Consider the following 144,179-nt stretch of genomic DNA (forward strand, 5'->3'; position numbering starts at 1 on the left):
CAGGGGGAGTGGGAGAGGAAGAAGCAGGCTCCCAGCGGAAGAGCCTGACGTGGGGCTCGATCCCAGAACTCCAGGATCACGTCCTGAGCCGAAGGCAGTCGCTTAAAGACTGAGCCACCCAGGCGTCTGTGGGGCTCTTCTTAATGACCCTTTTGGGATTAGGGGCAGCCCACTCACACAGCTCTGAAGCAAGATCTCAAGGGGCAGGGGAGGCAGAAACACATTGCACCTGGCTCAAACCTGTGCTGTTTTCTAAACGAGTAAATAGATAATGTCTTCCATACCCTTAGAATGTTTTCTTTGAATCTCACTTTTGTTAGCCTCAACTTTAACAGGAGCTAGAAGATTTCTAATTCAATATTTTCTCTGGTGAGTACCAGGTGCTGCTATTTTACTTTGTGGACCAATGAGAGATTCATATATTTCAGTGGTTTAGGTAAGCAGATTGCAGAATACCTCAATGGTGTCTTATTGAAAACTTTTGAGACCTGTCCCTTACTAGAATTTTTTGCCCCTTTCCTCTTCTCCCACTGCAGTCTGTATATGTGTTTAAGTATTCCTAGAGTTTCAAGTCTCTACTCCAGTCAATTGTTAATTCTCTAAGAGCCCAAACCTGCTAGTCATATTGAAACTCTTAGCTCCTAACAAGTGACTGATACTTGGTAAATCCTCAATACTTTCCTTGACTGAGTAACTAAATGCTGACATTCCTTTACAGCAATAGCAAAGATGGCAAAGCCAGGGATAACTGCAAGGGAATTTTACCTAATTTACATATCCATATAAAATTGAGTGTATCCTTAGTCTGTTTCTGTTCAATAAATATTTATTGAATATGTACACGTACCAGCCAAAGTTTTAGGTAGAGGGAGTACGAAAATAATTATGACAATTATTCCTACTTGAAAGTAGTAGAAACAAATTATTTTATTTTTTAAATTTGTATTTATTTATTTGAGAGAAAAACAGCACAAGTGGGGGAGGGGCAGAGGCAGAGGAAAAGGGACAAGCAGACTCCCTGCTGAGCAGGGACGGAGGTGCAGGCCTCAATCCCACTATCCTGAGATCAGGACCTGAGCTGAAGTCAGATGCTTAATTAACTGAGCCACCCAGGTGCCCCCAAAGCAAATTATTATTTTAAAATCTGTTCTAGAGGAAAGAAATGCCCTGACATCTCTGTAGCTTATTTGTATGTTGGATGGCAATTAATCCACTTGTGATACCGTTTAAACTGGTTTTCTAATTCTAATTTAAGAAACCATAATCAATATTGCCAATAAAACATTTTAAAAAGCCAATATTTGGTTTTAATTGCTCATTTCTATATACTATATAGTTCCATGAAACTATGCACTTTGTGTCATGGGTAATGTAACTAGATTATTGTGGTTCAGTAGTTATCTGTTCATCTGTCCTGTAAGTGAGATTTTCAACACGAAAGCCCGGTTTTTTTTCAAAACTCCTTTGGTTTTTTAACCATTGCTGCCACCCAGTGAGAGAATATGGTATTTCATTAAATAAAAGGAAGACTATTCCCCCAAATAACTAATATTACAATTATAGCCAAATTTTTATAATTGAAAATCACCAAAAATTAAATCCTTTATCATACTGAATTATATAATAAAAACAAATTTAAAAACTAAGTCCTTTTAAACATTAACTATTCCAACAAATCTTTGTTGATACATAAGATTATTATAATTTTTGATGTGTCATGCTTGCGTTGCTGTGCTTATAGTTGTATGGTATATTTCTTTTACATTCTTCCACATGTCTTACAGTCGATGATTACTCTTATCTGGTAATTCTATATGATTAGTTTTATTCTATCTATTTCCAAGTTTTCTTCTGTTTTTCAAGGTTCTCTAAGGAAGAACCACTGAGGTTCATGCAAGTCCTGTGGCTCAGTGGAGATCTCCTCTAATATCTCATTAGTCTTTCCTTCATGATTCTCCAGAATTTGAATCCAAGGTTCAACCATTGTTATAGTTCTTAAAACTCTATTTAGGTAAATAAATGCTTAGGTGCATATGCAATTTATGTAAATCTTTTTTTGTGCTGCTTAAGTTGGAGCTAGCTGATGGGCCATATAAATTTGAGCTTGATTTTAAAAAGATTAGAGAAATAAATGTTCCCAAATGCATATGATTTCTATACACAGTCACCTACTACATGGCACCTGACAGTGTCAAATAAGCACAAATAACGTTGATCTAATCATTGCAGGCTCTAGAGTGTGTTGATCAGCATAATTAGAAACCCGCCTTTGGGTTTTACTGTCTTTGCAATAATCCCTTGTCAGAGGGACAATCTCGATATCCCTTCTATGACTTTTTCAAAGTACTTCTCAGTTTAGATGGTTCCTTCCAGCTGATCACATGTCAAACTCTACTGCATCCTTTGCAGATGATGTGAGAGAGAGCCTCTGCCTTGACTGGACCAGAGGAAGTAGTTTACTGAACAGTCTGTATCGTCATTGCTTTCAGGGTGAGTTTACTTGTCTTGTTTTGAAAGAACAACTTGAAAAAACTGCCTTTTGGGGAACTTTGGAAACTCTGTTAAGGTCTGTCTCTTATAAGCCACTTTCCTTGTGATTTCAGAATTGTTTTTCATAAGGTAATATGGATCATTTTCTTATTCATATTAAAATTGTTAGTGATGAAACTTTTAGTGTTGCCTTAAGGAGACTACAGTCTGAAATTTGAAATGCGGAAATAGACATTTTATCTAGATTATTGAACGTCGGACTCATGTAAATTAACCAGATAAGTTTAAATATTCTGGCATTGTTCTTAGCATGACTTCACTACAATTGCTAATAATTGTGTTATTTTCTATATGCTGGCTCTCTACATAATGTTTTGTGTGATTTTCATATCTTTCTTTAATCACTGCTCGCCAATGTTTCTGTTCTTTGATCTCTAATTTATTACAGTACCAGCAAAAGGCTCTCTTGACATTAATCAGACATTTCGTGATGATAAAAGTTAACTTTTACATTCAATTCTTCAACCTAATAAATCTTTCAAATTTCTTCGTAATGTGTTTTCACTCTAAACTGTAAAAACACCCACCTGCTTATGCTGATGGTTCCACTGAGTCAAATTTAGGGAGGGGCACAGGCTTCCGTTGGTCCCCACACCCACATAATGAAGCTTAGACTGAAGCTAGGACATGTGACAGGTTTACCTTGGAGAATTTGGAAGTTGTATATTACATAGAATGCTAATTCAAGATTAATGGAAGTAGTCAAGGAAATTAAAAAAGAGGAAAGAGATAAGTTTGTCTCATAAACTGTTAGAAAACAGAACAATCTGCTTTATATTTTTCTCCAGGAGAGTCGTGTGGATGAGCCCACACATTGGCAAGTAAACTCTATCCCTCCAAATGAGATCAGAATATCAGTGTAAAAATACAAGTATCTGGGTAACTGGGGCAAACCAGGAGGGGGACGGCAGTGTGCCTTCTTCTCAGCAAACACACAAACAAAACCCACCCAAACCTCCAGGCACAGAAGAAGGAGAACTACTCAAAATAGTATAAATCTTGGCAGGCAAGTCAAATCCATACCAATGTTTGATTGATTACATTTTGTAAGGCATTGACAGTGTAATTCTTATTATTACTTAAGTAAAGAGCAATTACTGCCATCGAAAAGCATTATTGAGCACTTACTATGTGCCAGCAGATGCTGAATCTGTAAAGAGGGCTGAGATTAGTGTCTACTACTGCAAGAAAATAGCTATAAAGATAGTGATGCTGAAGCAGAGAGGCAAAGGCAGAAGAAAAATGACCTTTAGTTGACGCACAAGTTTGCAGGGCTTCTTTCTCCTCCTTTAAATTCTGACTTACAATCAACAAAACCAAATACAATACAAGCCAACTGAAGGAGACACAGTTATAATTTATTCTCTTATACTTTAGCGTAAAGCAGAAAAGACATATTTTTGACTCTTCTTAAGTACAGGAAATAAGAAACACAACACTGATTTTTGTATCTCAGGTGTTAATTTCTCAATATTCTACAGCTGGAATGCCTTTAGAGTAAACATCATCAAAAATGTTTTGGAATTCAAAAGGTATGTGATGTCTAGAAATCTCCAAGTGGGAGAAAAAGAACTTGGTTTTAGTAATTCAAATGTGAGAGACAAATATATTCTTTTTTTTGAGAGAGAAAGAGAGGTAGTGAGCAAGTGAGCATGAGGGGGGATGGGCAGAGGGAGAGGGAGTGGGAGAGAGACTCCCAACTCCCAAGCTGACTCCGAGCTGAGTGTGGAGCCAGACATGGGGCTCGATCTCAGGACCCTGGGATCATGACCTGAGCTGAAACTAAGAGTTGGACGCTCAACCGACAGCCACCCAGGCGCCCTGATAAGCAAGAGAGACAAACATATCCTTAAAACCAACTCATCAAGCAAAATTAATTCACTGTTAGAAAACCCAGCTCAGAGATGTGGTGACACACGCTGTGACCTCAATGGAAAGGTGTAAATGAGGGTGCCCTTGGTGACGACAGGCTCTGAACTGAGCCATAGTCTCTACCAATGTGAATGCGTGACAGGAGGTACTTTTTGCCAGTGCTACTGAAATGCTATTCAGCTTACCTTAGTTGTGTTGACCTCTGTTTATACATTTGAATGAAAGTAGTGAGCCAAGATCGATAGGATCCTTGAGGTAAGTGTCTAATAGTAGCAAAACCAGAATCAAACCATGAATGATTATATTCTCCCAAGGAAAAATTGACCAATGGCACCTGTGAGATAGTCTGTTGATGTGGGTAGTGTTTATCCATGTGTCACTTATAGAAAACATAGATAACATCTGTGTAGTAGCCAGGCTTTTCCAGAGAAACAGAAACAACAGGATGTGTTTGTATATGTATGTATGCTATAAGAAATTGCTTCACAGGATGATTATGGATCTGTGCTCAACAAGCTTGAGACCCAGGAGAGTTACAGTGTAGTTCTAATCTGAAGGCTGGCAAGTTCAAGACCCAGGAAGAGCTGATGTTTAAGTTCAAGTCCACAGGCAAGAATACACTGATGCCCTGGCTTGAAGTCAGTCAGACAGGAACAATCCCCTCTTATTTGGGGGAGTGTCAACCTTTTTGTTCTAGTCACTGATTGAATGAGGCCCACCCACATCAAGAAAGGCAATCTGCTTTACTCGTTCTACCAACTTAAATGTTAATCTCATCCAAAAACATCCTCACAGAAACAGCCAGAATAATGTGTGACCAACTATCTGGATACCCTGTAGCCTAGTCAAACTGATGCAGAAAATTAACCATCATACTCTATCTTGCGGAAAACATACAATGCTGAAAATGTATGTAAAACCTAATATTGCAGAAATAAAAATATGAAATACGTACAGTAATAAAAATATACAAACCAACACATTGATTTAATGTTTACAGGGACTCACTATATGCTGAGTCCTCACTGTTCTTGGCACAGGAAATAAGGCAGTGAACAAAGACAAGTTTCCTGGCCTCTTGGAGTTTACACTTAGTGAAAGAAAGATAGTAAAAAAATAGGATTATATATACAGAATAAGATTTCAGGGAGAGATAAGGGCTGGGAATAAAAGTAAAGCAGGCCCAGTGGCTGGAGAGGAACCATGTGGGTTGGCAATTTTTGTGTATGTATTCACATGTATTCATATGTATGTATTCATATGTATGTATTCTTGTTTATGTATTCAGTACATGGGAAGCATATTGAAAACCATACGCAAAAAAAGGAACAATGGAATGAACAGAGATTTGAAAGGGTCCATTGACACTGTGTTGATACGCAACATGCCTCAATGAGGATACCAGTTTTTAGTTAAATAATAATTATCTTGATGATAAATACTTCTCGGCACAGGCCGATTTTACTTTGTAGCTAAATACTTAAGTACAGAATTTGATATGTTCCATATTACTATAGTTTATTATAGATTATTATAGTTTATTATAGATTGTTTTGCATTATTTCTCACTGAAAATATCTGTCAGCCCTGTGATAGTTTCCAGATGTTAACAAATTTTGGTTGTATGCATAGTCTTCAAAAGAACACATGCAGATAAAATATAACATTTTTGTATATTTCCAAAATATTGAGAGATAAAGAAAGGACTTTCAGAGAAATGTTTAAGCTTGCTGTTCCCCAAAGTGCATCCATCAAGTATGAATGTATCTTCGTCTTGTTCAAGTCAGGAAGACACAAACCATTGAGGTATTTAAAATAGAAGTGATATAATATAGTGAATAATTTATAAAGTACTCAGGAGGCTTGAGGAGCACAAAGACAGAAGGAGGGGATGCTGGAGGGGTTATGAAAGGGGGGAGGTGATAGTAAGAGATCAGAAGGCCGCTAACCCCTGGGGCTGGACCTGTGTTTTGAGCCTGTTGCTGTGCTCTCGGTTATTTGGCAGCTGTCAGTACTAGAAATGCTGATAAGCTGTTCTTTCTGCCAGGGTTGGAATCATAAAGGGTCACCAAGGTAGCGGTTGGAACCCCCCAAGGAGGTGGTGCACTCCCTGGGATGTGGGAGTCACAGCAGCCTGCCTCTTCCTGCCCTATACCCATCACTAGTGACTAGACTGTCAGTACTATCAGAATCAGCACCATGAAGTTTTTATCTTTTGGTCTCCTCCCATGTCTCTCAGGGGCAGAACCAAACAGGAAGCCAGCTGGCAAAGGCATCTGGGAAATGTAGTTTTCAGATTCCCAAACCCAGCAGTACAGAGCAAAGAATAGAAACGTGGGGACTGAGACACATCAGAAAAATAACCAACCCTTTTGGCTACTCAGTATTTAAACACAGCCTTCTATCCACATTTAAGCTTCCATACAACAGTGACAACCACTTTCTTTTGTTGTTAGTGTCAGAGGTAGAATTTAGTGATTCATCATTTGCATATAACACCCAGTGCCCATTACATCATGTGCCCTCCTTAATGCCCCTCACCCGATTCTCCCTTCCTCCCAACCACCACCCCTCCAGCAACCCTCAGTTTGTTTCCTAGAGTTCAGCGTCAGTGACAATCATTTTATACTTCCACCTAATACAATGCAACTATTCTTTAAAGATGAATACTTTTCCTCAATAGTACCTGAACAGTACAAATGAAGATGATCTTACCCTCTCCTAAAAAAAGTTGAGATACAAAAACCCATCAATCATTTTATCTATCTCTGGATGATGTTAATTTCTTTTTTTAGTTCAGTCACCATCTCACTTGATTATTCTGTACCCAAGAGTCTTAATCATAAAGCAAACAACCATAGTACTCATAAAATAAAATTATTTCAGAAAAAAGGAGGAGGATTAGCTAATATTTATAAATGTGAAGTAACAAGTGTATAATTTACCTATTTCTGCATAACAAATTGCCTCAAAATATAAGAGCTTAAAACAACAAACATTTATTACCTCAGTTAAACCAGTTTCTGAGAATCAAGGAACCAGAAGTGTCTTACCTGAGTGGTTCTGGCTCAGGGGTCTCTCATGATCTGTAGATAAGATGTTGGCTAAGGCTATGGTCATCTGAAGGCTTGATTGTAACTGGATGGCTCAACTCTAAGCTTGCACACATGGTTGTTGGCTGGGGCCCTTAGTTCCTTGTCATGTAGTTTTTCCATAGGACTGTTCACAAGGACATGATGGCTGGCTTCTGCCAGAGCAAGTGATCGGAAAAAGACAGAGAGACCAAGACATAAGTTTCAGTGCCTTTTTATCACCTAGTCTTATAATTGGCATACCATAATTTCTGCTATATCCTACTGGACACACAGATCAATCCTGGTTTAATGTGGGAGGGGATTACACAAGGGTAGGAATACCAGGAGGCAGGAATTGTTAGCGGCCATCTTGGAAGCTGGTCACCCTGAAAAGCATGGGCAAAAATTTACATAGCTGCTCTAATCATTTCTGTAACAAGTCATAAGGCATTAGTTCATGTTTACAACTTCCATTTTCCACTGTTCTTTGTGTTCTCTTTGCATCCTGTGAGCATTTCAGCTGATTAGGATATTTTACCTAAGTACCCCAAACTTTCATTCCTAAATGATCTAAGTTCTCAGTGATTGTACCTTAATTGAGTTGTTACTGTCTTCTCTTAATTTTACTAACTGACATGGAAATACCAGCGGGTATCCCATAGAATCTTGAAGGCTGCAGGCATAATCGTCCCTTTCCATGCCTATGTGTAGCAGTAAGTAACCAAATCCCATCTTGCTAATTGGGATCAACAGCATTAGCCAGCACAGTAATCTCCTTCTTTGTCTATTCATTCTACAGAACGATGAGATTCAAATGACCAAGTGGCAGGCCCAGTTCCCAACTGGCAAACAATCGCTGTGTCTCCTGGGAGCACATCATAGTTCAAAGATACAAAGATGGGGGGCGCCTGGGTGGCTTAGTCAGTTAAATGTCCTAGACTTTTGATTTTGGTTCAGGTCATGATCTCAGGGTTGTGAGATCCAGCCCCACACTGCGTGGAGCCTGCTTTCTCCCTCTCCCTCTGCCCCTCCACACTTGCATGCTCTCTCTAAAAAAAACAAACAAACAAAAAAAGAAGATACAAAGATGGAAGTTAAAATTTTGCAAATAAGTATGAGGTGTGTGTGTGTGTGTGTGTGTGTGTGTGTGTATGTAAAAACAGAAACTTTGCAGAGAATTAACTCCATAGTTCGGTTTTCAATAGGTCGATTCTATCAGGTAAATGATAAGAACAATTAATTATTTGGCTGTAGTTTCACTGCCTTTCTTCTCTTTCTACAAAATGAGTTTCTTTGTTATATGGGAAATGGGGAGGCAAATATGGTACCATGTATGAAGGTGCTAGGAGAAGTATAGGGGGTGAAAATGCAAATCTATATCCAGAATAAGCATTTATTCCAGTGAGAACATATAATTGTTCCCTGAGGTAGAAGGGGTCCATTGTAATTAGCTTCCAAGCGACAGGAGGCTTGCCCTTCCCCCGTCCTCCTCTGAGGGGCATTATGGTGTTGCAGCATCCACTTTCAGTGGTCACCGGATGCCCTGCATATCCATCCGTCAATGAAGTACAAGTTGTTTTTCCTTCTTTAATCAATTCTTGGTAGACAGGGAGGGACTATGATATGGCAAGTCAGGTACCCAGGGGCTTGGTGCTGGTCTCTGCTCCTAGCCAGCTGGGAAGTCAACAAGGGTGGCATCCAGATCAGCGTTAGTAAAGGGAATCCATGTTAATGAGTTTCTGCATGTCCTCCATCTCTGCCCTGCAGGTACTTGTAAATGGTACCACTGAGTGCTGTTAGGATGACTGGGGTAAGAGTTTAGCTGACGTCTGAAGAATGAATGAGTTTGCCCACCTGCTTATTGGTAGGCCCCTTTGAAAGCTAGTGCCATTGGTAGCCATTCACAAAGGACCCAAATATCCTCGTACACTGGTCTCAGTTCAAGAGCTTCTTCCACACTGCCTTTCCCAGAACCTCTAATCATCAATTCTCCAATCTTATGTTTTCTGAATTCTGATCATATGGACACTCTAAGTTAGCTCCAGCTGCTATAGCAAAATGCCATAGACCGAGTGGCTTAAATAACACAAATTTATTTCTGACAGTTCTGGACACTGAGAAGTCCCAGATCATGGTGCTGGCAGAATCAGTGTCTGGTAAGCACCCTCCTTCTGGCTGCAGATAGCTGCCTTCTTGCTGTATCTTCACATGGCAAAGAAAGAAAGAACACTTTCTCTGGTCTCTTCCTTTTCTTATAAGAGAACTAATCTCACCCGGGGACTCCATACTCATGACCTCATCTCAACCTGATTACCTCCCAAATGCCCCACCTCCAAACACTATTACTTCAACCTCTGAGTTAGGGCTTCAACATATGAGTTTGAAGGAGTACAAACATTCACTCCATAGCATAAACAAGAGCCCATTAGAACCTGTCTGTGAATCAGTACACACCTTCTCTCCTGGCCATTTCTTCACCCAGGCAAAGTGGACATTCAGATGAACGGCTAGACATGCTTGATGGGAGGCTTGCCCTTCCCCCGTCCTCCTCTGAGGGGCATTATGGTGTTGTAGCATCCACTTTCAGTGGTCACCGGATGCCCTGCATATCCATCCGTCAATGAAGTACAAGTTGTTTTTCCTTCTTTAATCAATTCTTGGTAGACAGGGAGGGACTATGATATGGCAAGTCAGGTACCCAGGGCACGAAATTTAAGGAGGCAGTCATGCGTAGGATAAAAGTTCTAAGTTCTGTGAAAGAAAATAAGAAATAATAAAATGTGTGTATATCTACTTACTTCAGCAAAAAAGAAATAGAGGAAGGATAAAGAATGAATTAATGAACTTGGTTACCTACAGGGACGTAGATGTGGGGTGGAAGTGATGTAGACATAGTGACCTTTGTGACTTTTGAACCATATTAATGTTTTTCATACTAAAAAAATTACAAAATAAAAGCATCAAAGATAAAGGAGGGAAATAAAATGTAATATAAACAGGAGAAAATGTATCTGATTGTATTTTGGATGAATACTATAGCTGTACTGAAGGGAAAAAAAAAACCCAAGTAATTTTGAACAGAATGTTTTGCCTATATATTCACAGATTAAAGACAAAAGGAGCTGTTAATGATTATTAAACAAATTTTAATCTAGTAGGTTTGCTTCCCCTGTGGTGTGGGTTAGCAATTTTGAAACTGCCTTTATGTTTCCTGCAATTGAGCAAATAAGCAAGTGCATGGGTGAAAGTGGAAAGCAGATTTCTCATTGTTGAAGAAGGGAGTTAAAATATAACAAGGTAGATGGCTCGAAATGAACCTTCTGGTGTTAGATTGGAATTGGTGGTATTAGTATAAACTTAAAGTTTTGGATATAGACACAGAAGTATATGTTTATAAGTACACATTTATTTATTTCCTAGCTGTTTCTACTGAAAGGGTTTAGAAGCAATGATACTCCAGCAGCAATGTTCACGTATAAAGCCCAGATTTTGGCTTCTTAAAACTATTCTTCATTAAAAGGACTCCAGGACTAGAGCAGGGAAGGGGTAAGATGAGCCTGAAATTTTCACTGGACCTGAAATTAACAATGATCTCAAAAAATGATGTGGACATGTTAAAAAAATAAATAAAACAGGGGCGCCTGGGTGGCTTAGTCGTTAAGCATCTGCCTTTGGCTCAGGGCATGATCCCGGGGTCCTGGGATCGAGCCCCACATCGGGCTCCTCTGCTGGGAGCCTGCTTCTTCCTCTCCCACTCCCTCTGCTTGTGTTCCCTCTCTCGCTGGCTGTCTCTCTCTCTCTGTCAAATAAATAAATAAAATCTTTAAAAAATAAATAAATAAATAAATAAATAAACAAACAAATAAATAAATAAATAAATAAAGCAATACACAAAAAAACAAAAACAAAAAACAGAGGAGCTAAGTTGAAAGGGTCACACTGGCCAAATCTGGGGAAAGTGAGCTTCAAAATAAATAATGAAAGTAAAGGGCAAAATCCACTTGTGGTCAACCTCTAAGATGGTCCACAATGATCTTCACCTCCTAATATCCAAGCCCTTATGCAGTCCCCTCCCATAGTGATTCAGGACTGGCCTGGGTCACCCACAGAATGCAGTGGAGGGAGCAGTGTGCAACTTTCAAGGTCAAGCCAAAGGCATTGCAGTTTCCCCTTTGGCCTTTTGGATCCCGCACTCTGGGGGAACACAGACTCTATGCTGAGAAGACACTCAGCCAGCCCTGTGGAGAGGTTCCTATCACCAGCCAGCACCACCCTGCCAGCTGTGAGTGAGCCACCCTGGAAGTGGCCTCTCCAGTCCCACTCAACCTTGCCAAGGACAAAAGACTAGCAGACACCCACTGCAACTCCATCATAGACCTCAGCCAGAACTACCCAGCCAATCACCCTGAATCCAGGACCCTCAGAATGCATGGGAGACCACAAATGGTTAATGTTTTAAATCATTAAGTTTTGGCATGATTTGCTAAGCGCTATTGGATAAAAAAAATCCACCATCAAACAAAATGAGAATTCATGAGTTGCTCTCATGTAATAGACATAAATGCATAATGAGAGAAAAGATTCCTCTTAACAATACGTTGCCAAATAATAAATGTAAAAAAATGATTGAGTTAGAAAATCACCATTTTGTAGGCACTAGTAATAATCAATTTGGTACAAAAAATTGTCAATAGTTGCTAAAATAATTGGGTGAAAGCTTAATGAGAAACAAGATATTATATAGTCTCAAAGTATCTCCCCACAAGGCATTTATTAATTTGGAAGGTAAAACTAGTAATCTTATAATAGAAAGACATGGCAGATGCCTCCCTGAGAAACCAAAGTTAACCTCACCTGTAATGGGACAGTCACACATCATGAGCCCCTTGATACAATGCCCTGAACACAACACACCTCTCTTCTTGGCATTCTTGCCAAAAATGCATCACCTGAACCAACTGATGATAAACCAACATAAGATAAGACTCAAACTGAAAGTAATCTACAAAACTATTAAATCAAAGAGAGACTGGAGCCATCCCAGATTAAAGTAGTAAAAGGGACAAGATGACTGTATGCAACACATGGGCTTTTGTACTTCGGCGTGGCTTTACTTGCAGGTATGATAGCTCCAAAGAATGTAGTAACTTCTGTGTTGTTTTCAGATGAACAGAAAATATAATACAGGGTTGGTAACTCAGGGAGTTGTGTGGGTGCAGGCCTCGTGTGTACAAAGTAGATCTGCCTTATGCACAAAGCTTTACATAAACCAAATTACATTTGTTTTAGTCAGATAATCTCCAGACTATTTGCCTGTCCTATTCTTTCTATTCATCTCTAGGTTCTGATACCTGAAAGGATATAAGTTTGTTCTAATTTTATCTTACCTTCCTCTATACATTTATATCCTTCCTACCATGATGTATAAATAGAACTCAATTTTAGGTGCTGAAAAATTTATCATTGAAAATACATATGTGAAATCTTAGCTTCTACCCAGATAGGGTTAAAAATGTAAACTGACCTTTTTGAAACAGATTTTAACAATGTGCTTAGATTGTTAAAGATTCTTGCTAAACATTATGAAGAAATTCACTGCATATGTCAATATATTTCAGTGAAACATAAAAAAATATTTGCATACACAAATCTTTCCTAAAAGGGTGGATAATCTAAGCAGAATGCTAAATGCCTTTGTGGGTGATGGCACATAGGTTTGAAGGAGAACTTGGGACAGAGGAATTGCTTTGCATGATAACTTCCTGAGAATTGAGAAGAGGGAAACAGAGAATGCAAGGTAGGCTGGTGCTCAAGGGATGGGAGGTGAGCTGAGATGCAGAGTGCATTCATTAGCCTAGACAGTGGGGGATTGGAAAGAGAGAGGTCTAAGAGGAATTTTAGGGCAACGTGCTCTGCAGTGTGACTCACAAATCTCATAATGCCTAGTGTGCTTAGAGTTGTGGTAGAAACTGATAGAGATGGAGTTGTGTATGTGGATTGACTTGGGCTGAAATCATCAGCCTTTGGACAGGGGCGCTGCAGACAACTGAATTACATAAGCAAACGTGGGCAACTGGTACCCTGGAAAAGACCACTTGGGAATACGTTTCTTCCTGGGACTTAGTTTGGTAGGTGTAGGTTTCTCTATACTATAAAGACCAGTCAACACCAATTTCCTATACTTTCCTGCACTAAGCCATTTTTACAATGGGACAATTTAATATATTTGGTAAATTTCTTAGGCTAGTTCACAGGCAAACAAACTCACAAGAGGATGGGTAACCGTCTGTTCACTGGTTTTCTCTAAATAGATGCAGTGAGTCATCTCTTCCCCTTAGTTTACCATCTGCTATGATTTAGAAATCAGCCCTAATTTAATCAAGAATTTATTCTGTTTTTTCCCTTCCATGATATTCTTGCCGAAGGACTGTCCTAGGACTCACACATTTATTTTTCCTTGTGCACGACAAGCCATATTTTCTGAAAGCCTCGTTCTCTTGTTGTAAGCCAGATAACCCAGTGAGATGTAACAGCTCTTTCAGATCAAAAGGGTAAAGCCTAGCACCGAATGTTTCTGTAAGCCTGAAGGTTTTGTTTTGGTTAGGCAAAAGGCATTAGGGGCTTTAGGTTATTAAGAGCCATGTTATAGCATGTAAGTTTTCAGATCAAAAGAGTCAGCTGTTTAACTCAGCCCACAGGATCTCCAACATAGATACCTCCTGGGCTGATAGCTGAGCTTGCAGGCAAACTAAGCAGCGAAGCCACCTCCCTAGCATTCTGTTCTGTTGACTGCCCTCAAACCATTTAGTGGGTATGTGAACATTGTAAATAAATATGGTCATACTGAGACAATGAACTTGTTCATTGCCAAGTCAAGGTTCCTTCTGATGAGAAATAGGCCAGGTCTCCACTCATCAAAAAATTTGCTAATGGTGACCAATGAAATGTATTTATATCTTTTCATTGTAATCTCTAACATTCTTCAAAAAAGTCCAGCATCTCTGTGACTTGAACCTAATTTAACTCTTTGGAGAGGGTCCAACGATGGCACATACATTTAAGGAACATCACTCAATGGTTCAAAGAGCTAGTCAGTGAAGTGTTCCCAACTCTTTTCGGATGTTAACAGGGTTGGTCTGTCTTTTTGTCATCTTGGAGGAGAACGTTAGAGTCAAAGAAGATAAATTGTATCTTTCGCCAAACTCAAACACTCAGAGCTCAAAGACAGAAGGAGAGGTATAAATCCCGGTTCTTATGCTGATTTGTTTAAAAAGTATATAACCTAGTAATCCTAGAATGTGCATCTACAGTAGGGAGTATGATGACGATACAGAACTTGAAATGACATGGTCTTTCTTGAGTTGCATCAGGAGCCTTATTTATCTGGTGCACTTTTGCACAAAATTTGGTTCTTTTGATATTCAAAGGGTAGGAATTTCAGCAATTGTCACCGGACAAGGGAATGGAGATAGAAGGGCCAGAATAGAAACTGAATAAAAGTGCTTAACTTTTCTACGTGTCCTTCTTTATGGACTGTGGTTGAAATAACTAACTCCTGAAAACACGGTCTTATGGAACTGTCACCACGATCCCAGGAGGGTGGTATTATCAGACTCCTTTTGATCTTAGGCACCGAAGGCAGTGGCAGAGCCAGTCTTGGAACCTGGGGCTCTGTGACGGCAGAGCTCAGTGTCTGCACCTGCGTGCTGCAGCTGTGAGAAGCAAACGCACGTCACAGCCTTGACAGAGCCCAACCGACTGTCACCAGAGAGCAGCCTCTTGGGGCTTTTGACTTGGTCCCTGCTTGTAAGTGAGAGAGGCTTGTGCCGTGGCACCTGAAAGTCCTCAATTAATGTTTGTTCCTTTTCTCTTCAGCTCGTCTGAAATACTGACTGTTGATTGCTCTTCCTAAAACATTACTTTTATCATGCTATTCCCCTGCTAAAAATCTGACAGTTGGGAACAACATCGAAATCATAGGAAATAGAATGGGTAAATGAACCACGGGCTATTTAACAATGATGTATTAAATAACAAAGGAAGTACTTGAACTGTGGCAACTGCCACGTCATGAGTCAGTACTGCAGTAATGTGGAGCCAAAGAGGCAAGACTTAAAGCATTTTTAGAGTACAGAAGTATCACTTTCTAAAAATTGTAAAACAGGAAAAACAAACGATATTTCCTAAGAATGCAAATTGAGGTGTGAAATATAAATGAAAGCATGTAAATTGTTACCACAAAGAGAGGCTAGCTGTTACATGATGGGGGAGGCTGTGACCCAGAAGAGATACACTGGGGGTTGCTGAGATTCTAGTGACATTTCTGTGTCTTGACCTGGGTGGTAGTTACCTAGAAACTGGCATTCTAACCATTCATTAATTTAGGATGACAAGAGAGCCCAGCTCATGTCTGTTGTCTTAGTGTCACTTTTAACAGAGGTTCAGTTCTTGCTCAGTTTTTGCTCTTAGGGGATAAATTACATGGGCATGCTAATGAAAATGTACATCTAAATTTTAAGCACATTTCTTGGTGTGTATTACATTTCACAGTAAAACATTTTTTAAGATTTTATTTATTTATTCATTTGACAGAGAGGGAGCACGCACACTCATAAGCAGGGGGAGTGGCAGGCAGAGGCAGAGGGAGAGGGAGAAGCAGGCTCCCCGCTGAGCAGGGAGCCCCAAGCAGGACTCAATCCCAGGACCCTGGGACCGCGACCTGAGCTGAAGGCAGACGCTTCACCGACTGAGCCATCCAAGCACCCTACAGTAAAACATTTTTAAAGAAAATAAAATAATTGATGTGAAGAGTATGTCAACTCTTATTTTCTAACACAGCCTTTGAAACAATGAATATCAGTACTAATATAATGATAATTACATAATATTGAAAAATTACTATGTAACTGGATGGTCCAGTGACCATGAAATAGCTTTATATAAAGCTGTACTTGTCTGTGTGTCACGGAATAGAATGCATGTCATTTGACTTCCTGGTGGTCTCTGGGAGAGTGCAGCATTGCTTAAAGAATTATTTCCCCAAACACATTAATAAGTATGTAAAAGCCTCAAATTTTGACTAACAACTCATAACATATCATAGATCACCACTTAGAGTACTTTGAAAACACATGTCCACAGGAGTCTTGTTTGCATCTCAGTTTCTTGGCCTTCTACTTCTTATTTTCTGAACTTTTCCTCTCTACCCCCTGCACAAACCCTCTGATTACATTCTTCTTCACACTAAATAACCACCCCATTTTCTTCCTTCCTTACATTCAATTCCTCCTCATTACACCAGCTAAGCCCCACATCTTATAAGAAACCCCTTGAACAAACCCCACAGTGATCTTCCCCCTTCAAAGGTCCAGTGTCCATCATGACTGGGATGAGGGGTGGGTAGGAAACAGGGATTTGCCCTGTGGATTTGGGGTAACTGCTCACACAAGGAGGGCAGATGGAGGTTGGGTATGCAAGGGTGCACACCAAAGCCAAGGTCCAATTAGCTGCCCTGTGTTCAGGGTGAGCCTGTGGCTACAACTAGAAGAGTAGCCGGGCCACTGGATGGACACAGGTGGTATGCCAGAGACTTGTGCCTGCTGGCTCAGGAAGACAGTGAAGGTCCCAGAAAGCACATAGAGAAGGCACCTGGGTGGCTCAGTCAGTTGAGTGTCTGCCTTCGGCTCAGGGTCCTGGGATCGAGTCCCACATCAGGGTCCTTGCTCAGCGGGGAGCCTGCTTCTCCCTCTGTCCCTCCATGCTGCTCCTGCTCACTTTCTCTCTCTCTCTTGCCAAAAATACCAAAACAACAACAACAACAACAAACACACACACACACACACACACACACACACACACACACATAGAACATCTGGAGATACCTAAGACAGAGTTCAAACACAGTGGAGGGAACCTTGACAGCAAGGATGGCGCAGCCACAGCAAGAAACTGGCGCTTCCCAAGAGCAGGGCATTTAGAGCCAAAGCACCTGCAAAACTCAGGACTTTGCAGGTGAATGTTAACGGGGGCAACCAGTTAAAGTGGAAATAGGAATAGAAAGAACGTCTTTTGGCAGGTTCCTGGTACCAGTTCTCCATGTTCCTTTGGAATATGTCAGGGGATGCCTTGCATTTGATACTCATCTGCATGAATCTAGTACTCCAGCTCAATTATACGGTCTTAAAGGACAAGCATCATGTGTTTTCCCGAGCTTCTGGAACAGTCAAGCCCTGTCTAGACTTCTCCGGTCTCACTCCTGCCACTCTTGCCCTCCCCTCCCGTTCCTCAAATCTGACAAATTCTTCCTACCTGAGAGTACTCACACCAGAGTCACCTGTCCCCTGAACATTCTTCTCCCACCCTTCCTGCCCTCCTTCACTTTTGCCAGCTAATAATTTTTCTTCCTTGAGGTCACTATTTCAACATCTCAGTCTGTGACGTTTCTTGACCATGAAATGCACTCCTTTGCTATGTTGTATTTGTATTCCAGAACACTCAATAATAGGTAAGAAAACTAACAACTCACCAGCCATGTAGCAGTGATGCCAAGCGGCGTTATTAGACTCTTCAAATCCTGACAACAGCCCTGAGGGGGATAGGTATTATTCCTAATATCACCATCTACAAATAGGAGAAAGGGAAGCAGCAGAATTCGAATAATTCTTCAGGATAAATGATCAACATCTGTACCCAGACAATGATTACAGGGCCTAAAACACAGTAAACTCGGGGTAAATAATCTGTTGGTTATGATTAGTGGTATTCCATAAAAGTGGCAAGTGAATAAATATGGACAAAAGGCTGTTCTCACCAGGGGCAATGTCTAAGATCCCAACCATCTGTTCGTTTTACTTTCCATGAAAAGGAAAGAGTGGGGATTAACTGTCTAGCTTAATTGGAAGAGAAATGATGAAGTCTTTCCAGGGATTCAATAATTATCACCCATTTTCTTTTCAGATTTTCAACTGACTTATAATACTATCACTCAGCTCTAACGAACCCACTGCTCGAAAAGATTTTCCCCTTCAAACTAGGTTCGTTTCAGTGGAAAATCACATTTGGTAGATGCTTGAATTGAAGCTGCTGTTGATACCCTTATGTTTTTTTGCCTGAGGCGTTGGTTCTCAAACTGTGGTCCCCAGACCAGCAATAGCAGGTGCACTGGGGACTTCTCTCATTTCCAGATCCCAGCCAGACTTACAGAATCAGAGACTCTGGGCTGGGGCCCAGCCATCTGCGAATTCACAAGCCCTCCAGGGGATTCCGATGTACCTTACTGTTGGAGAACCACTGCCCCAGGGGATGAGTGAGGAACGCACCTCAGACCTGGGTGCCCAATACATTTTGTTCCCTTTGGTTTTGAATTCCATGTGTTTGTCATGTGCTTTCCCTCCAGGCATACTTGCGGGACACCTACATTAATTATATCACCACCTAGAAGTTATTTGGCATTTTTAAACTCTGGAGACTGTAAATGTAGGTAATTGAATTCTAAGATAGTCTCTCCAATGTCCTCCCTGGTCCTGCTTGCAGCTGGGATTCTAGGCAACAGGTTAGCCCTTTCTGCTGGGGTGCCTGGTACTAAGCATCTAAAGGTAGCGTCTGCAGCACGTGCACAAGCGCCTTAGCACTTAGAGCCGCCTTAGCAGACCCAGCCAAGAAGACAGTAAAACCGGGACCAGACTGTTCTTTCCCCAGCATGTAAAAGTCCTAAATAAAGCCAGCCTCTCCTTTTTCTGCAGGGGCATCGTCACCTGGGTGGTGGCCGCTCCGGACCCTGTACCTGTCCTCCCTGCATCTGCGGAGCCTTGTGCTCACGCCGGGGCCCTTCCCAAGTCCTCAGCTCCTCGCTGCAGCCCCAGCTTCTGTAAGTCCGGCAAAATCTGAGCCCCATTTTCTCAAGTTGCCAAAGCACAGCCCTATTTTACACAGTCACTGCTCACTGCTTGCACATGCAGTCATCATAAGCGGAGGCTACCTGTACAACTTAAACTCCACCATCAGCCACCGCACAGTTTTAAAAGCCCGTCTGGCCTGAGGTAAGCCCGCAGAAACTGTGAAAATCAAAACACCTGATTACACCCCCAGGTCCAAAATCCAAAGCCATAAAATCCTTCCTCTGCTAACAACTTTTCTTTCTCAAATTCCACTCTTTCCTCCATATGTTTCAATGTTTCTGATTCATGCACCAAGTAATGGGGTACATGACAGGGCCTAAAATAAAAGCACACTATCTCAGCCGAGATCTGAATAAGGTGGGAAATAAAACATGAAGACAGAAAGCATATGACGACAAATGCAAAGTTAGAGAAGGTAGCTTAGTTTGGTGATCAAAGATACAACTAATGGAAGCTAGGTCAAGGGCAATGCTGAACCTCAGAGGTGCAGAGGGGAAGGCGGGCTTGCAGCACACCTCTGTCTCAGGAGGAAGAAGGGCAGAACTAGGCCATGCATATCCCATTTAACCTTCCAGAAAGGTATGGTCCTCAAAGTTGATACTTATCAGCCAGATGGGTCTTCTGCCTTCCACAGGAGAGACTGAGGGAAGGGGCCAGGAGTTACAGTAATTGCTCTCCTCCAAGTGAAAGGAACAGCAGCATTGGTCTTCCCTTACGGTGAATAACAAAAAGTTTCAAAAGCCAGCTTCTATGACTTATGCAGGCTATTTTTGAAAGGTGTGGAACGCTCGTGTGTGGAAGCTACCTGAGATCTAGCTAATTATGCATTCAAAAGCCGCATGCAGAATTTAAAGGAAAAGCACTTTAAGAAATATAAAGTTTTTGAGTCAAATTATAGCACAGTTTGGTTTACAAAACTGCACAGGGGCACCTGGCTGGTTCAGACGGTAAAGCGTGCATCTCTTGATCTCGGGGTTGTGAGTTCGAGCCTCACACTGGGTGTAGGGATTACTTAAATAAATAAATCTTAAAAAAAAAAAAAAACTGCTCAGAAAATTTCAGATTAAAAAAAAAAAGTTTCCAAAGGGTCCAATTTCAATGAGTGGGAGAACTAGGTCAAATGGAAAGATTTCTATTTTCCTAACTGGAAAAGGAATACGAATGAAGGGACTGATTCTGCTTTCTGCCTTTCTCTTTTATAGCTTTGCTTTCCAGCTGTAGCAAGGGTGCATGGAACCTAAGCTAGTTTTTCTCTCCTAAAAAAGAGCAACTTCAGTTAATACTTATGCTAAGTAACTTGTTCTTCTTAGTTATCAAGTTTCAAAATGAGAAATGAAGTGTTGCAAATTCACCAACTGTAACCAATTTGCCTTAAATATATACTACATTGAAAAGGAATGATTTCATGAGAGCTCTGCTTTGTGGCACTCCAAATTCGTAGAACTATGATAAAAGCTCCTTAGTGTAATAAGAAAACTAACACATTTCAAATGCAATTTTTAAGCAGCCTACTTGTTTTTTAAATATCAAAGAAAATACTTCGAAAATGCATGGATCGTAAAATTTTCGACAAGTTAACTGAATCAAAGCAACCTATAACTATTTGTTGCATATGCATCTGTGTGTCTCTTACTCTGCAATGACATTTCAAAATGTCAGTGATTTCCCCAAACTTCTCTCAAACCGATGGGTGTAAAGATAGCCACATAGGGACATCATTAAGCAAAGTACTAGCTCACAGTTATAGTGTGAGTCTAAAATCTGAAGCTTTTGAATTTGCTTTAAGGAATTGACATAAGCATTTGAAATCGAAATACACCTAAGAGTTTGTAAATGTGAAAGCACCATGCCTGAAGAAAAATGGAATTCCATTAAATCAATGGAAAATCACATCTCTCTTTTAGTTTTCCTCCATGAGGAAGGAAGGGATCACCTAAATGTAATGGCTTAGGGTTAACAAAGTTAGCGTAAAGAGGTTGAGCAATTCAGATACAGGAAAAGCTTATCCAGAACAGCTGCATAACTTTCTTTGCTTAAACTCATCCTCCATTTCTCTACACAAGTACTACAATGAGAGACCCAGTTCTCACAATTAGTTCATAAGTTTCATTTGAAACTTTAATAAAAATTTTGAGCACCTACTAGGTGCAATCATTGAATAAAATAAAATCCTTATAGTCAAGAGGCTGAGTGAGCAAACCATTACACCTGCAGTAATAAAGATATGCAAACAGACTGAGTAGGGTGATTTGGTCTAGCCTGGAACTGAATGAAGGCTTCCCCGAGGAAATGCTACTTGATTGTGCCTGAATAAGGAGAAATCAGCCAAGAAATGGAGGTAGCGGTGGGGTTGGTGGGAAGACAATGTTTCCGGTGGACGGAGCAGAGTGAATAAAACCGCAGAGGTATGAAATAAGAGACGAGAATCCCAGAGGTGTGTCTAAAAAGTTGCAAGCAGCTGAGAGCAGGACAGGGCAGAGCATGAGCACAGAGGGGTAGGAGTCATGCCTCAATAGTTGCATGGATCAGACCGTGGAGAACACTGCAAGACATACAAAGAAGTTTGGACTTGAACTTGAGATAATGTGGGAGCCACTGGAGGATGTGGAGAAGATGTCCTTAGAAGGACATGGCTGTGCGGAAGAAGGCTTTGGGGCAGACAAAACAAAATAAAGAAACCATTCAGAAAGCATTTGCAGTAGGAGAGAGATGACAAAAGACTGAATAAGGCAGTAACCACAGGGCTGGAGAGAAGGGAGATAGATTTGAGACTTCTCAGGAGCTTAAACGAATAGAATGTGGTCGTTCATTACACGGGAGAGGGTGAAGGAGGGGCAGCCGAGGTGGTGGAGCTTGGTAACTCGTTGGTTGTCTACACAAGGAGCAGAATCAGAGGAACCCAAGTGTAGTTTTGGATATTTTATGTTAGCGCTCCCTAGTGGAGATATCCACGAGGCAGCTGGATATGTGCTGAAGGGCACAGCCAAGGTCAGAGTTGCCACTACGCATTAGGAAGTCAGCAGTGGAGAGATAGGAGCTAAAACGATGAAGTCAATGGGATGATTCAGGGAGAAAGTGCAGAATGCAGAGGTCAATGGTCAGAAGCAGCAAATGAAGGAGGGGCGCAGAAAAGGCCAAGAAAAGAAAAGAAAAAAGAAAAAAAGAATCCATCGGTAAAAAGGAGAAGTAGAAAGGCATGGGTTGGGGGTAGTAACAGGGGGGTGAGCATGAGAAAGAACTGGAGGGACTAGCGAGAATCTGATACAGAGTTTGATCAGGAACCAGACTATAAACTCCCATTAAAAGTTTAATTCTGAGACAGCCTTCTCTGATTAAGTGCACTTAAAATAGTTGAGCAAGCTTTAACCTACAAAGTAACATTAGTCCGTTTGATATTGGGAGAAACATTTTAATCTGTTGGCCACGTCATCTGTACCATCTAGCACTATATTCTCTAGTATGGTAACTACTACTACATACAGCTTATGTGCATTAAATTCAAAATAAATAAAGTTAAAAATTGAGTTCCTCATTAGCACCAGTACCTCTACGAGTAGTACTACATACCACTAGTACTGGTAGCACCAGCGTATTTCACATGCTGAATAGCCACATGTGGCTGGTAGCTACTGTTTGGGACATCATAGATACAATGTTGCCACCCTGGCAGACAATTCTATTGGGCACTACTGATCTAGAAAATAACTAATTTGGGTTATTGCCCAAGGAGGGAGCCTTGTGCTAAGCAAAATGCAGTTCATCAGTAGGAAGATTATAGATGTGGTCACAGTAATTATGAAGTCCTATGTTTGCAATATAATACATCATAGTATTATTAGTATTTGAGGATTGAAATTGTATAGTGCTAACACGGCAAGGTGGTATTTAGCAGCAGTGAATAAGCAGAAGCCAATTCTTTCCCTCATGGGTTCAGATTCAATAAAATTTGGAGATGCTGCCACCACCTGGATGATTAGGAAAATTGAACTAAATCTAAACATGGAAAGTTTGTATTTATTTTCCCCAAATCTGCCAAGTGACATAAAGCAGTAGATGCCTTTTTTGGATCAAGGATATTTTGCTTTTAGAAAACAATCTTTCCCCATCTCTAATCCAAACTGATGATCTAAGCTGTTTAAACTGTTCAGTGTTATAAAGTGAGAGATCAGAAGGCCCCCAAATTCTGTTTCACTGAAGAAAAAAGGAGATGAAAAGTAAAAATGTCTCCTCAAATTTGTGTTTCCATATAAATTATTCTTCATATTAGAGAGTAGTAATGTTAGCCTCTACTGAAGAACAAACATTAATAGTAACAATAAACCATTAAAATGATATTAGTATCTCTCACTAAGCCATTAAAATGAAATTAGTATCTATCACAGTAATGATTTAAAGGATGAAGGGAGGAATTCACTAAATCGCCCATTTTCTATGGTATTGATACTGCTTTTAATAATCATACCATGGTTACCTAGGAGAGGCTGGCCAAGTGGAGGATGCTGGCCAGTCTGGCTGACCCCAGCATGAGGCCACATGGTGTCCTGCCCACAGATGTGGCTGCCTGCTTAATAGGCAAGTATAAATGGCTAAGTGTGTTTTTCTGAGTGTGTGTGTGACCGCAAATAGTAGGTCTTGTTGCTCAAGAAACAGACATAAGGAGGAGAGGGCTGAAAAACACTATTCTAATGTTATCCAGCAGGTGGCAGCAGTGCTGCAGTTAATGAACTTTCTCCCTAATAAATCCAAGCGAAACAGACTAATTTATGATCAACCTTAAGTGACCATGTCTTTTTATGACATCTGGACAGAAGCACAATCTAAATATCCATATATTAAGAAGAAATGTATTTTAATCTTGAAAATGACCGAGTTAAAACAAATTTACAGAAAGTAAATAGTGCATAACTTCAAAGGCATGAGTATGGTGTGGGGTGGGGATAAGATAAGAACAGCCCAAACGTGAGATAAGTGGATAGACTTTCACTTTAGGACAGGCCATCTGGGTAGAATGACTCCCTGTTTTCTGTGGCTTCATAAAATCCTTATAGGCAACCCTAATGCATGGGAAGCAGACATTTGGAAGCGATATCTCAGACAATCGGAACAATGCGAGTGAATCCTTTGCTGCAGGTGCAGTCACTAATGTACACACGGGCAGCTTGCCTTAGGCCTGCTTCCAGGCAAGAAGGGACAGCTCCTGACAATTTTGCTTGAGGATTACAGAGATGAAAAATAGATGGGGAGAAGGGTCTAAAATGGTGGTGTAAGAAGATCCTGAACCTACCTCCTGCCCTGTATAATATTTATATATGCCAACAGAAGAACACCTAAATATATAAAGCAAATATCAACAGACTGAAAGGGAGAAATAGACAGCAATACAATAATAGTAGGGGACTTTAACACCCCACTTACATCAATGGATAGATCAACCAAACAGAAAAGCAATAAGAAAACATTGGGATTAACTGACACATTAGACCAGAAGAACTTATTAGATATATACAGAATATTCCATCCCAAAACAACAGAATACACATTTTTCTTAAATGTACACAGAATCTTCTCCAGTACAGGTCATATGTTATGCCACAAAACAAGTCTCAATAAATCCAAGAATATTGAAATCATATCAAGCATCTTTCTTGACCAGAGTGGTATGAAACTTGAAATCAATTACAAAAAAGGAAAACTACAAATATGTGGTGATAAAGAAACATGTTACTAAACATCCACTGGGTCATAGAAGAAATCAAAGGAGAAATAAAAAAAAAAACCTTAAGACAAATGAAAGCAGAAATACAACATAACAAAATCTATGGGAGGCAGAAAAAGCAGTTCTAAGAATTGGAAGTTAATAGCAATACAGGACAACCTTAAGAAACAAGAAAACTCTCAAATAAATAATCCATCCCTAAAGGAACTAAAGAAGAATAAAGAAGAATAAATGAAGTCCAAAGTGAGTATTAAGGAAATAATAAAGATCAGAGCAAAAATAAATGAAATAGAGATTAAGAAGAAAATAGAAAAGATCAATGAAAATAAGAGTTGTTTCTCTGAAAAGATAAACAAAATTGACATATCTTTAACTAAACTCACCAAGGGAAAAAAAAGAAGACAGGGCTCAAATAAAATCAGAAATGAGAGAGAAGTTATCACTGGTACCACAGAAATATAAAAAATAGTAAGAGATTACTATGATTAATTATGTCAATAAATTTAGGAATCTAGAAGAAATGGGTAAATTCCTAGAAATGTATAGTTTTCCAATCATTTAGAAATAAAAATCTGAAAGACCAATTACTAGTACGGAGATTGAATCAGTAATCAAAAACCTCCCAACAAACAAAAATCTAGGACCAAATGGCTTCAGTGGTGAATTCTACCAAACATTCAAATATGAGGGGAGCGTGGGTGGCTCAGCCATTAAGCGTCTGCCTTTGGCACAGGTCATGATCCCAGGGTTCTGGGATCAAGTCCTGCACTCCCTGCACTGGGCTCCCTGCTTGGCGGGAAGCCTGTTTTTCCCTCTCCCACTCCCCTTGCTTGTGTTCCCTCTCTCGCTGTCTCTCTCTGTCAAATAAACAAAATTAAAAAATATATATTCAAATATGATTTAGTACCTATTTTTCTCAAAACCTTCCAAAAAATTGAAGACAAAGGAGAGCTTTCAAACAAACTTATTTTAGAGGCTAGCATTATCCTGATACAAAACCAGACAAGGATACCACACAACACACACACACACACACAGAAAAGTATAGGCCAATATCCCTGATTAACACAGATGCAAAAGTCCTCAACAAGATGTTATCAAACCAAATTCAGCACTGGCTTAAAAGGCTCATATACCACAATCAAATGGGATTTATTCCAGGGATGCAAGGATGGTTCAACATACACAAATCAATCAATATGACACACTACAATAACAAAATGAAAGACAAAATCATATGATTATATTAATAGATGTAGAAAATATATTTGACAAAATGCAACATTCATTCATGATAAAAATTCTCAATAAAGTGGGTATAGAGGAAAGGTACCTCAAAATAATAAAGGCCATATATAATAAACCTACAGCTAATTCATACTCAACAGTGAAGAGCTGAAAGTTTTTCTTTTGCTAACAGGAACAAGACAAGGATGCTCACTCTCCCCACTTTTATTCAACGTAGTATTGAAATTCCTGGCTACAGCCATTAGACAAGAAAAAGAAATAAAAGACATCCAAATTGGAAAAGAAGAAGTAAAATTGTAACTATTTACTGGTGACATGATACTATGTATAGAAAACCCTAAAGACTCCACCAAAAAACTTGGAATAAATGAATTCAGTAAAATTGCAGGACAGAAAATTAATATACAAAATCTGTTACACTTCTATATACTAATAACTATCAGAAAGAGAAATCAAGAAAACAATCCCATTTATAGTCATATCAAAAAGAATAAAATACCTAGGAATGTATTTAACCAAGGAGGTAAAAGACCCATATGCTGAAAACTATAAAACATTGATGAAAGACATTGAAAAAGACACAAATAAATGGAAAGATGTTTTGTGCTCACGAATTAGAAGAATTAATATTGTTAAAATGTCCATACTACCCAAAGTGATCTATAGATTCAATGCATTCCTTATCAAACCTCCAATGACATTTTTCAAAAAACTAGAAAAAATAATTCCAAAATTTGGGGCACCTGGGTGGCTCAGTCAGTTAAGTGTCTGCTTTCAGCTCAAGTCACCATCCCAGGGGCCTGAGATCAAGCCCTGCGTTGGGCTTCCCTGCTGAGCAGGGAGTCTGCTTCTCTCTCTCTCTCTGCCACTCCCCCTGCTTGTGCTCTCTCTCTCTCTCTCTAATAAATAAATAAATAAATAAATAAATAAATAAATAAAACCTTTAAAAAAAATTTCAAAATTTGTATGGAATCACAAAAGACCCCAAATAGCCAAAACAATCTTGAGAAAGAGAACGAAGCTAGAGGTATCATGCTCCCTGGTTTCAAACTATACTAAAAAGCTATAGTAATAAAACAATATGGTAGTGGCATAAAAACAGACACATAGACCACTGGAACAAAATAGAAATAAACCCATGCATACATGGCCAATTAATTTACAACAAAGGAGGCAAAAATATACAATGGGTAAAAGGACGGTCTCTTCAGTAAATGGTGATGGGAAAACTGGACAGCTATATGCAAAAGAATGAAAGTGGACCACTATCTTACAATATATACAAAAATAAATTCAAAATGGATTAAGGAGTTGAATGTAAGACCTGAAACCATAAAACTCCTAGAAGAAAACATAGATAGTAAGCTCCTTGGCATTGGTTTCAGCAATGGTTTTTTGTTTGTTTATTTATTTGTTTGTTTTTTGATCTGACTCCAAAGGCAAGGGAAATAAGAGCAAAAATAAACAAATGGGACTAAATCAAACTAAAGAGCTTCTGCACAGAAAAAGAAACCAAAAACAAAACAAAAAGGCAACATACTGAATGGGAGAGGGTATTTGTAAATAATATATAAGATAAGGGGTTAATATCCAAAATACATAAAGAACTCCTACAACTCGATGATGAAAAACATCCCATTAAAAAAATGGGCCAAGGATTTGAAAAGACATTTTTCCAAAGAAAACATACAGATGGCCAATAAGCACATGAAAAGATGCTCAATGCCACTAATCAATAGGGAAATGCGAATGTAAACCACACCTGGTAGAATGGCTATTATCAAAAAGACAAGAAATAACAAGGGTTGGCAAGGATGAGGAGAAAAAGGAATCCTCGTAGAGCAAGTGAGGATGTAAATTGGTGCAGCACTATGAGAAACAGTATGGAGGTTCTTCAAAAAATTAAAAGTAGAGTGACCAGGATCCAGCAATTCCACTACTGAGTATCTACCCAAAGAAGACAATAGCACTAATTCAAAAACATAGATGCACCTCCACGTTCACTGCAACATTATTTACAATAGCCAAGATATAAAAGCAACCTGAATGTCCAACGATTGATGAATGGATAAAGAAGATGGTGTATATATACACCATGGAATACTACTCAGCCATAAAAAAGAATGAGATCTTGCCATTTGCAACAACATGGAAGAAACTTGGGAGTATTACACTAAGTGAAATAAGATAGAGAACAACAAATATTGCATGATTTTGCTTATATGTGAAATCCAAAAAAACAAAACAAAAAACCAAAACAAACAAAACCTAGGCTCACTGATGGTTGCCAGAGGAGAGGAGGACTGGGCAGTTGTGTGGGTAGGGGGTTGAAAATGTTGCAGGATTTCTTTTCCTTCGGTGCCCATGGTCCTTGGTCACATCACTGCAAAGAGTGAAGACTTAGACCAGATGAAGAGTTGTGGGCAGCAAGGTAGTTTATTGAGCCATCATAAAGTCTATTGAGCAACAGTACAAAGCTCCCAAAGAGGGAGGGGACCCAAGAGGGTTGACACCGGAGTTTCTAAGTCTAGGGGTTTTTATGGGCTTATTGGTGGAATGTTTTAATCCGATTAACTCTCCATGCACCTGCCACCCAACCAGGTTTTTGTCCATGTGTTCACCTACCCATCAGGTAGTTGTTCACGCGGGAGAGGGCAGAGGGCTCCTTTTAGGGTGATGTAAAATCCTTTTAAGGGTGGTTTCCTCTTAGGGTGGGGGCTCTGGTCCCCTGCCTTTCTTCTGACTATCCTTCATTAAAATGGGTGAAGGGATTAAGAAGTACAAACTTCCAGTTATACAATAAGTCAGTCATGGGGATGTATTGTAATGTACTGTGTGCGGAATGTAGTCAATAATATTGTATTAACTCTGTATGATGACAGATGGTAACTAGAGTTATTGTGGTGACCATTTTGCAATGTATACAAGTGTTGAATCACTATGTTGTACACATGAAACCAATATAATATTGTATGTCAATTAAACCTCAATAAAAAAAAAAAAAAGAAAAGCAGATGGAATGCAAGGATGCAGAGGCCAAGGGAGGCTTATTAGAACTAGAGCCGACAGTGCTCTGTCAATGTGAGAACAGCAGTTCTCAACTATGTCTGCGTGATAGGATCACTTGTGTTGTTTTAGAAGAGTCACACCCCAGCTAAATCAAATAAAAATATCCAGGTGGAGGACCAAGGCATCAGTGTTCTTAAATCATCAGGTGATGATACCAAAGAGTAGACAAGGTCAAAAAACTGTTGTAATCCAAGAAAAGGTAGGAGAGAGGGGCCTGGGGCCAGGTCAGAAGAGGAATGCAAATAGGAACATTCAGGCTGGTCTGGTAGTGTTTGGGTGAGGTACAATTTTCTAAAAATAAATTAGACCATTCATTCAACTACTGGTTGATTCAATTATATTATGTCCAGCATCATATTAAGTATTGAGTCCTTGCAAGTAAATACAACTTGAACATGACCCTTGAGGGGTGCACAATCCAGGCCTTGCAAATTTGTTAGCACCACGCTGCTCAGAGCCAGGGAACCATTGCTACATGGTGGGGAGGGTGAATGGCTATTAAGGTAAGTGCCGAGCATCACAGAAATGCTAATGTTGACTTTACTTTGGAGTTAAAATGATACAGATGTCACTAAGATGGGCGAGGGGTTGTTTAGGATCTCATGAGTAGCCTTGCCCAGGGCATTCTCAGCTGGTCATGAGGGACTCGGCTTCCAAGGCTACCCTCTGGAGAAGGACAGACTCATTACCAGCATTAATAAAAACCTGGTTAACAGGAGAGACTGTGCAAAACGGGTGGAGTGAAAGTGTACCAGACTGGCCACCATGGAGTGGAGCTCCAGGGGAAAGAAAGCTTGGGATGCTTTCACTGAAGAAGTGAGGGATGTTGAACAAAATTAATGCATACAAATACCCTTGGCCAATATGGCCCACACAATTCATTAAGCAAATTGAGGCTACTGGGATGCCCACCTGCAATTTGCATTCATTCCCACCTGCAACACCTACCTTCATCTCAGTCTCTTAATCATTCATCAAAAGATGTAGTATTTACCATGGGCTAGGATTTATTGTCAGCCTTCAGAGAGCTTACAGTTTATCAATGGAGATTCTTACACTTCTCCGTGCTCAGCAAAGGAAGGGCCTCTAATCTTGTCCAAGACCAATCCTTCCACCTATGCCCTTGACTCCATACTTTGGCTTCCTCCAGGACCTTGTGCAAATTCATTCCTTTTCTTTTCCTTCTCTTCAAACACCGCTTTTCTATTGGGTCCTCTTCCTCAGCATGTAAGGAGAGAAATACATTTCCATCCTAAAACACGAAACTCTCCAAACCTCCCTTGACCTTCGCTCTGAACGCCACTACCAAATTTTACTCTTCTTCTTATAATCCAAAAATGTCTTGAAACCACTAGCAATACTTCTTTATCTCTATTTTCTCATCTCTCATTCACTCTTCAACCCAGACTGATCTGTGTCCCATTCTTTTGTCTCTCATATCCTCCACATAGCCAAAGGGGAATTTGCCCAATCTCAACAGAGCATCTCTTTTAAGGCTAAACCTCTGTCACTTAGGGTAGAGTTCCATTCCTGAGCTGGGCATAGGAAGCCATGCCTCATCCTTGACCTCAGCTCCCACTAGCAAATGTCTCACGTGATACTCCAGCAATCCTGAACTGTAGTGGTTCCCAGTACACACCATGACTTTACTCATTTCTATGTTTTTGCTCCTACTCTTTTCTGCAACTGGAATACCCTAACCCTTCTCCTTTCCCAGCTTTGCCTGAATTTTCCTGCACATTCTTTAATACTCAGGTCAAAGATCACCTCCTCCAAGAGGCCTTCCCAGATTCCCGCAGTCCTAGCTGGATATCTGAACTCAGATCTGTGTTTCTGCAATAACCTGAGTGTATCTCTAGAATGTACTTATTAGCTAATATCCTAATTATCTGTTTGTGTGTCTATGTTATTGTTATTTGCTTGTATGTCTGTCTTCCCTTCTGGACTGAGAATTGTTTTAGAGTAAAGAAGAGGTTTGAGAATTTAATAATACATTGAAGACTTCAAATAGGAACAATTATTACAGTACCATACTCTGTCTTACACACATTATTGAATTTTTTCTTTAAACGTCCACTACCTCTAGATACAGGCATTTATAGTTATTTCAAAAGGACCTACTGTAATGGAAACATGACGGAATTCAGCTATGAGCTGAATACTTGGAATGGAATATCGTTCTTTGAGAGAAAGTGTACACAAGCCTTGGAGAATCTAAATAAAGTTGAAAAAAATGAAAAATAAAGACAATGTAACAAATACTTAAAGAAGGCCACTACCATTACAAAATACCATGTCCAATGGTATGTTAACAAATTTGGAAATCACAATAAAATAAATGTTTTTTGGAAAACTACCAAACTGATTCAGTATAAAGTATATAATATGAATAGACTAATCACCAAAGATCAAATATAAGCACTTATCAAATACTCTACATAAAATAATTTGCCTATCTACAAGTGAATTATTTAAATATATCAAAGAAAATTAATTTCTGTCCTCTTATTGTTTCAGAACATAAAGTAGTATGATTCATAGTTTAGCCTAAAAAATTAAAAACCAAAAATGTATCCTTAGCCCCAAAACAAAAATAAAACAACAGGCACATTTCAATTAAGAATATACATATGGAAATCCAACATCGAATATTGGCTAACAAAATGCAACTATGTAATTTAAATATTATGCCTTGATCATAAATGATTTATTTAAGAAAAACGGGGAAGATTCCATACCTGAGAAGTCATTAATATGTGGTATCTCAAACTTGGAGGAAAAATTATATAAATTTTTCAATTTTATCACAATGACAATTAAATTAAATGACCATTTCTAAGAAATTCCTTTTTAGTAGAATAATACTCCTTAAACATAATAAAGAGCTTCAAGTATGGCCTTTAATAAATTTATATTTTCTCCATTTTATAGAAAGAGCCAAGGTTTCAATTTCGTGTCCTGGAAAGAGAAATGTGACAAGTTGTTTTGAAATCCAAGTTGCCTACAGTTATGTGGTGAAGAGCCCATAATATGTCTTGCTGGATGTTCGTGAAAACATTATTCTGTCAGTTTGCAGCTCTTCGACAGTAGGTCTAGTTGGTTTAAAACTTTGTAATGCTTTGTAATGCTTTTCCTGCAAGCTATGTCTGTATATATAATCCAGAATAGCATCCCTTATAATCAGGCAACTATCACTTTACAGAGCAGAAAACAAATTGTATCAAATAACGATGGAACAGAGTTTACTTAAAAATGATTTAAGGAATTACAAACATGAATTTTCTCTTTGTCAATTATCTCCCAAGAGTAATCCAAGAGCAGTCATGTCACCTTTGCTGTGTAATACCAATAATAAAAGTTGAACTACTGAAAGTCCTTAGAAAAATCTGATGAGCAACCCCTCATCTTCTTAGTGACCATTGTCTTGGGGTTTGAAATTGATAAGTAATCATTCCCCTATGTACACCATCCCCTCTGCCCCAAATCAAAGTCAATTTAAAAAAATAGAATAGTGGAGATGAAAAACATCAGTTTACATATTGATAAAGCTAGATGGAGATGTGAGGCCATACCGGCTGCCAAATAACTCCTCACTGAGGTTTACTTTCTCCCTATAAGATTCTCCTGTTGTTGGTAGAGCCAAGCATGGCCAACTTTTCACCGAGAAGAGCTGGGAGCAGTCTAACCTGAAAAAGAGACTCAATGTCCTTTCCCTAAACTCAGCATTATGATCAGTTGTTTCTCTTCCCATGGGAACGGGTGAGTGAAGTACACCTCTCAGTAGTAGAGAAAAGGAATAAAGTCCTAATTTGAACAGAGAGTACAGTTGCTGCCATGAAACTTGACATTTTCGGTAAGTTCTTAGAGAGGATACCTAGAGTAAATCATCATTGACCATTAAGTGATTGCGTGGTTTAAGATTGCACTTAATTCATGTGAATAAAAAACAGAAATAATGGCAAAAGCAAGAAGGAAGCTAATTTCTTTCATGAAAAAGAAATTCAGATGTTCATAGTATAGGCTGGCTTACCACCTGCGTGATCATCCAAGATCTAGCCTCCTTTCTGTGATTGGCTCTACCAATCCTCTTCCACGTGGCACAAGATAGATGGCTTTAGTCATTGTATAAAATCCATACTCAGTGCAGAAGGAAAAAAGAAAGAAGGAAGTGAAGAAGACTTAGCCCTTTATTATTAAAGAGATTTCCTCAAATCACACACAACACTTGTATAGTTAATTCCTTTGCCAAAATTTAGTAACGTGGCTGTCCTTAGCTACCAGGGGGCAGGAAATGTGTCTTTTTTTTTTTTTTTTTAAGATTTTATTTATTTATTTAATTATTTGAAAGAGAGAGCATGAGCAGAGGGAAGGGGTAGAGGGAAAGGAAGAAGCAGACTCCCCACTGAGCAGGTAGCCTGATGTGGGACTCAATCCCAGGACCCTGGGATCATGACCTGAGCTGAAGGCAGATGCTTAACCAACAGAGCCATCCAGGTGCCCAGGAAATGTGTCTTTTATCTGTGCCCAGTTAATACTGGGGCCTTATTATTATAAAGCAAGAAGGGGAGGATGGATTTGGGAGGCAACTAGCCAAGTCTGTCATGCCAATCAAGCAACCTGTGAAGGAATAATGGCAGGTACCAACTCGGCTAATCTGAACTGCAAAGTTTTTAAACTATCAAATTCTTCTATATTAAATTCTTACTCTTACCTATTTTCAATAGCATATGGCTCTGTAATGGTTTCGAGTTGTAAGTCAAATTCTTCGTAGGACAAATGGTATTCATTTTATTCACATGATATTTGTATCAATTTCTCCATTGATATTTCAATGTCCATCGTGAAGAGAAAGTGAAAGAACAGATTATATTTCAGTAATGAAAAACAATCAGATCTGCATAAGTATGGCAATTTTCTTCTTTATATTTAGAAATAGGTCTCTTTCTTTTTCTTTTTTTTGGGGACCACTATGCAGTTCAACCGTGTATGTCAGGTTAAGATTGAACCCTTGAACCTGAGCCAGTCCAGGTTTCCACAGGGTTAAATTTAGATTCTATCCAATCCTAGGAAAATCGGTTCTAACTAACCACCCAATAAATTTCAATTGAATTGAAAGAGAAGGATCCTGGAGGTTGATATGAATGAAATCTACAAGTTCTTTCCACTCCCAGGAGACCTTAGAGCTTCATAGCCTAGTTTGGATCAGATCAACTCTGAGCTCAGCAGACATCCTGGGACTAAGCTACATGCACTCAAAATCTAGGCAACTCCAGGAACCTCTGAACCTCTAAAGTGGCAAAAAAGGAACATTAAATTTTTTTTTCCAGGTCCTATCATATTATGTTAAGCCAAAGTACACACTGCAGCCCTCAGTTTGGGTGACGGAACAGTGTGCCTGACAAGAGGGCACTATTTGTTTCATTCATCTGCAAACACCATATTCATGCTTCCACAGGAAACACAGCTGAGCCACCAAATTTCAGTGTCCAGCTTCATACTTAATATAGCCACATTTCCTACAGAACCCTACGAACCACCTTTGGTTACCTGACATTTCAGGAGACTAATTAAATATCAGCTTCAGTTTGGAGCAAACAAACTGAGTTCCCAGCAAATGTCAATCCCCATGAAATTCTAAAAATGGACAAAGAACACAGGAAGGTGACATTTCTCTATGTGGCATCTGGCCCGTGTGTAGTTCGAAGGCCCTATGATCACCAAGCACTCTAAATGGTAACCATTCTTGCTTTTTCATGACTCAATTCTCTCACCCAGTGGGCACGGCAATACATTTGACTGGGATTAAAGAAATGTGAATGACAATCCCAGTTCTTCTCCCAAGTAGAGATATACGATAGACAATTTCCTTAATTGTCGTGTGTTTTATATTCTAAAAAAATCGGAAGTTTGGGTTAGATAGCTTTTCTATGATTCAAAATTCTATGATTTGGAGTACTTTCTGAGAACTCTTTCTTGGATGATACCTAAGAGTAACATATTTCAGCATTTCCACATCTAAAAGAGCCAATCTTGGCTTTAAAGGAAATGGATGTAGCACTGTATGCAACAAGGGTTTTGTTAATCCCCTTTATAAATCTCCATTAAGTAATAGGTCCTAATTGTTGTTCTGAAGCAATAAAGAATTTGTCAACACACGTTGAAATGTGTCCTCCAGGAAACATTTGCAGAGGATTTCTCAAGCACACAGCTGAAGAAATGTGATAGTGTATCCAATGGCTCCCTTAATTTTATAAATCTTAACACACTTCCTGCTACTACACTGGGAAGTTGTTGAAGGCAGAAAGAGAAATACCTCCATTGAGAAAGAACAAGCATGGCTTTCGCAAGAGTAAATAAAATCTGATGAACTTGGCATTAAGTTGAGAAAACGCTGGGTTGCATACCAGCACCATCCCACCAACACTCTCTTGATTGAGTGGGTCTGTGTAACCACATGCTATGGGGCAAGGAGAGTGCTACATAGTGGTTTCTTTCACAGGCAGGAGGGGTAAAAATATTAGATTGAACTTTATGAAAGGTTTTATAGGTCAAAACTGATTGAATATTGGCAATGTGATATGCCCGGGCCGAATATTTCTGCTTTTTCCATGGGGGTATTGAGGGCTGATTCTACCAGAATGTGGTACAAGAGCCCCCAGGATGCAGAAGTATTGTTATCCTTAGTAATGACACTGTGAGGACGGTTAGGCTGGACCCCCATGGGAGGTCTTACCACAGCAGAACCTCCAAAGGAACTAGCGGCCCTGCAAGTGAGGATGGAGGGTAAGGAGTAGAGATGAAGCCACAAGGAATACACAGGAAGGTTGAGGGCACTGCTTAATTTGTATCTATTGCACTAAAATTAACTGGAACCCCACCTAAACATGTTGAGGAGGAGACAAAAGTATAATTGCAACTCTGTTACATTTGGAGAATAACACATTTGATACTCCACCCAGGACAAGGGAGTACCCAATGCACAGGTTATTATTTGAAAGGCAGTTCATAGTATCATCCTTCCCCACCATGTGGCTCCTTCCCTCACACTTCCCAGCCATTACCAAGGTGCTTTTCTTAGAATATAGTCAGTCTCAGGCCCTCTGCTTTCATACCTCCTCACCCACTTCCAAGAGCTCTTTCCATTTAGATTCCCTACCCACTAGAAAGGCTTCTCATCTCGCCTTCTCGTCAGTCTCAAGGTACAGGTGTTCCTTTCCTGGTTGATTTCACCCATGTACTACTCCATTTAATATCCCATAAATGTTTATGAAGATCTTTAAATGTCTACTCCTTTGTAAATGTTCTGTCTTTTTCATTTGGGTGCCTTGTGTAGTTTGACAGGATGGTGAACTCTGAAAGTGAAGACTTAATATTCTCAGGAAAGCCTGATATAAAACTGGATTCAGAGTAGAAGTGTGCTTGTTATGACTGATTTGTAGAACTGTGCCTCACCTATCCAGGAATCAGGTGTCTGGCAATCTCAAATTTCTGGGGACACAACTAACGGACACAAAAGAAGATGAGAAAAAGTACTGAGAGAATTTAAGAAACCCAAATAAGTGTTGTAGCACCCAAACACTAATGCTCATGCACCTTTCACACGTGATGCCAAATCTGAACCCATTTCTGCTTACTTCGCCTAGAAATCTAATAAGTTTGAGTGCCTAGTTTCTATAGTAGATTAGAAAATTTGACCAAAAGGATTAATGTAAGTATGTATGAAACAAGAGGGCTAATATGGCTATTATATAAAGACCAGACATCTAAAGAAAGGGTAGAAAAAAATCAGAATGCAATATGAGATTTCAAAAGAGCAATTTTGGGTTATTTAGTGTAGTGACAAATAGTAGGATTTTTCAACTGATTCTGTTGCAGTGGTGATACTTAAATTCAGAATAATATTTTATTTCATACCGATGAACATATTTTTTTAAAGAGTTTATTTATTTACTTATTTGACAGAGAGACAGACAGCCAGCAACAGAGGGAACACAGCAGAGGGGGTGGGAGAGGAAGAAACCGGCTCCCAGCAGAGGAGCCCGATATGGGGCTCGATCCCCAGACTCTGGGATCACGCCCTGAGCCAAAGGCAGACGCTTAACGACTGAGCTACCCAGGCACCCCATATTTTCAACAAGACTTAAAGGTAAATAGCTTCTAAGATAAGTAACAAAACTAGATTTTAGTTTGGAAAAAATCAGTCATATCCCAAGGTTATTTATTTACTGGCTTATTAAGGTTTATGGCTGAAAGTTGTAATGTTCAGTCATCCAGAAATTCTGCTCTTTATATCAACTTGTCACCCAAGGATTCTAGATAACTGAATTTCTGTTTAATTATTAACTTAGTGTGAGCTTAATAAATGCCATTTATTATTACCTGAAAGACTAATGTAAAATAAACTTCCATTATATCTAGCTAGCCTAAACTTTGGGGAAGAATGTGAAATATGAGAAATTTTATTTTTAATTGTGACAGAGTCACAGATTGCATAGAGAAAGGGGAACCCAGGGACATACTTTCACCCAGTTTTGTAAAATTTCTCAATTTCTCTTTCTCCGTGTAGTCCTAATGACAAGCTGCAAGTATTATCCCTCTGAAGAGTGAATGAGAAGCTTCAATCCGGTAGTTTACCAAATAACATCTACTCAGACCATATGGTTGTGGGTGTGAAGTTGTTAAATAATAAAGCCCACAGAGGTAGATCCATGATCACGTGCAAGATGCCTGTCAGACTGTGTTTCTGGGCAGTAAAGGAGCCCTTCCAGCTCAGTCTAGCAGCTACTCCCCTTTCAGGGCCACTACCCACCATGACATTGGGCAGCAGAGTTGAGGCAAACAGCAAGCAGGGTTCTAGTGTGGCACAACCGCCCAGAGAAGCCATTGCCACCAATACCTAAGTGGTGGTGGGCCCTCCGACATCATGGCAGAGGGGCACCCTCCTTTTCTCAAAGGCAGGGAAGATTGCTCTTAAAATCTGGCCTTAGAATTACCATTTGCAAGAGCCTCGGATACAAAGCAGCAACAGCCCCAGACACTTCCACACAAGACAAGAAGAGTATATGACAAACAGAGAGGGGTCAATAGGATCCGGAAGCATAGCAAAGGTGAATAGACATATTTGAGTATCCCTTGGTTATGGGTTGAACTGTGTCCCTACCATCCTCCCCCAAAAGTCATACGTTGACTTTCTGACCTCCAGTACCTCAGAATGTGGCCTGATTTGGAAATAGGGTCATTGCAGATAAGATTGGTTAAAGTGAGGTCATACTGGAGTAGAGTGGGCCCCTAATTCAGTGACTGGTGTCCTTATAAAAAGGGGAAATTTGGAGCCAGAGGGAGTACACAGGGAGAATGCCATATGATGGGGAAGGCAGAGATGGGGGCGAGGCATCTATAAGCCAGGGAATGACAAAGACTGCCACCAAACCATCAGGACCCAGGAGAGAGGCATGGGACAGATTCTCCCTCACAGCCTTCGAGGGAACCAGCCCGGGTGACAACTTGATCTTGGACTTCTAGCCTCCACAACCATGAGGCGATAAATGTCTGTCTGTGGCACTTTGTTATGGCAGCCTGGCAAACAAATACACTCATTTAACCAGTTCCTTAGTAAGTGTTAAAAACTAATTAACAGAATACCTCTGTATAGAATTTGTAATAATTGTTTTCACATAACAGATGGATAAATAGAGGGAAGAAGGAAAAAGAAATAGGTGAGTAGGTTTTAATTCATTCTAAGTGTTTTGTTTCTACACCTATATGTCTTTCCACCTACCTAATCTCCCTCCGTAACTTAGTAAACTACATGGGAAACCATTCGCCAATCTTGTCCCACGTAGAGGCGCGTGTCACTCTCAACTTCCTCTCCCTGTTACTGTATACCATCCGAGCTTGTTAGAGGTAATTCAGATTCTGTTGACCAGGGGGCCAGACCAATTAAATGGTGCCTTTCACCGAGTGGTGCTTCAGCCACACTCCTGCTGGGGGTCCCACAGGTCACATCCAGGAAATTAAACAACTATCTTTTGTGCAACTACTCTGTACAGGGCTCAGGGTGAGGCACTTGGGGACAACACATACATTAATAATTAACTATTAAGCTGAACATTAACAAGAGTGCAGATGTCATTTTTGCAGCTTTTTATTAATAATACCCCGGACAGAAAAAAGTCTGTGGATTGTAGAGCCAAATCACAGGACTTCTTTGAATTTATGATAGGTTTTTTGCTTCCAAGATCTGGAGAAGCCTAATTACAGAATTAATGAGGGCATGTGTTATGATGAGCACTGGGTGTTATATGCAACTAATGCATCACTGAACACTACATCGAAAACTAATGATGTACTATACAGTGGCTAACTGAACATAAAAAAAAATTTCCCTCTTCCTTATAAAGGGTACATTCTCTAAGCATCCCTACTTCCTGGATATTCATCGAGTGAAGCCCTGTTGTCACCTAGAAACATAATGATCAATAAAGTCATAGATAATTTATTATTGTATGATTATAATAAGTCATTTTACGTATACCTCTTCCATTTTAAAGGGCAATTTTCTCCTAACCTTTAAAATGTGTACTACTTATCTTGATGTATATTGTGAAAAAATATGTAGTTAGGGATAATTTTATTCTGAAATATTTAGTAGTTTGTTTTTTTTTTTTACTTACTTCTTTTTTTCAGTGACTTTACGGAAGATGTTTTTTGAAATGCTTTCAATGCCACATCCCCTATCCTGTGTTCAGGAAGCACATAGGTAATAAAAGCTTCCCACATAGGCGAATTGGACCTTACTGGATAAAAGGGACTTAATCTCTGCTCCAGAATGGCCCTCTGAAGATGAGCTTTTTAGAACAGCAGCATTTAACCACAATCAGAAGTAGTTTCCTGACTTATACACCAGTGAAACTACTTCGGGAAATAATTTGCTTTATTGATGGGATGGAAAGAAATGCCAAATAGCAATCATAGAACCAGTGAGCAAATATTATTAAGATTCTGATGGAAAGAACATCATTAAATCTGAATCCTTTCATTAGAATCCAGCATTTTGTTATAAATGTGTTACCATAGAATGTTTTCAAACTAACGAGAGCCTCTTATTTGGATGTATCTAGAATTAGCTTTATGTAAATTGAAATCATAACACGTGGCTCCTGTAGTTACAGCTCTGCATTTCTTCAACAGGATCAATCTAGCTTAGTATACATTTATAAAACATATTTGAAATGGACATGGAGTGGCTCATATGAACATAGTGATCACTTTGGCTTTAGAAAAAGGTAGAGAGTCATTTGGAGACATTTAAAATAATGAAAATGAATAACTCCAACTTGGCACATAATAACTAGAATTTTAAAAATTTGCCCCAATCCACTCTCTTCCTGTGAAAGGCATATATACAAATGAACAACAAAAAACCCCCAAACAATCTAATTAAAAAATGGGCAGAGGATGTGAATAGACATTTTTCCAAAGACAACATCTAGATGGCCAACAGACATATGAAAACATGCTCAACATCACCAATCATCAGAGAAATGCAAAACCAAAACCATGATGAGGTATCATCTCACCAAGTCAGAATGGCTAGCATAAAAAACACAAGACGTAAAAAATATTGAAGAGGATGTGGAGAAAAGGGAAACCTCATGCAGTATTGGTGGGAATGTAAATTGGTGCAACCACTGTGGAAAATAGTATGGAAGTTCCTCCAAAAATTAAGAACAGAAATACCATATAGTCCAGTAATTTCACTAGTGGGTATTTACCCAAAGAAAACAAAAACACTAATTTCAAAAGATATACACACCTCTATGTTTACCGCAGCATTACTAAAATAGCCAAGATATGGAAGCAACCTAAATGTCCATTGATAGATGAATGAATGAAGGTGTGGTATATATATATACAATGGAGTGTTACTCGGCTATAAAATGAACGAACTCTTGCCACTTGTGACAACATCGATGGATCTAGAGGGTATAATGCTAAGTGAAATAAGTCAGGCAGAAAAAGACAAATACCATATGATTTCATTTATATGTGGAATCTAAAACACAAAACAAATGAACAAACCAAAAAAGAAAACCCAAACAGACTCTTAAGCACAGAAAACAAAGTGGTGGTTGCCAGAAGGGAGCTGGGAGGATGGGTGAAATAGGTGAAGGGAATTAAGAAGTACAAACTTCCAGTTACAAAATAAATAAGTTACAGGGATGAAAAGTATAGCATAGAGAATATAGTCAATAATGCTGTAACAATGTTCTATGGTGACAGATGGTGACTACATTTACCATGATGAGCACTGAGCAATGCATAGAATTGTCAAATCAATAAGTTATACACCCAAAACTATTATTTTAAAAGGCAGATATTCTCTCTTCTTTTGAAAAGCCTTCTCTTGCTGTTCTTTAATCTATATATGTCTTTATTCTTTCTAGAAATGTTGATTTCTCAATTAGCATGGATTCAAAGTCAAATGCTCATAGTAGCCAGGAAATCATATACCCGGGAAAGGTGGTGAGCCAGTTAAAGCAATGTGGCAAATGACAGTAAGTGTTGGGAGCAATAGGGAGAAGAGATGACTGTAGTGAATGGAGACCCTCTAAAGCTGCTTTTAGCTCTGGGTCATTCCATGCATTCAGGAATGCGGGCCCAGGTGAGTATCCTGATTTTAATGTCAAATTTTTACAAACACTATGCAAGTTGAACAAAACACCTTTTTGTTTTCCACAGAAAGATTATTTCTTGCCCTCAAGGATGTTACAATCAATGAGTAAAGTGATAATAGAGGTAGACATGATTCTGTGGAGAAAGGAATCTTTATTCTGAATGGGCTCCCAGGGGAGTGGGGGATGGATGGAGGTAGCCGGTAAAAGAATGCTTCTGGAGGATGAGCAACCTTATCTTGAATGATGATTGGGCGTGGCCAGACATGGAAAGGGGCATAGAGATACCCTAGGTAGAGGGCAGAACAGAAGCCACACAGGTGTGTGGACCAGAGCAGGGAAGAAGCAGCTCTGGTTCTTTGTGTCTGGGGTACAGGTGAGGCGGTGAGAGATGGAAGCTGCAGGTGAAATTTATGGAAACTGAGCTAAGCTGAAAGATTTAAAATACATTCTCAGTTATTTATTTTTTATTCAAGGTCAAAACAATGATTCTTTGGTTTTAGAATTTCATGGACCAGTAAGTCGGTTGGGACATGTTTATTAAAGAAAATTGATATTGAAGATAAACTGTTGATTTATCATAATTATGGTGTAACATGTCTCTTTATAGTTTTATCAAGTTTTAATTGACAAACCACTTTTGATTAAAATTATAAACATTATTAACATCTGTGTAAAACTGTCACCTCAATAAAGATATTATAAATCTTTCACAAAAGTGTCTTCACGTCCCTTTGTAATTACTTCTTCCCTCTCCTCACTGCCCCACCCAATTCATAGGCAACCATTGATCCGTCTCCTATTACTATAGATTAGTTTGCATTTAATAGTTTTATATAAACGGAACCATATAATATGTACCCTTTACTGTCTAGCTCCTCTTACCTAGCATTATATAGAGATTTGTCCACGATGCTGTAAGCATCAAATAGCTCCCAAATCAAGAATAAATGAAAGTTTCAGCCTTTTAAAATTTTATCCATTCTCGTGGATGTAGTGGCGTATCATTGTGGATTTACTTAGCATTTGACCGATGACATGACGTTGAACAGCTTTTCATGTGCTTATTTACCATCCATCTACCTTCTTTGGTGAGCAACAACCATTTGGGGTCATAGGCCCTTCCAACCCAAAAGCATTTTGTAAGAAGATTCTTTGGGCACAGACTGATTCTGACTATAAGGGCTGTAAGCTTAAGATACAGTTAACGGACGAAACTTCACAATGGAGCACTGTGAATTTTTGGCACTAATGTATGTTTAAATTATGTATTGTGATTGATTTCACATATGCTGTTTTAAGGAATTGGTGTTATTTTTGCATGGCTTGTTTTAGACCTAAATTGTCTGGCCTCCTTTTGTGTTGTTGGGTAATCCTTCCCTAAAACCTGGTCCTAGTCTTGGAGGCCTGGCACTGCCAGTAGGAGGTAGGACAGTGGCCTGGTGGGTCTATAGAAAGGGGAGCCACTCACCACGATGCAGGAGGCAACAGGACACACGGCCAGCTCATGCTGCTGCTGCCCCAGCCAGGAACCTCTACTAGAGTTCTGTCCTTCACCTGGCCAGATAAAAATAACCAGACTCTTTGAGAACGTATAGTTGTTGGGGAAATCTGCTTCCCTATTCTACCACTACCTTTCCTCTCAATGCACAAAACAGGCTTAGGATCCATTTCTTCCCCTCTACCTAGGGATTCTTCCCCTTCCTATAATTGAGTCTTGGGGGCCAGGAGCCAAATGAAAGCTTGCCTATGGTTTTATACACTCTGTAAATTGTATCTCTGTCTGGTCATTTGACCCACTATCCAGAGAAAATGAACATGTTGTATTTTAAAATTAGTCTTTCAGCAAATCACTGGAGGTCAGTCAACTAATTGCTTTAGGTATTAAAATTCTTCTATGAGGGCTTTATACTAGGTAGTGCCTTAATCCTCCCAGCTCTAAACTCTCCACAGTTATAAACATCAATTTATGGAGACATAAAATTTGTCACTGTTCACAAGACTTAGCTGTTAGTTCTTTCTTTCCCCCTCTCCCTTGCTATGTAATGGAAACATATGGCACGGAAATTAAACAATATTAGGAATGTTGACCAAATTTTTTTAATTTGTCAGGACGTGATCTGTGACATATGTTCTTAGATGTTTAAATTTCTCAGGAAATTTCAGTTGGCACTATCATATTACCATTGTTACATAGAGATTATTATACTACTTATATTTTGAATTACTCATGTTCACTATTTCCTGTCTTCTCATATAAAGAAAATTTGCTGTGAGGAGGGACAGAGGATTTAGAAGTCAACTGGGTGGCAACATCCATTAGCTCCAAGAATTGGTAAACACATTTTTCTTCTAAAATGGAAAGTAAGAATCACTTTACTGGAAGAGAGCTATCATGTTGGCAGAGAGCAATAGTACCATAACTATTCTAATATTTTTTAAAACTCTATTATTTTTATCAAAGTTGTACATGTTTTAAACAATCAAATAGTTTTATAAGACTTCACAAACTCTTCACATACCACCACCATTTTCAACCCCACAAAGGCAATAATTTTCCACTTTTTATCTAATTATTTTGTTGTTTATCTCCACATCTCAACGTAATAGTATGTTTCTGGTTTGTACACTTCTTGATTTTTCAATTATAGTCCTCTACTGACTGTTGAAAATGGAAAATGAGGCATAAGCCCTTTTTCAGTTTTTCACAATAACACACACACTCCCTAAAACTTCAGTTTATCATAATTCTACCACAGTGTGATTGTATAAATGCTCTTGAAAGCTGAATTTAAAAAAATATACAGTGATGAGTTTTCCTTTCTATACATTCTATTTTCACTGGAATTAATAATCGTGCATATTTATTTGCTAACTCTTCTATGCATTTGTCACTTATTTAACCTCTAACTCTCCTTTAGTTACATACGTCTCTCAGTGTGTCCGAATGTTTTAGATATTCTAGATTTTGTCTTCTTGAGCTTGTCTCTCTCAGAGCTTTCAGACTTGATTCAGCCTGCCCTGGTATTATCTTAGTTCTCCCGCTCAGGGTCATGGCGGGCTCTCCTCTCACCATCCTCCTGGTGATTACCCTCCCCTCCCCTCCTGTCATCAGTCTCCTGTTTCCTGGATTCCATATCTTTTTCTCTCTACTCCCTTGGTATGGTGTGGCACATCTTCTTTCAGCTTCTTTAAATAGAAAGCAGGGGAGGTAACATTTTCAGTTTGCTATTTATTCCATCTGAACACTTAATTGATAGTTCTAGGTTTAAAATTTCAATTTGGAGATTAACTTTTTTCAAAAATTTGAAAGCATGAATTATCTCCAGTCTCCCAGTGTTGCTGTTAAGAAGTCTCTTCTCATTTTTTAAAATCATTTTTCTTCCTTTTCATAAAAATCTTTTTCTTTTCTCTTTGAAAGTGTGTCTTTCTACAGGTTTGCTCCATTTTTATATATTGTGCAGAGCACGTGGTGGGTCCTTCTATCTGCAAACTCCTATATTTCTGTTCTCAGAAATTTTCTTCAAATATTTTTACAATTATTTCCCTCCCCACCTCCACCCTGGTTCCATTTTCTTTTTTTCCTTTTTCTAGAAGTCCAAATATCTGAATGTGCTCTAATTATCTTATTTTCTTGCTATTTTTCATCTGTTTCTCTGTCTAGCCTATTTTCTATAAGATTTTCTTAATCTTATTTCTAAACTTTCTATTGAATTTTTAAATTTTCTAAAATATCTATTACATATTATTCCAGGAATTTTTTTCTCTGAATATTCATGTTTCATGGACATAGTAACCTCCCTTCTGTCTTTTATGATATTATTAATGATAGGTTTTTTTTAAATCCTTTCTTCCCTCTGTCTTATCTCTATGCCACACTTACTTGTTTCTATTTGTTCATTTTGGCTTTTTTCCAAAAAAGTCATTTTTGTGACTGGAATATTTCATTTAGCATAATGTCTTCAAGGTTCATCTATATTGTAGCATATTGTCAGGATTCCTTTGCTTTTTAAAGTGGAGTAACATTTCATTGTACGTACATGCCACGCTTCGTTTATGCATTCATCTGTCCATGGAACCTGGGTTGCTTCCACTGTTTGGCTATTATGAATAATGCTGCTGTGAACATGAACATGTGTGTATGATATAATCCTTTTAATTAATGTTGCTTTTGCTCCAACCCTTCCTCAAAGATCTCCAAATTTCTTCCCTTTGGTATTTCTTTTTTTTCTGTAGCACTTTACTGAACTCACAGGCTCAAGAAGGATTGTAAAGCCTTGAAGGCTCAATAGTCAGCAGGGTTTGGCTAAGCCTCAAAGGCACTTGTCTTCAGAGTCACCCAGGGCTCTGGAGATGAAGGGATCTGGTCCATATAGATAAATTAATATGGTGTCAACTATTTTATGGATGATATAGCTTTATATGGCCTATCTTAGAAACTTAACCACAATTTGTATTGAATTTTCTATAGGAATGTATATGAATAAACACTGGGGATATAATTTATATTGATCTGTATATTATGGTTATAACTTGTAACTAATTTATAACCTCAGTGGTTATTTGTAGATTCTATTTTCAAAATATTTTAGAAATAGTTTTAGCTATATAGTAACAAAATAATATGGGTGTGGAATTGAATGCTGCCTACAAGTCTACAATTCAAGTCTACAAACATTTTAAAATAAGTACAACATTTTAGGCACTGAATATAATGAGAGTAGCTAACTATAAATACACGCTTTAAATATGCTGCCACGTTATACTCAATGAAACTCCAAACCCCTTGCGGGGTTGGGGGGGAGATCTAGACTTAGAGCAATTACATAACCTACCAAATCACACAGATGGTCTGTATGAGAATCAACACAGCCCGACTCACATGTTGGTGCTCTTACTGTTATGGTACAGAAACAGAACGCACGAAAAAGGCAGAAAAACTCTAGATGAAAAAGGAGGGAAGTCTTGGCATTATAGGATGGACAGGGAACCCTCTCATAAAGTTTTTCATTTTAACCTTTGACTCCATTAACTAATATTAAGAAAATAACATCTTTCAAAAATAATCTTAAAATTTTCTACATGTGGTAGAGTCAGCACAGAAGTTAGTGTGGTGCATTTTCCAAGAACAGCAGAACACCTTCCTGGTCTGTTTCATATATATCATCCCTCAGTTATTAATCATGACAATATGGCCTTTCTACACAAGCAGTAACATAATATATGAATATGAAAGACCACTGGAAATCACAAGATACTTAATTTAGGTTTTACAAAGATCTTTAATCTTTAAAACATAAACCTATTTCTTTCATTATGATATTCTTTTTTTTTTTTTAAGATTTTTTTTATTTATTTGACAGAGGTAGAGACAGCCAGCGAGAGAGGGAACACAAGCAGGGGGAGTGGGAGAGGAAGAAGCAGGCTCATACCAGAAGAGCCTCATGTGGGGCTCGATCCCAGATCGCCGGGATCACGCCCTGAGCCGAAGGCAGAAGCTTAACCGCTGTGCCACCCAGGCGCCCCTCATTATGATATTCTTATATTCCTGTCCTAAAAACATAGTTTTAACCTCTGCCCAAAAAAACCCCCTTTATACTCAATGCTTTCAAATAGAACCTAATTTATGTGACTGCATGTCTGGATGAGGTGTCTCTCTAAAGTTCAATAGAACTGTAACTGAGAAAAGCTGAAATTGAGGTTTCTATAGAGTTCACCTGAGATCAAGATGGTCTTAGAAATGAATCTTTCTAATGGGCTTAATTTCAGGAACTCATTTGCCGATTCCCTTGTTACTGATGCCACTCCCTGAAGAAAAGAGTGTGAAAATGATCCGAATTCAAGGAAGAAGGAGGAATGCTCTTGGAAAGCTAATGGGTTTTAAAAGCCTCATCATCTTCATCTCTGAGTACCCTGACAGGCAGCATTAAGCATTTGGAAGATGAAAAGTGCTCTGTGAGAGCACAGTTTTAACATTAAGCTTCTCACAGGGCAAGGAGGTTTCTTATTCAGAAAAGCGCTGAAGGAAACCTCAGCCCTGTTGAGCAGTAATAATGCAGGAACCTGGGACAGCAACAGTAATTGGAAGTGGATGCAGCAGCGAAATAGAAAACAGTTCTCCTCACTGAGTTCAACAGCAAAAAAAGGAGGGGGAAGAGATTTCTCAAGGTAGCCAAAATCGAATCCTTAAAAGTTATTTGACTCATTCCAACTAAGAGCAGCAATTGTGTGGCTATGAACCCCTGCTGGTACATTTTGTCATGTGAGGTAAATCAGGTCTTCTAAGGCACTAGAAGCAAAACTCTCTTCTTGCTATATTAAATCGTATTCCAATGCTTTAGCAGAAAGAATGTTTGCTTTCATAAAAACCATGCCTGCTAAGTTTGTAAGATGAGGACATCCCTCATCCATACTCTTCATGCACAAGGACTTCTGCGGTTGAGCAGGTGAATGCAGTGCAGAGTGTCTCTGGACGGAACGCGGCAGTCAGAGGTGCAGATCGTGCCTCCTGCCCTGTCCTTTTTTTATACCCACCCCAAGAAATTGTCTTATGGTTCCCAGAGTGCCTTCTAGTCCTGGCTTCCCAAAATTTATTATCTCTCCTTTAAACTATTAGCCCCTGAATACCAAATCCTTCTTCTTGTTAAAAAGCCCAGTTAAAGCAGTTTAATCTTTTCACAAAGAATTATATTTAAAGGAGGCTGAAAAAGGCATAAAGATATGTATCTTTATGTCAGATATGCCTATACAAGTTCAAGACAGTCACAACTGGCACAGAATCTTCACTTGGACTTCTTTCTTTCTCTCTCTCTCTCTTTTTAAGAGGGAGAGAGGGACAGGAAGGGGCAGAAGGAGAGGGAGAGAGAGAATCCCAAGCAGGCCCCACACCCAGCATGGAGCCTGACGCTGGGCTCCATCTCACAACCCTGAGATCATGACCTGAGCCGAAATCAAGAGTTGGATGCTTAACTGAGCCATCCAGGGACCCCCTGACTATCTCTTATTTATGCCTCATTATTTTGCCACTTTATGGAAATTTGTCTTTCCATCTTGCTCTTTCCTAGAGAAAAATGTTAAAAATACCCATTTAGAAGTTAAATCCAATAAAACAACACAAAATGAGCCAAACTCTCTTGGTTCACACTTCTAAGACCCCTGCAGGTCTCTGCCACTCAGTTTCAGATTCCAATCAGTTTCCAGATGCAGGAGGTCAAGTTTGACACCCTGAAGCCTCAAGGAATAACCTGCCCGTCACCAACTCAGTGCACATCCTCAGAGCTCTACGACAGTTTGTGCAGCTTAATCCTCTCTCCCTACACGGTGCTGTTCCACAAATACAATGACTGAAGAGTTATAATTTCAAAATACCTTAAAACATAGGGTGATAATAACATATGAACAATGAAGTGGGCCCTCATACCACAACAGGTACTTCTCTCCAAGCAGTGAGCAACACTCTATTGTGACATTCTTAAAAATTTTCAAAATACATAATTAGAACACAAATCTTTTTTAATCTAAAAAAAAAAAATAAAACTCCAAAGACTAAGTGCATTTAACACAGTAAATGAAAATTAAATGAAGATTATCAAAGAACACTAACAGTTTTGTTTAGTCTTTTGGTTTGCCAAGACTTTACAATTTGCCATAAATTGTAAAGACCAATAGGATAACATTACATTTATTTTTCATTAGGAAAAAACTTGCATATATTTTCATTAGATTCTATCTTTTAAAAAAGTTTTTATTTAAATTCCAGTTAGTTAACATAGTAATAATTAGTTTCAGGTGTAAAATTTAGTGATTCATCACTTCCATACAACACCTGGTGCTCATCACAAGTGCCCTCCTTAATGCTCATCACCTATTTAGCCCTTTCACCACCACCCCCATCCACCTCCCCTCCGGTAACCATCAGTTTGTTCTCTATAGTCAAGAGTCTGTTCCTTAGATACTTTCTTACCTAAAACACTGATCACCAGAATTCCCTGTGGGAAAGAAGTCATGATAATAAATCTCTATTATTAAAACTTAAAAGCTTTATTGACTTAACATTCTACGAAATAATAAATTGTAAGTAAAAGCCAAAAAGCACTAGCTCAGCTGAAATTCATTATGATATAGGCTTTGGTATGAAATAGGTATTTCTAAGTTTAAATGGATGTGTGGCATAATAAGAAATATATATTTGGGGTTTTGTCCCTGGTTCCTAACACAGAACTCCTAAAATTCATATAATTCTTATAATTTCCTGAGTGATAGGAATGATAAGAACATCTCTTATTCTAATATTTGGTCTTTGTCCTGATTCCTGACCTAGAGCTCCTAAATCCTCTGGAATTTCCTGGGTGATCAAAGTATCTTTTGTTTTAATGGGATGACTTTTGTAAGCTCCTAAGTGGCTCTAGGACAGGAGCTAGTCACCAGACAGACCAAGACAGTGTTTCACTGGTGCAAAAGTAGACAAACTGAACAGAAGGACTAAACAGGCCAGAAATGAACCTACATGTATCTAGACACCTGCATTATGAAAAAATGACCTAGAAGTACAACAGACAAAAACAGCTTTCTAATAATGGTGCTGGATTAATGAGATGTTCATATGAGAGACAAGCGTACTTGGACTCCCCACTTCACACCACTTATAAAAATCAATTCTGTACAAATTGTAGATCTCTATATGACAGATAAAATATCAAAGCTTCCGGAAAGAAATTTAAGATGTCATTTTATGACTTGGAGTAAGCAGATTGTTTAAAATAATACACAAAAAGCACTAAAGATAAAAGGGAAAGTTGGCAGAGTTGACTATCACTATGTTAAAACTAAGAACTTCTGTATATCAAAAGACACCACTGAAAGAGTCTAAGGACAATTCATAGAATGGGAGAAGATACCCTCTTACATATACCTAAGAAAAGGACTTTTATCTAGGACATATTAAGAACTCTTACCAATCAGTAAGAAAAACATATATGTCCCAAAGATATTGAAAAAATACTTCAACAAATACATCACAAAAGGGGATTTTCAAATAGCTAGTAAACCTATAATAAAATGTTCCACTTCATTGTTATCAGGGATTGCACATTTAAACCACGTGATACCATAATACTCCTGCCAGAGATAAAAAATGAAAAAGGTGGAAAATCCTGAGTGCTGGCAAAGATGTGGATAAACTGAACACTTACACAACACAGGTATGAATATAAATTGGTACAACTGCTTTGCAAAACAGGGGCCTCTACTACAACCTAACAGAACCAGGAACATATATTCGCCAAAGGACATGAAAGAGAATTTTCACAGTGGCACTATTTTTAACAGCAAAATCCTGAAAATGTTAAATGTCAAGTAGAATGGATTAGTAAATAGTGGTATATTCACACATTGGAATATATGCAACAATGAGAATAAATGATTTACAGCTACATGAAACAATTCCAAAATATCTCAACCTAACATTGAATGAAAAACCAAGCCATGAAGGAGTGCTTAACTTACATAAATTACATAATTATGCAAAAATAATGATGTGAGAAGCCAGTAAGGTGGTTAAAGTAGAATTATTACTAAAAGGGGCACAAGTCAGGTCTTCTGAGGTTCTGGTAAGATTTTTGTTTCTTTACCTGGATGCCAGTTACAGAGGTTCAATTTGTGAAGTATTCCCCGAACATTATGTACACACTCACACACATTTAAACTCTATGTGTAAAATGCCCCTCTTTCCTATGGATCTCTATGCTAGAGTTCTCTAGTTTTCTTAAGTGTTTTTGATACATTCTGTATTTGGAATGATGCATATGAGCAAATACGTTTGACACAATTGCTTTTTAAAAATCAACATTTGAATTTAAAATTGTAAGAAGGTTCATAGGAATTCAAGTGGCAGAAAATGGAAATTTAGTTTTCCCTGGCAAATTATAGCTTTGTGGTTTCAAGTGACACAGTAATACGCTGGCCATGTTTATCACTGTGGTTTGGATATTTATACAAAGGAGTTACAATGCTTCTTGAGCACAGGATGTTTAAACCAATGATGTTCTTTTATGATGGTAAAAGGAAATTATATTATCATGACCTAATTTTACTCAACGTATCTTGATGTTAGGAGCCTGAGTCATCATTGAAAAAGCTGGCCTAAGCCCTTGAAATACAATGGTGCTTTCCTAGGTAATTTTTCAATTAATAAACTTTAATGGTGACAAAGCAGAGGAGTACATTGGCAAAGCTATCAATACTGATTTTTCCCTCACTTTAACTGGCTTCGGCAATAGAACATAAACAGCAATAACATGGAGAAAACTCCTGCCAGTTTATTTTGTCCTTTTTTTTTTTTTTTAAGATTTTATTTATTTGAGAGAGAGGGAGAACACGAGTAGGGAAGAGGGGCAGAGGAAGATGGAGAAGCAGGCTCCCTGCTGAGCAAGGAGCCCTACGGACCTGGGACTCCATCCCAGGACCCCAGGATTGTGGCCTGAGCCAAAGGCAGACACTTAACCGACTGAGCTACTAAAGTGGCCCTAGTTTATTTTGTTCTTGAAAATACGGGTAATAAGTCCTCCTTCCCACAATAAAAAATAAAGCCATAATTTGGGGGGCTAATCTCTGCATGATTTTGATTTCTTTCTTTTTCTTCAAGCATCCAAGAGACATCTTCCAAATTTGTGCCATTTTTAATAAAGGGAAAAGAGTAATGATAAGGACTTTTTGTTGTTGCTCTTTTGTTCTTGGAATGAGTTACTAGTAATTTTTCTGTGTCACCATTGGCATTTCAATGAGAAATTGGGAGAGGCCTTGTATAATTATACACATTTAAAGGAATGCTTTTAAATGCAAGTAAAAGAAAGCCTTTATTGTTTTATTAACCTAAAGCACAGAGAAAAGGGGTTCCAGAATTGGTTCTGTAGCTCCACGATTGTCGTAGATGTAGAATCTGTTCATTCTTCCGCGTCACCCTTATATGCCATCTTCCACTCAAGCAGTTTGCCTCATGCCACAAAATGGCTGCTGCAGACCAAAGCATTAAATCCTCACATGACAATGTCCAAAGCTGAAGGAAGGAGGTAAGTAGGAAGAAAAGGGCTTTCATCATATGTTTCTCCCCTTTAATCAAGGAGAAAAATTACTCTCAGAAGCCCACTACTCCCCAGCCAACCTCCCCATGTCTCAAGTTCTAGATGTTCATACCTAAAGGGATTACCATGATCAGTTTAGACCTGTTATGGGTTAGTCCCTGAGACTCCTTGAGCAAACTCAGTATTTTCAAAGAAAAAAGTGGAATGTACATCAGGTAGGCAAGGAACATCTATCCTGGGCTGTGTGCCATGCACTATTGTGAACAAAAGTCTTCACCTGAGTTTTCCAACATCTCATTCTCTTATGAGATGCCAAGTGCAGGTCTTATATGCCAAATATAAATCATCAGAAATCAATATGAAAAGAACTAAAACTATTTCTTAATATTTTTACTGCACAGACATAATACCTCTCTATATTTTTTAATGGTAGGCTCGTAAGTTAGGCCACATTGGAATGCAAACTTGTTCTAGCTAAATGAGTAAATTGGAACGACGATTATATTTGAACAGATACTTTCAATCCTAAAATACCACCACAAAGAATCAGTAAAAGAAATGCTAGTAGATGAACGCAAGTTCATCACCACCATGCAAAAATAATTACAAACACAGGAACCTCTGATATTTCACCTTTTTACACCAGATCACCAAGTCATTTCCATGAAATCAAAATAAAAGAACACTAAGAAATGTATCCAAGAACACCAAAAGAGCATAAAAGTCCACTGAAGGAAAAATCAACAAATGAAGATGGAGATTACATAGTGGTTACTATTCCGGAACAAACACATCTGAGTTTATCTTCTCCCCAAATATTTATTTCACTTGCTAAGATAGTTTTCCTGATGTTTTAAATGTTTCATATGCCTGAACACCCTTGTGAATAGGCAACACCACTTTAAGACAGTGATGAGGCAACTTTACAGAAAATCAGGCAACATTTGGCAATATAAACACATGACCATAACAGAAGATTAACATCTGTGCAGAAGGAAAATTAGCTGTTCAAACAGGACCTCAAAATCTGTGGTGTGCAGTGCACACTTGTACCTCTGGTTGGCCAAGTTGGCCAGCATCTTGTGGGAACATGCTCTACGAAAGGAGATTTTCACTGTCTGAACAGATGGATGGAATTGGATTAGATTATTTCCCTGACTGGGACTGGAATCCCTATTAAAGGATGCTCACTCAAGAGAAAAAAAATATTACTCTGGAAGTGCAGGGTGCAGAAGAAGTGGAAGGAAGACAACACTAGGAAGCAACAGGAAGACGATAAAAGATAAAGGATGATCCCCTTCTTGTGGAGATTCTTGGATGGTTTTAGGGGTTCCTTCTTACCCCAAGCTATTACTTTGTACCACATTCTTTCCTCTAACTCAGTGGCACCACTTAAAGAGGCAAGGCATCACACCCACATCGTGGGGTGCTGGTGGCATTCCCCAGGACATTAGTCTTGGCTCTCCTCTCTCTTTATTCTAGATATGGCCCCAAGAGTTTTTGGTTTCGCTTGCACAGTCTTTCTTCTTTCCCCACCTGTTTTTGTCCTGCTCCGTTGCCCTGGGAGGTGATTCTTGTGGGCTCTTTTAAGGGTTGCAGATAGGTGTGGATAAAAGACACCAGGAGAACACTGAAGGACAGCAGGAGAGAGAAGTAGTTCTTTACTGCTTCCTCCCTCTTTCAGTGTGGTCTCTCTGGTGGTGACCTTGTTCCTGCCAGCAGGTCCTCCTCTAGCACTCTGGGTAGTGGTGGGCTCTGGAAGCTCTAGTTCTTCTTTCCCTCAGCCTTAGCAGGCTATCATGCTTTCCAGTGCATTCTTGCTAACTAGAGGAAGCCTCACCAGCCATTGTTGGCTCTTTTCATTCTAACCTGCCTCTGTAAGAAGGCCTTTTATTTCTCTACATTTGAATCATCTGGGTAATTCTGCTTCCTTCTGGGACCTTGACCACACAGCTGCCATCTCCTAAAAGTGGGAAATTGCCTCTTGAAAAAATCAGACTTGACATTACCAGGCCCATATTCTCACATCAAAACAATTACTTAGAGCAGAAAAACAGAAACAATTTGACCTTTTAAATCAGTGCCTCCCAGACTTTAGCGTGCCTAAGTATCAACTGGGAATCTTGCTAAAATGAATATCTGGGTATAGTAGGTCTGGTGTTGGGCCTGGGATTCTGCATTTCTAACAAGCTTTCAGGTAATGTCAATGTCCATGAACCACATTTTTGAGCAGCGGGACTTTAGACAGGATGTAGTCACCCTCATTTGCCACTCTCATTTATGTTACTTTCACAGTACGTTTATTTAATCCTTGCTCATTTATGATACTAGTCTGGTTTGTAATCTTTGCTTTCTATCTATTCATTTTCGTTGATTTCCTTTAGTCTGATGATCTCAACTGTCCCTCAATTTCAGATCTCTCTCTTGATCTTTAGATGAATGATACCGCTTACCACCTAGAAATGGAGTAATCCCAGAAAAAAAATCCCCTTTCATCTACTCACATTCAATTGCTTAGAATTTTGGCTGTTTCTGTCTCCCATAAATCTTGTCCATCCACCAGGCTCTCCACTTGAATTTCTTTTGCCCCCCAGTCTGACTCTTATCACCTGCCTGTTAGGACCTTCTAACTGGTCCCCCTGTCTTTAGGTTTTGTGCATTCAACCTATTCTTCAGACCAGCACCAGACTGATTATTCTAAGAAGCAAACTGAATGTTGTCCCACTTTTTTTGGGGGGTGGGGGTGGGTGTTTTATACAATGTACAGGATAAGAAAGCCCTTAGCAATCTTGTTTCCACATTCTGATGCAGCCCCTCACCTGTCAATTTCATGCTCTGAGAACACTGAAAAACTTACATCAGACTTCCAATCCCTCAAGCCTTTGTTCATGCTGTTTCTTCTCCCTGAAATGCTTTTGCTACCGTCTCTTGACTCCTGCAAACACACCTATGTGCTTTTCCTCCCAGGAGAAGAACTTCAGGCCAAAAACCATGTCTTTTTCTTTTTCTTTTTCTTTCCTTTTCTTTCTTTTCTTTTTTAATCTCCAGCATCTAGTCAAGAGGATCTTGAGCAAATATTAATAAAATAAATGCATCACTTAAAATGGGAGATTAATATTTGACCATGCATTTATTACAATATTCTATTTCAATTTATACACTAAGATTTATTTTAAATGTCACTAGATATAAAACAAAACTGTGATATTTCTCTTGATGTTTTCAATAGTAGGGAAATAATTTTTAAAGAAAGAGGCTAATAATCTTCACCCTGGCTCTCCATTTGGCCTTTATTAGAGATTAATTAATTTTCTTCCTTGGATCTGTGCTTGGAATCTCTCAATGAGGGTGACAAAGGATTTGTCCAATGTAGACCCTAATTTGGATTAATTTTGTATCTTACTGAGCAAGTAAGCAATTGTAATTTGTTTCTTTTTCTTTCACCACAACACAGGAAATTTATATCTGGAAGGATTTCCTCTTGGGCAGGCAATCTGCCTGGAAGTATTTATTGAGCACAGTCAGGATGAATCAGACTATCAGGTCGCAGTGTTTACAGATAAAAATAACTTACATGAGTAGAGCAACAGAGGGAGTATTTGAGACTTGTTGATGCATAGAGATCATGAAATGTTAGAACTGACAACCAAAGACGCTACAGAATCTCTATCCGTGGCAGTCCTGAAAAGCCATATACATTGACTTGGGAAAGTCATTCCACCATTCCATGCCTTAATTGCCTTATTTGTAAAATGGGTAGAATAAGGACCTACTTTATAAGTTGTCAGGAGAATTCACTGAGGTAATAAATGTGAAGCACTTAAATGAGATAAGTATAAAACCTGGCTCACTGTGTTCATTAATAAATGTTACTATCAATTTAGTAAACAGTGTCCAGTAATTACTGTAAGTATCTTGGTGACTCTGGAATAAAGAAGCATAAAGCATTATTTCCCTTTTATTACAATGACTCAATTAAAGAATTACTCTATAGTCCTTTCCCCAAAGGCTCATCTTATTCCCAAGAACCTCAAATGGGCACCTTTGACTTTAGAAAATTCCAAGATTTACTGCTTCTCCCTCTGAAAGGTTTCTAAGTGTTTAGTCCTGCATTGTGCTCCTAATGCGTTCTCCTATTACTGATCATCGGCATAATAAATAAGCATTTAGTAATGGTGCTCATAAAATCTAGTGATTATGCTGCACTTTACAGGTTAATCAACATTTTCTCATACGCTAATTTGCTTGTAACAACCCTAGGGAGGCTGGTTTTACTATTTCCATTTTGTGCACAAGGGATGAGAAATTCAGAGAAATTACATGACCAACCTAAGGTCACAAAATTGCCAGATGGCAAGTTGGGACACAAACCTTGGTCTTCTTACTTCAAATTCCATGTCATTGCACAAACTTTTGGTCTCTTGGCCTGGAAAAGATTGGTTTAGCAGAGCATTTGTGGAATCTTGTGTGAGTAGGTAGTACTTTGGGCATGGGTTTGCTGATTTCCTCCTGGGATGACAGACCAATATTTGTATTGTCCTTTATATTAGTCCACAGCTGTTTTACTTTCCACTATGGAATTATTGCATTTACTTTATCCCTGGTGAGTCCACAGAAAAACAAAACCAAAAATAATCAAATGTAAAAGGCGGGTTATTTAGTTTGTTTTTTCGTAAGAACTCAAATCATATGGTAAGTTTAAAATAAATGCAGGTCATTCACCACTTAAAGTTTTTGAGCTTCTCATTGAATATATAGAGAAAAAGGTGCTCCATTTCAGTTTTTAAGAGTGATTGTATAACCAAATACATTTTATAGGTCAATTTCTGCATCACTTTTATTTCTTTGAGATTTTGTTATTCCAGGTAATGCAGTATTGCATTTTCAATTTTGAGAGATTTTCCATTCTACCAATTCCAGTTTTGCCAATTTTTATAAGCTATTTTTTATCCTTCAAAGATTTGGTATTGCACTGAAATGTCTGTTATTAAAATGCTTATCTTTGATAATAGATAATAAGTAAAGCATATTATTGGGTATAAGGATTTGAAAAAGATAATTTTTGATTCTGCATCCCTTGAAATTTTGTCATAAATTCCAGAAATCAACATTCTTGCTAATAGCATGATCTTCTAACATTTTTATATTGAACTTTAAAAAACATCATTGTAAATTACAGCATGATGTTTTAGTAATAATAATCATATGCATTATCATCAAATTTCCCAAAAAATTTAGGCAGAAGTGAAAGTCTTCCATATGGAGACATGCCAGGTTTGGAACTCTAGTAATTCTGTATAGAAATCACCTTTTTTATGTTCAAAGCATAATCATTCATTTTAAAATTTGCCCAATATCATTATGCTAAACATCAAAGCCCCTGCCTATCTATAACTAAATCACTTAAACACTAAACTAAGCTGTGCTATTATTTATCATAACAAATGTGATATTATTTCCAATGTTATTAAAGTACTTAGTACTAACCAATAAATTTAAATGCTCATGCTGCTGTTAGCAAGGTCACCAGTGAGATTCTAGTTTCCACATTGAAAAATTACCTTTTGGTTCTCTCTCTCTCTCTCTCTCTTTTTTTTTTTTTTTTTGCCATCTTGCAGATTTTGCAAAATGAAATTTTTCTAACATTTTGAAATCTCTCATCTCATGGCCTTCTGGATGGCAGGCGTTTTTTCTCCCTCTCTGAATACATCTCACTTTTTCCCTCCTCCGCTCTCCATCTCAAGGAAACCCGAAGCACTGAAGCCATTCTACACTCTACTTTCACTCATCTCACCCTCGAATTGTCCTCCAATGTCTGTAGTGTCTATGTCCCAGACGTCTAATAAATCCTGCCCCCTCTTTATTTCCATTGCCATGACTCAGAACTTCTTCCTTCTCAACTGTATGGCCACTATGCCATCTTTATTGATTTTACCAACTCTACCCTATCCTGCTTGCTTCATCCCTACAATATTGTTAGAGACACACATAAAAAATGGAGTTTTATGCCCTACAAAGTGGACACCCACATTACAAAAACCATCCACGGCCCTTCATGCTCTATTTTCCTCCTATTCCTTCTTCACAGGGACCCACGTTCTTGACACGCCTTAATTTTACCATCTTCTCTCACTCCTGTGACTTGCACACGGCTCTTCCTTCTACGTACAATGATCTTGCTCACATGCCTCTTCCTTCACCACTCCAGTTTTCTCCTGGTTAGCTGCTACTCATCAAATCGGATGGGCTTTGTGTCCTTCAGAGAGCCGTCTTTGACCAACCTCCTACCCAAGCTGCAGTCCCAGAGCACCTGCAGAAGGGACTATCAAACACACTCCCTCTTCCTCCTCAGCAACACCTTTCCCAGCCTCCTTCGCAGTTATTACGGTCATGTAACCACAAAGGACCTAGCCCAAAACAATTCCCTTGGAGCTGCTCCATGCTTTTTGTCTTCCGTGGCTGGATACAAATAAACAAGGCAACATGGGAAGCCCTGAGATGAAGATGGCAGAGTCACTACAGGAGATTACGCTTGGCTTCTGAATTATCACTTGAAGAAAAGTTTCAGGCTGATTAGGAATACCTATTTTGGACTTTGTGTGATTAAAGTACCAACTTTTATTACCACAGATAGTTTATGCTAATACACTCCGTACACTCTAGCGAAAACATCTACTTTCTTGTCTAATCAAGATGGTAGCTCTCTGGGAAGTCCTAATACACTACCTGTTATAGTTACTACTCAATCAGTGTTTCTAAATAATAATTAAATGAGTGAATAAAAATGCTTTATGGACAGAAAACAGAGAATACATCAAATGGGACATCTTTAAAAAAAAAAAAAGATTTTATTTACTTATTTATCTGTCAGAGAGAGAGAGAGCACGAGCAAGCACAAGCAGGGGGAGCGACAGGCAGAGGGCAAATCAGGTTCCCCACTGAGCAAGGAGCCTGATGTGGGAATTGATCCCAGGACACTGGGATCATGACCTGAGCCAAAGGTAGATGCTTAACTGACTAAGCCACTAGATGTCCCCAGATGGAATATCTTCAATCAAGTTGTCATAGTTGATGTGCAAAGTTAATTTTTAAATATTACAGCTTTCATAAGGTAATTTGATAGTTACCCTCTTTAGAAATGCATTTTTCTTCAAATCATATCTATGATAGACATAGATACATGCTTATGGTATGAGGCATCTATCATATTTTATTTTAGATATTTCTCCTTGTATAGGCCGGTTTTATCCCCAATTTACTGGTATGTAGCAGATTTTAACAAGTAAGTGATAATGCTATGATTCTTTATTTATTTTTCTTAGTAATGTTTTATTCAGTAGGAAGATGGTAATTAGTTTTCTAAAAAAGCCAGATAATTCTCCTAAGCCTACCATTGTTAACTATTTTGATTTGTGGTACTGCATTATAAAGGGGTCATGGCAGGTGAGATAAACCTACAAGCAATAATTATATTAGGTGATTTTTTTTCAGTAGCCAATAATCAAATTTTAAAGCTGAAATTATGCAATCTTAGTGTTTACTCATTTATATAAGATAGTCTAATCAAAAAGCATAATATTGACTCTTAGAATGAACCACCCCTTGTATAATTATATGGAACTATAAAAGTGGGTGCAACCTGTTGACTCTGTCAGGAAAAGAACAGTCCTCTACTTGGACATTTATACTTGTGTAACATCAGAAACAGGATGTCAGTTTCTGTGAATGAAGGTAAGCATAACTTTTACTATCTTGTAACTTTCATATTTTTAAAGGATAATGCATAGATTCAGATGTTAGGTGAGTCAAGTTTTCTTATGTAAGAAATAAGTATTTCTCATGTAAGAAATTAGAAATTTTAATACTAATTATAGATCTGAAATGTCAGTTTGGGTTTCAACTGAAAGGAATGTAGGCTCTCCCTTTGCATTTGATGTTATTTAATCTGACCTACTTCCCATAATGTATTGGATAAAATAACAACTTTATTTTACAACTAATTCTATTGTTACAACTAATTCAAATTGTTTAAGCTATTGTTGTTCAGAATTCGCTAAGAAGCTTAAGACCTGGGATCCTAAAAAGTTTTTCTCTTCCCAGACTGAGATAAATTAATATATCCTTGAAACAGTAAACAAGAATTTCTCTAAATACTAAAGACAGAGTTTGAACTACAGACATTATTAGTGTTAGCTTCTTAGGACAAATTTGATAAAATGTTTTCATATTTTAAATATTTAACGTGTTTTAAAATTTAAATAATTTAAAATATTCTTGGACTAAAAAAGTTCCATATATAATAAAGTTGTTAAAGCAAATAGCAGAGGTGCTAAAGAGAAAAGAGCTTTCTTTTGTATTCTTACTGCCCCAGGCTAAAGTAATCTATGTATAGCTTAGTTAAGTGCATATCAAGTAAAGTTGTACCCTACAGGTCTTTTATAATCTGTAGGAAGCTTCAATTGTACTTTCAAATCCTATAAAGGAATACTACTACTATGAGAAATCTGCCACTATCTCTCATTCACTGGCAGATACCATGGTAACATTTTAAATTTTGTCTGTTGCTTCAGGTTAAATAGTTAGAAATAAAAATTCACAATGTAAAGATTAATCCCATCATAAGATTTTGGCTAACATTTCAGGTTAAATAGTTAGAATAAATATTCACAACATAAAGATTGATTCCATCATCTCATTAAGTTATGGAATAAAAGTTTATAAGAATACAAATAAATTTATATGTCTAATTTTATTCTAAAATTCGAAATATTATTTGGTATGACACAATTAACTTTTAGCAAGGTTTTCCTTATCTAGAAGGCCAACTTTTTTTTTTTTTTTTTTTTAAAGATAGAGGGAACACAAGCAGGGTGAGTGGAAGAGGGAGAAGCAGGCTCCTAGCGGAGGAGCCCGATGTGGGGCTTGATCCCAGAACGCTGGGAACACGCCCTGAGCCGAAGGCAGACGCTTAAGGACTGTGCCACCCAGACGCCCCTAGAAGGCCAACTTAATTAGCTTTTTAAATATCTCACATTTTAAATAATCTTATCAGATTTGCATTTTTAGTAATTGTTCCAATAATTTCTCTAGACTATGGTTGCTAAGGGCCCTGGGAATGGTGCTGGTTTGGATAATCTATGTACAGCAATTAGTCTTCTGGGAAGTAGAGCAGAATTTGCTTCAGGTTTCTCTGTAACAAAGTACACTGAGTTTCTCGGATTCCCTGGTAGAAAAGAGCATTTCATAGGATGTCCACAGTAGTGTGTATATGTGTGCATGTGTGTGTGTGTGTGTGTGTGTAATTTATCTCACTATTTATCAACATTAAGCAGAATTTTCCACGTGAGGCTCTGTTGTCACGAGACTGATGACACAGCCTGGTGAGTAGTAGAATCTCATGAACATTAGTTTCCTCCCTTCCTCCCTGACCCAATCCTTTTCTAATGTAACTTAAATATTTCAAGACACGCTATATGAAAAATTTCTCCTTTCCACAAAATTTGGCAGAAACGGGGTAGAATTTTTGAAAATTACCTAAAAAATAAGAGAAAGCAATTGAATTAAGACAGTTGTCTAAGTACACATATTTATTTTCCTTTCCATCTGAAAACCTATGAAATGTCAAAAAATTATAATTAAGAGTAAATACAAACAAAGCAATGCCACCTATAGTCTAGAAATGTTAAAGAATTCTGGAAAAATGGAAGGGGGGCAGGATCACATCTATAGAGATATAAATAAAGGAAAACACAAGCATAGGCAAAAATATACTATGATGAGAAGAATGACAGGGGAGCCAAGCCACAGGATAAAAGAGGTGGTCTTTAAACATTCCTCAGAGCAGTTGTTAATAGAAGAGAAATGGTCAGAGTAAGGTCAGAGTCAATACCTCTCCCCTCTCTAATTTGTAGTAAGCAGTGGACAGCAATGGTGCTTGCCCATAGCCTAAAGTGGAGTGTGGGCAATGGGGCCCTGGAGCAGAGCAATGTTCCAGAGAGGACAGGAACTGCTGAACTCAGAAGGGAAGCTGAGGCACACTGCATAGCCTCCCAACAGCATATCTGGGTTCTCCCACAAAATCACCAGAGACTGAACTTGAACAGAAAAGGCAAGTACATAGAGATACCAAACACAAAAATGAACAAACAGGGATTACTCAACATTTGAAGGAAATGGCCTCTACTGTAAAAGAGAAAAGGAGATCAGGACTTTAAAATAAAAATGTGAGAATATATTACATTTACAGAGACTCAAGCGGAGATTTTGAAATAAAAATTTCTTCATGAAATTTTAAAAAATACTTGAATGATAGACATTACTAGAGAGCAAAATAGTGAATTGGAAGATCAAGTTGAAGAATTTTCCCATGATACAGTGTAAGAAGAAAAATAAATTATATATGTGCATATATATATATATATATATATACATACCCATATATATGTATGGGTATGCATTCATACATATAAGTGACAGTAGGCTTCAGATGCAAGGAAAGATGGATCAGGAAATGTTAATATGTAACCACAAAAATCAAACGGACAGAAGGTATACAAATATCTACACATCCAGCTGGAAATAGACACTTAGCATCATTCCTCCTTCTTTTGCCAATTGTACTCCAATTGATCTCAGGGTGATAGAAATGATCCTTCCCCCATTCTCAGTCCATGCAATTCAGGCAAAGTTGACTCTAAGTATGACTTTGACAAAGGGCATATAACTCAGATCCAAATAATCAGATGATTGTTTTTCTGGCTATGGTGACTAAGATATTGAATTTATAAATTAATTAGAGCCAGTGGTACATCATGAAATTTTGTAGAGCTGGTAGAAAATTCAGTGATCATACCCAGAGATATAAACTTGAAAGATTTTAGCCAGGTGCTGCTGTAGGTGAGCCTTCAAAGAAGTAGAGAATTTTCTTGCTCTTGATGTAAAAAAGAGATAGAGACAGCTTAAAAAAAAAAAAGATTTTCTAGATTTATTTGAGAGAGAGAGTGAGAGAGAGAGCACAAGAGAGGGACACTGGGAAAAGGAGCAGCAGACTCCCCACCAAACAGGGAGCCTGACTCAGCGCTTGATCCCAGGACCCCAGGATCATGACCTGAGCCAAAGGCAGACACTTAGCTGCCTGAGCCACCCAGGTGTCCCAAGAAACAGCTTTGATGACACAGAGTCCTGGATCCATCTGGGTCTTAAGCTAGTTCTACCACAGGCCTTTTTAATTTTGGAGCCAATTAATTCTAGTTTGGGTTAAGCCAGTTCTGATTGTGTTTTTCTATTGCTTGCCATGAAAAGATGCCTAACCTATGTAGAAATAAATAACAATACTAAACAAAATAGAAGAAAATTTCCCAGAGCCCAAGAAAGATAATCACTAGATTAGAAGTGACCACAGAGTACAGAACAAGATAAACAGCAGAAAATCCCCACTGAGTTGCATGACGGTGAAATTTCAGAACACCAAGAATTATAATAAAAGTCCTAAAGATTTCAGAGAAAAAAATGAAATACAGCATCAAGAAATGAATGAGAAATAGCTAGACATAAGACACTTTATCTGCAAATATTGGATTGTAAAAGGTAACAATAAAGTCTTAAAATTTCTGAGGGAGGGGCGCCTGGGTGGCACAGCGGTTGGGCATCTGCCTTCGGCTCAGGGCGTGATCCTGGCGTTATGGGATCGAGCCCCACATCAGGCTCCTCTGCTATGAGCCTGCTTCTTCCTCTCCCACTCCCCCTGCTTGTGTTCCCTCTCTCGCTGGCTGTCTCTATCTCTGTCAAATAAATAAATAAAATCTTTAAAAAAAAAAAATTTGAGGGAAAATGACTTTGAAAGAATTTTGTATTGATTAAACTGCTATTTAATAGGAAGCCAAAATAAGGAGATCTTTGGACATGCAAGGACATAGACATGTTACCACTAACATACTTTACCTGGCAGAATTACTTACATATAGAATCTAGAAAAATTAATATGAATACAAGAAAAAGAATTATAAAGATTATGAGGAACAACCATACAATTTACAATTGTCTAAATATTTTATAAAGTTTAATTTCTTAAAAATCAGAAACTAAAATAATGGATATATTAATATGGATGGAAGAGACAGGGAGGAGAGAAATGCAAGCATACTAAGCTTATTATATTGTAAATGGGGAAGATATAGACAATCATTAACCACTGTCGTTTAAGCAAGTAACAGCTATATGATATTTTGATGACTTCTCTTCAGAAACAACAGAGGACAGAATAACATTTGAGATGCTTAAGAAAAAGAAACAACTGTTAAATAAAAGTTCTCCACCCAGCAAAGTATGCCTTAACATATTTTTCAAGCAGAACTGCCTTACAAAAAATTCCAAAGAAAGTCCTCCAGGTTGAAAAGAGATGACCCCAGACAGTAACTCAAATCTACAGGAAGAAATGAGTAGTGGATATGGTAAATATAACACTGTATTTTGGAGGGCATAATAACATTTAAAAAACCTACCAATAAATGAGAATCATTTTCTAAAAGAATTGTTGGACACAAAAGAAGGCAGTAAAAAAAGAACAGGTGGCAGAAAAAGATATGAGACATAGAAAACAAATATCAAAATAGAAGTATCATAGCAACAATTACATTAAATGTCAATGACTAAACATTAATTAAAAGGCAGAGACTATCAAGCTGGATAAAAGAGCAACCTCTAACTCTGCTATATATAGAAAATACCCTTTAAAGACAAATAAGTTAAAAGTAAAATGATGGAAAAAGATTTACCATAGAAACAATAAATATATGATACCTGGAATAGCTATCTCAGACAAAATCGACTTTAACAGGAAATATTACTAAAGACAAAAAAAAAAAAATCTTGTAATGATAAAGGAAAAATAGGAAACGAACAATTACAAATTTGCATATATCTAAGAACAGAGAATCCCCAAAATGAAGTAAATCCTGAACAGAATGAAGAGACTAGACAAGTTAATAGTTACAATTGAAATGTAAATACTCCTCTCTCAGGAGCTGATAGAATAGACAGAAACTGAGGGTTTTAGAGGGGAGGGGGGGTGGGGGGATGGGCTAGCCTGGTGATGGGTATTAAGGAGGGCATGCATTGCATGGAGCACTGGGTGTTATACGCAAACAATGAATAATGGAACACTACATCAAAAACTAATGATGTACTGTATGGGGACTAATATATCAAAAAAAAAAAAAAAAAGGACAGAAAATCACTGAGAATATAGAAGGCTTGAACAGCACTACTAACCAACTGGACCTAATAACATATTCAGAACCTTGACCAAACGACAGCAGAATACACTTTCTTTTCAAGTAATAATCTCCAGGATAGACCACATGCCAGCCATAAAACATGTTTCAACAAGTCTACATTTGAATTTAGACAGACTAAAATCATACAAAGTATGTTGCCTGACCACAACCAGATTGGATTAGAATTCAACAACTGAAAGAAATTTGGGGAAACCCTACATATTTGGAAATTAAACATTACACTTCCAAAAAATAACTTGTGAGTAAAAGAAGCTGCAAATGAGAACAACAAATCAGAGTTTATGGGATGCCACTAACACAGGGTTTAGAAAGTATCTTGTAGCTTTAAATGCCTACATTAGAAGGATGAAAGACCTGAAATCAATAACCTAAGGTTACATATCAAGGAAGGAGAGAAAGAAGAGCAAATCAAACCCAAAGTAATTAGAAAGAAAGAAAAATCAGGAGGAAAAAAACAATGAAAACAATGAAACCTAAAGTAGAAAGACAATAGAGAAAAACCAATAAAATTAAAAACTGGTTCTTCGCAGGGATCAAGAAATTTGATAAACTATTAGCTAGCAGAGAGCAATGACACAAATTACCAAAATTAGGAATGAAAGAGGGGACATTACTGCAGATCCTACAAGAATTAAAAGTATTATAAGGGAATTTTATGAGTAACCTTATGCCAAAAATAGATGAATAGATATATTTCTTGAAAGGCACAAACCACCAAAATTTACTCAAGAAAAGAATAAATTCAGAAAAGATCTATAAAAGGTAAGAAAAGTGAATTGGTAATTAAATATATTCCCAGAAAGAAGCCTAGACAACCCAATTCACCAGGCTGCACTGGTGACTTGTATCAGAAATTTTAGAAAGAAATAATACCAATACTATATGTACTACTTCAGGAAATAGAAGGGAACATTTCTCAACTCTATCAGTGAGGCCAGGATTACACTGATACCAAAGCCATACAGAGACATTACACAAAAGAGAAACTACAGATCAATATTCTTCACGAACATAAAACCTAAAATCTTTAACAAAATATTAGTAAACTGAATTCAGCAACATATAAAAGTTTTACTTAATAGGAAGTCAATTAATGTAAAATAATAGAATAAATGAGAAAAAAACACATAATCATCTCAATAGTTGTAAAGAAAGCAAATAAAAATGTAACACCTTCTCATGATTAGAAACTCTTAACAAAGTCATCATGGAAGATATGTTCCTCAACCTGATAATAGGCAATTATGAAAATTCTAATATTCTCATTATACTCAATGGTGAAAGACAACGCATTTCCCCTAAGACTGGGAAAGAGGCAAGATGTCCACTCTCTGGACATCTATTCAACAACATCCTGGAGCTTTTAACCTGTGTTTTATGGTGGAAAAAAAGAAGTTAAAGGCATATAGTTGGGAAAGAAAGACGCAAACTGCCCTTATGACAAAAGACATGACCTTACATGTATAAGTTTCTAAGAAATCCAGAAAAAAAACTATTAAAGTTAATAAGCATGATTAACAAGGTTGTAGGTTACAAGAGCAATATAAAAACTCAAATTTTATTTTTATACTTTAACAACAGATAATCTGAAAGCAAAATTAAGAAAACAATTCTGTTCAATATATCTTAGAACTAATAAAATTCTTAGGAATACAATTAACAACAACAACAAAGTGTATGGCCTGTGCATGGAAAACTATAAAACCCTGCTGTGAGAAATCAAGAAATATCTATGTGATGGAGAAAAATGCCATGTTTCTGGATTAGGAGACTTGATATTGTTAAGATGGCACTTCTGCTAAATTGATCTATAGACTAAATGCAATTCCTATCAAAATCCTAGCAAGCTTTTCCATGGAAATTGACAAGGTGATCCTAAAATTTATAGTGCAAAGAACTTGGAATAGCCAAACCAATTTGGAAAAAGAAGAACAAATTTGGAGGAATTACACTATCTGATTTCAAAATTTACCATGAAGCTACAAAATCAAGACTACAAAATTGACTTATTTATGCACAGACTTATCAATCAGTGGAGTAGAATATGAAGTCTAGAAACAAACCTATATATTTATGGTCATTTGATTTTTGACTACGGTCCCAAAGCAATTTGAAGAAAGCATAGTTTTATTTAACAAGTGGTAACAATTGAATATCCATGATGATGAACTTATACCTCTACCTCACACCCTACACAAAAATTAACTCAAAATGAATGTAAAAGAATAAAATCATAAGCCTTTTTAATGAGAACATAAGCAAAAATTGCTGTATATGACCCTCAAAGCACAATCCATAAAAATAAATTAGACGTTTTTCAAAATTAAAAATTTTGCCTTTCAAAAGACACCATTAAGAAAATAGAAGCCACAGAGTCTGCGAAAATATTTGTGAATCATTTATCTGATACAAGACCTGAATCCAGAATAAAGAACTCTTACAACCTAATATTAAGAAGAAAACTCAATTTGGGGGCGCCTGGGTGGCACAGCGGTTAAAGCGTCTGCCTTCGGCTCAGGGCGTGATCCCGGCGTTCCGGGATCGAACCCCACATCAGGCTCCTCCTCTATGAGCCTGCTTCTTCCTCTCCCACTCCCCCTGCTTGTGTTCCCTCTCTCGCTGGCTGTCTCTATCTCTGTCAAATAAATAAATAAATAAAAATCTTTAAAAAAAAAAAAAGAAGAAAACTCAATTTAAAAAAGCAAAATAATTTACTAAGCATTTTGTTAAGAAGATGTATGAATGGCTGATAAATGAAAAACATGGACAATATCATTAACCATTAGGGAAATGCCAATTAAAACCATAATGAGATACCACTATATACACACTAGAATGATTAAAATCAAAAAGATTGCTGACACCACGTTTTGTGAGGGTACGGAGAAACTGAAATCCTCATACAGTGCTAGTGGGCATGTAAAATGGCCCAGCCACTTTGGAAAATGGTTTGGCAGTTTCATACAAAGCCAAACACATACTTATCCTATGACCCAGCAATTCACTACCACGTATTTAACCAAGAAAAATGAAAACAGGTGTCTACAGAAGGATTTGTATGAAAAATTTCATAGCAGCATTACTCATGATAAACTAAAATTAGAAATAATCCAAATGCCCAGCAACTGGTAAATGGCAACACCTTTAATATTATCCTGCTGAGGAATTCCATTCCTTGGGTGGAATTGATGGCAACCTGCACAATCTATTAATAGATTTGTGTGTTGGGGGCGGAGCTTCCATTGTCCCAAAATATTATGATGCCGCATTACCTGCCCTTAAGTTCAGCCCAGTGTAGCCCCTAGGTCAAGTGGTCCACAACCTTCATTTAGCACAGGATCTATGCCAGGTCCTGGAGCCATGAGGGTCTTACAACAGGTACTGGAGATTGCTAAATGAAGTGATTATGTGATTATGACAATCCAGGGCCTTAAAGGAGCACACAGATTGTCCAAACAAGAGACTGCCAAAGCTGTTTTGGCCTGTGCAAAGTGCAATCCGTTTTTGAAAGAAGTTTTTTCCTTTCTAACCTTGTAGCCTAAACATAGTTGCTACAGTTTCAAAGCGTCCACTGAATGAACAGAGAGAAGCAGCCTCAACCTTCCACTCCACAACTTACACCCATACTGCTGATTAATAGATGCAGCGCAGGCCCATGAAGATAAGCCTTTCACAAAGCTGAGGGTAAACAAGCTGACAGCAGTCAATATGATTCACCTTTACCTAAGTTGTTGTTTGTAGCCATTCTGAAACACCACATCATGAGATTAGTATTGCCATCCACAGGAAATGGGGCCTGAGGTTCAAAGGGACATGATCTAGTTGCTCAAACCAGTGCTAAGATTTAATCTGTCTCCCTAGTCTTCTGGAAAGAGAAGTTCTCATAAAAATCTTATTTCCAACTCAAAGAGTCTAAAATGAAATGGGAAACCCAACCTCAGAAGCTTTTAGGAAAAAAAAAAATTCTAAAAAGGAAAAATCGTCCCAATTTACTCAGTTATTCTCTCACTCTCAACCACCTCCATCCCCCGCCTCCCTTCCTCCCCCCCTCCTCCGCCCCGGTCCTGAGGGTGGGCGGTTCTTACTGTTTTTATTATAAAAGTTTCCAGATTCCTTGGATCCACCCAGACCTGACACCTTGACTCAGGGGGTGCGCAGCCCGGACAGGCAAGTCGCCGCGTTCTCTGCGCTTGAAGTAGCGAGCGGGGGACAGTCTCGGCGCGGCCCCGAAGTCTGTGTCCCGGCCTCCTCCCCGCGCCCCTCTTGCTTCCCGCGCTGCGAGCAGCCCGGGACGCGGAACCCCTTCCAGAAGTTCTGTCGGCCCGGGGAGAGCGAGTTGCCGGCAGCTCTCCGCGCTCCCTCGCCGCAGGTGCCCGCGCACGTGGGGAGCAGCTGGCGCAGGGGGAGCAGCTGGCGCAGGTGGCGCCGGGGTGCGGTCGATGAGGCGCAGCCTGAGGAAGATGCTAAGCCCGGGGAAGCAGGAGGAGCCCCCGGGCGCAGTCTACCAGGGCGTGGAGAACGACATGGACGACTCCAAGGACTCGCTTAAGGTACCCCGATTGGTGGGCGGTCGGGACGGGGTCGGGAGCCCCGGCGGGGGCGGCAGTGCTTGACTCTGCCCTCCTGCGTTCGGGGTTTCTCAGCCGGCGGCTCTGGGACGGGAGGACGCCGGGCACTGGGGACCTTCTCAGAATGGGGGCGGGGGGCGATAGGCGGCGTTAGTGAGCGCCCCAGCAGCCCTGCTGTATCCTTTCTGTTCGCTTGCTGGTTTGCTCACCCTGCCCTTACTCCTGCGCGGGCACCTGCAGTCCGGGGACACTTACCCCAAAGTAGCGGGAATGGCGGGACTGGCGAGCTCCTCCAGGAAGTGGGGCGTCAGGAAGGGCTGTGGAAGGGGAGGCCCTCTGACGTCGGGTAGGTGGTCTTCGCGAGGCGCTGAGGGCTAGAATGGGCTTGGGTCGTTTGAGCGGCTCCCGGGACACCCGGCGTCTGCAGAGGCAGCATGAGCTCCAAAGGGCGCGGTCAGGGGACAGAGGCTGTTGAGGGTTCAGCAAACCCGCGCCCTGGCTTTCTTCCCATTGTCAGCAGGAGGAGGGGTCTTTTTTTAAACGTGAAAATGTCACGTCTTTCCAACCTCCCAGCCCCCACCTCAAATCCATTTCCGAAGTGGACTCCTGTTAATAGCGCCTCAGGTATTTTCCAGAGCGCGGGGGGAGGGGCCGTTTGCACAAATACACACACGTGGCTTATGAAATTATATTTTAGAGTACTTTAAAATTCAGCACCTGGGGATTTACCTTACTCTTTTTTGCAGCTTAATAGTATTCCCTTGTATGACTGTACCATGATTTACTCACTAGCTCAGCGTGAGTGGACACTTAGGTTGTGTTTGTTTTTGTTTTATTTTGCTATCACACATGTGATTGTGTTTGTGAATGTGAATACGACTGACTCTGTTAGTATATTAGTGAATATGTATGCATGTCAAAGTCTTTGTAGGACCAAGAGGTATGTACAGCTTTAGTTTTGATAGAAATCACCAGACCTCTAAATAGGTTGCACAAATTGACACTGTTGCCAATAGTGTGAGTCAGGCATGTGAATCACAAAAGCCTGGAAGACAAACCAGCCTTCACCTATTTGGGCATCCAGATTAAACACTGACTTTTTTCTTCTCCTCCTTGATTTCATATTAACTAGGGTCTTTTGGCTTAATCCAAAGAACAGAGATCATGAGTTGACTTCAAGCGCTAGGATAGTGTCTTTGGAATTAACATTACGGACTAGAAGAAAATTTTACATTTCAAAAATCTCATCAGAACTACTTCATTTACCAAAGTGGTTTTGTTTTCAAGAGATATTTGCTGAAGGATTTCTGCAGCACAGAGTCTCAAACTTCATGTTTTTGTTTGTCTTCATTTAGTTTTATTGCCTAAGTCAAGTAGAGTCATTTACGTTATTTAAGGCTTTTAGAAGCTACAATAGAGCTTGTAGTTTGAAGGGTTTAAGTATTTTATTACCTTCAGTAATTCCAGATCATTCTGTAGGAATGTCAGTGGTGAGACTAATTACAAATCAGTACCTATAATACTGTGGAGAGTTTTGACTCTAGGGGTTTCCTGATTAAAAAGATACGGCTTATAGTATTTTCTCCAGCATTGATACACCATCTCAGGGATACTAACAAAATCAAAGGATGGAAGAAACCTTACAAGATGAGAAATGTGGGAAAAGAACCATCTGACTGAGGCCTTTACCTTTTTCCACGACTTTCTTTCAACAGAGTTAATACATTAGCATTTGACCCTTCATTCGTTAAAACCTTTCACCTAGCTTCCCTCTTTTTTACCCGATTACTGCTTGTATGTATTTCATTAAAGCAACCTAGAACAAATGTATTTAATACCTCTGTTTTAAAGTGCTTGGAATTAGCTGTTTAAAAGTGATCTAGTCTATTATGTTCTGTACCTCATCATATAGTTTGGAATCTAAAAGAATCTTAAGTAACCCTGTGACAATAACAGAACTATATTGAATGGATATATAATAATTATGTCTAAATGACATCCTTGGATTACTTTCAGAACTTTCTTTAAGAAGTCTCTTCAAAACCCGACTTAACATGTGTATAAATTCAGACTGTTCAGTATGTCTGATGAGCTTATATAAAGCACTTAGATGCTCTTTTGTCATTGTGAATTCAGTACCTTACGAGAGCATCTGAACCTCGTACTTGTTCTCAAGAGTGTGTTAATTGGGTTTGTGTTACAGCACATCACTGAACAGACCTGTAAATTGTTCTCTGGCACTGTGGAGTGGGCAGTGTAATCCCTTTATTTTCACTGGGAGAACATAAAATTCAAGTGCTAAAATACTTCCAAATGTAATTAGATACTTTCTTTGATAGAGGCATTGAGAAACAACTTATTTCTGTAAGAACCTCATTTTTAATTTATTACTGAATCTGTTTAAGTTTGGAAATGGTTGCACGCTTATTGTTCTTCATTCACTAAAATTATGTGTAGTTACATAGAATTTTGTAGTTGAAAAGTGATACATGCATATTTAAAGGACTGTCATAGAAAAATGATTTCTTCGGTACCATTCTGTCATAACAAAACAAAAACCAAAGTTCAAACTTTTAAGGGATTTTGTTTTGTTTATTTCAACCTGGCATTTGTTGAATGAATCCTTTTTGTTGTTTTTGAGTAAATCCTAATATGCTCCATGTTTATTAACTATATTAAAATACATTAAATACTTTAACACTGAATTTTATTTCATGCGTGTCAAATGTGACCAGTCACAGCCAAAGGTAGAATTGAAGCAAGTACCTGGCTCATTTGTTTGAAGGAGGTTTCTGCATTTTCAGGAAGTAGTTATTTTACAGTGGTTTCTATGAAAAGCTACTGTCTTGTAAAATGTTTCATTTTTGGTTCAAGTGTTAAGAAATACCTTTAGAAAAAAAAATCAGGTGTATTATGTGGTCACACATTTGCAAAGCTGTGAGGGACATTGAGAAATAATTTTATTCTATGTATTACCATAGCACCAGCATGAGGTTCCATTAATTTTTCCTATTGATTTTTAAAAAGGTAGTCTGGGGAAATTCTAGGGCATATAATAGTCCATATAGCCCCCACCTGCTGCTCTGTAAGAGCTCTGGGTCTTTTTTATTTCTCTCCTTCCTTCACTCTCTCCCTCTTATATATTTACATATATAAAGTATCATGCAAAATAAGTATCCAAATGTGTAGTACACATTCAGCATAGCCTTTGAGGAATGAACCAGAGAGTGTTTCTCAAACTTTTTTTTTGTCACAGAATCCCTTTAAACTTAAAATTGAGGATTCCAAAGAATGCTTGTTTATGGGGTTGAAGCTACCAATATTAGAAATTAAAGTGGAAAAAAAAATTTTAAACCTGAGAATCCATGGTACACATTCCAGTACCTGTCAATGCTGTAATGTCACTTTACATTCTGTGGCTTGTCTCTCACTGTGCAGTCGTGAGAGACAGAAAGAAAGGCTAGGCTGGAGAACGGCATCTTGTAGCTCTCGTGAAAGCCTCGAGGAGGGAGAATTTAGGAGGGCATTAGGAGGGTGCATTGGAAAGGAAGGAGAGCAGGGTGCACTTGCTTCAGGTGTTCAGCCTGGTAGAGCTCAAGCTAAGCACAACATGAACACGGCACAGCGTGGTACAAGAAGAGGCTGGCTTCTGGAGTAGAAAACTTGTGTGCAATTCAGGGACATGTCAGAGTTTGGCTACAGCCTCAGTTCTGGGCCAAACTCTGCAATTTGGCTTTGGCTTTGCCTTTGGCAATCTAATATCAAAATACCTAATTCAGTGCCATTTCTGGTGTCTTTGGACTGGTGTGTTATTAGTGATACCACATCTAAACAATATAAAAATGTCAGCAATAGAATAAGGCATGTCATTCATATTTGTTGATAATACCTAAATACTCATTTTCAAATATAAGGAATTCTAGAAGCAAGTTTGAATAACACTCTTGTCAGTCAATTGAAGTATAATTACTAAATATAATTATTTTGAAAAATTTTTTTCTTTTTAAAGATTTTATTTATTCGAGATAGAGTGAGAGAGAGCACAAGAGCAGGGTGAGGGACAGAGGGAGAAGCAGATGCCCCATTGAGCAGGGAGTCCGATGCAGGGCTCAGTCCCTGGACTCCAGGATCATGACCTGAGCCAAAGGCAGACGTTTAACCAACTGAGCTACCCAGCTGCCCCAATTTTAAAAATTCTTAATTTTTTGTATAAAATAGATACTAAGAATTTTCAGGTAGGGAACTAGAATAGAGAACTATTTTGTCAGTTAATGTAGATATTAAAAGATGATTACTTAATTTTTGAAAAAACCTAATATACTTTTGATCTAAAATATTTATGAAAATTTAAATAATGCAAGGCAGGATAATAGAAACAAGTTTATCACATGAAGGTTTTTACTAAATTTTGTTTGCTATAGTAACATGAATAGCATCAAATAAAAATTATTTTTAAAGATCTATTTAATTTTTAGTGAGTTTATTCTGTTTAGGCCATGAGATTTTTCTAGAAAAAGTTCTGTTTGGGAATTTTTCATATTTTGTGAGAATGAATCAACGGCAGAATGTCAACATTGTCACCACAAAACTTTACAAGGAAGAGACACAATGTCATTTATGGTAAATCATCCTCAGTCTAGTCATAATAAAGAATATAAAAAGCGTGAGGAAGAAAAGAGTATTTGAGAAAAATAAGGTATTCAAAAAAAGCTCTCACTTCTCCCCTGACATCAGCGGAAATGAGCATGTGTTTGGAGTCACACTTTTACAGCCCAGTGACAACAGCCAGCTGTGCCAAAAACTTACTGAACTTGCTCTCCAAAGTCTGTCTTATGGTTTAAAATATTTTAGTCTGTCACACAGCTCACTCTATGATGATGGTTTTTACCTCAGCTTCAGTTTCTCTTGTATGTTGGTTTTTCCATCATTGACCAGTCAGCCAAAATATGTGTTCCATGCATCTCCTGTTCGAGTTCTGACTTTGCCATTTACTGGGTGCCTTTGGGCAAATTGTGTCGCCTCCCAATGTCCTTGTGTCTAGTCCTAAGTAAGTGCACAACAATGCTAGCATTTCTAGAGTGCAGAGAACAATGAGGAGGTTGAGCTGACTTGGTCTGGTGCAGAATCCCACTAGTCAAAAGAGGAGGAATAACTTAATCCTGGGGGGTGAGTGGACAGCCATCTAGACTACTGACCAAGTAAGTTACATGGCACTGCTTCAGTATGATTCTAGCTCTGCTATGTAAGGAAACATTGGATGGGAATTAACTGTTAGCAGGAAGGTCAAAGAGAGGAAAGTAATTTAGATTCCTGGACTTAATCCTTAAATTCATGAAAATCTTTTTATCTAACCAGCCCCTATGCTGTGATTTAAGTACATTTTCACCTGACAAAGAAAATTTCTCTATATTTTTGGGTGCCTGGGTGGCTCAGTAGATTAAGCGTCTGCCTTTGGCTCAGGTCATGATCTCAGGGTCCTGGGGTAAAGTCCTGCATCAGGCCCCCTGCTCAGTGGGGAGTCTGCTTCTCCCTCTCTCTCTGCCTGCCCTCCCTGCTTGTTCTCTCTCTCTCTCTCAAATAAAATCTTTAAAAATTTTCTTTATATTTTCACTGTAATTACTATTTCTTAGATCCCTTATGATTACTTCAACAAAACTTTTCTCAAGGCCTTTATTTCTATAGCATATACAAATTTATGATCAGAAAAGCAGATGATTATTGCAGTTATTAATGTTCAGGCATTTACTTGTACCTTCTACATGTCTGTACTCATTTTGTGATTTTCAAAAAAATATTTATCATAAGCATGATAAATAGTTTTGGATGATAGTAACCTTTTAACAATCAACTTGTATTGAGGTGTGTGGGCAGCACAGTTGGTTAAGTGTCTGACTCTTGATTTTGGCTCAGGTCATGATCTCAGAGTTATGAGAATGAGCCCCGCATTGGGCTCTGCCCTCAGCAGATTCTATCTCTCTCTTTCTCCCTTTGCCCCGCCTCCCTTAAAAATTAACTTGTATTAATAAGTTTTACATATGCTTGTTGGAGATAACAATTTTTTATATACTTCCAGGTGGTTCTTGAAGGAAGTACATGTAGATTTAAAAACCTCATGAAGAAACGAAAGAAATTAAGCAAATATGATGATATGAGCACATCCCCTTTGCACCATGCTGCAGAAGAAGGTCAAGTGGAGCTGATGGAGATGATCATCAATGACTCCTCTTTTGAAGGTCACAGGATGTTACAATGAGTTCTGTAAAAGTCCATCATCCCGTTAGATTTGCTGGGAAGAGTGGTATGAAGTAATTCTGAAGGGCAGATTAGTTCCAGTTTATAAAGGGCCCGGATATCTCACTCAGCAGTGTGGTTTTCCCTTTGGGCCAGTTTCCACTGAAGTACTGCAAAAGATGGTGCAGGGATCTGGGACATTGCACAACATACAGAGATTTTCTTTGCATACATTTTATGTCTTCTTCCTTACTATTTCCTTCGAGGTCATTCTGCACTTAAATTGCATATCGTTGGATAAAATCAGGGCTCTAAGAAGATGGAACATCCTCTCCTATCCAGCTTCGTGCACACACAGCCTTGTTTGAGAAACTCAATTGTAGTCCCATAAGGAAGGGGGATTGCCACAGATTTAAGCAGTGAGATATTGTGATAAGACCTCTGTTATTTAAGATGATTCCATCAATATTGTGGAAGATGGATTGGAAGTGGAAGCCCAATTGAAAGGCTACTTCAGTAGCAAAGAGAAGATGAGAGTCCATGAGGGTTTGAGATTGCAATAGGGAGAAAGAGAAGAATCAAGAGCTACTTTGTGTGTAGAATGGACAGTGCTTGATAAGACATTGAGTGTGAGGAGTAAGCGGCAAACGGCTGAACTGACTTTGAGATTCCTAATTTAGGAGATTCGTCTAATAGTATAGCTATCCAGAAAAGAAGGCATGTAAAAAGAACAGAAGAAAAGTGAGAATGAGGTGTGAAGAATAATGAATTCGGTTTGGTCATACTAAGTCTGAAATGTCCAGAGGACATATACTTGGAAATATCCAGTAGACTAGTAGCTAGTGTTCTAGTAGACTAGAACTCTAGAAGGAAGGGAACTGCCCCCCCCCAGGGCCATTGTTCATAGAAGGCATCTGAGGCTATGGAAGTGCATGGAAATGAGACCGTGTGATTGATAGCAAAGGTAGCTTAATGGTAGCACACCAATGTTAAGGATCAGGTGGCCGAGGAAAAGCCAGCAAGAGGATGGTGAAGAGGGTGGTGGATAAGAGATTGATGGTACAGAAGCCCAGGGAAGAGTTATCAGACACATGCATAAGGGTAACTGCACCCAAGAGCTCAAGTAGAAGGAAGATCACAATAACCCTTGTGTGAAAGGGCCTCAGCGACCTTTGTAAAAATGATTTCTGAAAACTGATAGAGATAAAAGTCAAATTCAAGTTATTTAATTAGTGAATGGGAATTTATCATTGTAGGCCCCTGTTTAAGTTTGGTGCTGAATGCAATGCTTGAAAGGAGTGACTTGATCAGACAGAATGGTCAAAGGATGTGTATGAGTATGAGAAAGTGGGAGTGTGGGGGGGGGTGTGTTGCTGAGAATGAGGTACTTGGATGAATGAGAGTGGAAAGATAAAATTGAAAAGGAGAAAAATGGGCAGTGTGGCTGCAGCATGGTTGCATGTGGTCCCCAAATCATATTCATGACCGGATGCTTCCCTCCTCCTCAGACATAATAATATTCTGCCGCTAATTACAATGGGTGATAAAGCAGACAGTCATGTCTATTTTAGAATAGGTATAAGACACTGCAGTATAAAAGGTCATATTCTTATGCTGAGCTAACAGGGTAAATAGTACAATATGCTGCATTGTGGAAATAAGTGGAAAGAAACCATGTGTGGCATTAGGGACACAAGCTCTAATTCTAGTCTTGTGGTTTATTAGTGGTGTGTCTTTTTTCTCATTAACATTTTTTGAACCATTGCTGTGGGCCATTCTACTAAGATCTTTGAAGATATGATATCCTCCTCCCTGAAACAATGTGAAGTATGTATATATTTAAAACATTTCTTTCCCTTCCCTCCTTCCCTCTCCCCCACTCCTTCCTAACAAATTTGAATTTAATAATATTGAGGTTCAAAGAGCAAGGCAGTTTACAGAACTTACATACTGGTTGTATAACATTGGCAAGATTTTCAAACTCTAGGCCTCGTCTTTCTTTATCTTTCTGAAAAAAATGGTCATGGTTCCTTGTGCGCTCTTGGAGGGTTGAGTGCAATAATGGGTGTATGGAACTTAGTAGTGTTTCTGGCATACAGTTACTGCTTTTATATAAGCTCAATATTTTAAAACTATCCTCAAATTCATATGGCAGATAAAAAACATACGGCAACAGGAAAATCTGTTTCTGGTGTATGCTATAGACAGACCTCTAACTCATTTGACAAAGTCAGTGCTGTACTTCAGCACATCCCCTGTAGGTGTCCATTAGATGTTTCCTGAGAACTGAAGCTGTATTTTAATGTTTTTATCAAGAAGGGAAGCCTATGTTGGCAGCACTTGGCGCTGAGCTTTGAGGTCAACAGGCATGCAATAGGTGTTGAATATAGTCCAAGCAAAATCTAACTCTTATTTTGGTGTATTTTTCTAGTGCTGAATGTGACGGATGATTATGGAAATACCCCTCTGCACTGGGCCGCAGAAAAAAACCAGGTTGAAAGCGTTAAGTTTCTTCTTAGCAAAGGAGCTAACCCAAACCTCCGAAACAGCAACATGATGGCACCCCTTCACCTAGCTGTGCAGAACTTGCACAACGAGGTGATGAAGGTAAGGCTGCTGCCTACTCCCCGTCATAGCGCAGGCCAGGACCAGGTCCAGTGGTCTCTGCCTAGGCCAGACTGGCCAACCAGCCTACCAGGATGAATGAAAGATAGTGATTATAACACTGGTTTTGCTTTTGACCAACCGATCATGATTGATGAGGATAGTCTAATCTTTATCAAAGAGTTCTTATGTATCAGCATTTTTTAAAAAGTTTTATATGTTTCAACTTTTTAGTCCTCATTAAAAGAAACAGAACTATGTACTAAGACTACTATTATCCCTCTCATAGCTGAGGGAACTGAGGCACAGAGAGAATGGAATAATTTGGCTGATGTCGTATAACTGGTTGAAAGCAAACATTAGGAATTTTGTTCTTGTCTTTGTGTTTGTGAGTTAATGCTTTACTTTTTTACTTGACTGATTAAATGATAAAAAGGAAGACAGTGATGAATGCCTCAGTGAAGACAGAAAACATAATTATGACTTACTATTTTTGTTAGAGTGGACAACATGCGATGGCGGATGGCATGTCTTGGCAGAAGACATGATGATACTTATGGGGCATTTCTTATTTTTTCCAAGGCTTCAGAGTGAGTTTTTTCAAATAAAAGAAAAGCTGGTGAATGCCAAATGGATAAGGTTTAGTCCAAGGCTTTTAAACTGCATTGCAGAGTCTCACAGACACACTAGAAGACACACATGGTTACTTAAAGAGTAATGAAATTTACAAATGGATCGTGTTCCACATATTCATTTCTAAGAGAGGCAATTTGGAACTTATAATAAGTTTTCCTGAGGTAATTATATTGCAAATAATGAGTTGGATATTATGCTAAGCCACATATCCTAATTAGTTCGAGTTACTATAACAAATACCATAGACTGTGGGCCTTAAGCAAAAACATTTATTTTTCACGGTTCTGGAGGCTGGGAAGTCCAAGATCAAGGCACTAGCCGATTTGGTGTCTGGTGGGCGCCTGCTTTCTGTTTCACAAATGCTGTTGTCTCACTGTGTTCTTATAAAGCAGAAGAGGTGAGAGAGCTTTCTGGGGTTTCTTTATAAGGGCACTACTGTCATTAATCACCTTCTGAAGGCCCTACCTCCCAATACCATCGCATTGGGGATTAAGATTTCAACATGGGTTTGGAGGGACAAAAATATCTGGTCCATCACACCATACAAAAATCTACTTTGTCCATAAATCACCAAAGAAGTCCTAGGGGTATTCTTGAGCTCCATGGTCCCTTTAGCCCAGACGCCTTCTCAGCCCCCTGGGTCCTTGGTTCCTTGAAGTCAGGCATAGAGGTGTGAGAGGAGCCTGCTTTCTGCTTTCCCACGGTAACTTGTGTATAGCTCTATCCTGATACTTAGCACATGGTATCGTAATCAAATGTTCATGTGGTTTTCTCCAGCTCTGGCCGGTTATCTTTGAAGGAGGGACTGTGTGCTGACTAATGTAAATATCTCCAGTCCTCACCACTATCGCTCTTGAACAAATGAACGAATGAGTAATGAATGAATGAGTAAATGGGCATTTTAAAGCCTGTAGGAGAAGGGATGAGCTTAAGTATCAGCCCTTAAGAAGATAGTTCCGGACAGCGCCCTGAGAAGGTTATTGAAAAGGCCTTTGGCAGCAGGCTATTTGTTTTTTAAATGTCTGCATTGTTCTATACAATTTGCATTGCCACTGGTAACTGTGGGGACCCCTCTCCAACCAGAGATGCCCTGTAATTCCTTGAGGAACTCTAGTGCTTCCTCTGAAGTCCCTTTTCAGAAGCAAACACCCATCGGCTTAATTAACCTTGACTCTGAAAGTGTGATTTGGGAATTCTAGGGCAGGTAACAGTGGAAGGGCTTTTTTAAAATTAGGAATCCGAAATCTTAAGACTAACAAATACAGAAAGCCATCACATAAAAATAGAAAAGGAACTTTAGAAATAAGCTCATAGGTGATTTATAAACTAGATGGGGGGGGGGGTATAACAAAGAATTTCCTGGTAACACCAGAACAAGAAAAAAAAAAAGCAGGGGTATAAGAGAATTGAAATTAGTTGTCTCTCCTTTGCTTGATCTTCTCAGCCATAACTTCATCTAAAAATATTTCCGAACCTCTCTCCGAACCAGTTATCCCCATGGGTCCCGCCTGTACCCCACCAGGCTTTGCTGGTTGTAGGCTGCTTCTCCATTGCCTGCTTGGCCAGACTTCCCCCAGACCTTCTACCACTGCCTGTATGCTTGTAAAGTAAAACACTGTTGCATGTCCCCTCAAGTTCTTGTACAGATACCAGCAGTGTTTCCTTGGACACGTTGGCCTAGGGGTTAGTGAGTGGCCTTGTTTCTCAATAGCCTATAAGCCTTAGTTGAGGGCTCACCCCCTAAGTATCCAGTGGTTTGACTGTCCGGTGAGGCTGCCTGGATTTTTTATCAAAGGGATGTCTGGAGGCCACACCTGTAAACTTGCAGACTTGCCTGGTCATGAGAGAACCTGAAGTGGGCACGGTTAAGTTGCTCTCTCTGGGACCTCTGCCACATACAATTTTACACAGCTATGAAAAACTGTGCTTATGGTAGCAAGCAGTAACACCCTAATAACTGCTACAAATCTATGATCTCCAATTCTAAGAGGACAAAGAGAGAAAGAAAAATCTCTTGCAGACCTGATAGGTATACTTTACATGGGAATCTGGAGTTTGTTGAGAACAGAATGTGAAAGTGCCTGACGTTCAGAATGAAGTTGTGCTCTCATTGTCTTTCATCCATCAGTAATCTCCTACATGTTCTTATGTACTAAAATCTCAGTTTAATTTTGTTTTATGGGCAGAGCTAATTAGTAAGCCTAATTCATTTGCTGACATATCAGGGCATATTCTATTAACAAGGGGCTCTGCATTTTTTTTTTTTAAGTCAAGGTTTTTAGGGAACAGCTTGTTTAATTTTTCTTAAGGAATTTAATTGTAAGCATGTATTATGGTTTTATCATAGTCTTGCTACAAAAGAAAAGGCCTCTAGTAGGCCAATTCAAAGATTCTCTCTTGGGAGAAACATTTATATGAGATAATTATTGAGGGTGCAGGAAGCGAATGACCCAAACATGAAGTCAGTCTGTGGGCACGCAGCTGAGATAAGACCTCGGTCTGGTCTGGGTCTGCTCTCCGCACTCACTGCTTCGGATCAGTCAGGCAGGGCCTACTGCGGCCTGCCTGTTTTACACGGTCAGATATAGAGGAGTCCCGTCTGAAGAGTCTGACAGTTTGTTGCCCAAATCCTCTCCTTTCTAAAGGGATTTAATCGGTCTTGGGGCCCTGCAGGCCGCCTCAGTTCCGGGGTGTCGGCTGGTCCTGACAAGATCTCCTAACTGCAGTACCTTAACTGCTTGCATCATTGCTTGACACAGGCCCCTGCCTGACATGAGAGACTCCATTTTGCTCTGTACATGGGAAACAGGTCTTCAGTTAAATTCCATCAGAAAAATTGCTTAACCATTTCATCAGGAATGCTAAGTTATTACGTCATAGAAAAAGTTTCTATTCCAGACTAAGTTTGAATTAATTGAGTTAAGCCATACCAGTGTTACATGAACTCTCTTTGCTGAAGAGATTAGAGTTTTTAATTGACATTTCCCAGAATACTTAGAATGGAGGTACAGGAAAAATGGCTGGAGGGGAGAAAGCAGCCCTTCCCTTCCCCCTCTCTCCTCCCTTTCTCCCTTCCCACCATCCTTCTCTCTCTCCCTTCTTCCTCTCCCTTCTTCCTTCACACTCACACATTCCAAATGCCTCCACAAATTTATTTTCTTTAAGCTGTTAGTTAACATAGTTTATTTAATTCAAGTGAGAAGTATTAAATGAGCTGATTATTAGTATCCACATTTCTTACTTCTTGTTTCACAACTCCGTATTGCCTTAATTGATGAGATACAGAAATCACCTTCCTTCCTTCCTTCCTTCCTTCCTTCCTTCCTTCCTTCCTTCTCTTCCTTTCCTTTTCTTCCTTTCCTTCCTTCCTTCCTTCCTTCCTTCCTTCCTTCCTTCCTTCCTTCCTTCCTTCCTTCCTTCCTTCCTTCCGAGAGTGGGTACATGCATGGGTGCATGAAGGGTGGGGAGGGGCAGAGGGAAAGGGAGAAAGAGAATATTAAGTAGGCTCCATGCCCACTGTGGAGCCTGACTCAGGGCTTGATCTCATGACCCTGAGATCATGACCTGAGCCAAAATCAAGACTCGATCACTTCCAGGTGCCCCGAAATCACCATTATTTCATCTTTTTGAGAAACGTGTGTAGTACCAACTAAGTACAATGTTTGTGCCAGATTCTGTGGGACAGGGATGAAAGAAGATGAATAAGGACATGGTCCCTAGCATCCAGGAGCTTATAATCTGGTGGAAGACAAATAGTCTTTTCAGAACTTGGAAGCTGTTGGACCGTTATTCCTCTCTTTTGTGTAGGTCTTGACTGAGCACAGCAGTACAGATATTAATTTGGAAGGAGAAAATGGAAACACAGCTGTGATAATCGCATGCTCCAAAGATAACAGTGAAGCACTGCAAATCTTGGTTTGTATTTTAACCATTTTCCCCCATTTTCTTTCCTTTCTTTAGGACCACATTGTTATTTACAGCAGCTCTCAGTTTCTCTTCTTAGCAAAATATAAAATGCAGAAAATGTCAGAAAAAAAAATAGTTCTGTGTGTTTCCGTCTTTGTACACACTCCTTAAATCTTAAATCGATCTGAGATTGCTTACAGAAGACTCACAGGAAAACATTAAAGAAAATGTGAAGAGAACCAGGTGAAAAAGTAGAGACAGCAAAAATGAAGATGAAGCTGCTGGTCAGGATACAAAATACAAAGTATAGTAGCTTGGATGTTAGTAAGAGTGGACCATACTTTTGACTCTGAGCTTCTGAATAGTCCGAGGAGAGATAAATGTAGTCAACTGCAAACTTAACTGTTGGGCTCATGAAATAAAAGCTAAGAGAAACAGCCATTCATGTTCCCAGGACTAGAAGTTGCCACCATGGATTGTCAGAAAGGGAGCCCTGTGTGACATAATGATCAAGGTCCTTGGCCACAGCCCTGTAAGTAGGACCAGCCCACTCTCTGGGGGGATTTCCTGGGGCAGTCCATTGAAACTCTGGAGATGCCCATCTAAAATGACTGCTACCCTACATAGTGTCCCCATCTGAGTGTCATATTAGAATTCCCGAAAAAAGCTTTCTTTCAACCATCCCTTAATCACTTGTATGTTATTCAGGCTAGGGTATATATTTTTGCCACTCGATTTTTTCTTTCTCTCCACTATCCCAGAGAGTAGGAAAATAAAATAAAAATAATTTTAGAACATCTCCTTGAATATTTAAATTTACAAATAAGTTCCAACATGTTAATTAGATGTTTTGGAGAAAAAAATGCATATTCCTATAAACTGTCATGATTGGACCAAAAAGAGGATAAAAATAAATGAATTTCACATTCAAACCAAGAATTTAGAAAAAGAGCCACAAATAAAACAAAAGAAATTGTAATAAAGGAATAGTAAAGTTGAAAATAAAAATTAATGATTTTTGGAATTACTTGATGAGTTGTTTCCTTGAAAAAGATGATAAAATAGAGCTGGTATGGCGCAAGTCTAAATAAAAGAGAAAAAGATAAAGTGCAAATCACAGAGGGCTTTATCTGGGTATGATAGGGAATTTTAAGATGATAAAAGATTGGTATGTGGAATCCTATTCTAAAAATTTAGAATATCCTTTTTAAATGGATACATAATTGAAAGTAATTGAAATTAAAAAATTAACTAAAAGTTAATTCTAATTTATGTGGAGATTCATAAAAAATATTAAAAATGCATTATTAAGCTCTGGAGCCAGCTAATTTTACAAGCTTTTATAGATTTTACAAGTTCTTTCAAACTTTCAAGGAAAAAGTTTTCATTTCAAGTAACTGTCTCATAGCACAAGAAAAGAGTGAAAATATCCAGATTAATTTTAAGAAGTAAATGTAATAATTCCAAATTTATGGTTTTCCTCAAAAGAAAAATTTAGACCCATTTTTCATGTAAAATAGAGGCAAAATCTTAAAAATACCAGCAAAATTGATTGACATCATTAAAGGAGTAACACACAGTACCACATTGACCTTATCCAGGGAATGTATAGATAGTTCAGTATCAGATTATAGCACATCAGTTGACTTGATCAGACCAATCATATGATTATATCCACTTCTTTATCTTAAAATGGATAAAAATTTATCTTTAAGATATTCTTACAAATCTGTGAAGAAAAGACTATAGAAAATTGGCAAGGGACACATGAAGTTTAATTAATTTCTCTAATCAAAGAGAAGCCTGTTGAAATAATGAGATTCTTTTTTTTTTTTTTTTTTTTTTGGTCTCAAATTGGAAGGATGAAACAAACTTGTTTTTGTTTTCTTTTTTAAGATTTTATTTATTTATTGGACAGAGAGAGAGACAGGCAGTGAGAGAGGGAACACAGGCAGGGGGAGTGGGAGAGGAAGAAGCAGGCTCCCAGCAGAGCAGGGAGCCCGATGTGGGGCTCCATCCCAGGACCCTGGGATCACGCCCTGAGCTGAAGGCAGACGTTTAACGAATGAGCCACCCAGGCACCCCGGATGAAGCAAACTTGTTGATTTGATATTCAGGGCTAGAGAAATTTTGATGAATTAAAGAATTTCACTCACTGTGGGGGTGAATACTTCTTGATTCACCAATTCCAATTCTTGGAATACATTCCAAGGAGATAAAGCTATTATTGATATAAAGGCTAGTGGTACATATATCAGAGTGAGAAAACTGGGGAAAAAAAGAAGTTCAGTAGTAAGGATTTATTGTATAAAGTTTTGTGTATCCAAAAATGGAATATGTACTTAATAAACTCATATTTTTAAAGAATGTCATTAAGTAAAAATTTTTGAACAATATGATCACACAGTATACACATAATTACTTCTGCAAAGAAATAAGACAAAAAAAATATTGTCTCCTAAAATGTAAACCAACATTCTCCCTCAAAGGTGAGGTTATAGGTAGTATTTGCTTCTTCATAGTTTTCTGCTTTTTCAAATTCTTTACTTTCATGAAAATAAAAGGCACTTGAAACTGAAGTTCAATATAAAATATGATAGCTGAAAATGATGGACCCAGAGATCAAGGTAACTTTCGATTCAGTTCTCCTAACATCCTTTTAGTAGAGAATTTCCAGTAATGAGAATACCTGATTTTCATAGTTTAACAAGAGTGCTGGTCTTCCCATTTATTAATTTTACATAAATGAGAGGAAAAGAATCTGGGAAATATCACCTCATTTTATATAAGGAATTGAGCATAGGTATAGGAGAAGTCATGGTAATGTTGCAAAACATTGCATTAATGCCATTGAAAAATGTGTTGACTTTAGTGGGAGTATCATAATTGATATTTTTATGTCTACATTGTTACTTCATCTTTGGAAAATATAAAGTATCTCCAGTTCATAATCCTAGCCTCCTTCCAAAATGATCTTCTTGCCTAGATTTCATACCTTATGAAGCTTTTCTATGTAGAGTTACATAGGCGCAGAATAATGAAATGGTCTAGGAGAGGCATTTAATTCTTGTTTATTGTGATTTGGGGCTTAGCTTGTGTCAGTTGACTTTTTTTTTGGTTCTTTCTTTTTCTCCAGTTAAATAAAGGAGCTGAGCCATGTAAATCAAATAAATGGGGATGTTTCCCTATTCACCAGGCTGCGTTCTCAGGTGCCAAAAAATGCATGGAAATAATATTAAAGTATGGTGAGTAGAGGCTTTCATATATTATATACTATAAAGCCTATTCTGGTGGATGCTATTCATTTGAAAAATATTTAATAGAATTTATACACAGGCTTTTATATAAGTCTAAATGTCTTTTTTTAATTCCTTTTATTTATTTTTAATGTTTGTTCTCTTGAATTCTGTTTTCCTCTGAAGGTGAAGAACATGGATATAACAGACAGTCTCACATCAACTTTGTGAATAGTGGGAAAGCCAGCCCCCTGCACATGGCTGTTCAAAGTGGTGACTTGGAAATGATTAAAATGTGCTTGGACAATGGTGCACAGTTGGAAATGATGGAAGTAATTCTTCATGTTCTACATGCTCCTTTTATTTAGGGTTGTCATAAATTAGTTTCCAAAATGCTTTATGGCTCTTTAATTTAGATTGCGGCAGGCATGATTTTTTTGCTGCTCGGGTAGAAGCAGAACAAGAGAATAACCCAGATTTCAGCCTAGCCAAAGAATCTTGAGAGCTACCCAGAACACTTGCAAACACAAATACAGGACAGGTAACAATACTGCTAATGATAGCAGAGGTACTGTCAGAGCTGTCAGAAGCTCTCAGGTTGCAAGGAAGCAAAATCGCTAGCTGTGATTCTTATATTAATGCTTGATTTTGTTGGGAAGAAAAAACTCACAGCTGAATTTAGGTTATATCCTTAAATTTGGACTTAAATATTGATTCTGATATTAAAACCCTTTACAGAATGGGAAGTGCACACCCCTTCATTTTGCTGCCACCCAGGGAGCCACTGAGATTGTTAAATTGATGATATCCTCCTATTCTGGTAGCCATGATATTGTCAACGCAGTGGATGGAAATCATGAGACACTCCTTCACAGGCAAGTTTCCTACCTATCTTTGTGTGTACACATTTTTAGTCTGCATATGTTAAATTATACCCTGCAAGAAAAAGTTCGTACTTATAGTAGCAGGGATTCTATAGTTCAGAAGAAAAGAACAGAGATAAAGATCCTATGTTTCAACTGGAATCTCTATGTTCCTGTGGAATTAGAGTGTTAAATAGATTTTCTTAGAATAAAATCTCCAGTGGCATGTTCTGGATCATTTCTTGGGCCAGTGGGTATTGGCTCAAGATTAAATTTCTATATGCTCAGGAGTCAACGTACATGCTTTTCTAAGCCTTTTCTTATTTGTTTCAATTCCTTATGTGTCTCTCCTCATTTTTAGTAGAGATAATGGAGCAGATACATCTGGGTGTTCCACTTTTACCACCCCTTCCCGCTCACACTCACGATTATAAATATTTTCAGAACCGTTTTTAGGAAATGATGGCCAAGCTCCAAACAAGATAAAAGTTTAACAGAAATCCACATCACAGACAAAAAGCATTGAAACTGTAGGCTTACTAGGTGCTAGGGCAGGAAATAGGCAGTGTGGACTGAGAAGGGAGGACAAGGAGTTAATGCTTCCTGTGTGAGTGAAAGAAATAACTGAGATGAGCCTCCCCTCTCTGTGTCCCCGCCTCTCTCTCTCTCACAAATTGGCATTTGTGAATAAAAGATTGGTGATATGAAAATGCCTATTAAATCACAACAAAAACACTAGACTGACCTCCAGACTGGAGGTTCTCAAACACTTGCGTATTAGAATCATGGGGGTAGTTTATAAACTCCCAGTGCCAGTTCCTAACCCACATTACATCAGATTCTTTGGGATGGTCTCGGGAACTTTTTAAAACTCTGTAAACTATTTCCTGATTTTAGCCAATTTAGAAACCCAATGATCTGGATATAGTTAAAATGTGTCCATTTGGATCACAGCTTTAATGTACAAGTATGCATAACAAGGAATTATTTTAGAAAAATAGATAATTCACCAGACCCATAAGTGTCCTCAGCCTGCTGACTGCTCTAGTTGGACATAGTCAACTTTGGATTGGCTGTAGATTTCTTGGACCAATTCAATTCGATTCTGATTAACCTAATACTGATCTACAGTCCTGGAATGTCTTCAAATAGCCAGTGACATGTGGAGTTTATTTTGAGCTTCAAAGGGAAGTTTGCTCTTTGGGCTAGAATTCTTATTGTTACCATAATGCAAAGATTCCAATACATTGTTCTAACTGAAACAGTAAGCTTTGGAGTAAGGGAAATAGGGTGCCAGCCCTACCTGGTTATGTAACATTTGGCAAGTCATTAAGCCCTCCCAGCCTCAATGTTAAGATCTACAGAGAATTTGCATTTTTAATGAATTCCCAGGTGGTGCCAGTGCTGGTCTGCCACCCACACTTTGAGTAGCAAAACTCTAGACTGGGGGTTAGAAGAACAAATCAAATGGGGCCTTAACGTTATTATTCATTTCCTACAGTTGCTAAACGTATTTAATGTAGTTTAAATGTAATACAACCTACTGTGAATTTGAGGTGAAAATAAGCTGATTCTGAAATTTATATACAAAAGGCTAAGAGTAGCTGAGATGATCTTAAATAGGAACAAAGAAGATTTGCAATAGGAAACAAAGTTTTCAATCATTGGTATTAACATTTGTTACGAAGGTGCTTTAATATAGATTGAAAGTTTTTACTTGCTTTTATCCTTACTATTATCCTTATGACTAGCTGTGAGATAATACAAAAGTGTCTTCAGTTCTCCCCCAAATTTGTCTTTGGCTTCAAAACCTTATGAAAGTTAATGCTGCCTTGTTAACTTTTGGCAAAAAGGGCATTTTGAACACTGCAGATGAATTTTAGGTGCACCTTGCATGCAAATGTTTTCATTCCCATGATCATGATGATAATGAGTTCTTTTGTTTTAAGCTCTTAGGACAGATGTTACTACTCACTTCATGGCTTCATGATGATTTTACAAGGAGAAAATCATTTTGCTTAAAGATGAGGATGAAAATCTTTGATGTATATGAATTATAACTATTCTCTGAAAATATTGTCCAAATCACAATTATAATTTTTTATAGTTTTATATTTTGAATTACACAAAATTATGAATTTTGAAAGGTTATTGATTGCCAAGCATTTTATTATGTTGTTAAATGGTTATTTAAATTGACTTTTTGAGTACAGTATAATAGCTTTATTTTATATATTTATATCATGAGTATTTTAACATGTGTGTCACTCTCTTTTTATAGAGCCTCACTATTCGATCACCATGAACTAGCAGACTACTTAATTTCAGTGGTAACTATTCCATGGACAGTTTTTTTATTTTATTAGTATTTCCAGTTGAAAAATCATATAATTACATAATATAAGTTTTCAAAATAAGCCAAATTTTAATTTGTTGCTTCTCAGCAAAAAAGTTCATAGAAAGACGACTGATACATTTACAAACAGAATATGTTGTGTCTGAATACATCCTGGCCAGACGTCATTGCCATGAAGTTGGTCAGAAGTACTGAAATGTACTTTCGATACCTGGATCCATGTTTTTGCTGTTGGGGGTTGGTGGGTACATGGCAAGGACAGTGCTGTGAACCAGTCCTAGAAGAGGGTCAGGCTTCACAACTCTGCTGACTCTTCCACGAAGGAGAAGGTAGCACGTGTTCCCTCTGCCATTCACTGTAAGCTTCTACCCCAGCGGCCTCAGTGCCATCTTTCAAACAAGGAAAAACTGAGAAATTAAAAATATTGTCCAAAGTCTGTTACAAGTGAAAGCACACAATCTTTTTCATTCTAAGAAGTATACTCAGTTGGCTTTTAGTTAAATTTTAACAAGTCATTTACACAGATGAATATATGATGTATTTATTTAAGCCCCACCATATCAGCAATGAATGTAATTCCATTTGTAGCATTTATCGTGGGTTTGTTGTCAATAGCAACTATTGAAATTGTGATATTTACATAGAGAAATCCTGGAAAGATTCATTATATGCCGTAGTTTTGTCATGCATGGTTTCCTGCAAATGCAGCTGTATCTTCACCTGGCAAGAAAACTGTGGCAGAACCTCACTAACCAACATGAGATTTTCGAAGGGGACACTGGTGCTATCGTCCTCTGTATTTGCTGGGTCCCCCCAAAATGGAAATATCCACAGTCAGAATTTAAGCTATTTTTATTACTTTGTCCAAAAGATAGAATTCTTTCCATGGACTTTTTAAGCCTTGTTTCTGGTCCTATAAAGTATTATAACTGTAACACATCATGATAAATACTGACTTCGTCATTTAAAATAGATACGATTTTTAAATATAAATTTTCTCAAATATTTGGCTAAAATATTACTTTAGGATCTGAATCATTTCAGTTCAGTTATTTAAGTTCATTTATTTCAGATGAAGTGGATTTTTTTAAAAAAAATCCACTTCTTGTGAATGTTTAAATCACATGCAATAAATTTGGAAGATTTTTTTTATCACAGATGTTTAAAAATATTTTCTTACATTGAGAACTAAACTTTTGCTACAGGCCAGAGGATTTTATTTTTATGATTTAAGTAGTAACATTGATCAATTGCCAGACATCAATCAGAAGGTTAACATGTGAGGATAATTTTTGTTTTTGAAATTGTAAAAGAATGTCTTGATTTCTGATGTTATATGAATTATAGGGAAATTTCAAGTACTTCTGTAGTTAGTCATGTGCTTGAATGCTAGCCATATTATGGATACTCTATTTTAATGAATTAACATTATTTACATATTGCAATGTAAGCTAACTTGTTCATAAGCTCTTTGTTGAATAACTTATTTTATTTTAGGGAGCAGATATAAATAGTACTGATTCGGAAGGACGTTCTCCACTTATATTAGCAACTGCTTCTGCATCTTGGAATATTGTAAATTTGCTACTCTCTAAAGGTACTACGAGGGGCCAAGCCAAGCTTTTAGAACTACTACTCAATTTGATATTAAACATTTATTGACCATTTATTGTGCACCAGGCATCGGTCCAAGTGCTGTGAATACAAAGATAAATAGATTATGGAACATAAGAAATAGGGAGATCAGTAGGAGAAGGAAGGGAAGAATGAAGGGGGGGTAAACAGAAGAGGGAATGAACCACAAGAGACTATGGACTCTGGGAAACAAACTGAGGGCTTCAGAGGGGAGGGGAGTGGGGGATTGGGCTAGCCCAGTGATGGGTATTAAGGAGGGCAGTATTGCATGGAGCACTGGGTGTTAAATGCAAACAATGAAGCATGGAACACTACATCAAAAACTAATGATGTACCATATGGTGACTAACATAATAAAAAATTATTAAAAAAAAAAACAAAGATGAATACTTTGTCTAGAAAAATTTTCAGTCCAGTAAGGGTGTGATACTTAGAAAGTTAATTGCAAAACAATGATAGACAACATTTATTAAGCAAGTATTTTATCGCAGGGACGTTGCTGAACATTTTATCTATATTCTCTCAATGATTAATCCTGTGATGTAGGTCCTATAACTGCCCCCAATGTAAGTACTAACCTGATGTGAAGATTACAGAGAAGAGAGCTACTGTCCCTTCTCTTTTCTTGATATCTAATCTCTCCATCTTTATATTTCATGCTTTATAAGCTAAGATCTCCTTATTAGTTAACATAACAAATGATTTAGTCTCTACTCCCCCTATACACACACACACCAAGGTAAACCCATTTTAAATATAGTTTTCTTACCTAAATAAAGTTTCCTGTAAATTAATGGTTGACAGAGTTTTGAGTAACTTTTATTTTCTTAAATTGAAAATCCACCATAGATAATGTTTTAAATAAATAAGTAGAAGTTATATTTCTATTGTGTTTTTTTAGGTGCCTGTGTAGACATAAAAGATCAACTTGGACGTAATTTTTTGCATTTGACTGTACAGCAACCTCATGGATTAAAAAATCTGAGACCTGAGTTTATGCAGGTAATATATGTACATGTGGATTTCCATAAACTGAGTTGGGTTCAACAGAGAGTACATTGATTTTGCTTATTATGATTCTCATTATCATAAAGGCTGATGCTGGAATTTGAAAAATTATTTTAAAATAAAGATGCCATATTTGAATACTTATTTACAGCATGGTGATGATGATTATGATAATAATACATTTCATTGGGATCGAATTTTCCAAGTTACAGAGGGTTCCCGTATATCCCTATCTATAATGAGTCAGCTTTCCATCACTCTTTTAACCATTACGAATTGCATATCACAGTGGAAAAGCCAGGTACATGAGTAAATTAGCAATATTTCATCATTAATTAAGAAAACTTATTCAACATGTTTGACTTGACAGGTTGCAACATTATCTCATATTTATATTCACCATCTCATATTTACTGAGTGACAATTAGGTGTATCTGAAGTTCATCATATTTTTGAAATAAATAGATTTTAATATTGTCAAAGTCTTTAATAAAGAATAAAATACTTTTATTTGAATATTTTAAAAATAAAAATTTATTGATTGGATTAAGTGTTCATTTGCTATCTTTTAATTTAATATTCTTATAAAAATAAAGTAAATCTAATTTCAGCATCTCATCCCTTTTGCCTACAGAACATGTTAGCATTAAGCTTAGCATTAACCTCTTAAGTGTTATTTGGGGGAAAAATGTAAAAGGAGGACTGAAGGGGTGGCCTTTAGCAAAATACATTAAGAAAACGCTCAGTTGAATATGTTAAGTACATTTTTTATTCTTAAGATTTCTCAGAGTCCTTAATACAGTAATGTACATTTTAGGGAGACAGCATACATCATCATCCATATTTATTTTATTCTAGTACCTTTAAGTTATTTATATTTTTGCCCTCGAGGTACACATATTGATCCTTTTTTTTTTTCTTCACATCTTGGTCCTTATTGGAAAATACTGTCCTACAGAACAGTTTGAAAAATACTAAATTAGCATGAGAACAGAACTATATTTAGAATATTGATTTTTTCTTTCCCATAGATGCAGCATATTAAAAAGCTGGTAATGGATGAAGATGATGATGGATGTACCCCTCTACATTATGCGTGTAGACATGGGATTCCTGTCTCTGTAAATAACCTACTTGACTTTAATGTGTCCATTCGTTCCAAAAGCAAAGATAAGAAATCACCCTTACATTTTGCAGCCAGGTAAGGGTCAGTTTATGCAACACCTGAACATGTCTTTTCTCTGTTTAATATTTGCTTTGGAAATGTGAAACCTAATTTTTTTCAAGTTATGGGCGAATCAACACCTGTCAGAGGCTTCTGCAAGACATGAGTGACACGAGGCTTTTGAATGAAGGTGACCTTCATGGAATGACACCTCTCCACCTGGCTGCAAAAAATGGGCATGATAAAGTAGTTCAACTTCTTCTGAAAAAAGGTGCATTATTTCTCAGGTAAGGATATGTGGTCAGAATATTTATATATTCTTTTTAATTGGCCATTTTCTGGCTGTTTTTCTATCTTATTTTTATGATGGCTAACTTTCTAAGTACTTTTATCCATCTTATTTAATCCTCAAAATATATTTGACTTCTCAAATATTGAAAGGGACATCAGTATTATTTCTAATTGACAGGTAAAGATGTCACAATTTATAAAGTTGAAGACTTCATTCGAGGCCACAGAATAAGTAGCTTTGTGCAAAGTAGTTCTCAGAATCTTTGAAATACAGTTCTTCATATTTTGCTTCATCATGCTACCATCCTTTTATACAGATACATGTACACACACACCCCATACAAATTCAGACTTTTTCATTTAGTCTGATAAATGATGGATGTGAAAATCTCCCTTCACGCTGCAACACCAGACATGAAGAATTCCTGAATTTCATTATACTGAAAGGAAGTCTAACACAAGGAGCAAAGACAAAATAAGCATTAAAAAAATGTAGTATAATTAAATGACATCTTTGTAAAAAGAAAAGTTTTATAGAAGTTTGGTGAGCTATTTTATAATTTTACCAGCACGAGAGCAAAGAGCTCATTAGCCTAATTTTCAAAAGGCCATGTTCATTTTTTTTTTTTTTTTAATCAGAGCACCAATCATGCAAAGTAGGGTTGCAGCTGCAGAAGGAATGCTCTACTCAGTTCCTTCCTGCCTCCAAGGAGGCACCAGGCAGTGGATGTGCAAACAGGATCCCAAATGGATCCAGGCAGAGACTTGTTGCTTAATTACATCATAATAACTGAAATGGCGAGGTGGACTTTGCATCCTAAAATAATTGCTCACGAGCACTGAAATTGTGTCAGATCTCATGCTTTTTTTTTTTTTTTTCTATCTCTCATTTGGAAAAATGACAAGCCTTCGTTGTATTTACATCTTGAATTTCTGTGAGAAAGGACAAACATTTTCTAAAGGGATTAAGAAAGCATCTTTCAGAGCACAAGCAGAATGCTCTCTTCAGACCTGAACACTTAGAAGAATAAGTAGCATTAAGCTAGGCATTTTAAGACCAAGTGTTGTAAGATGATATTATTATCATTAACAATACCTAGTGGCCATGAAGACTAATACTACCATCATGGATTTTTTTAAGATTTTATTTTTAAGCAATCTCTATACTCACCGTGGGGCTTGAACTCACAACCCTGAAATCAGGAGATGTGGGCTCTACTGACTGAGCCAGCCAGGCACCGCCCCCCACATCATGGCAAATTTTTGATATGATATTCAGTGAAAGAATAAAACATTTAAAATAGTGTGTATAAGTACATTACAGCCTTGAAAAAATATGTACGACAGAGACATGCTAACTCTAGTTTTACCCACCCCCAGATGGTTGATAATGTGTTTATATACTTTTATATGTTAATCTGCTAAATTAAAAAATATGTGTGAATCACCTTCTAGGAAGTCTACTGAAGGCCATTAGGCTTGAAATGAGCTCGTTTGTTAGAAACATAATATTTAGTTGCTAGAACTCAGACAGGCATTTTGTTGTTGTTGCTGTCCAGCTCACCTTTCCAATGGGCAGCATCCTTCCCACGATTCATCTGTGAAGTGAATGCGCAGTCTTTTCTTCACTCTTTCACAGTGACCACAATGGCTGGACTGCGTTGCATCATGCTTCCTTAGGCGGGTACACTCAGACCATGAAGGTCATTCTTGACACTAACTTGAAGTGCACAGATCGGCTAGATGAAGAAGGGGTATGTACTGTGTTCCTCATACCTACCCAATGGCTTGGCATAGGAGAAACTTCCAAAATTGCAAGAAAGCCTCCTTCTTGGCCACTCTCTTTCCTTCCTTGCTGCATTCATACTTTTTGGGGGGTTCTTCCTCTGCAGGGGAAAAGAATAAGGAGAATGCCAATGGGGTGGATGTGTGTTGAGAATACCTCTTTTAAGTCTCTCAGAGACTCCACAGGCCCATGTAGATAGATGAAAAAATTTTCACTACTCCCTGGTGAACCTAGAGAAATGACGAGGTTAGGGATAAGTTTTCATAAAACTAAGTGTATTAGATTTGAAGGACTATCCTTTATTCTGCTATGATATTCTCCCTTTTTTTTTATGGAGTGTATTAGGATAAATGCGCATTGTTTCATGAAATGATAGAGGGTTGTCACTGCTTTTTAAAATTATGTGGCGAAATTAAAGACTGGCAACCTTCTAGAAATCTTTGATTTTTTTTAAAAGTCCACAAGCCTGTGAAAAGCTCAAATCTGGAAATCACTGCTCTAAGACGATAAATCTCTTAGAAGTATTCTGTGTTCACGCCAATATCCTTACCCTGAACGTTTGTCATTTATCCTTGTGGAATCATCCCACTGCAAAAACAAAACAATGCCCTTGGAATTCCATACACACACACAGACAACACACACACACACACAGTGTTTGAATTATAAATTCATTATGTGATGCCTGATTCTGGACACGGGCTTTAAATTTTATGTATTTTGGTATTAAATAGTTAAGTTTGTTAATAATTTAAGTAGTTCAACAATGAAAGCAGAAAAATAGCCAAAGGATGACCAGCCATTGTTACTGGATTTTCTGTGTTCTTTTTTTTTCTGAAAGAACACTGCGCTTCACTTTGCCGCAAGGGAAGGCCATGCCAAAGCCGTTGCACTTCTTCTGAGCTACGATGCTGACATTGTCCTGAACAAGCAGCAGGCCTCCTTTTTGCATGTTGCGATTCACAATAAGAGGAAGGAGGTGGTTCTTACCACCATCAAGAACAAAAGGTATGCGGTCTCCCTATCCCACTGTCATTTAGCGTCCTCTGGCATGCAGGATGATCCACAACCTGAGAGGAAACAGGAAAAGAATAAGTTTCAGCTGTTAATCAACATTCCTTAAACATCAGTTGTTTACATACGATTTTTAATTAACTCTTTGGGTAGCAACAGATGTGTTACTTAACCTCTCTGGTTTTCGGTTTCTATCTGTAAATTATGGGAGCATAGATCACCTTCATAACACCCATGTAAGACCATGGGGTTCAGGCATGTGTCATCTAGTCATTGTCTAACACTCTCTGCCCTGCTCTACCTGAATCTGTCCAACACTCTTTTGCCAACAGAAATGTCAAAACGGAATGTTGGTGAAAATAATCTCCAAAGTATATCCATGCTGTTACTAAGGCCATCTATAGGAATTTCCCATAACACATGATCTTTTGTTGTGGTGGATTTTTAAGCCATACTGTAAGGAATTTTAATGATGAAGTTGGAAGGTAGTTTGTCCTACTTTTCATACATAAATTTTTGTATAATCACAGATATGCTCAAGGGCCCAGTGTCACCCAGTCATGGACACAGAGATGAACCATGTCCTATTCAAGACCAATCAAGCCTGTGTTTGTTCTCAAGATCCCCCTGCTGCTCATTTCTTTGAAACACTAGTCCATGCAAGTGTGCAACTGGACATTTTCTACTGATTATGCAGATATTCTAGATGGATTTTACTGATAGGGTTAACAGAAAATTTGGGTGCTTTTTAGAAATAGTCTCTTATGACATAGATTGGATCTTGGAAGTAGATGTCTCTTCTTTACTTCCTGTTGGGGATTTATTTCCCCTTTGGTATCATAAGTATCTTCTTGTTCTGTCCAATTGGATGGTGATGAAGAAAGGAGCAGGCTATGCAATCTCCTGACAGAGTTCATGCTTATTAATGTACTTGACACATGTTGTTTTGTAGTTTAATGCAACATATGATGTATACATGGATTAAATGCTAAATATCTTGTGTCCAGTACTGTGTTGGCTGTTGTATATACATGAATGTGAATATCTCTACCCAACATGACCAGCTCACACAATTTCACGGTTTCAGGATGAAAAGAAGGTAAAAGCTTGCCTTCTTTAGAAGGCATTTAGAGAAAGAGAACAGTGATCATAACAGGCATCCTGGAATTTGCCCACATTTCTAATTTCCATTAATGGACAATAATTTCCTATTATTCGATTGATCTTGATTTACATATTGGTTCCACTGGAACAAATTCAGGTTTCTCGATTCATGTATTGGTTCTATTGGAACAAATTCAGGTTTCTTGTAAAGATATAATCTTGAATTTCAACTGGTAGCTTTGTTGTATGGAACAGAAAGATTAAGACTTGTGTTTGTTTTATTATTATCACCATTGTTATTTTTTACAGATGGGAAGAATGCCTTAAGGTTTTTAGTCATTATTCTTCAAGCAATAAATGTCCAGTCATGGAAATGGTAGAATACCTCCCTGAATGCATGAAAGTAAGCTCTCTAGACAGTACTGCTTCTGGTTATATGCTTAGCATATCATATGAGGATTTATTGTTGTAATCACAATGTAGATAATAGTAATTTTCATTTTTAAAGTAAAATTTCTTGTTTCCCATAAGCTAACAGGGAAGTTAGCCAGCAAGTATTTAGAAAGGACCTACTTGGATTAAAGAATGTTACTGTTGTGTGGAATATAGGAAAATATAGTCAACAGATTTTTTTATTCAAATAATCCAAGTCTAAAACCGAGAATACTAATGGTGGTTGCTGGCTTAATAAAGTCTCTAGGTGTTTTCTGGGGGCATGCATGTTATTGTTTCAAATCTACAGTAGTTGTTAACATTTAAAACCAGGATGCCTCCCTTAAGGATCCACATATATGGCTTTTTGTAAAAATCAGAAGATCTGGTGACTGGGCCTCCTTCTCATGAGGCAGGAACTGCCAGACTAGTAGCAGCTGCTTCCTTTAGATGGGGCAAACACTCTCCCTTTTGGTACACCCCACCTCTTCCCTTTGTATACTCCGTCCAATGCCTGCTGTTGGTTGCCATGTATTGTCATTCTGGTGCAACTTCTCTCCTTGTAGTAGAGAGAGATTTCTCTATATCTGCCTCTACCCAAACTGTGAAGACAGAAGCCAGCCCAGGGAGAGCCAATATTTCAGAAACAATGGGAAAGAGCTTTTAAGGCTGGCACAGTTTTTTCATTTACGTTACCTGCCTGGCCTCTAAGGACCTCCAAATGTGTGCTTCTCTGCTGGATTAAACATATACCCCGCATGTGACTGGACTCCTACAACAAGAGAAACACCCATGAACTGTTGAGGATGTGAGTGTTTAAGGATGCAGATAAGAGACCTCCTTGGGAAGGTTGAAGTTTGAAGATTGGGATAGATATAGAATAATAATAAAAAGAAGGACATTGAGTGTCATTCATAGGGAAAAATATATTCAAATACTGGAGGAAGCAGTGAGACATAGTGATACAAGGGACATAGAGCCAGGTTCAGAGCCTGATGGTCCTGGGATTTAGTCCTGGCTCTGCTTCTTGCTGTGCTGCTTTAGGCAAGTCATTTCACCTCTCAGCTTTATTTTCTGCTTGCTTTCTTTTAAAAAAAATTTTTTATTTTTTATTTTTATTTTTTTTAAAGATTTTATTTATTTATTTGACAGAGATAGAGACAGCCAGCGAGAGAGGGAACACAAGCAGGGGGAGTGGGAGAGGAAGAAGCAGGCTCCCAGCAGAGGAGCCTGATGTGGGGCTCGATCCCAGAACTCCGGGATCACTCCCTGAGCCAAAGGCAGACGCCTAACCGCTGTGCCACCCAGGCGCCCCTAAAAAAATTTTTTTTAAGATTCTCTTTATTTGAGAAAGAGATAGAGTGCAAGCAAGGGGGGCGGGGAGAGGCAAAGGGAGAGGGAGAAGCAGATTCCCTGTTGAGCAGGGAGCCCAATGACGTGATGATGCAGGGCTGGATCCCAGGACCCCAGGATTATGACCTGAGCCGAAGGCAGCTGCTTAACCGACTAAGCCACCCAGGCACCCCCATTTTCTGCTTTCCTTATCTCTAAAAATGTTGCTGATACTGATCTTATGAAGTGATTAGAAAAATCAGAGGTAAAATATATGAAGTATTCAGGATGGTGTTTAGCTTATATTATACCTCCTATTTTTATACTGCTTCTGTGGTTATTAGTACTACAGCTACTCACACTTACTATTTTTATTTATTCAGTAAGCATTTAGTATGCGTTAAGTGCTTCGCATGCATTTTTTTCTTTACAGTATCTAATAGAAATTGGAGCCAGTCCAGTCCATAAATTACCATTTCAGGTGCTTAAATTTCATCAATATTGGGCACATAAATATTCAGGATTGAAAATGATCTCAGAATTTCTTACTTAGTAATTCCAGTTGTTGGAAAGTCCTAATGAATAATCAGAGTATAGACAGATTTATATACAGAAATGTTTTCTGCAGCATTATTAATAATAGTAAAAAAATACATGTTAGAATTTCCACATATGGAAAACATGGGATAGAACTGAAGAAATTATACCAAAATGTTATTAAGAATTATCACAATTGTAGGATTATGATAATTTTTTTCTTTTTTACACTACTTTTTTTATAGTTAGTTTTCTATAATTTCCTTGTATTTTAATGTTGTGAATTTTTCCTTAAATAGGGAAACATGAAGGCTTTTCAGTTTAGCCTCACGTGACACATTTGAATAATTTACATAATCCCTCCCCCTGTATACCTCCACCTTCCCCCAACCTCCCCCACAGCCTATCTTCATTTTGCTTATGCTGATGTTTATAAAATTCTCAGTCTCAGACCTGCTTCTCTGGTTCTGCTTTGCGCAGCACTACTGACTAGCTTTGTCTTTATTTCTTTTATGATGCCTTTATTATCACTGCCTGGTCACCAACAGAGATTGAACTTTTTTAAGTCCCTCTGGTGCTCGAGACCAGACAGGACAGCAGTGCCCTGCCAGTGGGGTCTGGGTCCCTGAAGAGTACTGTCCAGTCCTCCACCCTTGTGTTCTGCAGGTGGGGTTGACCAGATGCCCCAGGAGTTTTGGGCAACACACCGGTGGGATCATCTGAGGCTTTGTGTCCAGACTCTGTTCCTGGAGGGCAACCTGACGGGGCAGTATTTTTTTCTCAAGATGAATTTGGGTCACCAGAAAGGTGCCAATACACAGATTTGGGATGACTGAAATTGTTTATGTTAATAGGCACCCCATAAAAATATTTGTCCCTACACACCCTAGAGGTGTGGCTCTAATAATCCCTTAAGCATTCCCTCCTTTTCTTAAGCATCTAGAGGGCCTTTCAGTATTGCTGCGTATAACAGCTATTCCGCACTATGCTGTCATGCTGCTCTGGATGAATACTTCGTCAGTGTTGCTCAGCAAGTGAGGTACAGAACCCAACACAGCACTCCATGCTTGACAATATGGAAGATGACACCTGACCAAAGACCCCAGTGCTCAGCCGTGAGGTCACACTTACAGACAATAACTTATCACTATAAGATGCTGAGTAAAGAAATCCTTTATATATTCTCTAGAAGCCCAGGACATCAAATCTTAGGCAAAACTCATTAAATTTCTTACTCAAATTTTAGTAAATGTAATTTCATGCTTAATTACGTGGTACATTTTCTGAATCACTTGGTATTTCTGAGGCATTGCAGTGGTAGTTGAAACACTTTATATTTTAAACTTTGATCCTTAATGACATGGATTATAGTTTATCCTTGAGGTACCAGAAATAAAGGGAAGGGAAAGGAATATATTGGGTATGATTTTAGAAAGGGAATCAAATCTTGTCTCTTATGTAGTCTTCTGACTACTATCTGAGCCACTTTTTCTTTCTTAAAGGTCCTTTTAGATTGCTGCATAATACCCTCCACAGGAGACAAGTCCTGCCGAGACTACCATGTAAGTTTATTTTATCATGATAATTTAAAGTTTATTCTAATTCTTTAATGACTATTAAAAACAATGTTATTAGTTTCACAGTCTCAGATGATGGTAACTATGGTCTTCATTTGTTATATCATCTACTTGTGAGAACATTTTTCCTCCATTTTCTCCCAATAGTTTGTTTCTAATAGTGTTATGTAGGGTTGTTTCTAGTCTTTGTATTTTCTTCAGTAGTGTTGCCTGAAGAATGAAGTTCCGAAGATCTAAGTGATCTTTTGAGAATTCATCTTCTTCCATGACTACGGGTTCGAGAAGTTTAAGTAACAGCCTTCTAAGATATATTTTTTAAATTTTTAAAAAGGTTTTATTTATTTATTTGAGAGAGAGAGAGAGAGAGAACACCAGACCATGAGTGGGGCAGGGAGGGGCAGAGGGAGATGAAGCAGCAGACTCCCCTCTGAGCCGGGAGCCCCACTTCGGGGCTTGATCCCAGGACCCTGAGATCATGACCTGAGTCCAAGGCAGAGGCTTAACCAACTGACCCACCCAGGTCCCTCTAAGATACTTATTTTTTGAAATTAAGATGAAATAATTTAATCTACATTTCTTCAGACAAAATGACTCAATTTTATTTGAACTACTTAATTTTCAGCAGAATGATAGCCTTGCATATTTGATTCGTCAAGACCTATTGTGGGGGTATATACTGGACTGTTAATTTTTTCAAAATTTTATCTTTTACAGATCGAGTATAATTTCACATATCTTCAGTGTCCATTAGAATTTACCAAGAAAGTAACACCGGCCCAGGATATTACATATGAGCCTCTTACAACCCTGAATGTAAGTCCAGTGTTTTCATTATCCAGGTAGTTTCTACATGGGTTCTATAATGTTTTGGTACAATAGTTCTAGGAAGGGGCCTGGAAAGAATTCCACATTAATAGTTTTAGGTCTCTGTCCTCCATGTGTCCTAACCCTTTATTTTTTAGGAAAGAAAGTAGTCACTTTCTGTAGTTGCTATAAGTTGATCCGCCTTCAAGTTCCACAGTCTTGATCACTTTAGTCCTAATGGTCATGACAACATAGGCTGACAGTCAGCACTTGCTCCCTACCTCTGTCCATCTAAATATAAACATATATATTTAAGAGTTTCCTCCATGCAAAACCACGGGAAAATTCAAGGTTGACATTTTATAGTCATAGCTTCCAAATCAGCTAACCACTGGGCTCCATGGTAAACTCTGACCTTTCAGAACCTCTTAGATTCTTCTGGAGGAGTGATTCTGATCTGAAAGCAGGCCCAACATGTGCAGTTTGGACCCAAATTGCCCAAGACACTTAAGATCAACCAGCTCTTATTCCAAAGAGTACCTTTACATTTCCAGCAGGTGGAACTTGAAAAACATGCCAAGGTGGTCCACTGCATCTAAATCAGGGGTCTCAAACTCAAATAACTACAGGGGAAACAGGTAACAGATGGTTTAAAAGGAGGTCAGCTGTCAGCATCAACAAATTGGTGCCATGTGGGAAGGGCAGCCCAGCCTTATAAACACTGGCAACAAATTAATACTGTGTACAAGCAAAAGAAAACCTATTTGAGGGTTGAATTTCCAAATGTGGTCTAGGGTCTAGATCTGTGCTGTCTAATATGGTAACCACGAGACACATGTGACTACTTAAAACTAATTAAAATTAAAGTTAAAAGTTCATTTCTTCATTTGCAGTAGCCACATTTCAAGTTCTCAGCAGACTATGTGCCTTGTGACTCTCCTTTTGAACAGCACAAACATAGGACATTTCCATCATTGCAGAAAGTTCTATTGGACAGCACTGGTCTAGACCAATTGGGAATTTTCATTCACTTTAAATGAGTTCGTTTCTCTACATGGAAGCCTTTGGTACAGACCGTGGTATCAGCCATCACCTAAGTGATATCTAGAAGCTTACTGAGTACTTGGAGTAGGAAGGATGCAGAGTCAGTCACATGGACTTTATGCCCACAAGGCTGGCAGTGGAAACTGACTCTCACATTGGCTTTATGCAAAGCATTTTAGCTCTGCTGGAGTATGTTATGTTTTGCAGTTGTTATTATAGTCCAGACTCAATAGCCAAATGACCTAAAAGTAACTACTACAGCTATACTTAGGAGAATTTTTGTGTATGTATGTGGAGGTTTTTAAATTGTAATTTAAAGAATAGGCAATACCTCTATCAGAATGCATTGTTTCCACCACCAGAATGAGAATAGGAGGAAATAAAATCTTTGTAGGTTCTAAAAAGTAATAGACGTAATAAAATATAGACTCAGAATAATTTATATGAAACAGTCTTGCTTGAATAAATACACTTCTCTTAGTGGATGACTTTTGGCATGATTGAATAGTTCTTTAATAATATGAGAAACCTCTCCTTATTATAACTGAGCTGAGAGGGGTTCTTCTGGAAGGATAGCTGGTCTGTCACAGGAAATTATTGTGCACAGAAATCTGAGAGCCGAGATGGACCTGTCAGTGCTTAGATTCAGGCAAGACAAAAGCCAGTCCCTTGGGCAGCTCTCTGCCAAGTTAGAACACTCCACACCTCTCTTTCCTCCTCAGGGAGAAGCTAGGAGTTGGAAATTTTCTCTCGATCTCGCTGCTCTGTGCTGGGAGAGGGACTATGGCGAGTGAATGCCGTGAATGTTCCTGCTGTCTTTGATGTGGTTCTTCTTGGCTACAGGCTCACTTGGGGTGCAGGAACCTCTTAACTGGTTTTGGTATTTCTCACAAAGGCAGTTGTTGTAGGTATTGGTATTAAATAGTTGATGTCTCTTCTCTCCATGGGCATAGGAGGGTCTGGGACTTTCTGTTGCATCCTGCTGACATCACTTCCTCTATGTATTTCTTGAATAACTAAAAATTAATTTGGGGGCATCTGGGTGGCTCAGTTGGTTAAGCGTCCGACTCTTGATTTTAGCTCAGGTCATGATCCTCAAGGTTATGGAGACTGAACCCCATGTTGGGCTCCACACCCAGTGTGGAGACTGCTTAAGATTCTTTCTTTCCCTCTCCCTCCTTCACTCCACTAAAAAAAAAAAAAATAAAAATAAAAATAAAAAAAAATAAAATTGAAATAGATACTAGTAGTTCCCAATAATTCATGAAAACCTAATAATGTACAAGCTAATTTACTATTTATGTGTACTACACTATTTAAAATTATTCTAGAAAGATAAGCCTGAGTTCTTCAAGGAAAAAACAAGGGTGTAGGTCTTCCTTATTTATCTTTAATATCCTTTCCAGTTGTAATTTTGTATCAGATTAAAATGCTTATTCTATCTCAACTAGTGAAAAATTGAGACAAACTGAATCAAATAACTGCATCTGTATAAAATGGTTCTCTCTAGCTTGTTTTTTAAAATATACATTCTTGCTATAATTTTTGATTTTTCAAACTATCATAAAGAAGTGTTACTTTTACAATATTAAGTTATAAAACCAGCAAACAAAAAGCTTAGTTTGTACTTAATAGTTTAATAGAATTTGTTTTTATTCCTCTTTCCTTATTTCTCAGGTAATGGTACAACATAACCGCATAGAACTTCTCAACCATCCTGTGTGTAAAGAATACTTACTTATGAAATGGTGGGTATTAGCTAGTATTTCTTTTTAATAATGCCCCCGTTAAGTTTGTTTAAAGTCTTCTAATTAATTTAGATTTTATTATTTTAATGTTTTATACCTTGAAAAAGAAATGTGAAGGCAAATTTTGGTATTAAAATGCTGTTATCTTTGACATTAAATGAAATATTTAGGGGGTGGAAATCCTTATATAAGACATGAAGAAGCAGTCCCCCTGAGCCTTGCATTTTAGTGGACAGTGAAATGAGAGGGGTACCTGGGAAGAGCAATCAATGTGGAAGTCAGAAAGTATGAGCTAAAGTCTCTGTTCTTCCATTAATTGATGAGAGATTTTAAGTAAGTCATGATTTTCTGGGAAGTTGAGATTCCTTTTCTGAAAATGAAAAAAGGTGAATTTGAAGATATTGGTTCTAAAGTTCAATGAATTTACCAAATAGATTTCTGAGAGAGATTATAACTACTTTTTCCACTTTCTATCTTATGTATTTTTTGTTGAAATTGTGATTTATTTTTGTAGGTTGGCTTATGGGTTTAGAGCCCACGTTATGAACTTAGGATCTTACTGTATTGGTCTCCTGCCTATGACCTTTCTTGTTGTCAGTATAAAGCCAGGTATGGCTTTCAACTCAACTGGAATCATCAATGAAACTAGTGATCATTCAGAAATATTAGACACCAAGGTATTTTCAATTGGTCTTCATATTTCAACTTTTTAAAATAAAATCAAAGGTGTGATTTTTTTTCTTAAAAATACCCCATAATGAATCTGAAAAATAGGACTTTATTATAATTAGACTGTAGAATTCATAAAAGAACAATTTCTCCTAAAATCCTTTGTGGAATGAGAGGGACTGTAAACAAATAGGTCAATAAATGAGTTTGTAAATTAAAGAGAATTGACATGTATGAGATACTAGCTTTAATGCCGAAGTATAAAACTTTAAAATAGGCCTACAGGAAAGCAGATTTGTCACTGTCAGGGATTTGGGGGTGAGGGAGTGGTTCTTAGTGGATACAGGGTTTGTGTTTGGGGGTGATGAAAAGTTACAGAGCTAGAAGATGATAGATGGTGGTGGTGGTTGCCTTAATGTCACAGAATTATACATTTTGAAATGTTCGTGTAAAATGTAAAACTTCGAAAACGGTAAATTTTATGTTTACGTGTATTTTACCATAGTAAAAAAATTTTTTTACATAGGTTTACAGATTCATAGTCTTGGTAATTTTTGAACCTTTCTTAAAAAGGACATTATGAAATGAGTATGAGTTGTCTTTATATTAGTATCACAGTAACTTTCTATTTAAAGTAAATATGAACAGTACGTAGGAATGAAGCAGAAGAAAAAATACTAGTGGAAATTATGAAGACACTAAAGTGTTTTATTTGATATCCTTCATAACTGTTTTTACTTTTGTGTTTCAGAATTCATATTTTATAAAAGTTTGTATGATTTTAGTTTTTTTATCAAGTATATTTGGATATTGCAAAGAAGTGGTCCAAATTTTCCAACAGGTACACAATACATTTTATATCTCTAAAGTTGCAAATATTTAATATGCAGAACATAAATTCTAAACTATTATTGAAGCAATATACATCAGAATAAAATCACATAACTTGGCAAATATGTGGATTGGAAATACCAAGCATAGACTTTTCAAACTGTAGAAATCCCATGATTTTAGATAAGACTCCTGCACTGAATGATGCCTATTTGGTAAATCTGAAGTAAGGATGTTCTAGTTGTACTAGTCCATATGGCTCTGCTTGGCTACAAATGAACTTATGAATGCCTTTTCTGTATTTTCTCTGATATCAGATATTTTGCTAACATAATAGATTTTGAATTTGAAACTTTTGAATGTAACAATTTATAAAGAACTTACTTGGTCCATGACTCCATTTCAAATGGGCTTTTCTTTGAATTGCTTTCTTAATAAGAATGCTTTTCTTTATTGGATGAAATTTCAAGTTATAATAAAATTTGGGAACTCTTTATAGCATAATTTTTACTTCATACCTTATTTTTTTTAATGGGTGGACCAAGTTCAGATCAGAGTCAAGAATTATGTGAATTATCTACAGTCCTTACTTTGGCTAATAATTGGCATCAATCTTTTATTTCTCAGTGTGGAGGTTTAAAGTCTTTTATTTATTTTTTGGGTTTTTTTGCATCTTTTTATAAGATATATATCTTTTATACAATACCTCATTTTATGTGAAAATTTGTTATATAAGCACATTGATATCTACATTAAAGAATGTTAATGATAGTTACAATGCTTCACATTTGTTTGACATGCATTGCAAGTACTTATATATGTGTATATATGTGTGTGTATGTAGGTGTGTGTGTGTGTGTGTGTTTATATAGTTGCAGTAAATTGTCACAATTCTGAGAATTAGACTATATTGTTCCATTGTAGCTTAAATGATTTAGGGCATATTATTTAATCTTGTCATAATTTTCATTGTTTACAGATTATAGCCTGAAGTAAACTCTAAAGTTATATGATTTCTCTAACAGAGTTGGTCTCCACATTTTTTTTATTGATACTAAAATCATCGCCTCTATAGGAAATTTGATGTCCAAAACATGAAATCTTTAAGAGCAGGAAATGACATCAAATTGTTATGGTCCTTAAGTATTAGCACAGGTCTCAAACCTCCTTAGAAGCAGCTTTAGTTTATTTGTATCCTGAGAAATTCACATGTATGTCCTCACACAGGCAGAAAGGAATTAGCTAAACTAACATGCAGCTCCCCAGGAATTTCCTTAAGAAGGAATGGACTCTACAGAGAAAGCCCAGAAAGTTGTAGAATTTCCTTAGGTATCAGATTCCCAAAGTGTGCCAGGTCAACAGAAGAGGCTGGGCCACCTCCAATACTGGTCCATACCCAGGGCTCTGAGTTTAGTCAATGATGGTAGGAGATGGCTTCTTGGTCCTAACCCTCTCCAGCTGCACTGCCACAAAAATGTTGCTGCTGGTCAACGTGTGTGTGTGTGTGTGTGTGTGTGTGTGTGTGTGTGTAAGATGCCAGGTCTTGGTCTCTACATGTGGTAGTTCTGAATTCTTTTCAACCCCAGAAAAGGAACTATATTTTGGATAATGCCAACGCAGTTGAATGGGTTATCTACACAACGAGCATTGTTTTTGTGTCGCCCTTATTCATTGGTATACCAGCGTCTGTGCAGTGGCAATGTGGAGCGATTGCTATATACTTCTATTGGATGAACTTCTTATTGTATCTTCAGAGGTAAAGCCAGCTTGAATGATTTCTATATCCCTTAGGTATTTTTAATATTAGAAGAACTGTTTTAAGTACCATAAAGTTGTAATTGGCTTACTCCTTTTCCAATTGTTTCAGACTGTGAAGATACCTTTTATGCACTATTAAGGAAAAGGTGAGGGAGGTTTGGAGCTCAGAGTGTAGACCAAGGTTTCTTAACCTTGGCACTACTGAAATTTGTGGCTAGATATATTTTGATGTCGGGGGTGTCCTGTGCATTGAAGAATGTTTAGCAGCATCCCTGGCCTCTATTCACTAGATAGCTAGTAGCAACACCCCCACTATCTGACAACAAAACATGTATCCAGATATTGTCAAATATCTTCTGAGTGGCAAAATCGCCTGGGGTCAAGAACCACTGGTCTAGACAAATCTAGGTTAAATGTGGGAAGTAAATGGGAATAAAAGTATAGGCTATTATTGGCTTTACTTGGTAAAGATATTTTTGAATTTACTTTATTTGCTAAGCATTTACTTTAGATTAAAATAATCAAAATGAAGTGATAGGTATGGGGATGAACAGTGATATAAGAGAAAAAAGTTCAAAAAAACCTAATTCTAGAGGGGGAAAAAGGACTAAGCTCCTTCACCTCCCACACTTGCTAATGTTGAGATAATGTTATTTCATATAATCTTTACAATAATAAGAGGTAAATGTTATCACTCACAGTATATAAAAGAAGAAAATGAAGAGCTGAGTTAAGGAACTTTCCCAGGATCTCAGCTAGTAAGTGGACATTTTACCCATGTCTTTCTAACCCCAGGGACCATGTTTTTCCTACCATATCCTTTGCATCACTGTTCACAAGCACAGTGCTGTGGGGTTGAGTCGCGCCCTTTGGAAAGGACATGGTAGGGTAGGAAGAACTGTGGTCTGGAAGTCAAGAGGCTTCAAGGCAAGTCCAGGTACTGGACTCCCTTGGCTTTGCTATTATCAGTGACCTTCCTGAGTTACTGGACATCTTTTGGGAACTTAGTTTCTGAGCCTCTAAAGTCCATTTCAGCTTTAAAGTCTCACAATTCCCCCTTTAACAAGTTGTCTTTGCCAAAGGAAAAGTCCAAACTGGTGGCTAGATGACACATCCATTATCTTCCTAAACACTTCACAATTTTGGCTCCTAGGAGCGAAAAAGGAAACCTCAGGAGGCCGTGTAAATCACGGGGGTGCCCTTCAGGTGCGTGAGCTCATTCAGAGTCTCCAGTGAATGCACCGCGTGACTCATCTCCAGGATCTCTTTATCAAGCTTTCGGAGCGCCGTCTGTGATCCTGGGAAGACTTTCCTCTCCTACTTTGTTTGAAGTGATACCCAGTGGTCAAGTAGTAAAACAAAGACAAACATTAACAAGAAAAGAAAACCGTTTGACAGTTTGAAAATAAGACAGCTATTCATGATTTCTCATGTCTCCTTTTTGAAAGTGGCCTCAGTTACTCATCTGTGAAACATACTGCCTAATGCACGATAACCATTAACACTGAATGAAATATAATTTGACCAGAAAAGTAAATATATATTTTAATTTAATTTCCCTAGATTTGAAAATTGTGGAATTTTCATCGTTATGTTGGAGGTAATTATGAGAACTTTGTTGAGGTCTACGGTCGTGTTTGTCTTCCTTCTCCTGGCTTTCGGCCTCAGCTTTTACGTCCTCCTGAGTTTGCAGGTGAGGCAGCTCCATCAGTTGATTTTGTTGATGTGAATATTGGGAATACATGTTTATGCTTAAATCTGAATGGCCTAGAAAATTAGTAGTAACATGGCACTTTTTTTAATCTGATAAAGTTGCCTTCAAATGATCTTTATTGCAGGAAAAAATATAGTTTAACTCAATGACTTTTTTCCATTGTCAAAATGTTTATATATAATGCATGATGACTTGTTTTAGATACAGAAAAGATCTTTTTGATGACTTTATCGTTAGTTTATTAGTAGTTCTTACCACTTTCAGTAGCTATAGTCCTGTGACTTAAAAAAGTATTCTAAATATGATTTTTATCATTTTACTCTTCAAGAAATATTTTTTCATTATATGCATTTTGCATTTCACTTTTACCTTACCATCTTTTCTCAGGATGCTTTCAGCTCTCCACTGCTTTCTATAATCCAGACCTTCAGCATGATGCTAGGAGATATTAATTATCGTGATGCCTTCCTAGAACCATTTTTGAGAAACGAATTGGCATATCCAGTTCTGTCCTTTATACAGATTATTGCCTTTACCATGTTTGTGCCAATTGTGCTCATGAATTTACTTGTAAGTAATTTATCCTTATATTTTCTTTTTGTTGATCATTTGGGGTATTTAGCAATGATAATTATTCTTAGCCTCCTTCATCTCCCATCATGAAAGGAAAAAGGAACTATTATAAAATCCATTCAGTCAACATTCATTTAGCATGCCAGGCACAGCATGAGGCCCAGGGGATGCCAAGATGCATTCACTGGGCAGATATTTATGAGGAATCTAGACACTGATCCAGGTGCTGGGAAACAGTGGTGAATAGACCAATACCCAGTCCTTACATTATAACCTCGTCATGAAGTTAAATAGTAAATAAATAAATATGTAATATAATGTCACGGGGATGATAAATGCTATGAGGAAATACGAAGCAGACTAAGGAAAGATGAATGGTGTGTGCTGCTCTGGGGTTGGGGTGGGGAGTCAGAGGCTGGGCAGAGATCTTGGTGGAATGAAGGATTAAAACCTCACCTCTGCCTTTAAATTTCTCATTGACTAGAGATTCAAGTGGGGAAGAGCCTCCCAGGCACGAGGGCATCTGTGGCATTCAGGTGCCATGTGTAAACCAGTTGCAGGCTGACCATCCTCAGCAGACATGAACATGCCCTTCAGAGAACCTGCTCCAGCCATGAGCATCTTAGCCAATGCAGGCAGCGGACGTCCCGGGTCCATGGAATGCCTGAGCTGATGTTACAGAGCATTTTTTGTCCTTATTCATTTATGCGTACATGCACACATTCAATTCACTTTTACCGAGTCTGTGCACCAGGGATTGCTCTATACAGTGTTTCTGGAAAGAAAAGAAAATATCGACTACTTAATGTTTTGATTCACTTACTTGATGCAACTCCAGAGTTTTATTTTGATGACCTAGAAAAGTAAAGGATAGCACGAAGAATAATAACGAATGACCCAAAGCCCACATTCTTCCCTTAGAATCTCTTCTGTTTTGGGAGATAATTATCTAGAAGAGGATTTGGCCTAGCAGTAGTACACATTGGTGCCATCTCTACCTGCATGTCCCAGAAGAAGATCAAACCCAACAGAGCCAGACTGTCAACGTGTGCTTTCCTTCAAACTCTGCTGCTACCTCTCAGTAGCCCCTTCCTGGTCATCTGACTTAGATCACTGGAAGACACTAGATTCAGCTCTGCCCTTCCCTCACTTCTTCCAGTAAATAGCTGCCTCTTATGCCTACTTCCAGTTGGCTCACACCTTATGGTTCCTCATCCATATTGCTGCAGTAGCCCAAAGGCTATCTGGTCTCACTTCTCTAATACTTCCTGCAAATTGTCACCACAGTGACATTCTAAGGAAAAGCTGAACCTGTCGGTGACTTTTTCATCCTCCCCACCCCCCACCCCAAGACTCTTCAATTCAGTCTAAACCTATCAGCATGGCACGCAAGGGTCCTCATGATCTGGATCTTACTCAGACCTCACCAAGCTCCCCACTGTTGGCATTAAATATATGTTAGCTACAATTAATTATTAGTAATTTATCTACTCTATGCCTCACAAGATCAGATGTCTTCAGATCCTAGGCAAGTATCTTAAATGTGTGAAGCAGTCGGTATGAGACAGCTGGTTTTGATGGAGGCTGATATGAACTAGAGAGAATGCCCACCGAAAAGCTTCTAAATTAAAAATAAAAAACATTATCCTGCCAAGTCCTACTTGTTGACTATACATGGTTCTCAGTGCTAGTCTGCACACCCTGGAATATACTCTTTCACTGCTCATTCACTCAGTAGCTCTTTTGTGTACTTATTGTATGCCCTGTATGGTTCTAAGCACTGCGCATACAGTGCTCACTTGGACAGACCGAGCCCTTCTTTCATGCGGTTTACTTGACATTAAGCTTTTTGAGAGCCTCAGCAGCCAGGAGGCTGGATCAGCATAGGCAGGTACTGACTGTCTAACAGATGTGCATCAGCTAATGTAAGTAAGTGGATTTCATCTGGATTGAGTAGAACTGAGCCGATGGGTTCCCCTCACCTAATTCTGTGAAGCCGTGGATTTCTAGATGGAATTACTGTTTGTTTTTGTTTGCTACCGAAGCCACACCTACCCTTGAGGTGTACTTCTTCCTGCCAGACCTATGTAAGGTATACATTTCTGCATCACCTCAGTTTGCTATTAATTTTTCCATGTTGTCCATACACTCTTGTTTACCTTAGATGCTAAACTCCTGGAGTTTGCAACCATGTTGCGTGGCTGCCCCAATGGCATTTGATATTATATCACCCCTGTCATCTCCAAAAATAACAAATTTTTATTTTAAATTAAAATAAATTTCAGATTAATTTGTGTGTTCTAATTTTTTATGATAACACTTAAAATTACTGAACCCACCAATGTGGCTACCATTGTCACAAAGGTATACAGGCTTTGCAGTTTGCTGCAAGATGTGTTAGTCATGTGTGTTGAGGCCACTGCTAGGCAATTACATGCTCACTCTCTCACTGCAGCCAAAGAGATCTTGGTGCATTTTTAGGTGAGCCATTAAACTGGTGATGACTCTGTGCTGTGATGTTTTTCAGATTGGTTTGGCAGTTGGTGACATTGCAGAGGTCCAGAAGCATGCATTGTTGAAGAGGATTGCTATGCAGGTAAGTATTGTATTTATTTAAAACTTCTTGAAATTAGCATCATCTTAATTATTCATGTATGAGAATAGCTGCATTCTGTGAAGTTATTTAAAACAGATATTTTCTTAGTGCTGAGAAGCACTAATCATTTCTGCTGTAGTCAAAGAATCCAAAATGATGAAAAAACTTCCCTAGAACAATTTCAGCAGAGAAACTGACAAATTACCTGGGCCTCTTTCAATGTCAACATGTGGCCAACCAGGTGGCTAGCTGCTAAATAAGAATATGACAGGTGTGAGGTATTCTGTCTTATCACAGCCCTGCTGGTGCAAGGAGCTCCTGATACTCTGGCCACAGCAATGCAAGGTTCCCACACCGCATGGTCTATTGAAATGTTCACTGCATCCATGAGATTTTGTTCCTTTGTCATATTCCTTACATTTTTCTAGATAATTTGATGTAGACTTCACTGGAGTCAGAGGCTTCTGGATAGGTCCTTGGCTGTTGAATCTTGTGAGGTGGTCTCCTGTTACACAATGCAAAACTATTTCTATGCTCTTATTTGCATTGTCTTTAAATTTCAAATTTGAATGGGAATATTTGATGCTTCAAAAATATCTGATGACCAGTTGAACATACACATTCAGAAACTTAGGCCAGTTCAAGAAAAAAGACAAATTCATGGTAAGATTTATACTTGACCCTCTTCACTTTTGTCATGCTGTTTTCTTCTCTGTTACTCAGCTATCTATTAGCATATGTTTATTTCTGAAAAATGCTCCAATACACATGTGTGTGGCACACAGTACAACTTAGCATGAGTCACCCAGTTACTTACTGACTTTAATAAGTAAAATCAGTCTAATGAGAGAGCACATCAACATTCAGAGTATAAAACATCAAAATCAACTTAGAACCATCCTTAAACTCTCTTTTCTGTGACTACGCTGTACATTATACAGAGGGCTTGGCACATTTAAGGAGCAAGAATATATAAATTAAATGGTTAAAATGTTAGGTACAGAAAATGAATGCAAGCACAGCTAAGGAAATGCTACATGGAAGAGCTGGCATGGGAGTCAGACATAGAAAGATAGGATTTAGAAGAGCAAGGCCCGTCCAGAAGGGCGGGACCCGGCAGGAGCAAAGGGCTGACGACAACAAGAAGTTAGGCTAAGGAGGGGTGAAGGGCCGTCTGGCCTGGAAGGATGGCTCCTTAGACGGTACTAAGGCTGCTCAAGAGATAGAGGGCTTCATTTAAAAATAGCAAAAGAAAACCTTAGCTTTTTTTTTTTTTTTAAAGATTTTATTTTTGAGTAATCTCTACACCCAACCTGGGGTTCAAACTCACAACCCTGAGATCTAGAGTCTTGCTCTACTGACTGAGCCAGGCAGGCACCTCCGAAAACCTTAGCTTTGAAAGAAAGGGCAGTAAAGATGAAAGTGCTTCAAGTTATTTTGTTAGTCAGTGGACCTTATTATCAGCTCTTCCAAAGAACGAGAACAAAATGAAAGTGGTGTGTAAGATGATCTGTTACTATCTTGATTTAGTGGAGAAAGATTAGAGGAAGGAAGAGCTAACTGACCAGTTACTACTGCAACAAAGATGGAGTGCAGGACTCGAAGGAGGTGGGTGAGGAGAGGAAAAGAGATGTATTGACCTCTTCGCAGGCTTGTCAGCAGTACTTCATAGCAACTCTTGAAAAGATCAAGGGAAGTAAGTAAAAACAAAAGAAGCAACAGCACTACATAAGACATCTGGGGGAAGCCCACTAAACCACACTGTCAGGACAGTGGATATGAAAAGCACAGTTCTATATTAGATTGGATCTCTTTGCTGAAACACAACAGCACAAAGGCCTGTAAAGGAAACAGGCAAAGCAAGTGCTCCTGTGTTATCTGTTTCTTGTTTTGGATCATGAAGGCACTGGCTAGAAAACCAGGAAGCCATTCTTTTATTTCCCCTAAGCTGTTTTTTAAGCAAATCTCTACATCCACGTACAACTCTCTCTGTCAGACTTACAACCTCAGTCTGAGGCCACATCAGAACTGGAGCGGAGGGACCTTTAGTCTTCTCACAAAGTCATCTCAGCCCTAAGTGGGGACAGAGAGCTTCTTGGGGCAGTGCATGCTGGGAGATGTAACAGTTACTCAAAGACAGGCGTCGTGAGTATTTTGAGGAACTTGGAGCGCTTTAGTTTTCAACATTAGTATCCCCACTTCCAGTTTAGGCTGGCAGCTGTAGACACTCCACGTGTACAGACAGGCCGCACATCACAAAAGGAGACCCACGGAGCCTTACCTTCCACATGGGAAACCCACCAGATAGAGGAGGTGAAGATGAGCCCTTAGCCCACGGGAGCCATGTTCAGTGGGTCCCTCTAGACCCACCAAGGTTGGACTTGAAGCTCTGCTTGCCATCCTCCCCAGGACCATATTTGAGAAAGGAAATCTGGGAGGTCCTATGTAGAAAATGAACAGAGTTAAGACACACCTCGTGCTTTGTCTGTTGGCAGGCACTAGACTTGAATAAATCTTTTTCAATCAAGTAAGTGGATAACATGTGACCTCTGAAAAAATGTCTATTGCAAGAGGAAAGGAATATTGTCTTTAAGACCCAAGGGAAAAGGGAACCTTGGAATTTATTTATTATAGAAACTCAAATAAAATACCTAATTAGTGTTGTGAATAAAAGAGAAGAAAACATAGCTGTTCTTGAAACTGGAATATATAGCACGTTAAGTGGTGGTAAGTGCTATAAAAATAGGGAAGCAAGATACAGAGCGTTTAAACAGGTGGTCAGGAAAGTTCTTAGCATCTCACCATTTGTGGATGTGAACCACTGAAATGCCCATTTATAAAAAAGCTGATGGTCTTAGCAAACTCTCACCTACATGGTAATTACAAAAAATACATCTAAACAGACACAAAGGACTATAAAAAAGATAAATTTGGCAAACAAAAAGTAAACTAAATATCAACTCAAGGTTAATCTGTTAAATGAGACAAAAGATTGTATCTCTGAAAATAGAAATTAGACTCAAGATAGGTCATGGATAAACTATTTTGCACCCAATAGCACAGCCTGAAAAGTCGAAGTACTACCCTTCGATGTGGCAGTTGCCATCCTTTCACTGGTTCCTGTCATGGTCCTCCCTCTCAGCACAGCTTCCTCCCCTGTCACAGGTGCACGCCATGCCTGCCGCACCGCCCGGCTGTGTGCAGCTTGTAGTGCGGTGCCCCGAGTATGGGCCAAGTCTTATATGCCCGGTGTCAGTCACGGTCCCTGAACAGTGAACATCTGCTCACTTACACTGACTTCCTTCTTTAAACAGTTTGCCCCAACTGCGGATCGCTGCCCCTGTCTTGTCAATGGATGAGCTGAGAGACAGGGAACCTGGCCAGCCCGGCTGCTTGTGCATAAAGCAGGACACAGGAGACAGTTTTCAGTTTGCTGTACTAATGGCTGCTGTGTGTGGTGTAAAATTCCAGATGCTTATTAATGATCCCTCTCAATCAATCCAAACTGCACGTTAGGTGGAGCTTCATACCAGCTTAGAGAAGAAGCTGCCCCTCTGGTTCCTACGCAAAGTAGATCAGAAATCCATCGTGGTGTATCCCAACAGGCCCAGATGTACAGGGTTACTAGTAAGTACATGTGAAAAACATCAGCATGGTACGTCTGACATCTGTTCACTGTGTTATCCTTAAGGGTACCCTTTGATAGACTGAGTCGCCATACCTGTGGAAACAAGTAATTGTGATTTAAAAAAAAAATAAGCGCATGATTAACCCACAGTGAGAAAGTGCTGGGCAACGGGAAGGAGGCATTTGTCCTACTGGTTCATTCACAACATTTGTGTTAAGTGTGTACCACACCCCTGTGAGAGTAGATGGGTGGGTTGGTGGGTCAGCCATGCCCTGTATCTTTCTTACAGTGTAGCTTTTCTGTTTTTCTTAGTCACATGTCACTTACATATATGTGCAAAAAAATGTGTGTGCAAATATAGAGCACGTATGTACTTAAGCTCAGATATATACACACACACGTGCATGGGGAGTGAACATTATAGAAAATATATTAAGTGTTGAAGACTAAGCAAGCCACTGCATTATAATGGAAAAGGGACTGTACTGAGAGAAGTACTGGATGCTAATGTTGGCCATGCCTGGGCTTCCTCCTCTATGAATAGTCTTTCTGACTTCTTTGCATATTAATTTTCCATTGTGTAGCCATGAAATGATAAAGTCGATCGAGTATCGGCCTAGGCTTTATTCTAACTACACTACTTCCCTGTTTAATTTCATTCATATCCATGGTTGCAACTACTCCTAAAATACAGAAGGCTCAGCAATTGATTCTCTAGCCTAAAGCTCTGAGTTCCAGGCTCCTACGTCCAGCTGTCTACCTGACATCTTCACTGGTATGTCTCAAGGTACCTCAAATTCTGCATATTCAAAACAAACTCATGCAAAAGAAACTCACAATTTTCACTCCTCCCATGTTTTACTCCCCCTGCAGAGAAAAAAATGAAAAAAAGCCTCTTCTCTCTCCAAAGTTTCCTATTTCAATTAATGTCAACGCCATTCATTTGCTTGTGCAAGATGTCATGCTTGATGTCTCCTTCCCCTCTCCTGACCCCTCACACCCAGTCACTCTCATGTTTGCTTGGTTAGGCTTCCTGGATGGCCTATGTGGACTGCCATCTTCTCTTGCCTGGACTCTTAGAAGTGCCTCATTCCTAGTTATTTCATATCTGCTCTTGACCCATTCCAGTCTACCAATGGTTTGAAAGACACTAAATTTTAAAAATATATATTAAAATAGCATTTCAGAAATGTCCTCATGGGAAATTCAGATGTGTTGGATAATGGTGCAGTTTTAGAGAACTAATCCTGTATGGAATACCACCACTTATGATGAGCATTTTTCATGAGAAAATATAAGATGATCCAGTTAAACCTTTTCATAAACAATCTTTCACTCCAATTTCCTCCTTCTATATTATCTATGCATCTTGTACTTTATTCATGATTTGTTTTATAGCTCTTTATATGTCTGTTTCTCTCAACAGCTGTGAGCTCCTTGAGGGCCGTAGCTATGTCTTGGCTATTTGTGGTGCTGGCGTACCTGGTTCAGCAGCTGAATCGCAGCACATGTTCAAGAAATAGTTCCTGAACTGAGTTCAACCTGAGTAACTATTCATTTTTTATCCCACAGCGTATATTTCAGTTTATGTTTTGCACCAAAGAAACAAGACAGGAAATTCCAAATGTTGACACATCTCTAGAAATAGAAATATTGAAGCAGAAATACCGGTATGTGTTTTTCTTTATATCTGCATTTGAGCAACTTAAAACTTTTAAATAATGATGTATAAAGTTATATTGTATATTTGCGTTTACCTCCTATATTAAGTCATACTTGAGCTGACTGATGTCATAGTATATTGAGAATCATGAGAAATTTTTTAGACGCAACAACTTATTTGCTGCAATTCACCGGTTTTGCCAGTCAGTATCTTAAACGGCATTCCCACGAGCCATCTGCATCATATACCAAAGCTTCGACACATTTTGAGGATTCCTAGAGAAGTTATATAGTGTACAGTGGTTAAGCATGCGGGCTTTAGAGTTAATGTACCTGAGTTGAAAGCCCTGTTCAACTGCTTATTAACTCTATGACCTTGGGCAAGCCACTCACTCTTTCTGTGCAATAGCATTTTAATCTTTAAAATGGGAACAAAAATAAACTGGCCAAGAACTAACAGTACAACCTGAAGAAGAACACTTAAACTTAAAAATGTGTATTGCTTAGAAGGGTTATGACTACCATGAAGCTGTGACCTGGACACAGCCCATCTGATAGAGAATACTTCTAGTAACCCAGGCTTTTCTGCACACGAGGACTGAAAAGATAATTGACGATAAATTCATAAGACATGTATATCCTTTTAGGCTGAAGGATCTCACTTCTCTTCTGGAAAAACAGCATGAGCTTATTAAACTCATCATTCAGAAGATGGAAATCATCTCTGAGACAGAGGATGAAGATAACCATAGTTCTTTTCAAGACAGGTTTAAAAAAGAATGGTTAGAACAAAGGAATAGCAAGTGGAATTCTGTGTTGAAAGCAGTAAAGACAAAGACACACAGCCCTTCCCGTTAGCCTGCAGTGGGGCTTCCTGGGGGGAGCAGTTTGCATGACCCTATTGGGTCCAATTTCCAGTTTGGCGAAAGTGAGGAAAACAGAAATATGATTCTGATTTCACTACATGTGAAAGGATGGTTCCTGTAGTCTTTGTAAATTATTCCTTTCTATTCATATTTTATGCCAATTAGTATGTATAGAGAATATCCTTGCTAGTAAGTTCAATTTGCACTTCACTTCTCATTTGAATGGGTAGAAAACTAATTTGTTAGAACACATGATAAGTACTAGTAAATGTAACTGTTAACCTAGAACACAAATGTCAATACTGGATCCTGCTTGATAATTATACAATATGTAATGTATTAGACAATAAAGTATTATATTAGGTTATACCATTTGGTATGCTTTTTTTCGTGTTGGAAGAACCTGTGGGTGGAACACGTGTACTCTGTTCCAACTATAATAAATTGCCGCACCCTTCTTGCTGCTAACACACCTGATGTCACTTTGAGTTGAGACCCAAATTAACAGACCTTATAATATGCATGAATTTTACTATAGATATATTATGTTGTCTCTATATTTTTGGTTTGCTAATAACCATAATAAATGTACAACCTATATATTCACCCCACTGATTATTGTGTGAGCTTTTTACTACATTTAGTTTTTTGAGATTTGTAAAAATGCCTCCATCACATATGGAACCGGAGAAAGACACTACAAAAAAAAGAGAACTGCAGGCCAATACTTCTAAATGGACATAGATCCTCCGTGAAATATTAGCAAACTGAATCCAACAATACATTTAAAAAAATCATACACCACAATCAAGTGGGATTTATTGCCAGGATGCAAGGGTGGTTCAATATTTGTCAAACAATCGACATATGTCACATTAGTAAGAGAAAGGATAAAAACCATATGATCATTTCAATAGGTGCCAAGAAAGCATTTCACAATGTACAACATCCATTCACCATAAAAACCCACGGCAAAGTGGGTCTAGAGGGAATATGCCCCAACATAATAAAGGCCTTATATGAAGAATCCACAGCCAGTGTCATAGTCCATGGTGAAAAACTGAGCTTTTCCCCTAAGGTCAGAAGAAGACAAAGATATCCACTCTTACCACTTTTATGCAACATAGTCCTGGAAGCCCTAGGCACAACAATTAGACCACATACAGAAATAAAAGGCATCCAAATTTGGTAAGGAAGAAATATAACTTTATTTGCAGATTATATGATACTATATATAGGAAACCCTAAAGACTCCACCAAAAACTTGAACTGATAAATGAATTCCGTGAAGTCGCATGGTACAAAATCAACATACAGAAATCTGTTGCATTCCTATACATTAATAATGAAGCAACAGAAAATGAAATTAAAACAGTCTCATTTAAAATTGCACCTAAAACAATTTTCTAGGAATAAATTTAACCAAAGACCTGTACTCTGAGGACTATAAAACATTGATTAACGAGATTCAAGATTATGCAAAAAAAAAAATAGAGATTTCGATGCTCATGGGTTGGAAAAACAAATACTGTTAAAATGTGCATACTACTCAAAGCAATCTACAGATCTAATGCAATCCCTATCAAAATGCCAACAGCATTTTTCACAGAACATACAATTCTAAAATTTGTATGGAACCACAGAAGACATCGGATAGCCAAAGCAATCTTGAAAAAGAGAAACAAAACTGCAAGTATCACAATCCCAGATTTCAAGTTATATTACAAAGCAGTAGTAATTAAAACAGTATGGTATGGACACAAAAACAGACACACAGATCAGTGGACTAGAACAGAAAACCCAGAAATAAACCCACAATTATACAGCCAATTAATCTTCAACAAAGGGGAAATGAATATACAATGGAAAAAAGATAGTCTCTTCAAAATATGGTGTTGGGAAAACTGGACAGGAACATGCAAATGAATGAAACTGAACCATTTTCTTTCATCATACACAAAAATAAACTCAAAATGGATTAAAGATTTAAATGTGAGACCTGAAACCATAAAAACCCTAGAAGAGAGGACAGGCAGTAATTTCTCTGACATTGGCCATAGCAACATTTTTCAAGATACATCTCCTGAGGCAAGCAAAATAAAGCAAAAATAAACTATTGGGACTTCATCAAAATAAGTTTCTGCACAGTGAAGGAAACAATCAAGAAAACTAAAAGGCAACCTACAGAATGGGAGAAGATATTTGCAAATGACACATCCAATAAAGGGTTAGTATCCAAAATATATAAAGAACTGATACAAATCAACACCCAAAAAGCAAATAATCCAGTTTTAAAATGGGCTGAAGTATGAACAGACATTTTTCTAAAGATGACATACAAATGGCCAACAAACACACGCAAAGATGCTCAACGTCACAAATCATCAGGGAAATGCAAATCAAAACCACAATGAAATATTACACCTGTCAGAATGACTAAAATCAAAAACAAAACAACAATGTTGGCAAGGATGTGGAGAAAACAGAACCCTCACGCACTATTGGTGGGAATGTAAATTGGTGCAACCACCGTGGAAAACAGTATGGAGGTTCTTTCAAAAATTAAAAATAGAAGTACCATATGATCCAGTAATTTCACAACTGGGTATTTACCCAAAGAATATGAAAACACTAATTCAAAAAGATATATGCACTTTATGTTTATTGCAGCATTATTTACAATAGCCAAACTGTGGAAGCAGTCCAGCTGTCCATCAATAGATGAATAAAGAAGGTGTGGTGTGTCTATCTCAATGTATATATGTGTGTATCTATACACATACATACAAAGGACTATTGTTCAGCCACAAAAAAGAATGAAATCTTGCCATCTGCAACAACATGGATAGAGCTAGAGAGTATAATGCTATGCAAAATAAGCCAGAGAAAGACAAATACATGCTCTCACTCACATGTGGAATTTAAGAAACAAATGAGTGAAGGAAAAAGACAAATCAAGAAGCAGACTCTTAACTATAGAGAACAAACTGATGGGGAGGTGGGTGCGGGGTTGGGTGAAATGGGGTGAGGAATAAAGTACACTTATGATGAAAAAAATGCTTCCATCACATATGCCCTTTTTTCTTTTGATGTCCACCACAAAGTACGAATCAGTCACATACATCATTGTTGATCTTTTCAAGGTCCTTGTTTTTATTTTACCCTTCACCCTAATTCTCATGTTTATTCCTTCACTTGTGCTAAGAGATACCCACTCTAATGAATGTCTTTGGCCATGTGTGTACCCTTGTATTACACTAGCCAGTGTTGGTTCATGTGTGTTTTTGTTTACATAGGTGTTATTATGCCAAGGTTCTTGTTCTCCTCACTTCTTCCCACTTAATATGTCTACAAGATACAACTGTGGTACTCTGTCCATCTAGTACAAGGGTTCTGACAGATGTTATTGTAATTTTGTGGACCCCATTCCATGGACTCCTCTCTTCTCCACAAATGGACATCTTGGTGGCCTCCACCTCCTGCTATCATACACATTCTCAACCACACACTTACACAAATAGAGTGCTAAGTGACAATACGTAATATGAGGAAACCAGATATTTTTTCATTCATGGTCCAACAGAATACATGCCATAGAGACAATATTGTATGTTCCTTAATCTTTGATTCAGACAAGATCTCTGTCCTTTATTTTCCTTAAAACAGAAAGGCTGGAAATTCACAGTACAGGAACAATCACCAGGATGTCCTAATCATGAAAACAAATGGTCTTCTCACAGTCTTCCCACCTCTCAAACTTTGTAGAGCATTGCACGTTATTCATTTAACATTTACTGAACGCCAAGAATGTTAGAATATGTGCAATATTGTACTACACTAAATAGGTTATCTAACCTGCTCTCAAGGAGATTGCAATTTAATAAATCATTTAGCTTTCTGAAATTCTCCCTTCCTTTTACCCCTAAACACTGGATTCTGCTTTTCCACTATTTTTCTTACTGCTCCTCCTCTGCTTCCCACTGACTTCTCTCTACTGCCTACTAGCTAGATATTTACACCCCTGTGGTCTGTCCTTGACCCCCTCCTCTTGCGTACTCATCTCTTTGCCATCTTGCCATATCACAACTTTGCTTACATTTGTAACTGACTACTTGATATAATCTCTCCTGCCCCTCCTACCAAAGTCCAGTTCTGCATTTCCATAGTTCTTCAAACTAAATAGCATAAATCCGAATGGGGGAGTGCAAACCAGTTCCTCCAGGTTTCCTATTTCCTATCAATGGTACCAACATTTTCTCAGGGTGCTAGACTTGAAACCGACATACTGCATTGCTTAATCTTTCTCAAGTACAGCTCTCGGCCTTCGCATCCACGCTATAAAGCTTTAAAGACTTTCCTTTTCTTTCACAAGCAACCTTATCTTCCTAACTTGACTCTTCAGTCTAATTTAGCCTTATCAGCATTTCATCCAAACCAGATCACTATTTCACCCAAACACACCATGGCTTCCCAGTGCACTGCCTCTTACTAGGCTCACTTCCCCCCAGAATGTCCTCCCTCCAGCTCTTCTCAAGCTTAGTGTAAGTGGCACCTGCATCCCAAAGTCTTCCCTAATGACCCAACTGCTGATGCTCCCTGTGCCTCCTCAGAACTGGTGACACTGCATTTCTCTGCGGCCACTTCCGCCTGTTTGGTTGACCATGACTCTCTTTCCAGTAGGGTCCATCTAGTAGGAAGGAGTCCATCTCAAGTTCATCTTTAGACTATCATCATCAGTCTCAAGTGATCCAAAGAATTACACCTTGTGGGTTTTTTTTTTTTTTTTCCATCCTTTGTGGCTCCTGGCCCATGCCCTTGCACATAACAGATGTCAATGAATACACACATATAAATTAATAAAAACCAGTGAAACAATATCACAGGCCTAAAAGACACTGCAAGAAAACTGGTTCAATCTGCCTCAGAAAAGAAGTTTATTGTCCCTGTTCTGATGACCCTCTGCCCTACATAAGTTGAATAGTATGCTTCTAACTGGTGGAAGAGACATTAAAATACCACTTTTCTGCCTTTTCTACTGCTTCTGTCTTCTGTTGTTGTTCGTGTTGATTCTGGTTTTTGACTATGGTTAGTGTGGGTGAAGTCTGTGCTTTGCAATAAGACAACTTGACCCGAATTCCTGCTGACTGAGTGACTCTGGGTATGTTTCCACATCTCTACAATGGTGATCAGAGCATAAATTGCTATGGTGTTGGTAGGATTGGAAAATATCATGCATGCAAAGTACCTACCTCAATAAAATTCCTCATGGAATTTCCTCAGATACGAGCGGGCCCTCCCCAGTACTTTTTTTTTTCCCCAAGATTTTATTTATTTATTTGACAGAGAGACAGCCAGCGAGAGAGGGAACACAAACGGGGGAGTGGGAGAGGAAGAAGCAGGCTTCCAGCAGAGGAGCCTGATGTGGGGCTCGATCCCAGAACGCCGGGATCACGCCCTGAGCCGAAGGCAGACACTTAATGACTATGCCACCCAGGCGCCCCCTCTCCCCAGTACTTCTTTATCTCATCAGCCGAACAAAGCCTGGAGTGTGTACCACCAAAAAGCCTCACATTTAGAGAAAACTAATTACAATATATATTACAGCACTTTTTCTTATTTTTGTTTTTTTCTCCCAAATCAAATCACCAAACATCAACAGAGCACCAACTCTGCTAGTCAGGATAAGCCATTGCCATTGTGTATTTCTAAACCATTTTCGACATTTTGACATGAGCAGATTAAAGGACAGTAACAAGAAGAAGGCTTACGAAATATTTACTATGTATCAGGTTCTGCTCCAAGCGCTATGTTAACTCATTTGAGTCGAAAATAACCATATGTGGTAGGTACTATTATTCATCATCCTTGTTTTATGAAAGAAATCATGACACTTCTAGGTAGAGTAGCTTGTCCAAAATCACAGTGCTGGGATGTGACCTCAGAGGTCTACTTCTGGATGCTGTGCTCTTATCATGAAGCCTTCCTGTCTCTTAAATAAAAACCAGGAAAAAGGTAATTTTTTTTCCTTGGGGACTCTTTACTTGAAGGTCACTGAGCGGATATTAACAATGTCGCATTCACAGGTATGTGCATTTGAAGGTTAGGAGACATGGAGCACGGCAGACAGAATGAAATTAGGTGTGCAGCCTTCGAAGTCAGGCTGCCTGCGTCTCTCCAAGTCAAATGACCTTCTAGCTGTGTGACCTTAAACAACATACTTAGCCTCTTGGTTAGGTGGGGCTAATAAGAGTATACACTTCACAGGGTTGTGCTGATGATTGAGTTCATGCAAGTAAAATGCTTGGAGTAGTGAATTGGCACTATTCTAAGTATTAGCACTCAAAAAAATACTAGCCACTATAGAAGAGTGAATCATTTGCAAAGTTCTGGAAGAACAACTGTTTATTTAAAGCATTTTTTTTTTCCTTTTCATCCAAACTGAAAAATGTAAGAATTGTACAAGGACGATGTTACAAATTCAGCTATCATATCCTAGTACAGATTTTCCCCCAGTTTGATCCCCGGATCTCTCAAATCAAATTTCATTCATGTGCCTGGTATGTAGGACCTCACTGTCTTCCCAGATTATGAGTGACATTTTATAAATTGTAAAAACTCAAATGGGCATATTGTGTTTTTGTTTTTTTTTTACCATGACCAACAGAGTGGCACAGTGTACCTAGATAGCCCTTCCGTGGGTCTAATATCTGTTTCAAATAATGGTGATTTATAAGAAGATGGTGAAAATAAAACCTATCATTTGAAGATTAGATACGAATGTGAGTGCATATAGGAATTGTCCAGGTTCTCTCTGTCAAATGTGTTTAAGTCACAGAGTTATTATAAAGGCTGATTTTTAAGGGCGATGAGATTTATAAAGGCAGCCTGCAAATGGCTTCAATCCTTCCAAAACAAATAACCATTGGCCAGGGTAGAGAGTGATTTTTTAAAAACCTATCAAGTACATCTAAGAAATGTTTAACTTGAAACAGCACTCAGTGCATGCAGCGTACGCAGGCCTAGGGTCTGACAGAGGGGCCAGTAGGCCTGTAATCAGGGATCCCAGGTGCCAAGACTGCCACCGAAACCTCCAGAGCAGCCCCTGCTTGGCTGCAAGATCCCAAGTGCAGTTCTGGGGGGAAACTACAGGAATCAGGAGCTAGAACGCCTCCTGACGACATTATGAAAATGGTGTCTACAGCACTCAGAGCCAAATGACAGAGGACCTCTGATTCTAGGGACTGTCACAGTTCTGTTCATTGTGTGGCTTCATGCTGGGTTAAACTCCACTCTGTTACAACTGAACCTTCTAGTTTAGAGTCTCTGGCCCCAGTGTCTTTGTCACTAACATGCTTTCAAGGAAGAGCAATATCAGTGGGAGACAAGACAGGAAGCTGCAGGCCACCCCTCGCAATTTCCAACTGTAGACCCCCACTACCCCCCAAAAAAGGCATTCAAGCATTTCCACAGGTTTTCAGGGGGTAAAAGGAGACAAGACAACCGAGTGGCCATTCTAGTAAAGGCAACAATAAAACTAGCGCCCTCTAGAGGTGAGACTGACACTGAATCCAAACACAAGTCCTCATTGACCGAGACCTCTGTTTTGTGCAGAAGGGTTTTCTATCTCCGGAAAATCTACAGTGGCAATCACATATGGTTTTGCGCATCCTTCCACTAAAACGCACTGGTCACTTGCGAGGGAAAGGTGGCTGGTGGTACTGATTTACAGAGGCATTACATTATTTAGGCCGCCAATCAACAGTACACAGAATGAGCAGGTGTATAAAATGGTGCTTCTCTGTGAATCAGAAGTATTTAGCAGCTTAAAGGAGATCTATTCCCTGTCTAGAACCAAGTCTGAAAAAAAAGGGGTACATTGAGGAATAAAAGTCTCAGAAGAGAAAGTTATCAGTGGTAACTTCAACTGTTGTTTTTAAACATTGATGGAGAAGAAAAGAAGGAAAAGGAGGAGGAGGGTTATTATGGCTCACGGACAGAAAGGGTCTCAGCAGTACCAGCAAGACCTGAAAGACAGTTTCACTTGCACCTTCCAAACCAGCTTCCAAGAAGCCAGTTTTGAAGCAAGACCAAAGTTCAGGAGGCTGTTAGAATAACAACCAAGTCCTCCACAGCCTGCCACAGAAACAGCCACTCTCCAAACACGAATTTCTCAACCCCCGCTGCAAGCATGGTTTCCAGGCAAAGCAGGCCCCTCCGTTTAAGCCCCCACTTAAGGACTTCCACAAAGAGAGGGAAATGCGTGTGTGTGGGGGGGGGGGGGGGGCAGACAGCAAATGGCTTAATGAGGTAATTGTTTCCTGTCTACAAACTGACTCAGTAAAGGCAAAAACACTACAGGTCATCTGAGAACCACATGCCGTGTAAACACAGAGCACTGATTCTGAAGAAGCCAAAGCTGAGCAACTGGCAGTGGGACCAGGAGCTGGGGTTGAAGAGGACGGACATCTCTACTTTGGGGACAGCTTAGGCAGACACAGACTCTTTCACAACCAGATACACCTGCCAGTCCCACGTTTATGGTGATGCTGGGAGGTGGCCCCAGCCCTGGAGACACGGGATAGGTCCTGTGAAGGAACGGAACCAGTAAGCCACACTACAGTCTTCAAAAAGGGACTCAGAGGGGCACCTGGGTGGCACAGCGGTTAAAGCGTCTGCCTTCGGCTCAGGGCGTGATCCCGGCATTGTGGGATCGAGCCCCACATCAGGCTCCTCTGCTATGAGGCTGCTTCTTCCTCTCCCACTCCCCCTGCTTGTGTTCCCTCTCTCGCTGGCTGTCTCTATCGCTGTCGAATAAATAAATAAAATCTTAAAAAAAAAAAAAAGGGACTCAGAGCCAGTTCCTCCTCCCCATGGTGACCCAGACAGTTTTGTTTTTCAAGGCCGGAGTGTGCTACAGGAACGAGAAAAGTGCCAGAGAACGGCAGTATTGGACCCCCTATAAAAATGTATGCAATTACCACCATTCAGTGACACTTTGGAAACTTCCTTATTATAAATTTGCTTAAAAACAATTCATTCACCCAAATTCAAATAGCCTGGGCAATGGGAAGCCTAACTGTCCTCCCCGGAGTAGAACCCCAGAGGCTCCGGGGCTGTCGGAGCACCGCCATCTAGTGGTCAGCTCTGCCATTCCTTCTCAGCTTGTAAGACAAACGAGGGGCCCTTTCCTCCTTCGAATCACTGTAGACCTACCACTCTGAGTACGAGCCCTGACCATACATTTCACCGCCCTGTGAAAGCCATGCTGCCACTTCCCACCTTGAGATGGAGTTGACCCAAGCTGGTCACCGTGACACGGCCAGGAAATGACCAGCCAGAAGATCAGGGATTTTCAAAGTTTCTATAAATTGGTGAATGACAGTCCACAGAATTTATCGAACCTTTGAAACGTGTAATATATTAATTTCATAATATGAAGTGTGCTATATATGTGGCAGGTCAAATTTTTTCAAAATGTTAAGTTTTTAAAGTAGGGGTGTGTGTGTGTGTGTGTGTGTGTGTGTGTGTGTGTGTGTTTTAACTACGAAGAAAAGCCAATGAGAGAAAAAGCTAAATGCTATGGAATATCTTTAGGTATGTTTGATACTGCCATTTTAAGTCCTAGAATTTATAATAAGAATCATCAAAATGCAGCGATTTCCTTGTAATTAAGATAGTACCATGTTGGGAGCACCTGACTGGTTCAGTCAGTAGAACGTGTGACTCTTGATATTGGGGTCATGAGTTCAAGTCCCACCTTGGGTGTAGGGATTACTTAAGAAAAACATTGTCCACAATAGCTAAATCGTGGAAGGAGCCGAGATGCCCTTCAACAGATGACTGGATTAAGAAGTTGTGGTCCATATATACAATGGAATATTACTCAGCCATCAAAAAGAACGAGTTCTCAACATTTCCTGCAACATGGGCGGGACTGGAGGAGATAGTGCTAAGCGAAATAAGTCAAGCAGAGAAAGACAAATTCATATGGTTTCACTCATTTATGGAACATAAGAAGTAGGAAGATTGGTAGAAGAAGAAGGGGAAGAAGATGGGGGGGGTAAACAGAAGGGGGAATGAAGCACGAGAGACGATGGACTCTGGGAAACAAACTGAGGGCTTCAGAGGGGAGGGGGGTGGGGGAATGGGATAGGCTAGTGGTGGGTAGTAAGGAGGGCACGTATTGCATGGTGCACTGGGTGTTATACACAAGTAATGAATCATGGAACTTTATATCAGAAACCAGGGATGTACTGTATGGTGACTAACATAATAAAATAAAATAAAATATTTAAAAAAAAAAGAAAAAGAAAATCTTAAAAAACAAAACATAATACCGTGTTGGCTTTACTGATGTTCTTTGCACATGGAGATTCAGCGAACTGCTGCTTTTAGTTTTCCCCAAGACTGGTATGCAGTTACCATAACCCACTTCAAAAATGGAATAAAATAGGGCCAAAAAAGGGCTGAGTTGCTTAAAGTAGTCATTCTGTTCTATTTTTAGTTTTTAAGGCTGTTTACCTTGAGAAGCTACTGGAGCAGAAACGTGGGGTAGGCCTTTCAGGCTGGGCACAACTTTGCTGCTTGGGTAAAATGTTTCCTAAGATTTAGGTCCTTACCTGCTTGGGAAGGAGGAGAGAGAAAAAGTAAGGATGGGTGTTTTGATTAAACCATATAGAATGACAATTGCAAAAGTAAGTATAATTTTAAATGTTTCCATTTATTGTTATTATTTGCTTTTAAATAAAAGTTTTAATAAACCATTACCATAGAAAAATATTACATGTGTATATATACAAAATTTCAGAAAACAGTAATTAGCTGAGGTTTTAAGTTCCCAAGAATATACACATATATCTTCATGTTCTGAAAAATGACATCCTAAGAACGATTTACAAGTGAATATATTAAGAGTTACCACTGAAGACAACTTTTGAAACATAAACTGATTTGAACAGTATAGTTGAAATGACACAAATCAGAGGAGTAAATAGAAAATTAGGACTATATGGGGCGCCTGGGTGGCACAGCGGTTAAGCGTCTGCCTTCGGCTCAGGGCGTGATCCCGGCGTTATGGGATCGAGCCCCACATCAGGCTCCTCTGCTATGAGCCTGCTTCTTCCTCTCCCACTCCCCCTGCTTGTGTTCCCTCTCTCGCTGGCTGTCTCTATCGCTGTCGAATAAATAAATAAAATCTTTAAAAAAAAAAAAAAGAAAATTAGGACTATACATTCTGGGCTGTTATGTTAATATACAGAGTATTGTGTGTGTGACTTAAAAATTTGTATTAAGGTAAGAAGGATCAGATGCTTTTGAATTAAAAGCACTGATATAACCACTTCGTCATTAAGTGGCTAACATAACCTTCAAAGGAGAAGATGTAAGCAAGATAAGCAACCTTGCCATGTAAATATTCTAGAGTCAGCTCTAGACAGGGGCTTCAGCTCTGCGCTGCTAATGACACTTGTGACCCACAGCATTCCCAGATGGATTTAGCCTGTCTGCACTGCACTTTTCAAACAAGTTAGAAAAAGGCCAACTCTCTGTTCTTCTGGTGCCATGTGTATATATTTTGGCTATTTCAGGATACAAGGTAATGGGGGAAAAGCGCCTTTTGTTTCATTTTTCACCATAATGAGCAACACCATTTGACATGTGCCCCAATTCACTAGATAAGACAAGAGCAATAAAACACAGGGCTGAAACACGACGAAAAGAAATGTTTCCTAAGGTTCTCTTGGGCACTGGATTGTTGTTTTATGATAGTTTGAAGCTTACTTTTCCCTGACCATGCCTGAGTCCAAACTTTGGAACACCAATGCCCATGAATTCTCATGAATCAACAAATGTGCCAGGAGAGCAGTAACACCAGAACACGGATGTATATGGCACAGGGCACAGATGTTTATGGAGAAATGACTAACCCGTTTGTAAATTTCCACTGTATACATTTCAAAGACTGCCAGTGCTATGTAACTGCAGATTATACCTTCAGGACTGACCAATGACAGCTCTGACAACTATAAAAAAAAAAAAAGTCAAACTATTTGCATTTCACAATTATGGGTGGTGAACAGGTGACGGTAAATGTACTAAATCATTTTTCTTAGCAAGGAGTCAATTCTATTCAAATCAAGTAAAGATACTGTACCATACCTGATGTTTGCAACTTAAGAAATATAGGTTTGACAATTTCTTTTAAAAATTGTTAAGTAGCCACAGACATACTTTAAACAGAATACCTATGAATGCACTTAAAGTAGAGGAAAACAAAACAAGCAATATCAGAAAAGCTTTCTTTAAAAGATAGAAAACATCAAAACACACAAAAATCCAAAAACATAAACAAGACTACCCAAATAAAATAAAACCTACCGACTCTGACAATAAATACAAACATCAGCAAAAAGCAAATATTCTCCATTTGAGTTCAGAAATTTAATTACTAGAGAATACAAACTAGCATTATAGAAAGATAAACAAAGATAAATCTAAAAATGTAAACAGTAGTGATCAAATAAGCTTAACTGAAGAACTGAAGGGAGAAATTATGAAATCAAGCAAAAATAGTGCTTTACACTGATAAAGGTTTTGATCTATCAAGAAGTCATGAGTTATTAGCCTTTTTGTTTCAAATAAGTTACCAAAATATGTCAAGCTGTAACTGGTAGAAATGAATCACTGGTAGAAATATTATGGGAGAACCTTATCACACCTCCATTAGACTAATCCCAAGCTCTACATTTATGAACTGTGTGACCCACAAAGGTTATTAAAACACAGTTGTCACCAGGAGAGAAGAGGCTGCCAGGCCAAGGCGGCCAGCAGAGACTAGCAGTTGCTCCAGTAACACTGGTGCCAAAACCAGGTTCCCAGACGAGACCTGGTCCTCGGCGGAAGCTGGCTCTTTGGAGATAGGAGGGTCTATGAACCCTTTAACATCTGACTCTGTTTTGTAGTGTTACCACCTCGCTTGACTCAGATTCACCTCTTTTCATCTCAGTCCATTTTCCCCCTCCAATTTCTGACATTAATATCCCATTTTGAATAATGAATTTGTTTTTAAAAATTCATAATCCACAGAACTTGAATTTGTAGGTAAAGAAAGAAAATAATAATGAAATCTGAACCAATACTGGGTCTGACTTTCTTCGCTCCTTTACATGGGTTTTAATGACAAAATGAACCTATATCAGTCCATATGCCCATTAAGGGGCTATTTAGCCATCCTTATGCCCCTTCCCCCAATTAATTCACCCTCTAGACGTTAGCTGAATGAAACCTGCCCTACTTAAGCTACCTAAATTTAGTCTTGCTTGCTGCTTCCTCCAAAATTGCTCTTCATATGGGTTTATCCCCTCTTCCCTCGTCCCTCCTTGTTTCAACAGTTGGTCCTTACAGCGAGTAGAATGTGCTTCAGTGGTGTTATCTGTCTTTCACTGCAATACCAAATATTTTTTCTTGACTCTAATACGTTCTAGTGCCTTGTACTCCAAGTGTGGCCTGTGGACCAGCAGCAGGGGCATCTCCTGGGAGCTCGTTAGAAACACAGAATCTCAGACCACACCTTAAACCCACACAATCGGAATCTGCATTTTTTTTTTAATAATGATTTTTTATTATATTATGTTAGTCACCATACAGTACATCCCCGGTTTTCGATGTAAGGCTCGATGATTCATTAGTTGTGTATAACACCCAGTGCACCATGCAATATGTGCCCTCCTTACTACCCATCACCAGTCTATCCCTTTCCCCCACCCCCCTCCCCTCTGTAGCCCTCAGTTTCTCATAGTCCATAGTCTCTCATGTTTCATTCCCCCTTCTGATTACCCCCCCTTTCTTTATCCCTTTCTTCCCCTACTGATCATTCTAGTTCTTATGTTCCATAGATGAGAGAAATCATATGATAGTTTTCTTTCTCTGCTTGACTTATTTCACTAAGCATTATCTCCTCCAGTGCCGTCCATGTTGTAGCAAATGTTGAGAACTCGTTCTTTCTGATTGCTGAGTAATATTCCATTGTATATATGGACCACAACTTCTTAATCCAGTCATCTGTTGCAGGGCATCTTGGCTCCTTCCATGATTTAGCTATTGTGGACATTGCTGCTATGAACATTGGGGTGCATATGGCCCTTCTCTTCACTACGTCTGTATCTTTGGGGTAAACACCCAGTAGTGCAATGGCTGGATCATAGGGTAGCTCAATTTTTAACTTTTTAAGGGACCTCCACACTGTTTTCCAGAGTGGCTGTACCAACTTGCATTCCCACCAACAATGTAGGAGGGATCCCCTTTCTCCACATCCTCTCCAACAATTGTTGTTTCTTGCCTTGTCTATTTTTGCCATTCTAACTGGCGTAAGGTGGTATCTCAGTGTGGTTTTGATTTGAATTTCCTTGATGGCTAATGATTTTGAACATTTTTTCATGTGTCTGTTAGCCATTTGTATGTCTTCATTGGAAAAGTGTCTGTTCATATCTTCTGCCCATTTTTTGATTTGTTTATTTGTTTCTCGTGTATTGAGTTTGAGAAGTTCTTTGTAGATCTTGGATACCAGTCCTTTATCTGTAGTGTCATTTGCAAATATCTTCTCCCATGGAATCTGCATTTTAACAAGATTGCCTGGTGATTCACGTGCACGTGACAGTCCGTGATTGTCAGTGATAGTTTCACGTGAATACTGCCGGATACGTCATTCAATAACGTGATGAACCATTCCCACTCCAGGTTCACAAAGTACATTAGCTTAATAAAGTCTCTGCTAAAACTATTGAATAAACTGATTTTTTTTTTACTTCAGTATTTTTGCAACTTATTCTTCCATGGATCCCCCTGTCCCATGAGAACTATTATCATCCTTCAGAATTCACAATCTACGGAACACATTTTGAGAAATGCTGGACTAATGGACTTAATATGATGAATGAAAACAAATCATGAACTAGGCACATCTTTGGCTTTCAATTTCCTCACCTATTTAATAGAGATAAAACTGGCCTATTAATGTCAAAGGGTAGTTTGGAGAAGAAGATAAAATAGATCTGAAAGCCCTTTGGAAATATGAGTGTTGAGAAAAATTTCATTCATTTATTCACTGAGCAAATATTTATGAGTACCTACTCCGTCCTAGGTCTGTGCTGGGTATGGGGGCTACAGCAATGAGAAAAGCAGACATGATTCCCATTTTCATGGAGCTAAAAATCAGTTCAAGTGAATTAAGGATTAAAATCTATAGACCACAAAAGTATGCACTAATTCCCGAGGTACTCAATTGCTAAATCAATCCCATCAGTGTTATTTCAACTCAGAATTTATTTAATTAGCAGAATGCCTTCTCAAAACCACAAGGGAGCTGGAGTACCTACTGAGTAATAATCATAATGATGTTAACATTTATAGACAATTTATAGCATACAGCCAAGCCAGCTCCTGATGTGTAATGTTTGACCATTTCCATGTGTATATACTCTCACAGAACCGATTCATTTCAAGCTACTGATAAGAAGTTACTGGATGGGGGGATGGGAGGATTTGGCGAATCAGAAAAGGTACACACTATCAGTAGTTACATAAATAAATCATAACTACCTGATAAGAAAGTAGCTATCATGTTCCCCATTTTACAGATGAGGAAATTGAGGCATAGAAAGATTACATAATTTCCAAGATCATACAACTAGTAAATGGTAAATTGGGATTTGAACCTAGAGACATGTGATTCCAGAGGTCCTACCTCTGGACACTCTAGCCCAGTACTTTGTGGAAAGCTCTGACGTAATTCCTTAGGTTAGTGTCAGCCAAATCCACCTCATTCATTCGTTTATTTACTCCATAACTAACCAGGAGTAGCCAATGGTGGGGAATACACTATGGCTGAGATGCTCACAGTTGCTTCACTGGAGTGAAAATATTCTATGTGGGAACTAAATGGTTCCACACCATTTGGGTGTGGCTAATATAGCCCCGTGGGACGGAGCCACACTATCGTAGCACGGCCCCACGATTTCCTTGCTTTGCCTTTCCAGATAAACTGAGATAGGGCCCAACCTGCTGATCAGGGACTGGGATAAGAAATTATGATAGAAGTTAAGCACGTGGATATGGGTGTAGTTCCCGTAATCTGAACGGTAAGATTATTGCGCTGGATTAAGCTAAACTTATTCTAGCCAGACTTTAATTGGCGAGGATGTAACAAGAAGGATTTACCTCAGAATCGAGAAGTTGCATCAAAATCCAGCCTCGAGGGGCTGGAGCCAGAGCAGCCTTACCAAGACATCAGAAGAATGAAGAATAGCTTCAGGTATTCAGTGTGGAGGTTGCCATAAAAGAGGGTTTGGAAGAAAATCTCCATCTTCAGGAAAGCATAAAACTGCTTTATCAGGAAACTGAAATAGCAAGGAAAAGAGTGGATGAACTGAGTAAACAGAACAGAGATTTTCCTCCCCGACACACCTGTTAGCATAGTGAAAGGACTCTACCATAAACACTGGGCTTGTTTCCGTAGCCCTACACCCTGAGAGAAGTCAATTAAACCTTCAGATAAGCTTACGTCTGAAGATCTAGAAAGAACAGCAATGATTTTTCTCTCTCATAAAATGTGATTTTTATTTTCTATGTTTCGGTTTCACTGCTGTTAAGGATTATGCAAATGGCTTAAAATGAATCTTGATAGAGTTTTAATTCTTAAAGATAGTGTTTCAAAAATATAGATGATTTAAATTCGAATATATGAAAAAGTTATATTCTTTTTATTCGGATTCTAAATAGTCTAAGTTTAGTATCTTGCTGGTTTTGTTGTTTGACAAGTTCACAAAAATAGAACAGGAATTTTATATCAGCAATTGGAGATGTGTGAGACAAAATTGAAGACACTGGAACAATGTAATTGGAGACATTTGAAACAAAGTCTATACATGCCCAGAGATGCAATTACCGTAGCTATAGGACAAACATGAAAGCGACTTCATGTTTACCTAAATAACTTAGTCGGTTTAGAAACCATTTCAGAGCCTTCGGAACTCCACTTTAGTATAAAGTTCGGAGGCTTCTCCTGAGTTGGCGTTTTATTAAGGTGAAAGGTTAAGCTCACTTACAAAAGGGGAGAAATCCTTTTCTTATCTCCCTAATTAACTTGTGAGTTACAGACTTTCTGTTACAAACTTTCTGCCCAGCAACCAATGCATCTAGTCCTATGAGGTTATGTTACATGAAGGAAAAGTCCATGCAAGGAGGGCTGGTACCAGGGATGGAGGGCGGGGGAAGATTAACAGAATGGGCCGAGCCTGAGCCACAGCGTGCACCGGGTAGACAGCAAACACAGGTTTTCAGGACACGGACATCACAGCACAGACTAGATGTTCAGAAGAGATGGTTTGCATGCTCCACTTTAATCTGAATACAGAGGGCTGGGAAAGGAATTTAGGAAAACAATATGAAAAACTTTCATTTATCTGGTTAACACTAGATGGCAGTGAATGATAGTACTTATTAGGAAATAGGAATATGGTGTCATTAATAATGACACTACGGACATATTTGGACTATCTTGGGTCTTGACATAGAACAACAAAAATCACCTGATCATTCTTGCCTTGGCTTACTGTTTTTGCTATAATCCAAGTAAAATATTAAAGGCATTAGTTTTTCCATTCCCTAAAGGTAACTATAGTTTTGTCTCAATGCTCTGTGTTACATTCAGTTTCTCTGTTCTTCATTTCAGTGCTGGGATCTTTCACATTTATGTGCCTTAATGTAAATTTCTTTTTTTTTTTTTTAAGAGTTTATTTATTTGAAAGAGCTCACGTGAGCATGAGTGGGGGGAGGGGCAGCAGGAGAAGTGGACTTCCCACTGAGCAGGGAGCCTGATGATGCAGGGTTCCATCCCAGGACCTGGGGCTCCATGCCAGGACTCTGAGATCATGACCTGAGCCAAAGGCAGACGCTTAACCGACTGAGCCACCAGGAGCCCCATAAATGTCTTTTCAAAAAAAGCATATATAGGCTCTTTAAAGACAGAGAACATACTTCATTCCTAAAGGAAGAAATTATGTTATATTTTTACATCCTTAGGAAGTAGAATTTAGCATCTTAGACCATCAGAGCTAAAAGGAGCCTTAACAGTCATGTGGTCCAAGTTTTCAAATGAAATAACTAAAGTTCGGAGAAGTTTAGTGACTCGCCTGAGGTCACACAGCCTGGCATTGATGAAATTAGAAATAGAACCAAGGTATCTGGCCTGCATAGTCTCTTCATTACTTTTGAAGCTCCCAGGCCAAAGGTGCTGAATTGAAGGAAGAGGTTCTCTCCCGGCTGAGGTACCCGGTTGGGGTAATGTACTGCCTCTGGTATGACCTTGAAGCCCAGCAAGATGGGACAGAAGTCCCACACAGGCTCTGTAAACTTCAGTTAGGACCAGGACAAACAGGTGGGACAGGAAGGACAGGCTCCCTTTAAGTCACTGAAGCAACCCCCCTCCAAAGGGTGAGTGTAAATGTCACTGCCTTTAGGAGGAAAGGGGTGTCGCCAATCCTACAATTAAAGGAGGACGGCAGCGGGGCTCCATCCATGAGGCTGCGCAGTCTGGGGCGACCAGTGGCCGCAGGTGGATGCGCAGCTGACCCGTAACACCGTGCAGGGAACCCTGGCTCATGCCCCGCTGGCCCCAGCACCTGAACTGCCACCACCTCCTGGTCCCCTCGTGATGCCGACCCAGCTGTCCTTTACAAGCCGGATGCCTCCTCTCCCCTCCTCCTCCTGCCCAGTCCTGGCTGCCCTACCGCCCCTACTGCGGGGTGGGCAGGGAGGGGGGGCAGGCATGAATGCTCCCAGTTGTCAGTGGGGCAGGGCGGCCAGTACCGGCTCTCCTGACTCCCTGGGAAACCTTGTATGGGTGCAGAGTCCGCAGGTCGCCGGCAGGAGGGCGGCAGGCTTGGGGCTGCTCTCCCGGGCAGTGCGGCAGGTGGCGGGAGGCAGGAGCACTTGAAGCAGCCCAGCTCTACTTCCTTCCAGCCCCAGCTCATCTCGGGCTTACATAAATATACACTTGCTCTTTGAAATTGTGGAGCCATGCTGGTCTGCTGCTCAAAGAAAAAGAATACAAACAAAATAAAACAAAACAAAAGGCCCTCAAACTTGACTAAGCTTCAGAAAACTGCACAATTTAAGGGACTGGGCCCTTTGTGGGAACTCCTTATAACCTCAGATCATCTGCCAATAAGTATTAGCCAATAAGTACTTGAGGGACATCTGCTAAGTGTCAGGACTGCACCAGGCATGGGAGTTACCGTGCTGAGTGAGACAGATGTAGTTTCTTCTCTCATGGAGCCTGAAGTTGAGAGGAGAAGCCCGGCATGGAGGACACAAGCAGTTCCGTGGTCACGTGCTTACACTGGAGATCACTTACAGCCGTGCGCTGCAGTCCGCTGGTACCGGCTTCCCCTGATGCAGCTGTCCCACGTCCAGGAACGCTGTCAGCCGATGGTGAAACACAGCCATGAATGCAATCAGCCGAGGTGGGAGAACGTAGACCACTGAAGTCAGCAAATGTTGCAAACCAGTCATCCCCCCAGAGCCCCTGCTGTTAACCACTTCCCTGCACAGCGCTGGAGGTAAGCGCTGGAGGTAAGCGCATGTCTCTCGGAGCGTTCCACCTTGCTACTAACCAGGATCCAGTGAGTACTTCCAACTACCAGCTGGGCGGGGGGGAACTGGAAAGGGGGCCGTGGCATGTGACCTCAGGGTACTGTTGTTTCCTTCTCTCCATTAGTAATCTGAGGAGGAGGGATGACTTCCTAGGCCACCTGTGCCAATCAGGTGGCCAAGTAGTGTGGATAGGGCACCTAAAGATAGCCTCTCTCTTGAGCGGAAACATTTGGATTATGGAGGTTTGATGAGTCCAAGTAAATGATCCCGAAGCACTCTCCCAAAATTTAGACACGAGCCTTACGCCACCAAGATTTTGCCTGATCTGGGGGTGCCTGGGCGGCTCAGTTAAATGTCTGCCTTCGGCCCAAGTCATGATCTCAGGGTCCTGGGACTGAGCCCTGTCCTGGGACTGAGCCCCATCCTGGGATCGAGCCCCATGTCAGCCCCGTGCCAGGCTCCCTGCTTGGCAAGGAGCCTGCTTCTACCTCTCCCTCTGTTCGCACTCTCTCTCAAATAAATTAAATCTTAAACAAACGGTTTGCCTGATCTGTATACCTCCTCTCTTATCAATAACTTCACATTTTCTTTAAATTGGCTTGCTTTATCCCCAGAAACAAATATCTTAAAGGACACTGTAGACACCACCATTAATAAATCGATATTGTTTGTAATAAATTAAGTAATCATAAAAATAAGTGCAATGAAAGCAATACAATGCTCTGAGATTCCAGCTCTGAGCTTGAGGTCGGCTCAGAGGTGAAACTGCAGTCGGAGTACAGGAGACACTGGTGCCCCCTGGCGACATGCTTCTGCAGCCATCAGAATAACCGAAATCAAAAATGAAATCACTTCATCAGTGTGCGATTTGACATTATGGCATGTCTTACCTGAATATCACTTAAAATTACCTTGTTACCACAGGGATGATGATGACGATGTCATCATATCATACTGACGTTTACCGAGCACTTCATGTATGCCAGGTGCTGTTCAAAGTCCCTTCTGCTCTTCCGTGGGGACTGGATACTAATGGAACTCTCCTTTATTCAGTCTCTGCCAGTTCTGTTGTGATTCTGCTTTGGTCTTTTTTTACCCATAATACTTCAGCTGATTTTATTTCTCCAGAACCTGCAGGCAAACACAATTCACCATTGTGACAGTTATCTTCTAACGAGCACAACGTGAGTCCTTCTAATTAACTGATGGACATGACTTTAAAACGTGCTTTCATCCTATTATGGTTGTAAATACAGAAAAAAATTATTTTCCCAGAACTAAAAATAAAATTAAGCTTTCTTGACTGATTCATTCATTCACCAGATAGTTATCGAGTACCTATTACAAGAAACAAACAGCAGGTGGACATGAGGATGAGCTCCCCTGGCCGATGGTACAGCCAGGGTTCCCGAAGTCACTGCCTCTCCCCGAATGCAGACACAGTCAGTGATCATGTTGATATCAGTTATCTGAAAGAGTTTACTCAAAAGCAGAAGGAGAGCCAGGGGCTGAAGTTCATGATGGGGAGACTAGACTTCCAAAAGGGGACGATAAATTCTTTAAAAAGTGTGGCATGGGGACTATAGTTACTAATATAGCGTATGCTTGAATGTTGCTAAAAGAGTAGATCTTAAATGTTCTCACCACAAAAAAGAAATGGTAACTATGTGAAGAGATGGAGAAGATAGCTAATATTATGGCGGTAACCATTTTTGCAATTTATAAAGGTATCAAATCAACACCTTAAACTTGAATACACTTAAAGCCTTAGAAAGATGGTCCATATTTTAACTTCAGACCTGCTAGCCCTTGCCCTAGCTAGCCTGGCTGATTAGCACAGAATTTTTCCTTTATAATTCATTAAGTTGAAAGACTGTTAGTGTTTATTCTATTATTTCATTCTTTCCCTTCTCCCTCTATACAAGCTCTTTTCCCTAATATTTTTAATGAAATATCCTAGCTAGATCTCTGGACACCTTTTTTGTCTTCCTATGGTTTCAGTCCCACTTCTTAATGTGTCCTTTAAAAGCCTCAGAGGCAGCCGGAGCTTTGTGGCAATTCCCCCACCACATCTAGAGAGGAGTGGGCAGTAAAGCGTCTCATCACTATGGGATACAGGATCCAGACATTAAAAGAAACATTAAGAAGCAAGAACATAATCCCCAGGAAAGTCGACCATTTACAAGAAGGGAAGCCAAACAGGGTGGAGTTGGGATGGCCTTCAGGCCACCTGTGATCAGAAGCCAGTATTTTTCTTCTTTCGTGCATTTTATTTTCCTCTTGAACATCTGGTCCATTTCCTAGTGGAAATGGAAATGCAAAATGGGTGTTGTTTTCATTCATTTTGAACACTGGGGGACAGGGCCATTTTGGTTGTCACAGTTGGGGTGCAGGGAATGCTACTTGCATCTAATGAGTATGATGCTAAATGTTCTACAACGTACAGGACAGCTCCCACAACAAAGACTTATTCCCCAAATGTCCAGAGCCCGAGGTTGACAAACGCAGGATTAGAGGAGCAATATGTGAGATGCTATAATAGAAAGCCTGTAATATTCTACGAGAGTTAAAACAATCAGAACAGAAACTGACAAGGGCCATCACTTAACTGTTTCCACTCAGAGTTTCCAGAAGACTTGTCTATTTATCTCCTATCATTGTGCCTGGATTCATTCATAGATGTAGTCATAAAATTTTAAGATCCTCTTAAAATGGGTTCTAGCTACCCACGTGGATGTCCCTTGATGCTAGATCAATTTCTCATTAAGAGACTTCTGCTAATTCTTAAACTACCTCCTTGCTTTGCATTTCTGTAACTCCACTCTGCATCATATCTGAAAATAGGCGGATTAGTCAGCACTGCATCTGAAAATAGGAAGATTAGTCAAAACCCCCAAATAAGCACCTTTTCTTGGTGTTTGCTTCAAAGGCAAAGGCCTTAACCACCAATCACAGCTGCATTCTGAAAGACATTGTAGCAAAAAGTAGGGCACGCATGCACGGGAAGGTAGCCAGGCAGGGGCCCTCAGCATGCTGGTAACGGTGGCCGTGTGAAGGACCTGCACGGCTCAGCCTCATTGGTCAGGTTGCTCACACTCTGGCTGGCAAGACTGACATTTCTTTCAGTTTAACTAAACAGGTATGGTGGAATGAATCGCATTTCATAAGGTTGGGGCTTCAGAGAATTGTCCTCTTTCTCGAATCATTGTCAATTTCACGTGTTTTTTTCCCCCCTGAGGTTATTCGGTAATCAACTGACAGTGAACAGCAGAAGAGAATGGGCTTGGCGGGGTCATCAGATAGCAGTTGTAGGATGTAATATAGGAGGGAAATTTATATTAGAGTGCTAATTATATATTATATATAATTACATATCATATATTTATATATTTATAGCATATTTTAATACTAATGTAATTATTATATACAATTCTCTAGGATATATATTTCCATTATAGGGGAAGGAAATCACAGTTGTGCAGCTGCAATGATTGGGTTTTGAAAGAAATATGTAAATAGAGCAATGGGACATAAACATGAGGAGGAAATGGGCAGGGCTGAGCCCTGTGGAGGGTAAACACGGCTTGTTTAAAAAACAGAGATGGTCCTTGAAAATTCAGTTCTCATGGCTGCAAAGAGTGTCCGTCTGATTCCACTCTGTGGTAGCAAGGCACTCCTTCACCTCGGGTAAACAGGAAATTACAACTAAAAAATGCCCCGTAAGACAGAGTAACCCGCTCTGCCTCACCCTGCACACTGTGCATGGCAGTGCTCCTGGCTTGATAAAGCAATATGTCAGAGCTTGAAACAGTAAAAGGCTAGATCTGTTTGTGTCCTGAGTACTTGGGAATGAAGAAAAAAATAAGGAAATAATTTATCGTTACA

The 144,179-nt window shown here is 38.8% G+C and overlaps 1 protein-coding gene and 1 long non-coding RNA gene across 2 annotated transcripts; one reads left to right on the plus strand and one right to left on the minus strand.

Moving 5' to 3' along the window:
• Nucleotides 1–7,009: 7,009 nt before the first annotated feature.
• LOC123800479 (uncharacterized) lies at nt 7,010–71,483 on the minus strand. The gene is made up of 3 exons (XR_006781926.2): nt 71,297–71,483; nt 9,951–10,247; nt 7,010–7,669 (listed from the first exon to the last, which is right to left on the minus strand). It is a non-coding gene; the product is annotated as an uncharacterized LOC123800479 (long non-coding RNA).
• TRPA1 (transient receptor potential cation channel subfamily A member 1) lies at nt 70,680–121,163 on the plus strand. The gene is made up of 27 exons (XM_045810196.2): nt 70,680–71,023; nt 77,115–77,274; nt 79,704–79,879; nt 84,320–84,427; nt 87,555–87,663; nt 87,841–87,986; nt 88,393–88,529; nt 90,799–90,847; nt 92,371–92,470; nt 93,410–93,510; nt 94,548–94,717; nt 94,804–94,968; nt 96,612–96,726; nt 97,600–97,766; nt 99,186–99,279; nt 102,680–102,739; nt 103,469–103,567; nt 106,280–106,350; nt 106,865–107,027; nt 107,771–107,860; nt 109,437–109,606; nt 111,172–111,301; nt 111,710–111,892; nt 114,423–114,491; nt 118,008–118,118; nt 119,692–119,789; nt 120,429–121,163. The coding sequence occupies exons 1-27, from the start codon at nt 70,913–70,915 to the stop codon at nt 120,637–120,639; spliced, it is 3,363 nt and encodes a 1,120-aa protein (XP_045666152.2). The 5' UTR covers nt 70,680–70,912; the 3' UTR covers nt 120,640–121,163.
• The last annotated feature ends 23,016 nt before the right edge of the window (nt 121,164–144,179 follow it).

Source organism: Ursus americanus, chromosome 9 (assembly GCF_024610735.1).
Source record: "Ursus americanus isolate L20-20 chromosome 9, mUrsAme1.1.p, whole genome shotgun sequence".
Lineage (NCBI taxonomy): Eukaryota > Metazoa > Chordata > Mammalia > Carnivora > Ursidae > Ursus > Ursus americanus.

Coding starts and splice junctions, on each gene's coding strand:
- TRPA1 (XM_045810196.2), top strand. CDS start 70,913: ATGAGGCGCAGCCTGAGGAAGATGCTAAGCCCGGGGAAGCAGGAGGAG. Junction 87,664..87,840: donor GGAAATAATATTAAAGTATG/GTGAGTAGAGGC, acceptor TTTCCTCTGAAG/GTGAAGAACATGGATATAAC. Junction 90,848..92,370: donor CAGACTACTTAATTTCAGTG/GTAACTATTCCA, acceptor ATTTTATTTTAG/GGAGCAGATATAAATAGTAC.